This window comes from Hirundo rustica, chromosome 18 (genome assembly GCF_015227805.2).
Source record: "Hirundo rustica isolate bHirRus1 chromosome 18, bHirRus1.pri.v3, whole genome shotgun sequence".
Taxonomy (NCBI): Eukaryota; Metazoa; Chordata; class Aves; order Passeriformes; family Hirundinidae; genus Hirundo; species Hirundo rustica.
In genome coordinates, this window is record NC_053467.1 from 11050791 (window position 1) to 11175343 (window position 124553).

At 62.7% G+C, this 124553-nt stretch overlaps 6 protein-coding genes and 1 long non-coding RNA gene across 12 annotated transcripts; 4 read left to right on the forward strand and 3 right to left on the reverse strand.

Moving 5' to 3' along the window:
- The first annotated feature begins 1966 nt into the window (after positions 1-1966).
- SLC38A10 (solute carrier family 38 member 10) lies at positions 1967-31083 on the forward strand. Its single transcript, XM_040081465.2, is given in 17 exon segments — positions 1967-2166; positions 2985-3102; positions 6159-6204; positions 7267-7360; positions 9034-9177; positions 10083-10207; positions 12933-13035; positions 13698-13880; positions 15590-15701; positions 15873-15979; positions 20847-21000; positions 27090-27260; positions 27749-28210; positions 28724-28810; positions 29407-29586; positions 29813-30537; positions 30539-31083. Coding segments are annotated over 17 exon segments (3321 nt in total). The 5' UTR covers positions 1967-2067; the 3' UTR covers positions 30950-31083.
- On the reverse strand, positions 9173-12540 carry LOC120760837 (uncharacterized). Its single transcript, XR_005703483.1, has 3 exons — positions 12352-12540; positions 9501-9713; positions 9173-9395 (listed from the first exon to the last, which is right to left on the reverse strand). It is a non-coding gene; the product is annotated as an uncharacterized LOC120760837 (long non-coding RNA).
- A 1547-nt stretch (positions 31084-32630) lies between the features above and the next one.
- Positions 32631-33224, reverse strand: NDUFAF8 (NADH:ubiquinone oxidoreductase complex assembly factor 8). The gene is made up of 3 exons (XM_040081486.2): positions 33144-33224; positions 32951-33061; positions 32631-32858 (listed from the first exon to the last, which is right to left on the reverse strand). The coding sequence occupies exons 1-3, from the start codon at positions 33222-33224 to the stop codon at positions 32838-32840; spliced, it is 213 nt and encodes a 70-aa protein (XP_039937420.1). The 3' UTR covers positions 32631-32837.
- A 317-nt stretch (positions 33225-33541) lies between these two features.
- Positions 33542-37407, forward strand: TEPSIN (TEPSIN adaptor related protein complex 4 accessory protein). Of its 3 annotated transcripts, none has more exons than XM_040081474.1 (13): positions 33542-33611; positions 33826-33898; positions 34131-34222; positions 34317-34410; positions 34550-34617; positions 34706-34784; positions 34883-34954; positions 35142-35342; positions 35425-35596; positions 35819-35935; positions 36065-36143; positions 36224-36358; positions 36618-37407. In XM_040081474.1, the coding sequence occupies exons 1-13, from the start codon at positions 33570-33572 to the stop codon at positions 37065-37067; spliced, it is 1674 nt and encodes a 557-aa protein (XP_039937408.1). In that variant the 5' UTR covers positions 33542-33569; the 3' UTR covers positions 37068-37407. The 3 variants fall into 3 exon arrangements, with proteins under 3 accessions (XP_039937408.1, XP_039937409.1, XP_039937410.1); XM_040081475.1 differs by having other exon boundaries at positions 35822-35935; XM_040081476.1 differs by lacking the exon at positions 35142-35342 and having other exon boundaries at positions 35807-35935.
- A 619-nt stretch (positions 37408-38026) lies between these two features.
- Positions 38027-49849, forward strand: CEP131 (centrosomal protein 131). Its single transcript, XM_040081466.1, has 27 exons — positions 38027-38044; positions 39330-39522; positions 40117-40202; positions 40948-41062; positions 41170-41288; positions 41392-41505; positions 41605-41763; positions 41930-42047; positions 42799-42915; positions 43546-43714; positions 43843-43943; positions 44054-44236; positions 44532-44726; positions 44840-44977; positions 45179-45304; positions 45384-45500; positions 46360-46389; positions 46798-46900; positions 47093-47294; positions 47590-47697; positions 47801-47918; positions 48005-48079; positions 48163-48305; positions 48560-48737; positions 48812-48954; positions 49513-49573; positions 49660-49849. Exons 2-27 carry the CDS (start codon positions 39352-39354, stop codon positions 49726-49728), a joined length of 3258 nt encoding a protein of 1085 aa, XP_039937400.1. The 5' UTR covers positions 38027-38044; positions 39330-39351; the 3' UTR covers positions 49729-49849.
- A 3654-nt stretch (positions 49850-53503) lies between these two features.
- On the forward strand, positions 53504-73776 carry AATK (apoptosis associated tyrosine kinase). The gene is given in 16 exon segments (XM_040081457.2): positions 53504-53603; positions 62804-62937; positions 63837-63978; positions 64775-64854; positions 64953-65071; positions 65492-65579; positions 65662-65795; positions 66435-66519; positions 67149-67270; positions 67404-67553; positions 67634-69012; positions 69015-70699; positions 70819-70987; positions 71177-71404; positions 71518-71729; positions 72552-73776. Coding segments are annotated over 15 exon segments (4629 nt in total). The 5' UTR covers positions 53504-53518; the 3' UTR covers positions 71547-71729; positions 72552-73776.
- Positions 73777-73797: 21 nt separating this feature from the next.
- Positions 73798-114314, reverse strand: BAIAP2 (BAR/IMD domain containing adaptor protein 2). Of its 4 annotated transcripts, none has more exons than XR_005703477.2 (15): positions 114212-114314; positions 107064-107139; positions 105141-105227; positions 97251-97312; positions 96978-97049; positions 96567-96704; positions 84874-85026; positions 83278-83505; positions 82456-82657; positions 81829-82030; positions 81669-81737; positions 81330-81492; positions 79687-79721; positions 77332-79225; positions 73798-75424 (listed from the first exon to the last, which is right to left on the reverse strand). XR_005703477.2 is itself a non-coding variant. In XM_040081471.2 (15 exons), exons 1-14 carry the CDS (start codon positions 114281-114283, stop codon positions 77352-77354), a joined length of 1587 nt encoding a protein of 528 aa, XP_039937405.1. In that variant the 5' UTR covers positions 114284-114314; the 3' UTR covers positions 73798-75424; positions 77332-77351. The 4 variants fall into 4 exon arrangements, 3 of the variants coding, with proteins under 3 accessions (XP_039937405.1, XP_039937406.1, XP_039937404.1); XM_040081471.2 differs by having other exon boundaries at positions 77332-77379; XM_040081472.2 differs by lacking the exon at positions 77332-79225 and adding an exon at positions 81036-81134.
- Between the last annotated feature and the right edge of the window lie 10239 nt (positions 114315-124553).

A 124553-nucleotide genomic window follows, 5' to 3' on the forward strand; every position in this document is an offset into this window, starting at 1 on the left:
AAATCCATCGAACTGCCCTTATTTGCAATATAAAACTGCAATTTGTTTTAATTTATGTTTTTCAATCCCTGCCGGGTGGTTCCCAGGATCTGCCAGGCATCTGTCACTGGAACCAGCCGTCGGGAGCAGCCCTGGGTGCTGGGTGCCGGTTCCTGGGTGAAGGGGGGACACGGGGTGGGGTGTGGGTGGGCTGGCCCCAGGCCTGGAGAGGGGGTTCCCATCCCTTCCCATTCCCCGTGCATCCTGCACTGCGTCCCCTAAGGAGGGAGGGCAGGGATGCTCCCACAGTTCCGGGGCAGAGCATCCCCATGCCAGGGGAGGTTCACGGATCTGCTACTGAGGCGAATTCCTGAACACAAGTGGGATGGGTGGGAGCAGAGAGGGACCCAGCTGTTTTCCTGGGGCAGCATCACCCGTGGGAGCTGGGAATCAGGCTCAGCTCAGCGTGTGCCAGCACACGTGTGCACGTCCCTGCGGAGCGGCATCGGACACAGCAGCGGCCCCTGGACATCCCGAGCGATTTGCACTCCCTCAAAGCAGCGCAGGATCCCTGCGGGATCAGCCAGCCCTGAGCCCCCATTTCTAATTACAGTAATTGTGGCTCTGGCGTCCTCCGGGGCTGGTTGTTCTCCGTGCCTCCAAATCCGGCGGGAGGAATCTAGGCCATGGGGCAGGACTGGGAAGGGCTCTGAGCCACCTGGGATTCCCGGTGGATTCCTGCGGTGGGAACGCTGCCGCTGAACGCTCCCAAACCCAGCAGGGCCCTTTGCCGGCTCTCAGTGTCCCCTCGTGCTGGTGCAGAGCAGTTGGGGCTTTCTAGAGAATTCTCCTTGCTCTCGGCAGGTTCGTGATGGGAAACTGCCCTGGTGCTGCTGGGACAGAGCCCGGCTCCTGCTGGAGGCAGAGTTTGGGATGTTTGGAGCAGCTTACAGAGCAGCTGATGGTACCTGAGGCGCGGCAGCAAACCCCATTCCCTGGGGATGAGCCCCGGGGCTGTGGCACAGCGGGCCGGCTCCCCTGGTGTCCCCATCCCATGTCACCGGGACTCCTGGCTGGCTCTGCTCACTTCCCAAGCCCCCGGCTCCCACTCAAACACGGAGAAGCCACCAGAGCCCTTTTCCCGGCCCTGGGTGACATTCCCGAGGGGTTCCCTCATCCCATCCCGAGGACACATGGACACAGCCACCGCTCTGGCACGGGAGCCAGGAAAAGGCAGCCGGAGCTACCGATCCCGTGCCGCACCTGGAGGGAATTAGGCCGCCTGTTCACCTCCCTGCAAACCTTTTGTAGAGCGAATTCCTGCGGTTTCCCATCGCAATTGCTGCAAATTATACGAGCGCTGCGTTTCGTTCCGACGGGAACGTGCCCTTGGCGTGTGCCACTCCGGGCTGCCGCCACGCCTGGCCTCGGGGGACCCTTCCAGAGCCCCCCCGCGTCTTTCCTTCTCTTTCCCTTACCCTGTGGGATTTGGGGGCCACGTCCGCAGCAGAGCTGGGAATGGCTCCGGCTGGGATGGGGAGCAGATGTGTGTGCACAGCTGGATGCGTGCCCAGATGTGCAGGCGGGGGGAGATGCCGGGGGTGATGAGCTGCCCTCAAGGGGGGTCCCCCATCACGCCGGGGACCCTGCTCGGGTGCCAGCACTGTCGCGAAGCACGTGGTCACGGCTGTATATGCACGCACGCGTGTAAAGGCACGGTGCAGTCCCACCTCCGTGCCTTTCCACGCATGGATGCGTGTCCTCCTGCATTCCTGCACCTCCCTGGCCGTGCTCAGCTCTCCAGGGGTGCCCCCAACCATGGGACCCCCGGCTTGATCCTCCACCACCAGTGAGTCGAGACCTCCAGGGCGGCAGGAGCGTCCCCCTCAGTACGTCACTTCCTGCGGCGGCGGCGGAAGCCGGAAGTGCCGCTGTGGCCGGTGCCGGGTCGGGGCGGGCCCGGTGGGGCCATGGCGGGCACGGCCGGCTGAGTGGGACCGGGGGTACCGGGCGCTCCGAGCCGGCCGTGGGGCTCGGGGAGCGGCCACAAACCGGGTCCCCCGCCTTGGGGATCCTCCGCCGCGGGCCATGGCGGCGGCGGCGGGTTCCAACTGGGGCCTGATCATGAACGTGGTGAACAGCATCGTGGGCGTGAGCGTGCTCACCGTGCCCTTCTGCTTCCGACAGGTGAGGGGCCGTCTCCCGGGCTGGGGCGGGGGTGTCGGTCCGTGCCCCGGCAGCCTGAAGCCCCTTCGAGCTCCTCCACCCCCGGGGAAGGCGGATTCTGGTCCGAATTTGGGGGTTGGTTCACTGGTTGGAAAAGAAAGTCAGCAAAGGAAACTCTTAAGACGCGGATCGGGCATCTCGTGTTCCAAACACTGCGTTTTTCTCAGTTGTTGTGAAGTCTCCAACTCAAACCTTCTGCACCAAACTCTGGGGTTTTCCCTGTCCTGTGGTCTCCAGCTGATCCTTTCTGCCCGTCATGTAAGGAGAAGGGAAAAATTCAATCCAAGGGTTTAGCCATACCATAAAAGTGAGTTGGCTTGGAGGCTTTTCCAACCCCCCCCCGGTGCCCCCGCAGGCCTCCCTGCGGTCTGGGCCCGTCCCAAGTCACCTGCTGGGTGCCCCGTGGTTCCCAGCCCCGTGAACAGCGAGGCAGGAGCTGGGTGAGGAGTTTGTGCTGCCAGGTGGTTGTTGATAAACAAGTCTGGCACCTCGGGGTCCGTCTGTGCTCCCTGGAGCCGCCAGGAGCTGCGGAGGGATGAGCCAGGGTGGAAATCCCGCTCCACCAGCTGCTCCCGGTTCAGTCCTCAGTGCTTGGGCTGGGAGCTGTGGGAAGCAGGTGTTCCACGTGTCCTTGCGCCCTGGAGCCGCTAGGAAGGGGACAGAGCTTCCCGAAAGAGGGAAAAACGCGGCTGGAACACGTCGGGGATGCCGAGGGAGGCTGGGTGGGCCCTGGGTGCCCCCATCTCGTGCTGGTCTCTTCCCACTCTGCTCCGTTGCAGTGTGGGATCCTGCTGGGAGCCGTGCTGCTGATCTTCTGCTCGTGGATGACTCACCAGTCCTGCATGTTCCTGGTGAAGTCGGCCAACCTCAGCAAGCGCAGGACCTACCCCGGCCTCGGTGAGATCCCGGCTCCGGGGCTGCCTCCCCGCCCTCCCGCTCTCCCGGCAGCACTGGGGCCTCGGCCTCCCGGTTTGCGTTTCCTCAGTGGTGCTGCTGGAACAACAAATGTTTTGTTGCTGCGGTTCCCAGTTTCCCTTGTTCTGCCTGGGCCTCTCCCCCGGGGCAGTGCTGGGGTTGGATCCTTCTCCCCCCACAGCCCTGTTAATGGGTGCTGAGTTGTTTTGACTCCGAGGGGAGGAGATGATCCAAACCCCAGCTCCCGGGAGCCATCTGGGATGAATTGTGGGTCTGGGATGAATTAATTATGGGTCTGGGCACGAGTTCCCCACCCAGCGCTGCCGGGACAGCGGGTCCTGCCAGCCTGGCACGGAGCTGAGCTGCCTGGATGCGAGCTGGGAGCTCCTTTATGGCTCAGCAGAGAGGAAACGGAGAGAGGTTCCATAGGGCTGAGAAAATAAAAACATCTGCAAGATCCCTGGGTGGGTTTTGGCAGAGCCCGGCCGCCCCGGGAGCTGAGCGGCGGCGCTGGGATTGGCCTGCCTCTGCTCGTGGCCTCTCTTGGGGCTCTGACTGCCGTGGGGAGCAGCAGGAGCTGTTTGGGTGCCACTCCTTGCCGTTGGCACGCGAAGCAGCAGGAAAAGTCTCCTTTTCCTTGTCCTGCCTCACTTTTCCCTGGGAGGAGGGATCTGGCTGGCGCTGTCCTGGCACGAGGGCTCGTGCCAGCTGCTGCCAGATGGGTTTGCTCCTCTCCCGAGTGCCCGAGGTGCCGCTCCCGGGAAGCACATCCCGGCTCCTGCCGACTTGTATCTGCTAGGAAGGGAAAAGACGGAGGAGCTCCGTGCCCTGGGAGGTTGTTTTGGTGCCAGAGGGAAGGGGGAGCCCCCGGAGCGCCCGGCCCAGCTGCCGGTGCCGCTGCTCCCTGCCCCTCACAAGACGCCTTTGTGCGCTGCTTCCCGGAGGACAGAGAGTCCCCTCCACCTTGGAGCGCGTCCCGGGAAGAAGGGATCCTCTGCACGCCCCGGAGCCAAGGGGCTGGAATACAGAGAGGGCCAGTAACGCTTCCCAGCTTCCTCCTGGCAGCAGCGCCTGTGCCCGCTCCCGGTGCCCTGGGAGAGGTGCCACGGGCCGGGAGCGCTCCCACGCCGCATCCCAATGCTCCCAGGTCGGGCAGCTCCACACAGACCCCCTTTGTCCCCACAGGCTGGGCCCGGGGACATCTGCGGGCGCTCCTGGGAGGCTTTGGCAGCGCCGAGGCGCGGAGGAAAGCCGTGCACATTCCCGGCAGGCGCGCTGTGCCTTCCGGAGGAGCGCCGGGAGCCACGGCTCCGGCACAAAGGCTGCGGCTGGCGCTGGCTCCTCACCGCTGCGGGGAGGGGAAGGGCTGTGGGGAGATTTGTGGGTGAGGAGGGATGGGGGAGGCAGTTCCCAGATGGATTTTAACCGGGAGATGAGTGAATCCTTCCCCTTCCAGCGGCACTCGGGATGTGCTGGGGCTGTGCTGGGCGGCTCCTGGGGGGCTGAAGCTCTGTCCCAGGAGCCACACCAGGTTTAAAAGTCTTCTCCAGGTACTGAGCAAGCTCCGCCCAGTTTGGGGCATTCCAAGATCCCGTTTCAAGGATTTGACTGTACCGTTTATTTTTCAGTCATCACCTCCTGGAGAAGATAAAGAATCCCATTTTTCCATTGTCCCCAGGTGGGGACACCTGCCCACAGTGTTTAGAGGCTTGTTCTCATTGAGCATCAATTCCAAACAGCCAGGGAGATGGGCTGGTTCCGGCATCCAGGCTGGAACGTGCTCTGAAAGGAGCATCAGCACCATTCCTGCATTCCCCCCAGCCCGAGCTCAGCCTGTTACTGACCCATCTCCAGGAAGGATATTTTCCTCTTGCTGGCTGCTCTTTCTCCTCCCAGACCCTTTGTCTGTGGGCCTGACCCCCCCCAGGGCTGTTGCCTTTTCCCTCATGGTTGTGAATTCCCAGAGGAGGCCGGAGCGGAGTGGCGCTCCCCGTGCCCGGGCACGGTGCCTGGTGGCGGCCGTCCCACTGCCCTGTCACTGCTCCAGCAGCTATTTTGGGTGCTCCCCCACATCCCTGCTCCGGGCTGTGGGTCCCTGCCGTGCCTTTTGCTCGTTCTGTGGGAGAACATCTCGTTTCCTGAATTCTTAGCTCGAGTCGAGTCCAAGGAAATCAAGAGTTGAAGCTAATATTTAAAATAGCAGGAGAAGCTTCCAGAAAGGATTCGAGTTTTGTTTTCTGGCGGGCGCTGGGAATGTTGGGCTGTGCCTTGAGGGAAGGCAGAGGGGACTCCAGGGTGGTGGGTTCATGCTGGACCTCACTGGCAGATTTGGGCGCTGCGGTCTGGGTTTGGCACCAGAGCTCCTCATTCCCGTTCTGCCCAGCAAGAGCTAAAAATAGAAGTCAAGTGTTTTTGGCATTGTCTTTTTAAGAGAAAACCCAGTGATTTGAGGACTACTGAGCGTTTTCTGCTCCAACCCAAGGATGGGAGGGGGGGGAGAGCAAAGCCTTGGCAGCAGCCCTTTGGTGTGGGTTGGAAGCACTGGGTATTCTGGGAATGGGATTGAACGTTCTGGGCACCAGCTCAGCTCTCCCAGCCAGCCATGTCGGGCGGCCCAGTTTGAGGGGGAAGATAAAAATAAAAAGGGGACTTGGTTTGGAATTCTGCACCACTTTAACTTTCGCCACACACAATCTTGTACGGGAATATTTTCTCTCCCATTGCCTTTAATGGCTGCCATGTGTGGCTGCTGCTTCACACCACTTCTGGGTTTTAAATAGAAAAAAAAAAAAAAGAACCTGCTTGCTGGCTTTCCCTCGTCCCTGTTCCTGTCTTATGTGGTTTTCAGTTTCCAAAGGGAAAGGCTGAAAAAGAAAGTGGGAGGGTGAGGGAAACAACCCCAAAATACCAGTGGTGGGCTCCTGCTGCACTGCCCTGTGTCACTGTTGGTGTCTAATTGTGAACTGACATCTCGTCCCGTTCTGGACCTTTCTTTGACTGACTTCCACTCTTTTTTTTTTTTTTCCCTTTTATGCCAGCATTTCATGCCTATGGAAAAGCGGGAAAAATGTTGGTGGAAACCAGGTAAATCTGCTGCAGATTCAAAGTGTGAACAGTCTGGGTGCCTTCGGTGAAAACTTTCCTGAGCCTCGCTGTGCTCTCCTCCGTTCCCCCACTGCCTCTGGGGATTCTGCAGGAGGCTGGGTGAGATCCTGAGCGCAGCTCACAGGTGTCACCTCCATCCCCCGGCCCGTTCCCCGGCGCTGGGAGCACAGAAGGTGGGGATGAGCTCCTCTCCTGCTCCGCTGTGAAATCACAGCCCTGTCACTCGTGGCAGCTTGCCAGGGGTGACATCCCTGCTGTTGAGTCAGTGGGAGGGAGCGTTTGCTTCCTTGGATCCCGGGATCTGCTCTGCTCCTGCCCTCTGTGCTCCCTTCCCTGCCAGGTGCCTTGAGGGGGAATCCTGCTTCCATCCCTGCTTCCTGCCCTGACCCCAGTGCAGATGTCATGTGATGGCACAATCCTCACAGCCCTGATTTTTCCAGCAGGGATTCTTTTCCAGGCAGGATGAGCCCAGGGCCGGCACTGGTGCCGGCTCCTTCGCTCCTCCCAGCTGCAAACTTCTGCGCGGCACTAAAAATACACAGAATATTCCTCAGATGTTCCTTGTCCATGCAGGCAGAGGCTGTAATTGCCACAGGGGTGTTCTATAATTGGAACTGGGAAGGAAAGTGGTCCAGGAGTGGGAGGAGAAGCAGTTCATGGACAATTTTTTTGTTAAAGCGTGGTCCATTGCGTGGAGAGACGTTGCAGAGCCCACTAGATATTGAAACTCTCATGGCAGGGTCCTGCTGCGGGTGTGGGGCTCTGACAGCCTCGTGCTGATTCTTTTGAATTTTTCCCGGAGTTCAAGGAGCTCTTGTCATCTCCAAGATTAGTTTTCCTTTTTTTTTTTTTTCCCTGTGGCTCCCATCAGGAGTTAAACCATGCGGTGTGGGCAGAGCTGCATCTCCAAGTGTTGGGTGTTGGATGGAGGTTCTCTGGTGGCTGTTGGATTGGGATGGAGTGCAGAAGGGGTGTCCTGCTCTTCCCAACGCTGAGGATGGAAGCGTGGCCCTCCTAACCCGTCCCTCTTTGTGTTTGCAGCATGATCGGGCTGATGCTGGGCACTTGCATCGCTTTCTACGTCGTCATCGGCGATTTGGGCTCCAACTTCTTTGCCCAGATGCTCGGATTGCAGGTGAACGAATCGCTCCTGCAGTGCTGCCGGGCCTTGCACTGAGCTCTGTGTTCCCTGGACGCGGCAGAGCTCCTGCCTCAGTGTGCCCTGGGGTCCCAGGGGGGCTTGGTGGGGTCCCCTCACGGAGAGATCCTGGTGCACGGAGCCTGCGGCTCTGGGAGATCTGGGAAGCTCAGACATATGGCAAACAATCAGCTGTGTAAAACTCCAATAAGGCGTTTCCATCAAAGGAATTCTTTTTAACTTAGTCCCTTATTAATTCTGGGGAGCAGATTCCTGGGGGAGATAATGCTTCCCGCCTTAATTCCTGCCCCAGTGGGTAGTGACAGGCAGTTCCTCTGCCTCAGCTCTCCTCCCTGTAGTTCAGGAGGGATTTTTCTCCTGTTCCTGGCTGTTTTTGTGGCCAAAGTCTCTGTGTTCCTGCCTCCTCAGCCGTGTGATGAGCCTGCCGCTGGCTCAGGATGCTCAGAGGCGAGAGGTGCTCCTCGGAGCCGGCACGAGGGCCGTGCAGGGAAGCAAAAGGATTTTTGGTAGAGTGTTATCTGTGCTGCCTGATGCTCCTAAGCTCAGATTAAGGGACTGTGAAGTTAAAAAAGACGCGTTGAGGCTGCAGCCAAATTAGGTATTAAATATTTCCAAGCATTCCAGAGTGTTCTGCTATAATAAATACCAGTGTGAGGCTTTGATTAATTTTCTGGGTTGGAGTTTCCGACACTTTCAATTTCTCGTCTCCCCAAGTAAATTTAGATTTTATTTAATTGCGTGAAAATACCTAAATAGCTTGTGCTGGATTAGTATTCAGCACCCCCCCCTCCCAGCCACCCCCCAAATTCTCCCAGCTGGGCCCTGTCACACACTGCAGAGCAACAGTGGCACCCAGTGACTGTGTCAGCTCAGCACAGACAGGGCGCCGAGCTTGCAGCGTCTTCAGACAGCTCCAGACACAGAACTGCACCCTCAGACACCTCCAGATGCAGAACTGCATCTTCAGACACCTCCAGACACGGAACTGCACCTCCAGACACCTCCAGATGCAGAACTGCATCTTCAGACACCTCCAGACACCTCCAGATGCAGAACTGCACCTTTCAGACACCTCCAGACACCTTCAGACACTTCCAGACACAGAACTACACCTTCAGACACCTTCAGACACCTTCAGACAGCTCCAGACACAGAACTGCACCCTCAGACACCTCCAGATGCAGAACTGCACCTTCAGACACCTCCAGACACAGAACTGCACCTCCAGACACCTCCAGACACCTCCAGATGCAGAACTGCACCTTTCAGACACCTCCAGACACCTTCAGACACCTCCAGACGCAGAACTGCACCTTTCAGACACCTCCAGACACCTTCAGACACTTCCAGACACAGAACTACACCTTCAGACACCTTCAGACACCTCCAGACACAGAACTGCACCTTTCAGACACCTCCAGACACCTTCAGACACCTCCAGATGCAGAACTGCACCTTCAGACACCTCGAGACGCAGAACTGCACCTCCAGACACCCCCAGACACCCCCAGACACCCCCAGACACCTCCAGACGCAGAACTGCGCTGTTTAAAGCTGCTGTTTGCCCTGGAAGGATGAACCCTGCCGTGGTTTTGCTGCTCGGCCGGGTGTGTCCCGTGTCCAGGTGGTCACGCAGGTCTCTTTTGCAGGTGTCGGGCGCGTTCCGGATTGTCCCGCTCTTCGCCGTGTCGCTGTGCATTGTCCTTCCCCTGAGCCTCCAGAGGAACATGATGGCCTCCATCCAGTCCTTCAGTGCCATGGCTCTCATCTTCTACAGCGTGTTCATGTTCGTGGTGGGTACGGACGCCCGCCATCCCCTTTTCCTGCTTTCTCTTGCTTTTTTCTCCTGTGATTCCCTCGTGGAGCCCCAGCCCTGCCTCACCCGAATTTCAGGACTGGTAGAAAAGGGAGGTGTGGGAATTCTTTCCATGAAACTTTTCTAGTAGGCTGTGCAGGGTCACACCTCAGAGCTGCCTCCTCAGGGGGGTGTGGAGCCTCCCAGGAGCTGTGCCTTTAAGAAACCACAACATTCACCAGAGTTGGCCACACTGAAGCCTCTCTGGGGATTAGAAACCCCATCCAGGGATATTATAAACACACATTCTGAGATATTTACCTTCTGCTTCCTGTGCAACCCAACTCCTGCCAGTTCTGGTGTCCATGGCAAGGGAGCTCCCTGGCCTCGGCTCCTCCCCCTTTCCATAAAGCTTTTCCTTCTCTTTGGTGAGCTGGTGTTAAACGGCCCTGGAGCAGCAGGTGGGATCCTGTTTTAGGACCCTTTGTCTCTCTCTCTCTGCTGAACAGGATTCTCTAAGGCCAACGGTGCTTCCTGTTTGGATTTAAAAACACATTTTGAAAAACACATTTATAAAAGGGCAGGAGGGGTTGTTTTGAGCAGTAATTCTTGCAGTTAACATGTCGGTGGAAAGTGTCCCGCCCTGGCGTGTGCTGTGATGTCTGATGGCATCAAACAAGGGGGGAATGTTGTAGATCCCTGAAATGCTCCCTGGGGTCCTTGGTGGGCCTGGAGCTGTGTGGGTGGGATGTGGAGCTGAGGGTTTGGGATGGGGCTCTGGTGGCAGCTCAGGCTGCTCCAGGCAGAGCTGTCACACGCTGCCTCTTATCCCAGCCTGGCATTGCTGCTGCCGTGGGGAGTTTGGGGCTGGCTCCTCAGCCCTGCTCTCTGTCCTGGCTGCAGGTTGTGGTGTCCTCCTTCAACCACGGGCTCTTCAGCGGGCAGTGGCTGCAGCGAGTGAGTTACATGCGCTGGGAGGGCATTTTCCGCTGCATCCCCATCTTTGGAATGTCTTTTGCCTGTCAGTCGTAAGTACCTGCCGTTCCCAGCCCTGGCAGTTGTTCCTGCAGTGAGTTTGTGTGAGGGCACAGGGTCAGGAGGATCTGCAAGGGACAGATACCATCTGCTTTGGTGGTTTGTTTTCATCAGAGTGTTTTACAGCTCGATGAAGTTCGGCCTCGCATTCACTCCTGACCCTTTTGTTACCCGGACCCTTTTGTTATTCCATTTCACCTGGGAATACTTGTAATGGAGCAACATGAGACCACTGAAGCCAAACAGCTCCTCGGGAGTTTCTGGTGCAGCTGCAGGAGGGGTGAATTCCCCTGGTTCCTGGAGGGAATGCTGGAGCACCAGGAAAGGCTGTGTCACCCCGCTGCGTGACCCCACAGGGCCTCCCCTGAGTCCTGACTGCTGGGGGCTGCTCTGCTTCCCCAAATTTCCTGGAGAACACCCCGAAGATCACACAATTGTTGACCTTGGAGGGTTGTTCCTGCATTTCCAGTTCCCTGGGTTTAGTGGCACGTGGAAGGAGGTGAGAGCAGACCGGGCTGTTCCCACCTTTCCAGTTCCCTGCTTTTGCGAGGGTTTCTGCTGCCAAGTGGAGCAAGGTGAGGGCAGGCCAGGCTGTTCCAGGTTTCCAGCAGCGTTCCCTGCTGCACCAGGAGTGCTACGTGCCTGGCCAGAACCGTGACAGCTCCAACCAGTGCAGATCCAGCCCTGGGCACGGGAAGGACTGGCCTCCTCTGGAAGGACCATCCTCCTCTGGAAGCCTGGCAGAGCTGGGCTTCCCCCGTGTAGTTCCAGCAAACGGCTCTCGTGCCAGCAGTAAATGAATGTGACAGATAAAATTTGCTCAGACTGCTGTGTTTACACCCACTCCAAGATCCAAATCATCGTTTCCCACTTACTGGCTCTCTTGGCAGCTCAGATCCTACCCCGGCACACTCCAGGCTTGCTGTTTAATGTCTCCATTACAACTGGCAAAGGGAATTGTGTTCTCTTGCAGCTTTACCTTGTTAACAAATCCCTTCAATTTTTTTTTTTGTCCTTATGGAAGCCACGCAGTACCCAGCACAATTTTCCTGGGAGCTGGAAATGCAGGGAAATGGTTTGGTCTGGACCCGTGTGTGCCTAAATATGGGCTCCGTGGCAGCACTTTTGTGGCAAACCCAATCTAAAGCTGTGTGTTTTTCCCGAACACCAGCAAAATACACTGTCCCCAGCCCAGGCACTAGTTGTATTTTTTATTTTAAATTTCTTTTCATCTCTGTATTCTCTCTGCCCTCTATATAGTCTATTCCTCTCCTTAAAAGTAGTTTATCTGTATAGTCCCAGCTATTTAGATTTAGTTTTGCTAACCTCTGAATCCCCTTTTACACCATCGCACACACTGCAGAACCTCCCTGTTTCCCTCTCTTTTCCTTCCCAAGCCTGAATGTTTGGCTGGACCCTTCCCTCAGAGGCTGAAGGGCAGAACGTAGCTGGAGGTGGCTGTGGAGAGGGCAGGGAGAAATCCCAAATGGAGAGATTCCCAGGGAAGCCAGTCTTCTTTCTCCCAGGGAGAAATCCCAAATGGAGAGATTCTCAGAGAAGCCAGTCTCCTCACTTCCAAGATGAGAGGGCAGGGAGGAATCCCAAATGGGGAAATTCCTAGGGAAGCCAGTCTCCTCACTCCCAGGGAGGAATCCCAAATACAGACTCGCAGGGAAGCCAGTGTCCTCACTCCCAGGGAGGAATCCCAAATGGAGAAATTCCTAGGGAAGCCAGTGTCCTCACTCCCAGGGAGGAATCCCAAATGGAGAAATTCCTAGGGAAGCCAGTGTCCTCACTCCCAGGGAGGAATCCCAAATGGAGAAATTCCTAGGGAAGCCAGTGTCCTCACTCCCAGGGAGGAATCCCAAACGGAGACTCCCAGGGAAGCCGGCCGTGCTCCCTGCCGGTACCTCCAGCCCCGGCGTGTCCCAGATGTGCTCGGCCTCTTTAACATTCAGGGATTAGGGGTTGAGGATCTTCCTGCTCGGCCCCAGCCTGACACACTTCCTGGGAATGGCGTGGTGCCCACTGGAGCTGGGGATACCCCTTCCCATCTCCCCCCTTTCTCCTGAGAGTTCCAGGATGTAGCTGCTAGAATTAAAGGAACAAGAGGTTAATGAGTTGCTAAAATATGCACCTGATGTCGGAAAGGACATTCCCCACGCTTCCCAAGGCTGTAAATACCCCAAATCCCGGGAACTGGCACTCCCGGCTTTCTGTGAAGCGAGCTGAAGTAGGACCGGCGCTGCTGTGCTGGGGTTTGTTTGTTTAACTCTTCCTTCAGACAGTGGGATGCTCCAACCTTCTTTCCCGCTTTTTCCTCTGTAAACACTGCGTTGCTTTAATTATCGGCACGGAGAGCTCCAAGAACAATAATCCGTGGCGCTGGGGCTGGCCCGGAGCCACGCGCGGCCCCGGGAACAAACGGTCATTCATTTTGCAACCCTCTCCGAAGCCCAGTGTTTACATCACACGTTTCGCTCCACGTGGTGGGCTGGGGAGAGCAGGAATATTTTTGCAACACTTAAAAGTTATGAGTGTTCTGAAATCTCTTGGCATTAGCGGTATAAATTGTGGAATAGCAGCAGGTGTTTATGCTCCAGAGGGGGAAGGTGTCGGGGATTCGTTGCTGCTGGGGTGAGGCAGAGATTGGGCCGGGGTTGGGGGTTTTTCTCCCGTTTTCTGCAGGTTTCCTTAATTATTTTACCCTTTTTGCAGTCAGGTCTTGCCTACATACGACAGCTTGGACGAACCGTCTGTCAAAATCATGAGCTCCATATTTGCTTCTTCCCTAAACGTGGTCACCACCTTTTACATCATGGTAGGAACTTCCCCTTCTCTTCCCTTGCCAGAAATCTGGAGGGGCCACAGGGATGAGGATTTATCTACAGCTGGGGCTGCTTTCTGCTTATCTGTATTTTTTCTGACAGATAAGTCGTCGTGCTGAAAGCAGAGTTAGGTGGGAGGTGATGAACCCAAGAGCACGGGGGGCATTGGGAGAATCCAAGTTTCCAGAGCAGCACGTTCCCTAGGATGGAGGCAGAGTGGAGGCCCAGCTCTTCCCGGGCCCAGCCTGGCGCTGGGGCTGCTGCCCAGAGTTGGGGAGGGTTTTTTCCAGCCTCTTGTGAAGGAAGTTACGCCTCACAAGGCAGCAGTTAATAAAACTAGGTTAATAGTTCCTGAGGAGAGCCTTGGCCCATGAGCCAGGCTGCTGCAGGGAATTGTGAGAGCCCCTCTGCTGGAGCAGGACGATCCATGGGCCTGGCAGCAAGCAAGGAAAACCCCTGCATTTGATGAGAAACTCGCTTTTAGGCACTTCCCACTCCTGATTAACGACCTGTCCCAGGTTTTGGGGTGCTGGGGCTGGTGGCAGGATGCCCCTGGAAGTGGCTCTCGGCTGCTCCAACGGGAGGTCACCGTCCTGTCCCCTCCCTGAGGAGCAGGTGTGAGGCACTGGCAGTCCAACCCCGCTCCCCTCCCCAGGTGGGCTTCTTTGGCTACGTGAGCTACACCGAGGCCATTGCTGGGAACGTGCTGATGAACTTCCCCTCCAACGTGGTGACGGAGATGATCCGAGTGGGATTCATGATGTCCGTGGCGGTGGGGTTCCCCATGATGATCCTGCCGTGCAGACAGGCGCTGAACACCCTGCTCTTTGAGCAGCAGGTGAGATCCCAGGGCTGCCTCGCTGTGAAACGTGATTTTTGAAGGGTTTTTGTGACTCTTTGATCTCTGACTGGGCCCCAAACCTGCCTCTGCTCCGTGAGACTCTGGTGATAACGGCATGTGGCAGGTACTCGTTATGCAGAGGGACAAAGCCTTAACTCCCATCAAATCCTTCATGCCCAGAGTGTGCAGTGCAGCAGGGCCTGTGGCCATCTCTGAATGCTGCTCTGCTCAGTGGTTAATCCCTGGCACTTGGAGGTTTGTGTCCTCTCTGCAGAGGGACTCCATGGGCCGGAGGGCTGGAGTTCCCAGTGTAAAGCCCATGTCCCGTGGCTGCTGCTCCCTGCTCTGCTGGGGATTCCAGCTCTGGCACAGGCACGTTACACAGCTCGGAGCCAAGGTGGCTCTTCCCCTCAGAAAGGAGAAATGTGCTTTTGGAAGCAGCGGAGCCTCCTCATTTCCTGCTGCTCCAGCTGCTGTCCTTTTGCTGGCCAACTCATTGAGCTCCAGCTCCTGTTCCTGGCCCCGGAGCCCAGCCCAGCCCCGTTTCTTCTTGCTTCCTTGTGTGCCTGCTCATTCCTGCTCCGTTATTCTCACCCAGCACCTTTGTCAGCAGCCCTGGAGCAGCCCTTTCCCCTCGGGGTTCGGATGTGCCCTTCCTCCAGCGCCCCGCGGGCTGCGGTGCCGGCCCGGTGCGGGGGCGGGCAGTGGGATATGGGGTATGGGATATGGGATACAGCCCTCTCCCACACGTTCCACCTTTCCCAGGGCCAGCTCCTCAGCCAGCCTTTGTGACTGAGGCTGGTCTGTCTGCTGGAGACTGTGAGTCCCTTGTGGCAGCGGCGCGTTCTCCTCTGTGCATTGTGCGCGGGGAGCGCGCCGACGGGATTCAGCGAATAACAGGGGGAGATTGTGGGAACGTTCTGAGGCCTTTGTGTATCCGCATAAATAGAAACCTCTTAGGCAGGAAATAAAACTTGAGCAATTTATAGCTCTAAATCCTGCCACTTCTGCCTGTGAGAAGCCCCCGGCTCCTTTCTCACGTTGGGAGGGCCCGAGGACGGGGGCAGACGGTCGGTGAGAGCCAGCGGGTGCAGGGGAGGAAGCGCTGGAAACACTCGGGAACACTTTGGATCTCGCCTGGGCTCAGCTCGTGGCTGGCTGGGCTCTGGAGGTGTCGCTTTGCCTTCCTCTCCCGTCTGTGCAGCAGCGGAGCTGGGACCCGCCGGGGCTGCAGGGCACGCTGGGGCCTTGCCTTCCACGCCTCCCACTCGGGAGGTGGGATGGGACAGGATGGGAAACAGAGGGCCTCTGGAATTCCTCCACAGCTGCCCAGCAGCACCCATCCTCCCCCGTGCTGTCCCTGGGGTGTCTCCCAGTCGGAGGAGCTGCTCCTGTGGCGTAGCCAGCGGGAATGGCCCTGCTCCCAGAGCTGTTGGGGAGCGCCTCTCCCTAGCACAGCCAGAGCTCTTCCCCTGTGACTGCTCCCTCCTACTGCATTCCGAGCTCCTTCCTCCTGCCCTTGGGCTGCTGTCGTGGAGCGCAGCAGAGGGGATCACAGCTGGGATGGGCTGGAGCTGCAGGGAGCATCTCTGAGGGAATTGCTGGGGGAGTTGCTGGGGGAATTGCTGAGGAGCTGAGGGAATTGCTGAGGGGCTGGGGACGGGATAGCAGAGCTAAACTCTCCCCCTCCGCCCTTGTCCTCCCAGCAGAAGGACGGCACCTTTGCTGCCGGGGGCTACATGCCCCCGCTCCGCTTCAAAGCCCTGACGTTGGCCGTTGTGTTTGGAACCATGGTGGGAGGCATCATGATCCCAAACGGTGAGTGAGGAGCTGGGAACAAGGGCTGGCTGCTTTCTCTGTTATTTGTTTTCCTGGCTGGGGTGACCAGGCTCACGCCCCATCCTGCCCGGGGGCTCTGGCAGCCGTCCCGTGCTGCTGCTCTGGCACTCCTGGAAAAGACCTTTGCTGACTTTTCCTCTTCTTCCCCAGTGGAAACAGTCCTGGGCCTGACAGGTGCGACCATGGGAAGCCTCATTTGTTTCATCTGCCCAGCTCTTATTTACAAGAAGATCCACAAGAATGCGCTTTGTTCACAGGTCAGTGCTGATGCTGCTTGACATCCCCCTAAGCCCTCTGCAGAGCCTGGGAACGTGCTTCCCTCGGCTGCAGCACAGGAAAACTGCTCAGCACCTCCTCCAGCCTCCCTCTCCAGTCTGCCCAGTGAAGGTGGGAGCTGTGGTGGGTGGGTGTCCACCACTTAGGGATGCAGAGACTGTGGCAGAGGTGCTGGCCCAAGCTGGGACTTCAGCTCTTTTCGTCCTTCCAGCAGCGAGCAAAACATTAATTTTGTGCATAAAATGCTGCTTCCAGTCCTCCTCCTGGTAGGATTCAGGTTTTGGATCCTCAGAACAGGAAATCCAGGCAGCCTGTAAAACCTTAAAGCCTCACATCCCGACCCGCCCGGGCTGGGTAAAACAAACAGGGCTCCACGATGTGGTTTGTGCTGCCGACCCTCAGCTTTCTGCTTTCAACCAAAATAATAGTAAAAAGGAACACACACATAGAGGTGTTGCTTCAGGAATTGATTTTCTGAGGGATTGGGGTCGTTCAAAGGCTGTTGGAGGTTTAACTTTTCCTTTTGCTCCAGTTTGAATTGGCCTCCTCAGGGACCGAAACAAAGTGGCTCTTTGCTGGGCTTGATCTCTCTGCTCCTGCAAATACCGTGGGCTGAAATTAACAGGTTTTGAGTTTTTATCCTAACAATAATTTAATCCACTGCCTTTTTCGCAGGCCTCTGTCCCAGCATTGCCAGTCAGGACGGTGCTGGGCTGGGAATAAGGTTTTGGGCGCAGTGCGGAGTCAGCAGGGGAGGGCGGCACGTTTTTGTGGGGCCCACAGAACTGGTGGCTTGTTCAGTGCTTAATGACTTGTGGCTTTGCAGTCCTACGTGAATTTTTTAAGCAGGGTGTGTTTTTTTTCTTCCCTGTGCTTTCCCTGACACAAGGAAATAGTCCAACTTTCCAGCTTTCACTCTGAATTCTGACACTTAGCTCCGAACTTCTTTGAGCGAAACCCCGAGCAGGAGTCTGAATGCCAGCCTGGGTTTTTCAGGGAAACAAAGAGCACTTTCAAGAATTGCTTTCTATTCCGGCTGAGCCAGAGTGTTTCCCTGCAGTGCCTCGAGGCTGCACTCAGGACAGGCTGAGCTCTCAGCCCGGCTGCTCGGGGTGGGACACTGGGGCCCTCACAATGCCTGACCCCAAACCCGGTCACGAGGCTGAGGGAGATGTTTGTCCCGCAGAAATCCCCACAAAGGAGGAAGGGCTTATCTAAAGCATCAGGCCCCGGGTTACCTCTCGAGGGGCTGGCAGAGAGCTGTCCGGCCTTCCCTGAGTGATCCATTGCCTGTCAGGTTTGCATTCCTGCTTGGAGCGAGGACACACCTGCCCGCCCTGCTCAGCGCCTCCCCACCTCCACAGCCCAACTCGGAGCCCACCCTCTCCTCCTCCCTCCAGGTCTTTGCAGAGGCTCATTTATTCTTTCCCTGGAGCTCTGTCTTTGGTCTCCTCCTTCATTCCTGCTCTCCTTTGATCAGGTGCTCCACTCCATCAAAGTCAGCTCCTGAGGAAGGTGGCGGGCGGGGGGAGAGGAGCCAGCCCGGGGCGCAGCTGTCCTTCCCTTCCTGTCCCTGTCCAAAGAGCGTACATGGACGTTCTCCCTCCTTCCCTGCATCAGCTTTAGCCTCCTTCAGAGCAGCAAACCTCAGCGCCAGCTTTGACACTTCCCTGGGTTATCTTGGCTCTTGTGCTGCTGAGAACTGGCTGCTTTTATCGGGCCACTTCTGGCACCCAGCAGCGTCCAGTGTCAGGCAGGTGGTGACATGGAAGGCCAGGTTTTTACAGGAGGTGGTGCAAACCGAGGCTGCAAAACAGGGATTTTGCACTAAAAGTAGTGAAGAGGATTTCAGGTGGGGGAGGGAAATGGGCAGATGTGTGCTGGCCTGCAAAGGCTTCTGCTGGGGGAGCTGGGAAGGATTGGAGCTGCTGCTCGGCCAGGCTGGGCTGGGAGTGCCCTGGTTGGAAGGGTTAGGTTGGAAAGGGAGGTCCCAGAGCAGTTAAGAATCCCCGAGTCAGGCACACAGTGCTGTGAGTGCAGCAGGGAGAGCGTTCCCTTTCTTGTGGTTAAGCATCTGTTCCTGTAAAGGTCCGCGTCCCGCGGCTCCCCGGGAGCCCCGGGCTTGGCAGCGCTGCCGCAGGGCGTGCGGGGGTCTGTGAGCAGAGCGCGTAGCTGCCAGCAGGAAGGTGTTGCCTTCCCAGCGTTGACACAAGCTCGTCCGAGAGGCCCCTCCTAGGGAGGCCGGAGTTGCTGTTGTCCCAGTTGGGGAAGAGGAGCTGCCGGAGGTCAGGAAGTGACCCCTTGGCTCACTCCTGCGCCGGTGGAAAAGAGATTCCCTCTGCCCTTCCCCTGGCAGCACAGGGGCCAGCAGACCTTCCCCAGCAGCACATCCAGGGCTGCAGCCCTCCCCAAACACAGCACCTCCGAGGAGGGACCCCGCAGTGACCGGGGCTCTGCATTCCTTCGCCATGACTCCGTCCCTCGGAACGCTCGGCGTCCAGGAGGACGGGGATGGCGTCACGCCGCACAAATGCAGCGTGTTTGCTTCCCGTGGCTGCAGGAGAAGGGCTGAGCTCACGGCTCTGCTGTGCAGAGCTGGAGTCATCTTCTGGGAGGAAGGAAGGCCGAGGGAGTGCGACCGGCCGAGGAAACGGCCACGTAAACTTCCTCTCCTGGATTCCCGTCCGCGCTGGGAGCGTGGCTCCCGGGAGATGAGCCCTGGCCATGCTGACCTGCCCCAGGGCTTTCCTCAGCCTCCCGCCCTGTCCGTGCTGAGAGGCCTTCTGCAGAAGGGTCTCTGCTCTCCGAGGGATCACTGGGTCTGGGGGACATCATTCCCATGGGACCAGACCTTGGCTCAGAAGGGCCTTGCAGCCCTGAGCCTCTGCTGGCTCCAGGATCTCTGGGTGTTTGGGGATTGGTGACTCCTCTGCTTGGACTGGTTCCTTGAGCGCCCGAGTCCTTGCAGCCCTCACTCCCGTTCCTTCCATTGCCCTGGTGGTCCCCTGAGCACAAACTGCCTGCTTTTCCATGTCAGAAGTGTGTCCATGGAATTAAGCCAAATCATGGCCCTCTTTACTCTGGTCTTCAGTTGGGGAGGAGGTAGGTGAGGTGGGGGGAGCTGGGTGAGGGCAGCTCAGGGGCAGCCCAGCCTGTCTCCGGCTGCCACGTGTGCCCGTACCCGCTGCTCCGGGAGCTCGCAGCTGAACTCCAAATGTGCAACAATCAAAGGGGTTTCAACCCGAGGCGTTTGAGCCCCTGGTTCCCCACTAAGATAAGAAACAACAAAAATCCTTTTAAAGCATTTAATGTTTTCAGCCGTTTCCTACAGTTCCCTCCTCTCCCACGTTGCTCCTGGTTCCTGTGGCACCAGAATAGATCCTCTTTGTGGAAACGCTCTTCCTCTCCGCTGTTGTTTCTGGAAGGTGCCAGAACAGCCTCCCAGGCACAGAATGCGTTTGTGCCGGGGCTGTGGATTGTGGGAGGGGAGGAAGCGGACCAGCTCGAGCCCAGGGCAGCAGTGCAGGCCCTGCTGACTCGGCGTTTGCCCGGGGGGTGCATGGCAGGATATCTGCTCTTTGTGCACCCCGGGCAAGGCAGGCAGCACATTCTGCTCCCGTTTCCTCTGCAGCGGCTCTAAGGTCTGGCCTCTGCTCCCTGGCCACGCTGCCCCTGCTCCAGAGCTGCTCCACATCCCGCCAGCCTTTTCCTTCCGAAGGCGTCGGGCTGTCTGCGGGGCGTGCTGGGAACGAGCCCTGCGGGGTCTCCTGGGCCGGCTCTGACCACGCCGCTCCGTCTTTCCGGGTGACCTCCCTCAGCACGAAGGCATCGGCCCCTCCTCCCCCTCTGCAAGTGCCAATGTTTTAATTCCTCCTTCCAATTTCACCTCTCCCCTTGATTTGCAGTTTTCTGGCAGCTTCCAGTGGTGGAAGTGCTCCCTGTGGCCGTTCCTGGTTTTCCCCACCCCGAGAAGCATCTTTTTGTTGTGCTCTTTGTGGACTGGGATGTAAATCTGCCCAGTGAGGATTGGGAGTCGTGGAATCGTGGAGTGGTTTGGGCTGGGAGGGACCTTAAAGCTCATCCAGTTCCACCTCCTGCCATGGGCAGGGACAACTTCCGCTAGACCAGGTTGTCCGAGTGCCATCCAACACTTCCTATGACTCATGTGGAATTAGATCCTTTTAGACCAATTTGTCATCACATAACAAGCTGTAAAAATTCTTTTGCTGCTCATCACTTTCTCCTTTTTGAGGTAGAGAAATTCCAAGAGCCCTTCCCTCCACGGGATCCAGATTCCATCCTTCTATTTTTACCGTGTTTGATCCTAGCTTTCTGGGAATCAGGGATTCACTTCCCAGCACCTTCTTGAGCCCTGTGACCAGGATCTGTGTGTGGACACGTTACCCTTGCTTTCAATCCCAAGGATTTTTAAGCAGCTCCCTGGGATGGTTGGGGGCTGTAACCAGGCCAGGCTCCTCTGTGCTCAGCCAGACCCTGATTTCACGGAGTTCTCATGCTGGGAATACCAGGGAATGAGTCTTTGCAGCAGGACTTGTGTCTGCCACATGCGTTTTCCCATCCCTGTGTCCTGTCCACCCACTCCACTCACTTCTGAGCCCTTCCAAAGCCTTTCCAACAGCTTCCAGCCTCTGAAATTCCCATGGCTCTGCACCCAATATAAACTTCAGCCAGAAGCAACTGGTTTTCTTGTTTCTCTCTGACATTTCTCGCTCTCTAACACATGTCACTGTGCTGAGCGTGGAAATCTGTGGAGGCACCGTGGGAATGCCGTGGGGAGCAGTCCCCTTGGATTTCCTGTGCTCACTGTCCCTCTGGCACTCTGTGCAGATTATCCTGTGGATTGGGCTGGGAATGCTGGTGATCAGCACCTACACCACCCTGTCTGCCACCGAGGACACCCCTGTGAGGACAGAAGCAGTGGGCTTGGAGCACCTGGACAGAGAGGAGAACAGAATTGACCAGGATTCAGTCCAACTTCCAGGTATGTGCTTGCTGCAGCTGGATTTCCCAGCCCTGACCCCAGCTTCACCTCTTAAAAAGAAGGAGGAGGGTGTTGTTTTTTTTTTAAAGAGTGGCAGAAGCAGAGTAATTTCCACACAGCTCCGTGCATCTCTGCAGCTTCCTGGGGCCTTTTCCCAAGAAAAGCTGCACTTTTGCCTGCTGGAAAAGCTGCCGTGGCCTCCAATGGTTGGTTGTGGGAGTTGTTCTTTGGGGAAGGGAAAGGTGTGGCGCAGGCCTGGGATCCCCTGGAGGGACAGAGCAGGGATCCCTGTCTGGGATGAGCACACTGCCCACCTGGCCCAGCAGGACTGTTCTCCCCCTCTGCCAGCCCAAGGACCAGCCATCCATCACCTTCAAAGGTAGGGAAATTTATGGGAACTGCCTCTTTTTTTGGTGCCAAGGGTATAAATTTGGACTCTGCTTTCGCTCTGACAAAGCCTGTGATTACGCCTCAGCTTTGTTTACCGGTTCTTGTTATTTATTATTTGTTTGCTGGGGCTGCTGATGGAATTACGGCCGCTCCTCCCTTTCCCAGCTGCTCCGGAGCGAGGCCATGGCGCGCAGGTGCCGCCTGACCCCGCGCTGCCCCTCGGCCCTGCCGCGTCCTGTTCCTTCGCTTCGGTTTTGTTTCCTTTTGCTCCTGCGGGGTTGTTTTTTTCTTGGTTTTTTTTTTTCCCTGTTCTTTGGAGGCCTTGAAATATCCTCGCAGAGACTGAGAGCGGAAGGGAGAAAGGGGCTGGCTCTTCTGGAGATTATCCCTCCTCCTGGTTCTTGGCCGGGTTCCTGCCCGGCAGCTTGGAGCGTCTCCCACACCGGTGCTGCTGCCGATAACATTCACTCTGGGCTTGCTCCGTGGTGGAGTTTACTTGTGGTTTACTCGTGGCTTACTCAAGGCTGCGTGTGCCTTCCCGGGCCGGTGAACTCCGAGCAAAAGACGCTCCCAATCCCTTAATGGAGCCCTCAGCAGGGCCTGGAGGAGGGATGCGATTGAATTCTTCCGTCTTGGTTAATTTTGGAGCGGTAATGGCCAAAGAACAGCTGCTCCTTTCAGGAGGAATCGCTAATGACACGTGTTCTGACTGGGAAAATAAAAAATCCCATAAAACACGCTGTCCGCTGGAGTTTGCTGAATCCTCTCCCGTTCTCGGCGTGAGCCGGGGCAGTGGAGCAGGGTGCCAGGCTCTGATCATCCGGGCGAGCCCGGAGCCCGCCTGCAGCAGCTCTGAGTGCTGCTGGATTAAATAATCCCACCCGGGAGGAAGGCAGGTTTAGAGCTCCTGGGTCATAAACTTCCCAGGGAGGAGCCGTGCGGCTCCGAGGGAAAGCTCAGCTGTCCCCGAGGTCCCTTTGCTGTCCCCGGGGAGGAGGAGGAAGAGGGGGGAGATGGAGCCGAGCAGAGAAGGGGGACAAGGACCCGCAGGGCGGACGTGGGGCTGCCCCGGGAGAGCCGCCACTGCGATTCCTTGGATCTGTGCCTCCCTGTGCCTCTGCAGGATGTCGGCTTGACTAGCAATGAGAGGCGTTAAATGGTGCCCTTCATCCCCCGCCGCGGCTCCCCCTCGTCCTCACCCGCCTTGTTTTGCAGAGCAGGAGCTGCGCCTGGAACGCGCCGCAGCAGCTGCATCCTGTCCTTCCAGGGGCGCAGGATGCGGGCTGGGCCGCCCCCGGCACCTGGGTGCCCTCCGGATGGGCCGAATTCCGCACCGGGATCGGCGGCAGGATCCCACGGCTTCTCCCTGGGCATCGCTGCCGGGTGCTCGGCCCCTTCCCCGGGGCACAGGGTGCTTCGTGCCCCTTCCCTGCCTGCAGGCTGCTGCTCCAGGCTCCTCTCCTGGTGCTCCCAGCCCTTTTCCTGGGCGGAGGGTTCTTCCAGGCCTCTTCTTCCAGGCACAAGGTGCATCTGTGCCTCTGGGTCAGAGGGTGTTGAGCCCTTTCCCTGGGCACGGGCTTGCGCCGTGCCCTTTCCCGTGCTGCCCCATCCAAGGCAAACCGCAGGGCCTTTCCCCGGCGCTGCCTTCCCCGTCTGCCTCCCGCCTGTCAGCGTGTGAGAGGAGTTTTATTGGCCTCTTTGATGTTGTGGAGCCCAGAACTGGAGAGACTTTCATTAAAGCCCTGCCCCGTGGGCCCGGGGATTATGAATATTAGAACATTGGCCTTTTATGTGAACACGTATTGACCAGCGGCCTCGGAATCGTGTTTTTCCTAACGACACCCAAGTGCCCATTACAGCCCCAGCCTGTGGTGCTGGAGGTTTTACTGTCAGCAGCTCTTCGGGAAAGGGATAAAACCCCTTCCAGCCCCGTCCTGCGCCGCGGCTGCGCCTCTGTTAAAAGGTTGCTAAGCTGCCTCTGAAAGCTCAGGAAGGCAATTATCCATTTAAAAAAAAAAAAAAAAAAAAAGCTAATTAGGCAATTTCTCTCCGTATTTAAAGCACCCTCGAGGGTCTCGGGGGGGATTAAGATTTTGTAATATTTTTCAGCTCCTTACTTGATCGTTGCCGCTTCATCTTCTCCCTGGCGTTGTGCAATGTTGGGTAACAAAGCCCTGATTCAGGCTCCTTGTGCAAGAGCCCTTTTCCCGGTGTGCCGGGCATCCCGCTGCCCTGTGGGATGGGGTGGGCAGTGTTACGTGGATCGGGGGCAAAATCTGGGGTCGGCTTTGGCGCGCGGCATCCCCGCACCCTCTATCCCTGCATCCGTGTGCTTTGACCCCCAAAAGCGACCTGCCCGAGCCAGGCCGGGTCCCTGCTGGCGTCCCCAGCCCCGGAGATGTGTGGAACGTGGCTCCTGCATCCTGCTTAGCTGCAGGAACAGCTTGGCTCCGCGGCGGCTCTCCCTGGTGCTTTGTGCGAGTGAGCTTTTAATAGTGCCTGTGACACAGAAAAGGAACCAGCAGCCTCTGGTAATTTGGGTTGGTTTTTACTGCTGGTGCGTCAGGAGACAACTGTGAACTAATTTCAGGGATGCCATTCCATAACCTTGTGAAATCTGGACCCGTTTCTGGCGGAGGGAGGGCTCCTGGAGGCGCAGCTGGGCCGGGAGCTCCCCGGGGAGGGCCCGGCTCGGGGTGCGGGGCTGCTGGGCACACCCGAGGGCAGCGTTTGCCCCCGGCCCTCTGCCCCGCTCCTTCGGCTCCGCTTTCCTCGGCACGAGCTCCTGGATCTCGCGATGGAGGAGTTTCAGCGGCTCTGGAGCCGCACTGGCACAAGCGTGTCCCGAGGCCCGTGTCCCTGGTCAGCCCTGGGGTGTGGGCAGCGTGTCCCGGAGCTCCTTGCGCTGTCCCTGAGGCTCTCCCCGCACTGGGGGCGAGCGCAGCGGGGCTGTGCAGGCACATCTCGGCTCCGAGAGGCTGCGAAAGCACGTGAGGAGGGATTTAGTGCCTGCCTGGGACCCTCGCAACGACCCGAACCGGGAGCGGGGGGGAGAAGGGAAGCTTTTAGGTTGCTACTCGTGAAATTTTACGGCAGCCTGGAGAGGCTGTTGGCAAACCACAACACACCCAGGCACGCACATGCACAAATCAGCTGCAGGACGCCCCGGCTTCCCCTCGTGTGAGCGGAGCTGCCGGAGAGCCGGGGGGTCAGAGCGAACCCTCTCGGTGCTGCCTCACGCCCCGGCTTCTCCTTGGGAGCCAAAAAGCTTTTACAGCCTCTCGGGCCTTGCTGTAAAGTCCAAGGCCGCTCATAAAACACGACGAGGCGCAGCGTTACTGGAAGACGCTCCAAAGGGACCTGGAGGGCAAGGAGACAGGCAGAGCTCCGGCAAAACTCTTCCTTGCAAAGCACCTGGAGCCCCGGATGGATTTCCAGGCAGCCTGAGAGGTTGCTAATTCACGCCCTGATGATGAACTTAATTTTGTCTCCCGCTGAGCAAATGATGGCTTAGAGGCAGCTCGGCCTTATTGCGGCGTGGAGAGTTTTTGGGTTTGTGTTTTGTTTGTGTTTTGGGCTTTTCCTGCATTGTTTGCAGAGCGGGGAACGTGCCTCTGCCTGATTTATGATGGAAGCTGCCAGGGACACTCCCGGAGCAGAGCGGGGCCTCTCCCGGCCCCTCGGGCTGCCCTGGGCCCGCGGGGGCTTCACCTGCTGCTCTGGGCAGGAGAACTGCTGCCTTTAACTCCTCCAGCTCCTGCTGCCAAGGAAGGCTTCCCCTCTTCTTCCTTCTTATTTCCTCCTCTCCTCCTTTTCATTTCATTTCCCCTCGAACATCACCTCGCTGCCCGGCTCGCTGTTCCCGTCCCGCCTGTGTTTGGGCTTCTCTGGGTCCTCCGCTCCTCTCCGACCGGAGCCATCTCCCGCCTCCACGAACCAATTAACGAGAACCTTTCCTCCAATAGAGTAAATAATTTCTTGCGTTGAGGCCAGGACTGAGCTGGGAACATCCGCAGCCGTGCCGAGCGCTCCCCTCCCCGGCCTCGGCCTCCCGCTTCCCAGGGCCCCTGGCCAGGGCTGGGCACCGGTTCCTGCGGCCCAGCTTCTCCTGAAGAGGAGTGTCCTGCCCTGGCTTGCTGAACCCTGGGAAGTCCCTCAATGGAGAGGGGGACCCTTGGGTACTAGACTCGGATTTCTCAGAAAATCCAAGTCCTTTTCCCCTCCCACCATCATTCCCCAAGCGAAGGAACGTGGAACGCCGGCCAGCCCCACACACACGTCCCTCCTCTGGGTGTGGAGCTCCGGGCTGGAATCCGGGTTTCTGGAGAGGCTCAAGGTCCTGCTGGCACAGATCCCTCTGGGCCAGGAGTTTGTACTTAATTTTTTTGTGAATTTTTGTTGTTTTTCCCCCCCCCCCTCCCCAGTTCAGGCAAGGCCCACGCAGCTGAAGTTGTGGCAATCCCTTCTTTCCCATGAGTTCATCTCGTAATAAATCGCACCAGCCCTGCGGAGGGGGAGGAGAAAATGGAAAGATGTTTATAGAATTAATTCCCCAAAGGAAATCACACGGGGGAGGGCGAAGGGGGGAAGAGTTGGGAATTTTTTTTTTTTTTGTTACAGAAGATAGATTTTTTTTTTTAAGAGTTTGTTGGATGGAAAAAAATCTGCAGAACAACTTCACTGCTGGGAAACAATTCGATTTCCTTCTCTGCTGCTCTCCAGAGGAAGAGTTCACTCCCTGTGTGGGTTTTCTGCCATGCTGGGGGTGGAAGAGATCCTTCCCATCCCATGGAATGTGCAGAAGATTCCATGTGGAATATGGAATATGGTCATACCAGCGCTGAACACAGTGACTGGTTTGACTGGGATGCGTCTTCCAAAAACATTCCATCTCTTTGAGGGCACGGTGGGGGGAAACTTCCATATCTCCCTCAGGAGTTTCCCCTAATTAATGCCTGTTTAATCACCCTCCTCAATACTTCTTCGGGAAAAGGAAACCTCCCCACCCCTCCTCTGAGAAGCGTCTGAAGAGCTGTGGGAACACTGGGGCACTAAAAGAGGGGAAAAATCAAAATGAAGGAGATTTTAAGACGTTTGACGGCAAAGAGCAGCGGGGGGGCGGGAGCTGGGCTGGACCCCAGCTCAGGTTCTGGTGTTGAGGGTTCGGGGCTGGATCGCGGCTCTGTCTCTTGCAATGCCGGGGGATCCGGGGCTGGATTCAGCTCGGTCTCTCCTGGAGCCGGGGGTCTGGGGCAGGGAGCTGGGGGGATGCTACCATCTGGTGGCACTGGCTCGCAGCAGCAGCCGGCTCCATCCTGTCTCTATCCCTGCTCCATTCCTTCTCTGTTCCCTGCTCTGTTCCCTGCTCCATCCCTGCTCCATTCCTGCTCCATCCCTGCTCCATCCCAACTCCATTCCTGCTCCATCCCTGCTCTATTCCTGCTCCATCCCAGCTCCATCCTGTCTCCATCCCTGCTCTATCCCAGCCCCATCCCAGCCACACTTCCCTGCCAGCAGCTCCATCTAAACCCACCACAGGGAAAACAACGAGGTGACCTCGGAACAAAAGCTCCTCCAGCCCCACCGTGCTGAGGCAGGAGGGAGATCAGCGGCTGGGCTGGGTGGGTGAAGGGGAGCAGGACAGGCACAGCAATTCCAGGATCCCACACCTCATCCCTGTCCCCATCCTGTGCTTGCAGAGCAGAACCCAGTGGTGGAGGAGCCCGAGGATGACCGAGACAAACCCAAAGTGCCTGAGGAGAAGGAGGAGATGGAGCAGCCACAGATCAAGGTGCCCGTGCAGGTGCCCAAGAGAGAGGAGGAGAGAGGAAAGGTGGAAGAGAAAGTGCAGCTGGACCGTCCTGATCAAGGTGAAGGTGATCCCGGGAAGGGGAACTGGACTGGGAGCTGGGGGTGCGTGTTGTGGGACAACAGATGGAGATCCTGAACTCTGCTCCTCAGCCTGCTCTCAGTCCACCTCCATGGTTGCACTGGTGGATTGAAGGTGATTTAGTGTCTGATGCTCTGGAGGCTTGTTGGGAATGTGGCCTCCAGATGAGATGGAGAAGGCAGGGCTGGACAAGGGCAGCGTGGAACTGGGTGCACTGGGTGTACTGGGTATACTGGGTGTACTGGGTGCACTGGGGGTACTGCGTGTACTGGGTATACTGGGTGCACTGGGTATACTGGGTATACTGGGTATACTGGGTGCACTGGGTATACTGGGTATACTGGGTATACTGGGTGCACTGGGTGTACTGGGTGCACTGGGTATACTGGGTATACTGGGTGCACTGGGTGCACTGGGTGTACTGGGTGCACTGGGAGCCTGCTGCCTCTGACCCTGCCTGTCCCCCAGGGATTGCCCTGCCCGTGGGGGAAGCTCATCGCCACGAGCCCCCGGTCCCACATGATGAGGTGGTTGTGGACATGGGGCGAGAGCGGGAGGAATCCGACGAGAACAAAGCGGGTCCTGGGGGAGCCCACGACCGTCTGCTGGAGGAGCCAGCCAGGCTGAAGCCCCAGAAGGAGGCGCTGGGCCCAAAACAAGGGAAGGAAGTGGCTGCCGAGAACCAGCAGCGGGGGGGGACTGGCAGGCCCGTCCCAAATCCGGAGAAGGTCCCGGAGGCAGCGGTGCAGCAGGGTGGAAGGCCGCCCTACAAGGAGCTGGGGCCAGGGGAAGGCAAGCTGGAAGCCAAGGCACAGGCAGCCGTGCTTGATGATGACACCGCCGAGGCTGCTGAGAGGGACAGGTCACAGCTCCAGCTCCCCAGGAAAGCAGAGGAGGCCGCAAAGCCCATGGAGAAGGAAGCAGACCCTGGTAAGCTCCTTTCACGGCAGCTCATCTGAGCAAGCTCTTCTGGAGACGGGACCATTTGGTCATTCCCATCTCCATCCTGGTGCTTCCTTTTAACTCCACGAGTGGAGCCCGTGAGTGTGCGCAGCCCCTCCGGCAGCTGCCGAGGGAAGGGAGGAATCTGGTGGCTTTGACAGCTACTGCAAGAGCTGTCAAACAGTTGTTCGCTACCCGCCAAAATGTCAGGTGCCGTGCTGTTCCTGCACGGCTCCCAAATCACCGGGGACACGGAGCCGGGAGATCTTGACAGGGAACACATTGCCAAGTGCCCGTCTAAAAGCCAGTTAGAGCTGTTCTTGCATGTTAATTGGCCGAGGTAGTTAGTGCTGGCTGGCTGCCACCAGGCATGGGATTGTTAAATATTGGGTTTATTACTTCCCTCGCAGCCGTCGGGTTGGATACAAACGGTGCCGGGGCGACGTGGAGGCGTTTTAGGGAACATCTGCACTGACAGCAAAGCTCTGTCGTCCTTTGCAGGTGAAAAGCAGGAGCTGCCCCTCCCGGAGAGAGCAGAACTGCTGGAGAACCACCGGAACACCGAGGAGAAGCAGGAGAAGGCAGAGGGTGAGCATGTCCCCGGGGTGTGCAGGGATGGGGACAGATCTCCCCGGATCCCTCTCAGTGTCTTGAGGCCACGGTCCCTGTGTGGCATCAGGTGGTGCCTGTCCCATCTCTGGCACACCTGGCGGGGCCGCTCGGGCACCTGAGTCCTGCTGGCACCTGGGCCCAGCTGCTCCTCAGTGTTGGAGCCCCGGGAAGAGGGAGACAGGAGTGAAGTGGCTCTGGCAGCACGGCAGGAGAGGCCTGGGCACACAGGGACACCTGAACACATCACAGGGAAAAGCTCCTTCCCCTCAGGGCCCCAGCTGCTCTGTCCCTGGGGCATCAGAGCTGGAGCTGCAAAGCCCTTCCTCAGGCTGAGCTCCTCCCTCCAACCTCTGCCTGGCAGGAGGGTGTTGGAGCCTGAGCTTGGATTTGTGTGCAGAGCCCTCGCTCTCATCCCATCCTCTTCCAGCTCACTTCTCTCGCTCCTGGCAGGGTTTGTGGAGTTGGATCTTCCTGCCAAGGAGAGCCCTTGCAGCCCATGCAGAGCTGACGTGATTTCTGAGGGCTTTGGGTCAAGGGGGTTTTATTTCCTTTGTCTTCTTCCTCTTTTCCAGAAGCAGGGCCAGCAAAACTGCTGGACCACAACATGCTGCTGCAGGTGATCAAGGAGCAGCAGGTGCAGCACAAGCAGCTGCTGGACCAGCAGGCCAAGCTGCTGGCAGTGATCGAGGAGCAGCACAAGGAGATGCACCAGCAGCGGCAGGAGGAGGGGGCAGAGGAGAAGCCAAAGCCAGGTAAGGACGTGGCCAGGGAGCAGGACCCCTCCTCATGGTGCTCACGGCTTAGAGCAGCTCTAAAATCACGCCGGGAGGGATCCGAGTTCCTTTGGCACAAGGCAAAGTCCACTTGCAGAGCCTTTTCTGTAGGGATAACCCACAGCTCTGCTCATACCCCCGTGGTGGCAGGGGAAGGGCACATCCTGAGAAAAGCCTTTTCTGTGTCGGTTTTGTCCCTCAACAGAAGCGCAGCCGGAGCCTGCCGTGCCCCTCTCCAGGAGCAGGGAGGACGAGGGCCTCGGGGCCAAGGGAGACACGGCCGGGAAGCCGCAGAGCAAGGAGCAGCCGGAGCAGCGCCCAGCACAGCAGCCCCCCGATTCCACCCAGCAGCACAGGGACATGGTGGGGAAGCTGGAAGAGGCCGGGCACAGGCGTGACATTCCTGTGGCTCCTCCCAAGGAGTGGAAGGTGCCGCTGCAAGAGAATGACAGAGCTGTTAAGAATCCCGTGGAGAACCGGGATCCCGTCCACGGGGATGCCCAGCGTGTTCCAGCAGCCAGAAACAACCTGGAGAAAAAGCCCTTGGCGGAGGATTTTGGAGGAGAACGTGAAGCCAAAGCTGGAAGAGATGTCCACCAGAAGAAGAATTTCCTGAAAGCTGTGGAAGCAGCTACAGCTCCCATCCAAAGAGAACAGCCGGGGGCTGCCAAAGTTCAGGGAGTAGCAGGAAAGAGTTTGGAAAGAGACTCAGGAACAAACCTTAAAGCCAAAACTCTGAGTCAGGTGGAGCCCAAGGAGCTGGCAGCGGCACCGGACTCTTCCAGTAACAGGAACGTGGCAGCGGGGGAGCAGCACCCCCGGGAGCGGGAGCGGCAGAGAGGGGCACAGCCTGAGGGAGCGGGCGGGCGGCAGCGGGACCTGCCTGGCCACGGGCACGGGAAGGAGGAGGATCCCCGGGAGGAGCCGCGGGGGCCGGCAGGGCCGTGGCGGTCCCTCCAACGGCGCCGACAGGAAAGCCGGCCCTCAGGACGCTCCAGCGCAGAAGCCCGAGAACGGAGCGGCCGCCCCCGGGGATCCGCAGCAGCCGGAGCTCGACGTCAAACCCAACCGCGACCTGAAGCTGCAGGGCGGCCTGGACCTGCGCCGCAGGAGACGGGACCTGCCGCCTCCCGACCAGGAGGAGGAGGAGGAGGATGGCGAGGAGGAGGCGGCCGCACCGGGAGCCGGGGGGGTCCTGATCGGCCTGAACCCCCTTCCCGACGTGAAGGTGAACGACCTGCGGAGCGCGCTGGAGACGCGGCTGAGCCGGGCGGCCGAGGGCGCGCAGCACCTGGTGCGCAGCCGCCACATCCAGCAGGTGACGCAGGACGGGAGCCCGTGAGGCGGCTGCGGCAGGGACGGCTCGGGCTCGCCCGTGTCGCTCAGGCATGGAGAGAGAGATCTAAGCCAGCAGCGCGTTGCTCGGATCCACAGGATCTCCCTGGATCCCTGAGCACCACCCTGGGGGCTTCCACGCCGCCACCCCCAGCGTGTGCCTGCGGGTGGCCGGGAAGTGACGCTCCTGCTGTCCCCTGCCTCCCAGAGCTGCCATCCACCTCGGCTCCCTGCCAGGCCGCTGCTCCAAGGACCTTCCCCAGCATCTCATTCATGTCAAATTTGCCTTCTCCAACCATCTCCCAGCTCCTCTCAGAACCAGGAAGGGGCTGCATGGCCCCGGCTGTGCCGAGGGGACCTGGGATCCACACCTTGGGAAGGGCTTTACCCCAGAGAAGCCGTGAGCTGAGGAGCGGCGGAGCCAAAGCTCCAGTGCTGGATCGGGAGCAGACCCTCATTTGTTTGGGACACAGTGGTGGTTCAGGAACCTCATTTAGTAGAAATGCTGCCTTAACCGGGCACAACTCCTGTTGTGCTGCCTCTCTCCCAGGGATGGGATTCCTTGGCCACACACTGGGGTCCTACAGAGCTCTGCTGCCCTCCCTGGGTGCTCCTCTCCGTGCTCACCAGCTCCACTTCCTCTCTCAAAAGTGCATTAAGAAGCTCGACTACCCCCTGACCCTTCCCAAACCAGCTTGATTCTTCTGCCAGAGGCGAGTGCTTTGGGAAAAAGTGTGGCAGAACCAAGTGGATCCAGGGGCTCCACCTCCCTCTTCCTGTGTTCCGTGTGCTCTTCCCAGCCTCCCCCTGCCCTGTTCTGCATCCAGACAGCTCCCTGCTCCACCTCTGGGAATTTGTTTGGTGAGTGGGGAAGGGAAGGAAGAGTTTCCCCAAGAGCTCTGTGTTGTTTCAGGCCCAGTGATTCATCCCTTGGGGTTTTTTCGGGTTTTGTGTTTTTTCTGTTCCGACCTGCGAATGTACGGAATTCAGTCCCAAAGCTCTCCCTAGACCGGCTGAGAATTCCCAGCCTGGAGCCCTCAGACCTCATCACTGTGGTGGGTTTTACATCCTGACCTCCAAATGTCTTTGGCGACCTCGAGGCTGTGTCCAGTGGAACCCCGCAGAGCTGGACGGGGTGGGACCGTCCCTGCCTGGTGCTCCCGGGGTGTCACAACCCAGAGTGACAGGGAAGCCACCTCGGGAGCCCTTTGGGAAGACCCCCCGGAACACTGTGGCCTTAAAGCCCCTGAACCCAACGAGCTTCTCCATTAACGCTGTCGTCAAGCACAAAGCACCGCGGCCAGGAGCCCCGGAGCCACTCCGAGAGGCAGGGACGGGCTCGGGGCCTGCCCTGGGGAGATGGATCCGGGCCGTGGCACCCACCAGCCTTCCCGAAATGAGAGGGAGCCGGAGCCCCATCGGCTCCTTCATCCCCCGTGACCGCGGGGTCAGCCCTGCCTGTCTGTTGTTCTCTGTGTGAACATAAGGGACCAAAGATGCTCCCGACGTTCCCGTTCCCGGGAATGGCGTGGGCACCCCGAGCTGGGCTGGAGGCTGGCGGGAGCTGCCTTGTCCCGTCGGGAACGGCTCCTCCGGGACGGGTGGAATGCTGGGAGCGAGAGCCCAGAGCTCGGGCTGAGCCCATCAATAAAATAAGCTGAAGCATTCTGATCTGAATTTTTTTTTTTTGTTTTTTTTCTTTTTTTTTCCCCCTTTTCTTTTAATAAATAAAAATAGATCTGTCACCCTCACCCAGCCCGGGGCTGCACTTCCTCCGGGCCGGGGAGCGGGTGGGCATCTCCGGGCCCGGGGGAATTCGGTCACTTTGAGGACAAACCGCTGGGTTTGGGGGTTTTATTCCCCCCGGGCATCTCCAGGCGGGGACGGCTCCGGGGTCACTTCGCTGTCGCCTTTGCCTGCAAAGAGCCGCGGTCAGGACGGGCCGAGGCCGCCTCTCTCCGCCAGCACCGGCATCGGATCGGGGACGGGGACTGGGACAGAGCCGTACCGCCCGGGCGAAGCATTCCCGCAGCGCCTGGAACTGCTCCAGGCACGCGTCCCGCCGCAGCTCCGCCGGCCCGGCCGCCGCCGCCGCCACGCACCGCCCGTAGGCCGCGGCCTGCGGGAATCACACGGGACGGGAGCGGGGCGGCCGGGACCCGCCGACCCCCCGTGCCCCCCCGGTGCCCCCCCAGCCCCACCTGGTCCCCGCAGGCCGCCAGCGCCGCCGGGAAGCGCCGCAGCCGCGCCCGCGTCCGCAGCCACACTCCGCGCCCCGACATCGCCTCAGCGCACGGGCGCCGCCATGGCCGCGCGCCCGCCATTGGCTGCGCGCCCCGCTCGTCACACACCGCGCGCTCCTATTGGGGGCAGCGCCCCGAACCGCGCCCCTCCTGATTGGTTATTCGGAGCGGGCGGCCAATCAGATAGGCGGAAATGCCTGCTGTTAATTTCCCATCTCTTTCAAGCGTCAATTTCATGGGGCCCTTCCGCCCCGAGCCCCTCAATCTCTCGGCGCTGATTGGTTGAGCGGTGGAGCTTTGCCCTCTGATTGGTGTAAAGCTAGTTCCGGGGGGCGCTTCCCTGACGCCGCCGAGGCTCCGGGCAGCGCCGGTACCGGCGGTGTCATGGCGGTGCCGCTGCGGGACCGCCTGAGTTTCCTGAGCCGGGTACGGACGGCGGCTTTTGGGGGGCGGGGGGGCTGCCGGGGCGTGACGTCACTGCTCACCCGCGGCATCATCGCTGCACCCCCCCGCCCTCGCTTCTACAGCGGCCTCACACAGCCCTGAGCGGGCCCGGCCTGCCCCAGGGCCGGGGGCCGGTCCCCAGCACCGGCGTCCGGGGCGAGTCCCCCCCTTCTCACGCCGCCCCCTCCTCCTCCAGCTGCCGGTGTTGCTGCGGGGCACGGCCGACGACGACACGCCCTGTCCCGGGTACCTGTTCGAGGAGATCGCCAGTATCCTTCGGGAGGCAGGAGGGATCCCCGGGATAGGGGAGGGATCCCGGGACAGCGGGAGCTCCCCGGGGCTGCTCCGGGCCGTGGTGGGTGTTGGAGGCCTGCGGGGCTGGCGGGGGGCTGCCGTGGGACTGTGGGCCCTGGCTGGGACCCTGTGGAGGGGCTGAATTCCTGGCGCTCGGGGAGCTGCTGCTGCCCCCCGATCCCGGCTGGATCCCTAACCCGTCCCTAGAGATCTCCCACGAGTCCCCCGGGAGCAGCCAGTGCCTGCTGGAGCATCTCCTCACTCGGCTGCAGAGCAGCTCCTGCCATGTCAAGCTGAAGGTGTGTCGGTGCTGGGCGCGCTGGGGACGTGATGGGGTGGCAGCCCCTCGCTCCAGGGAGGGCAGCTGTGACCCGTCCTTGTCCCCCGAGCCAGGTGCTGAAGATCCTGCTGCACACCTGCTCCCAGGGCTCCCCCCAGTTTGTCCTGCAGCTGAAGAGGAATGCCAGCTTCATCCGGGAGGCCGCGGGTAACAGGCTGGGGGACGTGGGAGAGCAGCAGCAGCCCCGTGGGGACCCCAGAAGGGCTCCTGCTGCGGCGGCTGTGCCAGAAGCAGGGTCCAGCCCCACCTGGGAGCATCCCCCACCCTCCCCTCTCTGTGTCTGCAGTGTTCTCCGGGCCCCCAGACCCCCTCCATGGCAACAGCTTGAACCAGAAGGTGCGGGCGGCCGCACAGGTGCGTGCTGCAGGGCCAGGGCAGCCCCCAGCCCCCTCCTCTGGGGTTCCCAGCGCTGCCCACACCCCTCCCTCTCTCAATCCCACAGGACCTGGCCAGCGTTCTGTTCTCAGATGCGCCGCTGCCGCAGCCGCTGGCGCTGCCCGCCCGGCCCCCAGCCCCCGCCGGTGAGCACAGCCCCCCCCGGGGCAGGGGGGCAGGGAAACAGCGGGAAAGGGGAACCCCGAGTGCCTGCGCTCCCTCTGACATTCCCTGTGCCCCCCAGGGATGGGCTCCAGCCCCAGCCCCTGTGGCTCCCTGCAGGGATTCGGCTTCAGCAGTGACAAAAGCGGCTCTGGTGAGTCCTGGCTGGGCCCTCTCTGAGTCCTCTCCCACTGGGAGCTGGGGCAGGGCCATGGGGGTCTCTTTGTGCCTCTGAGCTCCCCGAGTTCCCTCTCCCCCCTTTCCCCGCCTGGGACTCGGTGTTGGGATGATCCCTTGGGGCCGGGCTCCCGGGGCTCTCCCAACATCCCGGCCTTCCTCAGCCTCCACGGGAGAGGCTCTGCTGAGCAGCCTGCAGCGAGCGGCCGAGGCCGTGGCCCAGGCCGTGCTCCCGGCGCCGGGGGGGCCCCGGCGGTTCCGTGGGGATCTCCCCGAGGACACCTACGAGCCCGTCCGAGCTCCATCCCCGGCCGGCAGCCCGGCCGTGCCGCCCCCGACTCCTCCCGCGCCGCGCGGAGCCCGAGGTCGGTCCTGGGGCTGTTCGGGGGGCTCCCCACCCATCCCGGGGGGTTTGGGGACCCCAGCTGAGCAGCGCTGTCCCCGCAGTGAGCCACCAGCCGGGGCTGGCCGGGGGCGGCTGGGAGGAGGCGGACAGCGGGCACAGCTCCCGGGAATCCTCGCAGGGCAACGAGCGGAGCCGCGCCTCCGACTCGGGCAGCAAATCCGGCAGCGACAGCCGCTCCGGGGCCAGCCGGGAGCTGAGCCACGGCGCCGACAGGTGAGAGGGGCCCGGGGGGCTCCCCTGCCCCGGCACCGTCCCAGCTGCATTCCCTGGTTTCCCACACCATCCATCCGGAGTGCCCCCGGCGCTGCTGGCTGTGTTCTGCCCGGGGCGTTTGTTCTGCCGGCTCGGGGTAGAGGTCCCTGTCTGTCAGGGGGTGTGCAGGGAGCCCAAGAGGAGTAAGCAGGTGGCCCCTGTCCCCACAAGGTGTGTCCCCAGCAGGGTGGATGCTGACAGCCCGGGCGACTGCCGGAGGGAGATGAGCCTGGTGTCGGGACTGACGCGCGGGGCCAGGGTCTTCCTCACCAGGGAGGAAGCTCAGCACTTCCTCAAGGAGTAAGTGTCAGAGGTTCCTTGGGGCTGGGGGCGCTTCTGGGACAGCCTGAGCCCTTCTCTGGCTGCCCAGGCCTGGACTCCGGGGATGGGAAGATGCTGCAGGTGCCTCTGACCCCCATCCCCGTGCAGGTGTGGGCTGCTGAACTGTGAGGTGGTGCTGGAGCTGCTGGGCCGGGCGCTGGAGGATCCCAGCGACAGCGTCCGCATGGTGAGCACAGGGGGCTCCCCTGGGAGGGCTGGGGGGTGTTGGGGGCCTGCCCGGCTCAGCCATGCTCCCCGTTCCCACAGAGGTCCATGTGTGCCATCTCTGCCCTCGGCTGCTCCGACCTGCTCTCCCCAGAGCAGATCTTTGCCGCAACCCGGCAGCGCCTGCAGCACCTCAGCCAAGGCAGCCCCGGGCCTGTGGCCAACCGAGCAACAAAGGTGACTTTGGGGACATCCCTGTGCCCAGTCCCCAGGGTGGGGGCTCCTGGCACAGGTCTGACAGCCCCCGGGGACACACAGCTCTTGGGAATGGCTCCGTGTATGTCCCAGAGCGGTGGGTTTGGCCGCCTTTCCCAGGAGGGGGGAGCCTGGGCGGGGTGATGGTCCCTCTGAGCCCCGGGAGGGGACACTGGGGACAGTCCCCAGGGCCAAGCCCCTTTGCCAGTGCCGCTCTCACTCTGCTCATGCCCTGTCCCAGATGCTGCGGCAGTTCGAGGCCCTGTGCCGGGCCCAGCCCTCCCCGAGTGCCCCACGCCCGCCCTCGGCCCCCTCGGTGAGCTCCGCCGGGGACCTGCTCATGGACATCCCAGCCCTGGCCAGCGAGAGCTTCCTGCCCGCCCTGAGCCCGGCCCCGAGCCCTGCGGCCCCCACAGCTCCCGGTGAGGAGCCGGGGGTGGCATCGGAGCCCCCCGGGCAGCGCGGGGCCCGTCCCTGTGAGCAGGACGGGGGGAGCAGGCTGGCAGGGGACACGGCGGCCCCCGGCCCGTCCCTGTTCGCCGGCATGGAGCTGGTGGCCCGTCCCGGTGCGGTGCTCCGGCCACGCTCACCGCCCGTGGTGGAGCCACGGACGCTGTCCCAGCCCCAGGACGGGGGGACGGACACGGGAGACACCCTGCAGCCATCGGCCTTCGCCTTCCTCAACATGTAGCTGCTGTGGGCCCCGGGGGCTGCGGGGGCTCTGCCCCAGCTCCCTGCGGGGCCTGCGCTGTCCTGGTGCCTCGGGGGGACACGGTCTGAAATGGCCACAAGGGCCAGGGCTTCCAGAGGGTGACAGTGTCCCTCCCGCTGTCCATGCTGTTCCAGGGCATGCAGAGGGGCACTCTGAGCTGGACAGGGGTGTGGGACCCGCTGGGACTGAGCTGAGGGTGCTTTGGGGACCCCAGCACAGCTATGGGCGCTCTTGGGTGGCCCCCAGCTGCAGCCTGGGCTCTGTGGGGGTGGGGTGGGAGAAGGCGCCGTCCCCAAGGGGTCGGGACCCACCAATAAACTCCCATTCAGGTCTGGGAACGTGTGACTTCTTCCTGCGCCGCTGACAGAACCTGGCCCCCAGCCCCACATTTTCCTGTAGCCCCATGGCCACCCAACAGCCCCAGAGCTTTCCCCCTGCCCCGCTGTTCTCCCCCATGCTGCAGCCCTCCTTGTAGCCCCACGGTTCCCCCCTCTTCCTCACAGCTCCCCACTGCCCCAGAACCCCCCAGTAGCTCCACTATTTCCCATCGCCCCAGTACTCCTGTGAGCCCCCCTGCCCCATAGCTCCCCCTCCCCAACCCGCCTCCCCCAATGGCCCTATGACTCCCCCATCTCATAGCTCCCCAGCAGCCCTAGTCCCCCTCTCAGGTCCCCAAAATCCCCACTTTCCCCCCAAAAACCCCGCGGCGCCCCCCGCCCATGCGGGCTAAGCCCCGCCCATTCCCCGCCCTAGCCACGCCCGTCTCCTCCCATTGGTTCGCTCCCGCTAAGCCCCGCCCCCAGCTCGGACCACACCTCCCTCCTCTAGGCCCTCCTTATTCCCACCCCCTTCCCTCCCCTCAGCCAATCACGTCTTTTCCCCCGCCCTTTCCTCCCTTCCCATTGGTCGCTCGCCGCCAGCCACGCCCAATGGCTGTGGCCGGAGCGCGGCCTTAGGTGAGGGGCTGGGGGCGTTTAATGGCGGCTGTGGGGGGCCCGGGGGAGCGGAGGGAGTTCCGGGGGGAGCGGGCACAGGGTCAGGGCCTCGCAGTCGGCATCGCCCCCGGAGCGCGGGGGTCTCACCCGCGTGGGGGTGCGTGGGGCCCGATACCGTGGTCACGAGGGGTCGGGGTTTGGGGGGGCTTTGGAGGGTCTGGGGTCTGGGCTGGGGGTCTGCGGGGATCGGGAGTTGGGGGATCCTGGAGGGATCTGGGTCATGAGGGGCTCGGCGCCTGGGGATATGGGCTGGGGACTTGGGGCTGGGTTTTCTGGGGGTCCTGGGGAGGGGTCTGGGGGTCATGGGGGGGCTTGGATGCCCTGTGGCTCTTGGTGGGGTCTGGAACCTGGGGGCTTTGGGATGGGGGTCCTGGGGGGTCCTGGGGGTATCTGGGAACTGGGAGCTTGCCTTGGATCTGTGTCTGGGGTCCTGGGCCTTGGGAATGGGGAAATTTGGGGGGGTCTGGGTTTGGGAGCTTAGAGGAATAGGTGTGGGACCTGCGTGATCCTGAGGGGATTTGGGAGCTTCAGGCCAGGGCTTGCCTCTGGCTCATAAGGAGGGTTGGGGCTATGGGGGATTTAAAGCTCAGGAGTCTGAGCTTCAGGGCTTTGAGGGGCTGGGGGCTCAGGGTGCTGTGCTGGTGCTCCTGAGCCCCTTTTCCTGCCAGGAGCCCAGCGGTTTCCATGGGAGCTGTTTGTTTCCCCAGGCTGTTTGTTTCCCTGGGGCTGCCAGGGGAGAGGCTTTAGGGACGGTGTGGCTAATAAATATAAAGAAATAAAGTGATCTGGTCTTTTCTTGGATCAGCTGGGATCCAACTGGGGCTGGGAGAGTACAGAGGGGAACAGGTGGGAATGTGCTGCCCCGAGCTGGGAGGGCACAGACACTTCTGAGTGGTTGGTTCTTCATCATCCCAACCCGGTTTGGGGTGAGCTGAACCTCCAGCCTGCACAACTGGGGCTGTTCTGGGCCCGTGTGATCCTCTGGCAGCCATGGGGAGTGCCTGGGATGGGGAGCAGGGCTTTTCCCTCCCTTTAGTCCTCTGCTGGAATCCAGGCCCATAAATGTGACAGCAGCTCACAGACTGCCGTAGGTTTGGGTGAAAGCCGTGGGGAGTTCACCTGGAGCCTCTCCAGGGCTGTGCTTGGGGTTATTTGCCACGTGGCGATTTGAAGGAAGGTGTTCTGTCCTGTTGGGAAGCAGTTCCCAGCCTGGACGCTCCATGCCTTCCCTTCTCTCTGCTTCCAGGGCTCCTTCCTCCTGCTCCAGCATGAAGAGCACCCGGAGCTGCTGCTCCGTCCAGAGCCCCGACGTGGCGGGCCTGGTCCTGACGGGGCTCCCGGCGCCGGTGTCGCGGCGCCCCGGCAGCGCCTCTCCTGCCAAGCTCGTGGCGCGCTCCGTGTCCGTGGCTGCCGACGGCAAAGCCAAGAGGAACGGCCCGGTGAGCCCCTGTCCTTCCCCTCCTGTGCCTGGGGTGCGGGATGGCTCCAGGCTCCACGTCCCTCTCGCCGTGCCTCCCCCAGCACCAGCCTGGCTTTGCTGTGGCACCGCCCTCGGCTCTCTGCTCGGTGCAGAAGGAGGGAGCATCGGGGTTCCATCTTTTCCCTTCCTTGTCCTTCACCTCCCTGCGCCAGTTTCCATCTGGAAACTCCCGATTTCCTGCTGTCCCCTGCTGGGATGTCAGGCCCAGCCTGTTCCTCGTGGAGCACCCCCTGTTCCTGCCGCACCGGGGGTTCCACAGAGGGAACGAGCCCCAGGTGCTCGCTGGGCTCCGTCAGGATCCAGCAGCAGACAGCGTGAGCTCCGTGCTGAGTAATCCCTTGGCAGCGTTCCCTTGTTCCCGGGAGCTTGTGCTGAGGAACGTGTTCCTGCTGGCTCAGCAGCGCCCGAGCGAGGCGTCGTTGCCCGCTGCCTCAAGGAGAGCTTGGCAGCCCTGGGGTAGCGGGAACTCCGTGTCCCACAGGGTGGGAGGGCGGCAGAGCCTGCCTGTGCTCCTCCTGAGGGTGGCTGCTGGATTTATCCCCGCTCTCCGCAGGAGGATGCGGGATCCCGGGCCATGAACAACCTGCGCAGGTCCAACAGCACCACCCAGGTGAACCAGCGGCTGAACGGCTCACACAGGTACAGCTCCGGCCACGGATGTGTGTCCCTCTGTCCTGTGGTGGCACTGGGGGACACCCCACCCATGTCTCCAGGTCCTCTCGGGGAGCAGGAGCCTTTCCAAGATATCCTGAGCTCAGTTAAAACCAACGTCTGGCACTCTGGTTATTTTTTTGAAGAGGAAGTCCCTTGTTTAGGGTTTTGTAGGATGACAGGACGGCCTGACCCTAAAGTCCCATGCAGGATCACCTTCCACGAGACCAGGTTGCTCCCAGCCCCATCCAGTCTGGGCTGGGGCACTTCTCTGCCAGAGTAGTGCCCAGCTTCTGTGGGCAGCCTGTGCCAAGGCCTCACCACCATCACAAGGAAGAATTTCTATTTGGGGAAATGGAATATATTTCTGTGGCTGTGACAAAAAAACCATTCCATTTGATTCCAAGAGCCCTCATGGACCCTCCAGGCCATAACTGGGCTGTGTGAGGAGACAAAAGTTCTCTGTTCCCGGTGCCCTCTGAGCAGGGATTTTCCACTCTCCTGTTGGTCTGTGCCCATCCCTATCACCACACACCACCCTGGAGCCCAAAGCTCTGTGTGAAAACAAGTCACTTGTGGGTCTTGTGGCCATGTAACGATTCTCCGGCTCCTTTCTCCCCTGTGTCACACTGGAGTACCCAAGTGCCCCGCATAGCCACAGTGTGTCCTGTGGCTGTGAGTTATCCCAGAACCCCTGTTCTCTCCCCTCTGCCTTCCCTGGGTCTGGATAAAGCTCGGAACAGGCAGGAGACTTCCTGGCCTTCTTTGAGGCCGATCCAGGAGGAAGGAAGAAACTGGCAACTCTGAGCAAAACCTCCCCGGAAAGGAAAACCACGTGGAATATCCTGGTGAGGACGGCGGGCTGTGGGAGTGGGTGGGCCAGCTCGGCTCTGTGCTCCTGGTGGGGTTTGAGGAGGTGGGTTTGGTGTCCTTATCCCTGCTGGCTCCATGGCAGGACGACCAGCCCCGGGCGTTCCCGGGCTCCTCTGGCTCCCACGGCCTGGAGCCACCCTCGGGCATGAGGAGGAAGGAAGCCACGGTGCTCCTGGCTGCCAACTTCACCGCCAACAACAGGTAGGACAGAGGGTCCTGAGGCAGGGAGCGGGCAAACTGCGTGGAGAAAACCCCCGGGGAGGGGAAGGGGCTGTTTCTGAAAGCCCTGTTCTCTGCACACAAGGAGCAACAAGGGCGCCATGGGCAACTGCGTCACCACCATGGTGCACAACAACTACTCCACTGCTGAGAAGGGCCCAGCCCCCAAGAGCTCCAACCAGGCTCCCAGTTCCCTCAAGTGAGTGTCGGGGTGTCCTGGCTGTCCCCCTGGCTGGCCCTGGGCTCGTGTGTGGTGCAGGGCAGGGCTGAGTGGCTTCGTCTTCATCTTCCGTCCCAGCAATGTCGTCAAAGCGACCTCGAACGAGGACGGGGAAGGCAGCAGCAGCTTCGTGAAGTCTCAGAAGAATTTCTCCAGCAACAACATCATGACCCACAACAACAACAGCAGCAGCAGCGTTCCCCGGAGGAGGGAGGTGACCGAGGAAGAGGCTGAGAGGTGAGAGAAGGGGAAGCAGGACAGTGCCAGGAGCTGTGAGGAGCTCCAGGCGAGCTTGTTCTTGTCCTGTGGGATTTCACTCTGGGGAAGGGCCGCTCTCAGTGCACCTGCAGGCCCTGCTCTGCTGCCCCGGGGCTGTGCTGACCGTCCCTCCCTGTCCCCACAGGTTCATCCAGCAGGTGAACCTGGCTGCTGTCACCATCCAGCGCTGGTACCGGCGGCACTCGCAGCGGCACAGGACGGCGGCTGCGGCTCTGGGGCGCCTGATGGCTGCCAAGAGGGAGGTTGGTCGTGTCCCCTGCTCTGTGCCCAGACCACCCCACACCCATGTCCCACTGGCCACGCAGTTGGGGTCCCTTTGGTGCCCAGACCTGGGCTGTGACAGTCGAGGGGGCTCTGGCTTTGCATACAACCATGCAGCCTCTCCATGGTCCGGAGAGCTGGAGAGGGTCCTGTTCCCTCAGAGCTGTGCTGGCTGTGCCAGGGATTGGGCTGGGTTCCAGCAGGAGCTGAGGCCCAAAGGCTCAGCACCACACAGCTCCAGTTCCCCCAGCCCCCTGACTGGGAGCACTCAGACTCCGGCAGCAGCAGCACAGATCTCCCTGAATTGCCATTGTCTGGGCCACACTGGTGGCCAGAGAAGGGAAGCCCCATCTCGGCTCGTCCTAATGAATCCCTAACGAGGTGGCTTGTTAGAGTGACGAGGTTTCACAGCTATTTGTGTTTCTTTGTGTTCAATTATTTATCCCGGTAATGAAAAGCTCCGTCGCTCTTGCGTGTGAGTCTATTTTTAGGCCTTGTCTCCGCAGTGGTTGCAGACCCAGATGATGATATAATAGTAGTAATAATAATAATAACAATAATAATAATAATAATTGCATTGAGGAGCTGAAGAAAATGAGCTGCTCCAAAGTGGAGCTGTGCCGAGGGCTCCTCACCTGCACAGAGGGGAGGGTGGAAAGCCTGGATGTGGGGTGACCCAGTGGTGGGTGCTGGAGCACTCTCAGTAACATTTCTGACCCTCCTCTCTGGAAGGAAAGGCAGCAGCGGATGGAGGAGGGGAATATCCTGGATTTGCAGGAGAGGAAGGACGAGGAACGCCGGAAGATCCGAGAGGAGAAGGCGCGCCTGGCCCGGCACGCTGCCATCCAGGTATGGCCAGGGCCAGGCCCGTGTGACACCACGGTTGGCGTCATCCAGCCAGGCAGGGAGAGACCTCTCTGCATCTCCAGAGCCTTGGCACGGGGCAGGATCAGAGCCAGCCTTGGAAATGGAGCGCTCCCTCCGGAGATGGAGGTGCCACGGAGCGGTTTCCCGCTGTGCTCCTGCCAAGCCTTGGCAGCTCCTCCTGAGCTCGTGAAGACAGTGCTGGTTTCTGTGTTCTCAGGAAAATGGTGACCACGTTGAGACAGAGACTCCACGCTCCGTGGAATGGCTGAGGGTGTGCCTGCCCTGGGAATGGGGCCCTCCTCAGGAGCAGGCTCCCTCTGGAGCGGGCCGAGTACCGCTCCGTGTCCCTTGGCAGGAAGCAGCACGTCATTGTCACCCTGCGCTTGCAGCTGGTGGTGCAGATGGCTGCAGGAGTTGGCAGCAGAGCTGGGGATGCTTTAAACCCCAAATTTTCTTTGCCCTAATTGGAATCGTGTTCCATCGGGGAGGAGGAGTTGGGAGAGACACATCAGCGAGCAGCTGGAGGATGCAAAAACGCTGCCACAGCCTTGCAAACACAGGCTTGTGCCTTCCCAAAACTTCAGGACATCGATGGCTGCTCTGTCCCCGCAGGAGCTGCAGCAGAAAAGGGCCCAAAAGGCCTCGGAGACGAAGCGCTCGGCAGAAGAGCTGGTGCTGGTGAAGGAGAGCAGGAGGGGGCCCAAGAAGAAGCCTGGTGCCAAACCCGCCTCAGCCAGGAATGTCAGCCCGGCCGGCAGCCTCACCAAAGCCAACAACGCCGGTGAGTCCCTCTGGCGCGTCCCCGGAGCTCTGGCAGTGAGGGAAGGAGGTCCAGGAGCTGTTTGCTCCGAGGAGCTGCTCCCAGGGGCTCCCTGGGGCGAGTGCCTGAGAACAGTCTGGTTCCTGCAGAGCCCAATTCCCCCTCGGCAGCCAGGGAGCTGGAAGGAAGCGGCCTGGGAGCTCTTGGCTCCGTGCCCTCGCCAGACCCAGGGGCAGAGGACAAACTGCAGGTGGGTCTGGCTGTGCCTCCTGGGGGCCCTGGCAGCTGCCAGGGCGACATCAGAGCCTTTGCTGGCTTCTGGAGACCCCCAAAAAAACTCTCTCTCATCTTCTCCCTTAGGATGTGAGCTCCAGGGGGACGGGTAACGAGGACCTGGAGACAGCAGTGACTGCTGGCAGCAGGGCTCTGTCCAAGGTCACGCTCAATGAGCTGCTGGACACGCTGCGGCTGCTGGAGGAGGAGCCGGAGCTGCTGCCCCCGCCCAAGCTCCTCAAGAAGGACAGATGTGCCTGGATGGACAGGGTGAGCTGCGGGACGAGCTGCTGTGTCCATCCTTGGACAGTGACAGCTGCCAGGGAAGGTGGTGGAGGAGCTTGGAGCGGGTGATGGAGAAGTTTGGATGTGGTAGAGGAATTGTTTGGGTGCATTGAGGGCTTGGACATTTGCAAGGGGCAGCAATCCTGGTGTTGGGACAGGGTTTAGCCCAGAGGGTCAGGCTGGTTACTGGGGTGCACTGGGAGGACTGGGCTGCAGTGATGGAGAAAAGCCAGCACCTCTTCTCCCAAGCCTCCACTCATTCACCACGGTGAACTCCCAGCAGGAGCCCAGCTCCAACTCCCTGACTGCTGATAACCTGGAGAAGTTTGGGAAGCTGAACCACCCGCCAGGGGTCCCCGAGGACGGGGCTCTGCTCTCAGAGGCCAAGCTCCAAAGCATCATCAGTTTCCTGGATGAGATGGAGAAGTCTGAGCAGGAGAGGCCCAGGTCAGCTGCCTCAGCCACGCAGCGGGAGGTGAGTGCATCTGAGGGGTGGGAATCCATTCCTGGGGGGAATCACCCGCGTCTCCCTGTCCGCATTCCGGGTGGTTCCACCACCTTTTCATCGCGGATTTTCTGCTGTGGCAGGGCTTCCTCTTGGAGGAGGAGCTGGCTCACGTGGAGCAGGTGTCGGCTGTTGCCACGGAGGTGACAAGCTCCATGATGAGGCTGAAGCTGGAAGTGGAGGAGAAGAAGAGAGCCATCAGCCTGCTGCAGACTGCTCTGGTGCGTCAGCCTCACGTGTGCTTCTTGGGGCTATGAGCACGTGGTCAGGACTGTCCCTTGATCTTACAGAATCGTGGAATTGTTTGGGCTGGAGGGGACCTTAAAGGTCATCTTGCTGGGAGCTGGGCTGAACTCCCTTCTCCTCTGTCCCTCATTTTCCTGATGGTGATTTCCGTGTCGTGGCTGTTTGACTCCCCACAGGCTCAGCAGCGGGAACTGACTGACCGACACGTCAAACAGACCGAGAAGGAGCTCAGCCACCAGCTCAGGCTGCAGAGGGAGCAGTATGAGGCAGCTATCCAGAGGCACCTGGCCTTCATTGACCAGGTAATCCCTCATCCCAGCGCCTGCAGGCCGAGGCTGAGGTGGCTGCACCTGCCTGACGCCACCTCCTCACCATGCCCAGCTCCTCGATGACAAGAAGGTGCTGAGTGAGAAGTGTGAGGCCGTGGTGGCAGAGCTGAAACAAGTGGACCACAAGTATGGACAGAAGATCAGCCAGATGCAGGAGCAGCACGAGCTGGTGAGGGGACAGGGAAGATGGGGGACACGTGCATGCTGATTTTGGGAGCAGTACAGTCTCTGTCACCTTGGTGGGACCTGAGCACTCCAAGGAGCTTTTCCCTGTGCACAGAAGGTTCCTCTCACCACAGAGCTTTGTCTTGGCTCCCCAAAAGGCTCCTGTCCTCTGTTGCCCAGGGCCAGGAGCGTGGCACTGACCAAGGGACAGTGTGAGTTCCCAGACTCTGCTTGGAGAGACCCTTCCCACACACCTGGCACAGGGTGCCCAGAGCAGCTGTGGCTGCCCCTGGATCCCTGGCAGTGCCTAAGGCCAGGCTGGACAGGGCTTGGAGCGCCCTGGGACAGTGGAAGGTGTCCCTGCCACAGGGTTTGGAGCTGGATGGGCTTTAAGGTCCCTTCCAACCCAAACCATCCTGTGATGCCATGACCCCGCTGAAGGCAGAGCTCTCCCGGGCTGGGGGTGACCAGGGTGTGGTGCTGACACAAACCCAGTGCCATGGAGGAATTTTGCTTCTCCTGCAGATGGAGACAGCTCAGCTTGGCCTGGCAGGAAGGCAGCACCGCTGGGCTCATCCCAGCTCTGCCATCCCCGTCCCTGTTTCTCCTTGACCTTGGAGCTGAGCTCATTCCTGGCCAGACCATGGGGGTCCCTTGGTCTCCAGAGCAGGCTCCAACCACTCAGGCTCCTGGCCAGTCCCTGGCTTGTGCCTGTCCTTGTTCCTTGTGCTGTCTCCCCTCGCCCCCATGGGCTCCTGCCCAGCTCTGCCCTGCCTGTGGCTCCCACAGACACGGCTGGTGTGGATTTGCCTCTCCCCCACCGTTCCCCTTCTCTCTCCATCCCCTCCTCTCTTTCTCCCCAGGTCTGGCGCACTTTGGGCCCCTTTTGTGAGGTAAATGTGGTCTTTGCTCTCTTTTGTGCCTTGCCCTCTCCTCTCATGCCCTGACCTGCTCTGGCCCTGCTCCAGCCCCTGCCAGAGGGTTTTCCATGGCAGGGAGAGGGAAGGCTGGAGAGGAAAGCACCATCCCTCAGGGTGCCCTGCATGCAGGGACCCTCAGCAGCCCCCAGTTCCCCTTCCCCCTCCGTCAGTGCTCTCGTGTCTTGGCAGCGAGCGCTTTGCCAAGGGGATAGAGGAGAAGGCACTGGGAGAGTGTGTGCCCACTGCTCTGGGCTGGAAGAACACACCTGGCCAGGGCTGTGCGTGTATTCCACAGCTTCCTTCCCAACAGCCCGGCTCCCAGACTCCCAGGGCTTTTCTCTCCCAGCTTCCCTGACAGTTTTCCCTTTCGCTTCCAAACAGGAGATTAAGAAACTGAAGGAACTCATGAGCGCAACTGAGAAAGTCCGACGGGAGAAGTGGATTGAGGAGAAAACCAAGAAGATCAAAGAAATCACGGTGAAAGGTAGGGGCAGGTTCCCTCAGCAGCAGCTGGAGCCGGGACAGCAGCAGAGACTGGGAAGGTGTGGGAAGTGTTTGCTCCCCGTTTCTGATGGAGCAGATGCCAGAGGGCAAGAAAGCCCCGGCGTGCTCGCGCGGCCAAGGGCCCCGGGGTGGGATCCAGGCCGAGCCGTGCCCGTCCTTCCCGCTGCGGCAGGGCTGGAGCCGGAGATCCAGAAGCTGGTGGCCAAGCACCGCGAGGACATCCGGCAGCTGAAGCTGCTGCACGAGGCCGAGCTGCTGCGCTCGGACGAGCGGGCGGCGCAGCGCTACGGGCGCCAGGCGCAGGAGCTGCGGGGGCTGCTGGAGCGCGAGAAGGAGGAGCAGAGCCAGCGGGAGCGGGAGCGGGCCCGGCAGAGGTGCGTCCCCCCCGGGCCCGGCGCTGCCTCGGGGCTCACAGCTCCGGGGTGCCGTCCAGCCTGTCTGCTGGTGGGATCCCAATATTGCAGCAACACGGGGAGCAGCCCCTTCCTCTCCTTTGGAGGACGGCTCTTGCCATTACCTCCTCCTTCACGTACTTGGCCTCCCAGGCCTGCTTCTCCGGCTCCAGGAGGGTGCTGCTGAGCTGGGAGCATCCTCTGGCGGCGTGAAGGGGAGGGTGGAGAAGAGGCCGAGCGCTCGAAGGCGCATCCCTGGAGTGTGCGTGTCCCACAGGTGTGAGCAGCAGCTGGAGCAGGAGGAGCAGGCGCTGGAGCTGCAGCGGCGCCGGCTCTACGCCGAGGTGGCCGAGGAGAAGGAGCGGCTGAGCCAGCAAGCGGCCAGGTGAGCAGGCTGGGGCTGGGGACAGCCCCGGGGCCGCGCTCCCTGCGCCAGGCTCCCCTGGGAGGCGGTGCTGGTGTGGATGCTGGGAGCTGTGTCTGCGCAGGCAGCGAGCAGAGGCAGAGGAGCTGCGGCGGCAGCTGGAGGCCAACAGCTCGGCCCTCACGCGGGCGCTGCGGGACGAGTACGCCAAGGAGAAGGAGGAGCAGGAGAGGCGGCACCAGGTCTGGTTTCCCCTCACCTCTAGCCTCGGACCCCACAGGGGCAGCACAGGGGGGTCCCAGGGATGAGCTGTTTTCTCTTCTCACAGGCAGAGCTGAAGGTGCTGAAGGACCAGCTGGAGCTGGAGAAGCAGGCCTGGGAGGCCAACTATGTGAAGAAGGAGGTAATGGAAAGAGCTGCCCTCCAAAGGTGCCGTCCGTGGGCTCTGAGAGGAGTGTGAGGCCACGTTTGCTGTCTCCATTCCAGGAAGCCTGGCTGCTCTCTCGGGAGCGGGAGCTGCGGGAGGAGATGAGGAAGGAGAGGGACAAGGAGATCGAGCTGGTGATCCAGCGCCTGGAGGCCGACACGTCCCTGGCCAAGGAGGAGTGCGAGAGGGCAGCAGAGAACAGGTGAGGGGGAAAGGGAGGTCCCAGGTCCTCCAGGGGCTGGTCCCTTTTCCCTCTCCCCTGGGCATCTCCAGTGAGCTCTGGAGCAGTGTTAGTGCAGGAAGGAGCAGCTCACAGGGACGAAGTGTACCTCTCACCTGAGGAAACAGCCCTGGATCTCTTGTGGGGCAGCTCTGCCCTTGCTGCTGTGCCCCGATCCCTCCTGCAGCAGGAACGGGGCTGGGATGTGCCAGGCTGCCCGTCCTTCCTGCCCACAGGATCAAGAGGATCCGAGACAAGTACGAGGTGGAGCTGCAGGAGCTGGAGCGCTCGGAGCGCAAGCTGCAGGAGCGCTGCAATGAGCTCAAGGGGCGGCTGGCCGAGCTGGAAGGGGACAGCATCCGCCTGCAGGGCCTGCTGAAGCACAAGGAGCAGGAGCTGGAGGAGAGCCGCAAGGTGAGCGAGGAGCAGAGCCTGGCCCGTGCCTGGGTGTGCAGGGGGCACGGAGCCTGACTGAGGTGGGCCGGCAGGAATTGGCGGACAGGCTGGTGGGGACGGAGGAGGAGAACGCGCGGCTGAAGGCAGAGATGGCGGAGCTGAGGGCGCGGCAGCACCTGGAGCTGGACAGGCTGGTGCGGGACAAGGACCGGGAGCTGGAGGAGGTTCACAGGAGGTGAGGGAGCCCAGGCAGGGGCAGGAGCTCAGTGCTGCATCCTCGGGAACGGCTTCCAGCCCTGTCCGGGCGAAGCTGTCGGAGGAGCCTTGCCCGACCCTGGATCCTCTGTCCCGTGTCACTGCTGGCCTGCCCTGTGCCATCCTGGCCCCGGGGCTGCTCCCGTGCCTGCACGGAGGACGTGAGTGCCAGGAGAGGCCAGCGGAGCACGGCTCTGCAGGAGCCCTGGCCAGGGTCACTGTCACCTCCTGGGGGCTCACACACGATACCTGTGCCTGCAGCCACGGGATCTTCTCCAGAGGGACAGGGTGCAGCCACAGAGGCTGAGGGCAGCTGCGACACCCCCAAAATAATAATTAAACCTTTGGAAGCTGATGTGCCTCTTTTCCTGTAGTCAGCCCACCCTACACAGCACCCACCACTGGAACAGAGGTGCTGCCAGCGTGTGATGGCACCTGGAGCCCAGCTTTGGCTGGGGGAGAGGGGCTGAGCTCCCGGGGCTGAATTCCCCCCGGGGCCGGTCCCAGCCCCGTGCTCAGCCCCTCGTGTCCGTGTCAGGGTGAAGGCGGCGGTGCTGAGGAAGGAGGAGAGCATGAGCAGCCTGCGGAAGCAGTACGAGGTGAGCGAGGGCTCCCGGCCCTGCCCTGGCTGTGCCTGTGCCGGGCGCTGCGAGCTCCCTCTCCCCTGTGCCGTGCTCCCCTGCAGGCAGCCGTGCAGAGAGCCAACCTCCTGGAATCCCTGCTGGAGCAGCAGCGGCAGCTGGCAGCGGAGTGAGCGTCCTGCGGGGCTGGGAGCGGGCGCGGGCCCTCCCTTCCCTCTTCCTGTGTTCTCCAGGGCCTGGTCCCAATGATGTGGCTGTGCTGGGACACTCGGTGGCCTTTAGATGTTTGCGAGTTTTGTTCTGATAATAAAGCTCTGCTGGTTTCTATGTCTGTTTCAGTGCCAGGGCACGAGTGGCTCTTCCACAATGAGGTCTGTGCCCGCTCCCGACTTCCCAACCCCATTCCTGCATCCCACGACCCTCCCTTTGCTCTGAGGGTGCCCCAGTCTACGCCTGGCTTTCTGTTCTAAACTGAAATCGCCAGGAGGACGGAGGGAGGCAGAGCCAGGGCAGGATGTGATCCCGCAGCCTCTGCTACCTGCAGATTCCTCAACAGCCCGTGTCAGGGCCGGGAAATGCCTGGGCTGGGCCGCTGGCATCTGTTTCCTGTGGGCCGGCAGTGTGCAGCCGCTCCGCTCCCTCCCCCGGGCCGGGGCTCGGGGCGCGGCCAGCAGATGTTTTCTCAGCTGAGTCCCTGGTGTTTCCCATCCGTCCTGCTGCTCCCCGCGCTCGGCTGGAGCCTCCCCTGCCCCGTGGCAGCACTGCCAGAGCCCCCACGGTCGCATGGAGCCGCAGGGGGACCCTCTGTCACCCCAGGAAGCTGCACAGTGGCTGGCGTTTGTCCCAGCGTGGGCTCCTGGCGGTGTGATCCCGAGGCAGCCCATGGATGACCCATATCCCTGGCCGTGCTTTTCCGCTCGCTTTGGGTGTTTTGGGGCACGAGTCCTTCCTCCAGCTCCGGGGCAGGGACACACATGGCTGTGTGGAGCCGTGCCCGTGCCGCTCTCTGTCCGCCTCTCCCCGCTGTGCCAGGATGGAGAGCTCATCCCAGCGTGCCGGGGAAGGCCGGGCACGGCGCTTGTTCCGCCGTTGTTGTTTTTCCAAGGAGTTTCCTGAGCGCTGCTTCCGACCCCCGCCCTGCACAGCCTCCGCTTGGTCCCGCCGGGGCTCCGAGTGCCCAGGATCTCCCCGGGGCTCCGTGTGCCCAGGATCCCACCGAGGCTCCGTGTGCCCAGGATCCCACCGAGGCTCCGTATGCCCAGGATCTCCCCGGGGCTCCGTGTGCCCCAGGATCTCCCCGGGGCTCCGTGTGCCCAGGATCCCACCGAGGCTCCGTGTGCCCCAGGATCTCCCCGGCCTCCGTGTGCCCCAGGATCTCCCCGGCCTCCGTGTGCCCGGCACCTCCGCGGCCCCTCCCCGCCATCGCCCGGGCTGATTTCTAGGCCAGTGCCCGGTTCAGGCATGAATAAATCAGCGCCGTTGCATAACGGGGATGCGGATTTTCACCGGCTGCCTGCCCGCGCCCCCCGCCCGCACCCCGGGGGTCCCAGGGGACCGCCGGCCGCGTGGCACCAGAGTGTCCCTGTCGCTGTCGCTGTCGCTGTCCCTGTCGCTGCCGAGCCGCGGCACGGCGGGCGCTCAGCCAGCCTGGCCGTGACTGCGCGGCCGCCGCGGGCTCCGCCACAGATCCCCAATTCCGGAGCCCCTCTCCCCCCCGGCTGCCCCGGGATCAGGCGGATGAGCGGAGCCCGCTGCGGCAGGGATGGAGGTCAGCAGCGCAGGGAGCTTTTGGCAGCCGCCGCGGGGGAATCGCGGCTCAATCTGGTGTCTGCCCGGGAGGGGATTAGCTGCAGCCCCAGACAAATCAGCCGAGAAGCCGGAGCAAGTGGCAGGATCCGAGCAGGGTAATCTCCCCTCGGGAAGGATCTGTAATCTCCCCTGCTAATTGGGGCCGTGGCAGCGGCGCTGCCCCGACGGCGAGGGGGTCCGGGAGCACCCTGTGCCTCTGCCGGGGCTGGACCAGCGCCGCCACAGCCCCGAGCTCAGGGCCGCTCCTGAGGGGCTCCCGGAGACTTTGGGCCTCAATTCTTCTGTGGCGTTTTCCCTTCTACAGCCACGTTGGGAATCTGGTGGGAAACAGGACAAGGGCAGGTTTGGGTGACCATGACAGAGCTCATCCCTCCTCCTGGTGTGTCAAATGGGGTTACTGGGGGCGTCACCCGGGCACGGAGGGTGCCGGGGCGTGGGGCTGATGTGCTTGGTGTCCCAGCTGAGCTGGGGATGCCGGGTCGTCCCAAGGAGGGTGGAGTGGCACAGCAGGGCTGGGCAGGCACACACTCCATTCTCATCCCCCTAAGCCGCCCCTATCGCAGTGTCATCCCCAGTCCATCTCTGGCCTTGTCTTCTTTCCCATCTCACCCTCAATTCCTTTCCCCCAATCCTAATTCTCATCCCCATCCTTATTTTCCCCCCCATCCCACCCTCTCCCAGACACAGGAGGGCACCAACGGCACCGAAGCTCCCAGAGACCCCAAATGCCTCTGGCACAGGCGCTGTCCCGGGCCAGTGCCACCTTTGGCTGCTCCGAGGCCCAGGAAGGCTCACGGAGAAGCTCAGGGTGTCCCACAGATGGGGTCAAGGCCATTTGCACATCCAGAAAGGATCAGGGGCCCGGGGAGGGGGGAAAATGGGAGCAGTGGGGTGCTCACCAGCTGCACCCCAGCCGGGGGCCTCCAAAATGAGTGATGGGGCATCAGCAGTTGCCTGCTACCCCTGGCAGAGGGACTGGGGGGGTCCTGTGGGACAGAGCTGCTCCAGAGCAGAGAAATGCGGAGGCAAGGGAGAAGGGAGAAGCTGGCTCCAACGTGTTTATTCTCCCAGCAGCCGGTAATTTTTCCAGGCCTGTATCTATTTGTGGCAACGTGACATGTGCAGCGTGGTGCTGTTCTGTGCAGGCTTGAAGGCTTGTAAAAAATTAATCGTGTACGCAAAATTTGGCTTTAAATATTCAAACGGGCGGTGGGGATGTGCGAGCCCCGTGCTCAGAGCTGAGCCCAGCGAGGGGTGGGACAAGGGGGTTCCCAGGAATGGGATGGGACAGGATGGGACAGGATCATCGTGCCATGACCCTGAAGGAAAGTCCAGCCTGGTTCCCAGGTGGGCTCGGTGACCAGTGGCACCCAGAGCTTTGCCAGGGTCAGGCTGGGAGCTGCCGGGGGTGTGGGTGAAGCTGTGGGGTGTTCCCTGCCAAGGAATTGGGACTGTTGGGTGTTTGGAGGGCACACTCCCATGTGCCGGGGCTGTGGCGTTGAGCAGACGAGGCCGAGCCGTGGCCCTACATGGGGCAGCCCTCAGCCCAAGGGGACTCCACGGGCCTGGGGCTGCTGGGAGGCTCTGCTCCCCCTCGGGATGGGGCTGGGGGGCTGCAGGGTTTGTGTGAGGGGGGCTGGCAGGGGTTGAGGGGCTGCCTGGGGGCAGAGCTGCCCATCCCATCCCTGTTTCCCATCCCCGGCCGCGGGAAGCCGGCGGTGCCCGGGATGGGTCAGCGCCGGAGCAGCTCCTTACTCGGGGGGTCCCGGCCCCACTCTGGGGGGTGGCTGTCCCTGCCCGGTCCCGGCCCCGCTCCAGGGTGGCGGCTGCCCCTCGGGGGTCCCGTTCCCATCCGGGAGCCCCCCCGGGACCCCATCCATCCCGGCGGGACCGCGCGGGGGCGGCGGCGGCGCATCCCGGGGGGGAGGACGCGGGTCCCGCTGCGGTCCCGGGGCCGCGGCTCCGCCGCCCGCCGCCCCCGCCCGCCCGGTCCCGCTGCTCGGCGGCGGCGCGGCCCCTACCCAGGGGCACGGGGCGCGGGGCGCGGGCCGCCATGGAGGAGGAGCCGCCGCCGCCGGCCGCCGCCGCCGCCGCCGTGCCGAGCGCGGGGCCAGCGGCAGCCGGCGGCCGTGGGGCTCCCGCCGCCGCCGCGCCATGGGCCGCTTCCCCGCCGCCGACGCTGCCATGGCGGCCGCCTTCCTCAGCCCCAGCCTCGCCTTCAGCTCCCACTTCGACCCCGGTAAGTGCCGCGGCCCCGGGGTTTCGGGACCCGCACCTTCTCCCGGTGCTCCGCAGCGTGCCCGGCTCGGCCCCGCAGCGGCTGCCCGCGGTGCACCGGGAACGAGCATCCCCGCGCCGGGAACAGGGCATCCCCTCGCCCGCATCGCCGGGAATGTCACGGCACGGGCTCCCGGCTCTGACAGCCGGACCCGACCCGGTGTGGCGGTGTGACACCCCGGTGTGGTGCTGGGACACCCCGGTGTGGCAGAGGGACATCTCGGTGTGGCAGAGGGACATCTCGGTGTGGCAGAGGGACATCCCCGTGTGGCAGAGGGACACCCCGGTGTGACTGAGGGACACCCCGGTGTGGCGGTGGGACACCCCGGTGTGGCAGAGGGACACCCCGGTGTACCGGGATCGCTGCCGCAGCCGGGCGGCATTTTGTTCCGCGGGCTGGAGCGCGGAGGAATCCCGGGGCTGCGCTGCCTCTGAAGGCATCTCCGGGATTGAAACGGAATAATAACAACAGGGAGGATGGCGATGGTGAGAGGGAGGAAGACGGAGCCGGGCTAAGACCCCTCCGCCCGAGACACGCGGCGGCCGGGGAGCCGGGGGCTGCGGGTGCCCCGCGGGGCTGCGGGGGCCGGGGGGGCTCGGTGGGGTGCAGCGGCGTTTTGGGGCGCAGGCGTTATGTAAGCGCCGTGTTCCGGCCGCGGCGCAGCTGCAGGAAGATGCTGCAGCCGCGGAGCAGCGCGGGGCTGGCGGCTGCGCTGCGCGTTCGGGGCTGCGGCCGCCGCAGCCGCCCCTCGCCGCCGCCCCTCGCGTCCCTCCCGGTGCGGGGCTGGCACCGCTCGGGCACCGGGACCGCCGCTGGGAGCGTCCGGCGGGCGCTCGGCTCCGGCCCTTTGTTTACCGGCCCGGGATAACGCGTGTCGGCTCCCGGCGCCTCCGCCGGCACCGCGAAGGCGGCGGAGCGGTGTCCGTGCCGGGCGCGGTGGTGCCGGAGGCTCCGGCTGTCGGTGCCGGGCTCCCGCATCCCTCCCCGCCGCCTTCCCCGGTCCCTCCTTCCTCCGCTGCTCCCGCTCCCCCGGCTGCGCACGGTCGGAATCCGTGGGGGGATTTGGGAATGAGCCGCACCAGGACTCACCGAGCGGGGACTTTGTCCCCTGCCGCTCGTTGTTTGCTTCTAAAATCTCATTATTTACACCCAAAATGCGGCAGTGCCGGGATGGAGCCGTTTGCCCGGCTCAGCCCTTGAGGAGATTTCGCTTCGGTTTTTGGCGTGGCCCCGCTCCACGCCAGTCCTGCCAGCCTGGGGTGCTGAAGGCAGGTTTGGTTTCAGAGCCCTGCAGCCCCGTTTCCATCGCTGCCTGTCGCTGCGCTGCCAGGCCCGGGCTCGGCGCTGCCGTGCAGCTGCCACCCACCAGCGCCGGGAGAGGAATTCAGCGGCGGAACGAGCCCCATCCTGGATTTCACGGCTTTGTGGATTTGGTCCATGTGGCAGCAGCTCCTGCCCGTGTGGCACCGTGGCCGCCTGTGCCAGCCGGGCTCCCTGTGGCCAGGGAGGAATTGGGGGAAGCGGTTTGTAGGGCACGATGGCACCGCAGCTGGGACAGGACAAGAGAGGCCCAGGGGCGCTGGTGCTGCTGAGGGGAGCATCTCCTCTGGCCCTGCGTTCCCTGATTGGGAGCAACTGCTGTTGAAGCTGGGCCATAGGTGGCCTGGTGGCACGGAACAGTGACAGCGGTGTCACCTGGGGTGGAGGTGCCACGGGGCTGTGCCAGGGCAGCTGCCGGTTTTGGCGTGTCCCAACATCTGCGTCAGGCTGTGCTGGGGGCTCTGGGGGAGGCTCCCAGCCCCGCAGCCCCGTGGTTCCCATCTCGCCTCAGCCATTCCCGGCCAGGCCTGGAGATGCTCCCGCACGGAGCACGACCCAGCGCTGCCGGCCCCACACCACCCCACACCTCCGGGGCTCCCCGTGGGAACTGGGCGCCCGCTCCCCACCCTGGGGAGTCGAGGAAAAGGGAGGGCAGGGGGTCCCCCCAGCCCCGTGTTTTTGTGTTCACCTGGCGCCTGCTGCCATCACTGCCCCAGGCACGCAGTGACAGCAGCCTGGTGACAGCTGGTGCTCCACGTCCCATCCAGGCTGCTCCCGGCACAAGGATGGCAAAGGACTTGGGGCACCGGGGTGGCAAAGGGGCCGCAGCAGGCAGAAGGACCCTGGCAATGCCCTGTACAGGGGGAAGGCGCTGTCGGGGCCGGGCACACAGAGGGGATTTGGGGCAGGGCAGCGGGAGCTCCTCGGCTGGCAGGTGACAGTGGTGGCAGCACCGTGCCCGGTGTCCTGTCTTGCCACGTGTTTCCCACTGGAGGACGGCACTCCAGGCTGGAGGGTGGCAGGAGCTGGGCACACCGGCAGGAGGTGACTCCTGGTGCCCCAGGGATGCCGGGGGCAGGCAGCACGTGGCAAGGCCCCGGTCCTGGCACAGGGAATGACATTGGCACAGCACAACGGGGCAGCCGGGCCCCACCTGTCTCAATGAGGCAACACAGCCGGGATCCTCTTCCCTGAGGGTGCCACTCTGCTCCCCCCTTCTCCTCTCCCTCCCTCCTGCCCCACGCACGAGGGCGGGTGTGTTCTGACACCGATCCCTGTCAAAGCCAATTAGCAGAAATGAATATTCCGGGGTTGAAAGGGCCCAGCGCCGCCCGGGGGGAGCGGGGCTGTGACTCACGGGCTCCCTGCCCGGCACTCCCGGCCCTGCCTGGGGCACCCTGTGCCAGGGCAGCCCGTGGCTCTGCCCTCCCTGGCACCGCGTCCTCCCCGCCTTGGCACCCTGGTGACAGCAGGGGATGTGGGACAGCAGCGGCGCTGCCAGCTCGGTGCCAGGCGTGGGTTATGCCGAGGGGTCCACACCTGGCAGGGCTCGGTGTTTGGTGTTTGGTGTTTGGTGATTGGTGTCCGTAGCCAGGCAGTGTCCCAGGTTTTGCCTTGGTGTGACGTCACCTCCTCTCCATCCCACTGCTGGGCTGGAAAATCCCAGGGTTTGGGTCAAAGGGGCAGCTGGGCTGCTCTGGTGCCATGGCTGAGCCTGTTCCCACCCTGTGCTGCACCCATCCGGCAAGTGAAGGGGTGCTGGGGCCACTGCCTGGGAGGGTGGGAGGGTGGGATTCAGGGATGGTGGGATGCAGAGATGATGGGATGCAGGCATGGTGGGATGAAGGAATGGTGGAATGCAGGGATGTTGGGATCCAGGGATGCTGGGATGCAGGAATGGTGGGATGTTGGGATGCAGGGATGATGGTCCTGGCCATGCACTGCTGCCACTCCAGGGCTGGGCTTGTCTCCAGGTGCTCTCCTGCCCCAACAAGTGACCCTTCACATCCCCAGTGCGAATTTGCTCCCAGGGCTGAGCCAGAGGGATCCCATGGGGCTGGAGGGTGACAGGGCTGGCACAGAGAGGAGCTGCTCTGTGCTGACTCAGCGTGCCCACCGGCAGGAAAATAAATCTCCTGTGGGCATCAATCCCCCTGGCAGCCTGGGAAGCACTATCGGAAGGTGGCACAGTTGTCTCAGGGCTGCCACTGCCATCGCTGCCCTGGGCCGAGCCTCGAGAGCCGCCCCATGACCGGGGATACTGGGGGGACATGGGACACCCTGGGGTGCTCCAGAGCTGGCTGAGGGACAGTGAGGGTGTGAGGGTCGTGGGTTTGGGAGGGCTGAGCTCAGGAAGAATGGGAGCTGGCCTGGGACTTCCCGCAGAGCTGCTGTCCCACAGCCCAGGGGGATCCCGATCCCCACCCCTCCCCTCTGCCAGCCACGTCCACGTCCTCCCTGCGGCCCGGTGCCAGCAGCGGGGTTAACGCCGTTTGTTTTAATTACTGGAGTGAAGGAAAATTCCAGTGTGGGCAAAGGCAGTAAGTGGAACAGCTCTGCCAGGCTGGGCAGGGGATCCACGAGCTCCCAGGCTGCTGTGCCAGCTGTGCCAGGGTGTCCTGCTGCCGGGCCACCACGGCCCTTCACCTTCCCAAAACAGCTCTGCGGTGTTGTGCTGCTCGGCCGTGCCCTGTGCCCATCCTGTGCCCATCCTTGCTGCCATTCCCATGGCGAAGGAGGGATTTTCCACAGCCCTGCTCTGTGTGCTCCAGTTACAGCAGGGAATTTGGGCACCACGGACTGACCCGAGGGTGGGCGTGGGGCAGGGAGGTGCCAGGCATTCTCCAGCTCCGTGCCCCGAGCACCCTGGATGCCGAGCCGCGCTCCCTGCGGCGCCAGGGGCTGGGGCAGCTGGGCTGTGCCGGGGGGCAGAGCCAGACCCCGAGCCCGGGTTCCTTCCTGTGCCAGGGGCACCCCCTGCCCGCTCACCCCTCGGCCTCGTCCTGCTCCAGAGCCAGAGCTCCTGGTTTCATAACGGCGCTGAGCATTTTGGATATAAATAGGCCGCCCCACTGTTACGTAAATGCTGCTCGGTGCTGCGAGAGCCTCGGCGTGGCCGGTGCCGTGTGCCTGGCACTGCCCCTGGTGTGTCACTGTCCCCAGCACTGCCCCTGGTGTGTCACTGTCCCCAGCACTGTCCCAGTGTGTCACTGTCCCCAGCACTGTCCCCAGCACTGCCCCTGCCCTGGCACTGCCCCTGGTGTGTCACTGTCCCCAGCACTGCTCCTGGTGTGTCACTGTCCCCAGCACTGCCTGCCCCTGCCCTGGCACTGCCCCTGGTGTGTCACTGTCCCCAGCACTGTCCCCAGTGTGTCACTGTCCCCAGCACTGCCCCTGGTGTGTCACTGTCCCCAGCACTGCCTGCCCCTGGTGTGTCACTGTCCCCAGCACTGCCTGCCCCTGCCCTGGCACTGCCCCTGGTGTGGCACTGTCCCCAGCACTGTCCCCAGCACTGTCCCTGGCCTGGCACTGCCCCTGGCACTGCCCCTGGCACGCCATTCCCGGCTCCACAGGGGGATCCCTGCCAGGCCAGGGCTGGATGCTCCCCCGGACACCGAGGTCCCTCCCAGCCCCTCAGGTTTGCCTGGCCGGTGTGGGATGAGCCCCACGTCACCTGCTTAGAACACCAAGCACGAGAGTTCAGTTTAAATAATCAAATTTTGAGCTTGCTTTGCGTGCCTTTTGTAGTATTCTTTTTATTACAATGTGTGATTATAATCCTAATTATTCTATAATCTGGAGAGGCTATATAATTATATACAAAAATTACACAATATGTGTAATTCCAGGTATAATTCTATATATAATTCCATACACAACTCTAATATGCTACATATAATAATAGCATCTTATTACTATTTATTATTATAATATAGGGCATTATTAGAATTGCGTTAGAATAATGATATTATCGTAACAATAATATTATTATTGCTTGCCGTGGACACAGAGGGAATTGCTGGCTCTTGGCTCTGCATCAGGGTGGGCTTTGATGGAGGAACTTGATTTTTTGTCCCTAATCAGGCTGACACGCGTGGTGTGTGCGCAGCAACGCCGGAGCCCGGCCTGTCCCTAGCACAGTCCTTGTTTTTATTTTGTTCCTTCACAAAATGATGGATGATTTTCTGTTATTTTCCACCTACTTATTGTTTGCTGCTCTTTCAGCCCGAGAGGGTAAAACCAGAATTAAAGGGCAGAATCAATCCTTTCGGTGAAATACGCCACCTTAAGAGATACAGAAGGAGAGGGGATTAGCCAGGTGTGCCTGGAATTCACAATTAACCGATCTATTAATCGCCAGAGTGGCTGCCAGAATGCCTCTGGCTCTTCCTGGTGGGAAAGGTCTCCAGCAGCGGGGATAAAGGGGCTGCTCCCGCTCCTGATTTTGGGGCATCCCGGAGCAGGAGAGGTGCCAGGATCCTGAGGCATCCCAGGGGAGGATTCTGCGGGTACCGGCTCCGTGCCAGGCTCCTGGCTGGCACCGTGGGCGCTGCCAGCCCCAACCCTGCTCCACGGCTGCTTCCATGGCTCAGCGCGGCCATCCCGGCTCCCGCTGCTGCTGCCTCAGTTTCCCCCAGAGCTGCACGGCCCCAGGCCCAGCCTGTGCTCACAGCGCAAACGGCAGCGGGGGCTTGTGTGGGTGAGCGGAGTCCTGCGGGCTGTGAAATCGCTTCCCTGGAAGCTGCCCATGGACACGGGGATTAACGTGATGCCAGGGCTGTGCCCGCACCGGGAGAGGGGATGGGAACGAGCAGCCCGGGGCCGGAGGGGCTGAGGGATACGAGTGTTTGATCCTGGCCAAATCCCATCCCAATCCTGCCCCAGTCCCGCCGCCATCCTGCCCTTCTCCCTGCCCAAATCCTGCCCCATTTCCTGCCCCAATCCTGCCCTTCTCCCTGCCCAAATCCTGCCCCATTCCTACCCTTCTCCCTGCCCAAATCCTGCCCCATTTCCTGCCCCAATCCTGCCCTTCTCCCTGCCCAAATCCTGCCCCATTTCCTGCCCCAATCCTGCCCTTCTCCCTGCCCAAATCCAACCCTTCCCGGCAGGATCTGGCATGTTTCCAGCCTGGAATCCGCGGTGGGCGGTGAGAGTACAGGGGGGATGTATGGACCATGCTCCCAAAGCGCCAGAGCATCCATCCCCTGCTGGATCACCCTGCGCGCCCTCCCAGGCCAGCTGGGAATCATCAGCGGGGAAACCGAGGCACGGGCAGATCCCGCAGAGGGTTCCGGTGGTGCCGTGCCCCGGAGCCCGGGGCAGCGCCTGTGCCGGGCCGGGAGCCCCGAGCTGCCGCCGGCTCTGCGGGAGCCCCGGCTCGGCCCTTCCGCACACGTCAGCCGCCGCTGGCCGGGCGGGCTCGGCCGGATCGCCGGGATCGCCGGGCGGCCGCAGCATCGCCCCGCCGGAGGCAGCGGGGCCGCGGCCGCCCCGGGGCCGTGAGTCAGCACGGGCGGGGGGACGGACGGACACGCTCCGGGGGGAGCGGCACCGGCACCGGGACACCGGGACCGGGACACCCCGGCCTCTGCCCGGCCCCGCTCGGAGCCGGCGGTGGGGCCGCGACCTGCGCTGGGTGGGCGACGCAACAGGCGGGGGGCGGCTGTGCGGGAGGGGCTGTGCCCGCTGCGGGTGCGCGGTGGCTTCGTGGGGTGGGAGGGGGACTGCTGCACCCCGCTGCACCCCATTGCACCCCGCTGCACCCCACTGCACCCCGCTGCACCCCACCACATCCCATTACACCTCGCAGCATCCCGCCGCACCTCGCTGCATCCGTCATCCCCCTCTTCCTCCCTTCCGCTCCCTGGCTGTGAGGCTGGGCCGGGTGTCCCTGGAGCGGTGGCCTTTCTGCTGCCACCAGCCCATCGCCACCAGCCCCCGAGCTGGCCCGGTGAGGGTCACTGGGTGCTGCTGGGTGCTGCTGGGCGCTGCTGGGCGGAGGGGCTGCGAGTGACGCCGCAGCTCCGGGGGATGCACCGAGCTGGCCGTTCTCAGCCTGACCCCTGTGGTGAGGAAGGCCAGGGGAGGGCATGGCTTCGGTGCCAGGGGAGGGCACGGCTTCGGTGCCAGGGGACCTGGCTCCTGCTGGAAAAATGGGAGGCAGAGCCTGGGAATGGAGGGCAGGATGTGCTGGGGGCTCTGGTTTCTCTTGAGAATCCTGGGCTACTTCAGGCTGCACCCAGCCAGCCCTGTGCCCCAGTGTCCCTTGTGTTCTGGAGCCTCCCGTGTCCTGGTGCTCCCTGCACTCAGTGCTCCAGCAGCTGCTGCTGCAGGTGCAGCTGACCTGCTTTGGGGATAATCTGGCATCTGAGACGATGCCACACTTCCCATCGCCGTTGCTGTGGGTACAGGGAGGGAAGGTGCCAGTGAGTCACAGCAGTGCCGGCGCCCTGCCCGGTCTGGGCTGGTCACGGCTCCCAGGTCTCTGGCTGTGCAGGTGGGGAAACCGAGGCAGGAGCAGCTGGATCTCACCGGCCTGTTGTCTTCTTTGGGAACCTCCAGTTCCCCAGCTGAGGGGCAGCTCAGCTGACGGTCCCTTCGGACGGGCTCCCGTCCCCATGCTCTGCTCCCCATTGCCGTTCAAAGGCTCTTTTCAGTGAGTCATTTTCTCTTTTGCTGTCCCACTATCCAGGGAAAATGGTGACGTTGGCGGTACAAAGTGTGTTCACCATGGAAACCAGCTGGAAGGGGGGGCACGCCGCCCCCCGCTCCTCCCAGGTTCGGCTTTGCATCCCGAGCTTCAGAAGATGGCTCTGGAGCTCCTTCCCCGCTCCCTGGCACGGCTGGGCTGCTCCAAGGCCCGTGGGGCCTCTCACTGCCGTGCCGGGAGCCAGGGAGCGCTGTGCCCGCCCCGCTGGTGCCGCCGGTGCCCACCAGGGCGGCAGAACCTCCGCCAGCCCCCGGTGCCCTTCAGGTGCCGCTCTCAAGGACGCAGGGGAGCGGTGCCGGAGCTCCGGGGCAGGGCAGCCTGGCCAGGGCACAGGGACAGGGATGTGCTGGGGCCACGTGTGCACCACGAGCGTCCCCGAGGGGCTCGGCGACCCGGGGAGGGACCACGGCAGCGCTGGGGGTCTGCGCCAGGCTCAGGGTTGAGCCCGGGGCACCTGTCCCAGCCGGGCTGTGGAGGGTCTCCGGTGACCGGCTCCGCTGGCGGTGCCACGACCTTCCGGCGGCTCCCACCACAACGGCGCCGGTTGTTTGGGCAGGCTCTGGGCAGAATAGTAATGTGGCAGCTGCAGCTGGCAGCGGGGCCTGCAGGGGATGGGCAGCCGTGGCACGGCCGCCTCCGCTGCCACCGTGTGCCCTGCCGCCCCACGGGGCACCGCGCAGCTGGAGCGGGGCGGCAGGTGCCGGCATTTGGGGTGTGCTGGTGCCCAGCCGGTGCAGCCGTGTCCCTTCCCCATGCCCAGTGCGGCCCAGCGTGGGGCTCATGGGACCAAATTCCTGCCCTTCCTGCTCCCACAGGTGCTGTGTCCCGGCAGCCTTGGGATGCCACCAGGCTGTGGCCAAACCCAAGAGTCAGGCTCAGCTGGGTGGGGGTGCCTGGGACCCTCGAGCTGGCACAGCCCCTCTCCGTGGGGACAATGCATCCCCCAGGCAGGTCCTGCCACCGAAGGGGGCACACGGACACCGGGACCCCCTCCCACTGAGTGCTCCCTGCCCAAGCCCCCATGAGCCCTGCTGTACCCCCACACCCCATGAGCCCCACCAGGGCGGGACCCCCTGGCACAGCCTGAGCCCTCCCCGGTGCCCCCAGCGCTGACCACCTCGTGTCCCCACAGACGGCACCCCCCTTAGCGAGCTCTCCTGGTCCTCCTCGCTGGCCGTCGTGGCCGTTTCCTTCTCGGGGCTCTTCACCTTCATCTTCCTCATGTTGGCCTGTCTGTGCTGCAAGAAAGGGGACATCGGCTTCAAGGTGAGCTCAGGGGCAGGGCTGGGCTTCCCCAGGCCAGGGCGGGGGGTTCTTCTTCCCAGGGAGGTGTCTGGAGGTTCCTGGAGCAGAATTCTCAGCCCCAGCGCCAGGGCTGGATGTGTCCTGGCTCGGGACAGCAGCGCTTGGAGGGAGGGCTTCGGCCCCTCGCTGCCTGCCGGGGCTGGGGGCTGTATCCCGCATTCCAGCTCCACAGAGCGTGGATCTGCGGGATTCAGGATCCTTGGGGCCGTATCCTGACCCACCCGTGCTCCCGGCTGCGTGCGGGGCCAGGCCACGCCACGGTTAAGGGCCGGGTCCCACCCGCACGCCCCCGAGGGTGGGAGGCACCCTGACCTCACAGGCACAGAATGTGCCGAGAAAACGCTTTTTCCCTAATTGCTGAGATTTTTGTGGAGGCTTGCGGCGCCCGCGGCGGGAGGGGGTCAGGCCGGGAGGGGGGACACGCCGGGTGTTGTGTAACGTCCCACACCGCCGGAGCACCTCGCCGTGCCCGGGGAGGGGACAGTGACCCCCCGGTGCCCCCGCCGCGAGTATTTAGGGGAGCGCGGCCGGGCCGGGGGCCGGCGGGACGCGGCGCATGGCCCGCGGTGGCACATGGCACAGGGCGCAGTGCCGGGGGTGCCACGGGGCACGGCCTGGCAGGGAGAGATGCTCACCGTCGCCTACCTGCTCGCCCGGGCGGCTTTTGGGAGCCGGGGGCTGCCGGGGTGGCACGGCCAGGTAAAGGTGGCTGGTGCGGAGGGAGGGAGGGAGGGATTTCTGTCGGGGCACAGTGGTGTGCGGGGGGCACTGCCAGCAGCGGGGAGCCCGCGGGGGCAGTGTCTCTGCTCGGTGTGTCACCCCCCCTGCACTGTCCCCTCCCTCCGTGCACCCTGAACCAGGAGTTTGAGAATGCCGAGGGGGACGACTACGTGACGGAGCTGTCGGCGCAGGGCTCGCCTGCCCCCCAGCATGGCCCCGAGGTCTATGTCCTGCCCCTCACCAAGGTGTCCCTGCCCATGGCCAAGCAGCCGGGGCGCTCAGGTAAGCCAGGGTGGGGGCAGGACTCTCTGCATGCTGCGGTCGGGGGGTCTCTCATCACTGGGCACCGGGTGACCTGGGGATGCCAGGTGTCCCCTGCTGCGGAGGGACAGCTCCAGCACTGCCCTGGCAAGGGACAGGCAGCCGAGGTCCCTGGGGAGCGCTGCAGGGTGCCGGGGGAGCTCCCGGGATAGGACAGGACAGGGCCACCCCAAACGGTGACATCCACGAGTCCTGCTCCCATGTAAACAAGCTCACGAGTGGGAGAGGAATGTGGGGGGTGCCTGCTGTGCCCCTCCCACCCCGTGTCACTCCCTGCCCAAAGAACGGCCGCAGTGGGGGGGGCAGAGGGGACCGACAATGGCCCCATTGCTGCCTGCCCTTGGCACGGGCTCCCGAGGGGCCGGGCCGGCAAGGGGGGGCCGGCAAGGGGCTAAATGCCAGCGCTGTGCCGGGCTCGGCTCTGCGCACCCTGCGGAGGAGAAGGGGCAGGGAGCCAGCTCTGCTGCCATCCCGTCCGGGGACACCGACAGCCCACGTCCCCTGATGGTGGGAGGATGCCTGGAGAAGAGGATGCCTGGGATGCCGGATTCCCGGGGATGGATGCTCCGCGGCATCCTGGGGTGGCAGAGGGCCTGGCACCGAGTGGCACGGTGAGGACGGCAGGGCTTGGCCGGGACTGGTGGGGAGCGCAGGCAGCTGGGCAGGGGGATGTGTGGGCAGGGGGATGTGTGGGCAGGGGGATGTGTGGGCAGGGGGACGGGGGGACACGCGGGCAGCTGGACGGGCTCTGTTACAGTGCAGCTCCTCAAGTCGGCGGACCTGGGGCGGCAGAGCCTGCTGTACCTGAAGGAGATCGGGCACGGCTGGTTTGGCAAGGTGAGCCCAGGGACCCCCAGACAGGGGGGCGCGGGGCCCCGGCCGTGCCAGGGGGGTTTGGGGTGTGGATGGAGGGACGAGCCCGTCTCTCGCTCCAGGTGTTCCTGGGGGAGGTGAACTCGGGCATCAGCAGCACCCAGGTGGTGGTGAAGGAGCTGAAGGCGAGTGCCAGCGTGCAGGACCAGATGCAGTTCCTGGAAGAAGCGCAGCCCTACAGGTACCCCCGGGGTCACTGGGGACGCCGTGGCACGGGGGCAGATCCACTCCGTGCCACCTTCAGCTGCCGGGCAGAGCCGTGCCGTCCCTATGGGGCTGTGCGGAGCCACTGGCCGTGGCGTGGGGCAGCAGTGAGGTCACGGGCAGAGCTGGGCCAAGGGCGGGGGGGCACAGGGCTGCTCCTGCCCCAGCACAGCTGAACAAATGTCCCTTTGTGACACATCCCGGGCGCTGGGACGTGCTGGTACCCGCTCCCGGCAGCCCCAGTGCGGGCAGGACGATGGCTCCCGGGGGCCTGGTGCCATCCCCCGGGCGCAGGAAGGGCGATGGCTCCCGGGGGGCTGTCACCAACCCTCCCAGGCCGGTCCCAGCACAGGCAGGGCGGTGCAGCACCAACTCCCCGCCACTGTGCCCCACACAGAGCCCTCCAGCACACCAACCTGCTGCAGTGCCTGGCCCAGTGCGCCGAGGTCACGCCGTACCTGCTGGTGATGGAGTTCTGCCCGCTGGTGAGTGCCGGCGCCCCGCTCCCCGCCGTGCCCCCGCGGCTGCCGGGCACTGCCAGCAGGGTGACGGTGGCACTGCCCGCAGGGTGACCTGAAGGGCTACCTGCGGAGCTGCCGGGGGGCCGAGGCCATGACCCCAGACCTGCTGACCCTGCAGAGGATGGCCTGTGAGGTGGCCTGCGGCGTCCTGCACCTGCACAGGAACAACTACATCCACAGGTAGGCCGGCCCGGCGTTCTGGGGGGAGCTGGGGTGCGGGTGGGGGGGTTCCCAAGGTGCCAGCGCTCCTGCCCCACCACTGCTCCTCCTGCCCAACAATATCCTGGTGCTGAGTGAGTTGCAGACGGAGACTCCAGCATCAGTGATTTTGTTGAGGAGGGGGCGCGCTGCCATCGGGGGCCACCGGAGTGTCCCCACCCGAGCCTGGCTCTGCAGGTGGGTCCCGAGGAGGGTGCTCGAGCTGTGGGAGGGGGACACGGGGCCCCCAGCCGTGCTGGAGAGGGACTCCCTTAGAGCCCAGCCTCGCCGGTCCCTGCTGCAGCAGGGGTCTCGCCCGTGCCCCGGCTGTGTGTCCCGCCCAGTGCCCGAGCAGCCGCGCGGGAGCCCGGCCCCACGGCAGGCTCACGTTGCCCGGGAACACCCGCTTTCTGCTTGGCTCGGCGTGTGACGGATGGACGGACGGACAGCGGCGCAGCCGGGGCCGCGCACGCATTCCTGCTGCGCACTGGGAGCCGCGGTACCGGCACGCCCGCAGCCGGGCGGGGAACGGCCCCGCCGCCGCACGGCCGCGCCAGCCGGGTCCCCCCGGGTGCCCCCCGAGCTCTCGGCGCCCGTGACAGCCCCGGGTTTGCTTGGCAGCGACCTGGCCCTGCGGAACTGCCTCCTGACCGCCGACCTCACCGTGAAGATCGGAGACTACGGGCTCTCGCACTGCAAGTACAAAGTAAGGCTGGTTGGAGGGAGGAGGGGCTGGGGGCTGCGCTGGGGTCCCGCGGTACCCCCACGTACACCCACCCTGGCATGGACCCCACTGAGCCTTCCGCCCACCCTCAGGCACACATCCCCGCTCCCCGGCGGTGCCGGGGCACCCCTGTGTTTGCTGGGGTGCAGGGGGGTCCAGACCACCCTGTGAGGGACCCTTAGTACCCCCCTGAAAGAGGGTTTTTTTCCCCCCCCGAGCGCCCCAGCAGCCACCCAGTGCCCGAGCTGGTCCAGACGTGCCCCTCTGCCAGGCACAGGCCCCTGCAGGCAGCTGCCAGCACAGCCTGGGGTTGCTCACCCGTCCGTTTGTCTCTCTGTCCCGCTCCAGTTTGCCCACGGCTCCTGCAGGGCTGGGATCGCCAAACTGGGGGTCTGGAGGGCTCGGGTGGGGGAGCAGAGGGGGGAAGGAGGGGAGGGAACAAGGGACAGGAGGTGCCGGGAGCAGAGCAGGGGGCAGATCTGGGGGAGCGAGGGGCGCGGGGGGCAGCGGTGGAGGGCGGGGAGGCGGGGGGTGGCGGTGCCGCGGCGCGGCCGGTCCCTGACGCCATGGATTGACGTTCTTTTCTCGTACTGACCCTGCACACTTGGCAGGACGACTACTTCGTGACGGCCGACCAGCTGTGGGTGCCGCTGCGCTGGATCGCGCCCGAGCTCATCGATGAGGTGCACGGCAACCTGCTCGTGGTGGACCAGACCAAGGCCAGCAACGTCTGGTGAGCGGCTCCGGGGGGCACAGGGGGCTGCAGCCTCACGGGAGGCACCGGGGCGGTTTTGGGGCAGTTTTGGGGCGGTTTTGGGGCGAGGTGGGGGTGTCCCCTCACCCCCAGCACGGCGCCATGCCCGCAGGTCGCTGGGCGTCACCATCTGGGAGCTGTTTGAGCTGGGCAGCCAGCCCTACGACCACTACTCCGACCGCCAAGTGCTGGCCTACGCCATCAAGGAGCAGCAGCTGAAGCTGCCCAAGCCCCAGCTGAAGCTGTCGCTGTCGGAGCGCTGGTGAGGAGCCCGAGCCGCCCCCTCCCCTGCCCCGCGGCACGGGCGGGGGCCGGGCTGACGCTGCCCGCTCCCCACGGCAGGTACGAGGTGATGCAGTTCTGCTGGCTGCAGCCCGAGCAGCGCCCCACGGCCGAGGAGGTGCACCTGCTGCTGTCCTACCTGTGCGCCAAGGGGGCCACCGAGGCCGAGGAGGACTTCGAGAAGCGCTGGAATTCCATGAAGCCCAACGGCGGCGCCAGCGGCAGCCACCGCGGCCCCGAGCTCTCGTCCTTCCCGCTGCTGGAGCAGTTCTCGGCCGACGGCTTCCCCTCGGACGGGGACGACATCCTCACCGTCATGGAGACCAGCCACGGCCTCAACTTCGAGTACAAGTGGGAGCACACCAAGACCGAGCACTTCCAGGCCCCCCTGGGGTCGCTGAGCCCCAGCAGTGCCGCCCGCTACCACGACCTCTATTACCCGGCCACCACGGCGGGGCTCAGCCTGGGGGTGTCCCCGTCCTGCTACGAGTGCAAGGCCTCCGGCTGCCCCGGAGGTGCTCCGGCGCCCGGCGTGGTGCCCATCCTGGGCGCGCACAGCCCCTCGCTGGGCAGCGAGTACTACATCCGCATCGAGGGCCCCGGCGAGGGCGGCGCCGAGCTGGACTACGCCATGTGCGCCTACAGCCCGGCGGGCGAGCGAGGCGCCCCGCGGCCCCCGGCCTGCTGGAGAGCCCAGGGCGGCCGCGGCGGCGGCACCTACGACTCGGACGGCAGCCCCACCGTGTCCCTGAGCATGGAGCCGCTGCTGGGCCACGCACCCCCGGCCGAGGGCTCCTGGGAGTGCGCCGAGTACTACCCCTACCCCTGCCCCGGGCAGGAGCCCGGGCGCTACGAGCCGTCCCCCGGCCGCGGGGCCGAGGGGTACCTGCTGGAGGAGGAGCCCCCCCGGCCGGGCAGCCGCGACTGGCCCGTCCCGGCCTTCCAGCCCGGCGTTTTCGCCGACCCGCTGGGCGTCTCGCCGTCGGGGGACTGCGCCTACGGCCCGCCGGGGTACGGGGGCGCGGCGGGGCCGAGCGGGGCCCCCCCGGACTGCGTGGCGCTGGAGCTGGGCGAGGACGGGCCCCCCAGCGCCCCCCGCCCGCCCGCTGCCAGCCCCTCGCCTCGGCGCCAGCCGTGGGCCTCCAACAGCTCCTCCAACAACAACATCGGCGGCGGCAGCCCCCGCGAGCCCCCGGGGGCCGGCGACAGCTGGTGCTACCGCCGCATGATCACCTTCCGCGGGCTGATGGCCAAGCCGCTGGGCACGGTGCCCCGCGGCCAGCCCCAGCTCGGGGGGTCCCCGCCGGGACGCGACTTCCTCCGCCCGCGGCAGGATCAGCCCCCCGCCATGGCCGGCGGCTCCTCCTCCCCGTGCCGCTCGCAGGCCTGGCACGGCCGTGACTCATCACCCTGCGGCCCCGCGCAGCCCGGCACGCTGGCCAGAGCCCCGCCGCGCCCCGGGGCCCCGCCGCGGCCCCGCCACCTGCGCCGGGGGCCCCGCGCGATGCCCACCCCCGAGGAGAGCCCGGCCGGCGGCAGCCCCTGCCCGCCGCCCGCCGCCCCCCGCCGCCGCGGGCCCGGGGGAGGGCCGCTCCCCCCGCGGCTGGCACGGCGGCTCCCAGCCCCGGCCCCCCCGGCCAGCCCGGCGCGGACGGAGCCCGGCCCGCTCCGGAGCCCTCCGAGCCGCCCGCCGAGGCCGCGGCCGAGAGCGGCGCCTGTGCCGCCAGCGACGCCGACCGGACGCCGGACAAGACCTTCTCCAGCAGCAGCTTCCCCAGCGTGGACGAGGGCAGCGACGAGGACACGGCCGAGCTGACCTCCGGAGTCTTCACCGACTTCTCCGGGGAGTACGCGGAGCGGGCGGAGGCGGCCCCGGCGCTCAGGTCCCTGCAGAAGCAGGTGGGCACGCCGGACTCGCTGGAGTCGCTGGACATCCCCTCCACGGCCAGCTCCTGCGAGGTGCTCAGCCCCGGCGCCTTCGCGCCCGCCGGCCAAGCCCGCGCCCTCGACAGCGGCTACGACACCGAGAACAACGAGTCCCCCGAGTTCGTCCTCAAGGAGCCCCACGAGCCCCGAGAGCCCGAGGCCTTCGGCCAGCCGGGGAAGCCGCCCCCGGGGCTGCCGGGGGGCGAGGGCTCGGCTGCGGACCCCGAAACGCGGCTGCCCGGTGCCCCGGGGGCCGAGCCGCCCGGCCCGGCCGAGAAGAGCCCCTACCGCGACTCTGCCTACTTCTCCGACTGCGACGCCGAGGCCGAGCGTGGCCACAAGGACGAGGGGGACAGCGATGGGTCCCGCACCCCGGAGGCAGAGGAGGGTCCCCGCTCCCCTGCGCGGGACGCCGGGCGAGGAGAGGACCCGCTGCACCCGCCCGGGGCTCCCGGCAGCCCCCCGGCAGCGCCCGGCGTGGCGGTGGCGGTGCCCACGCCAGCGGCGGTGGCTTTGGAGGGGGACTGGGTGGGGACAGAGGCCGGGGGCTCGGCGGAGCAGGCGCCTGGCGCCGAGCAAGGCCCCGCTGGCACGGGGCGGGTGCCGGGCAGCCCCCCGCGCCCTGACGCCGACGCCTGTCCCCCGGGCTCCGCGACCCCCAAGACTTTCCTCTTGACCCCGGTGCCACCGAGCCCCGGGGAGCCATCAGCTGTTGGAGGGACCCCTGTGCCCGAGGGCGTCCCTGGACTCGGGGGAGCCGCGGTGGGGGACAGACAGACTGTGGTGACCCCCGCGCTGGGGCTGGGGGAGCCGGCGCTGCCCCTGGAGGGGACTGGGGCGGGCGATGCGCCGGGGGGTCCCAGCACGCCGCTCCCGGGGGGAGAATCCCCGCCGGGCCTCTCCCCGACCCCCGCTGCCCCCGAGCGCCGCGAGGAGCCCGAGGAGGAGGAGGAGGACACGGAAGACAGCGATGAGTCGGATGAGGAGCTGCGCTGCTACAACATCCAGGAGCAGAGCGAGGAGAGCGAGGAGGAGGCGGCGGCCGTGCCCATCGTGGTGGCCGAGAGCCAGAGCGGCCGGAACCTGCGCAGCCTCCTCAAGATGCCCAGCCTGCTGTCCGAGTCCTTCTGCGAGGACCTGGAGCGCAAGAAGAAGGCCGTCTCCTTCTACGACGATGTGACCATCTACCTCTTCGACCAGGTGGGTGCCCTGGAGGGCAGAGCTGGGTGCTGGGCATGGCTCCAGGGCATTTTGGTGGTGGGAGCCATCTCCAGCCGAGCCCCCCGTGAGGTTCCTTCCTGCTGTGTCCCCATCCGCAGGAAAGCCCCACGCGGGAGCTGGCTGAGCAGAGCTTCCCAGAGCCCACCCTGCCTTCGGGGCAGCCCCCCTCGCCTTCGGGGCAGCCCCCTGCCAGTGGCAGCCCCCCCAGCCCCACGGACAGGCTGGGGGCCTCCGACGACTCTTCGGACGGCAACGCCTCGGAAGAGAGTAAGAGACCAGCAGCTCCTGGGGCTGTTGACTGTGGGGTGCTGGGAGGGTCTGGGATGATGGGGGCGCGGTTATAGGGTCATGGGGACAGCGGTTATAGGATGATGGGGGGCCGCTTGTGGGGTGCTGGGGTCAGAAGTTGTGGTGGAACCCTCACAGCGGGCTCAGCCCCCTCGCTCTGTATCCCAGGCGGTGGCTTCGAGTGGGACGACGACTTCCCGCTGATGCCAGTGAAGCCGTCGCTGGTGGCCTCGCTGCCGGGGACGCCGGCGGAGCCCCCCGCGGCCGTGCCCGCCCTGGCGCCGGCGCAGAAACAGGTGCTGCCCATCCAGTTCTCCCGCTTCACAGTCTCACCTGCCCCGGTGTCCCGGTTCTCCATCACCCACGTCTCCGACTCGGACATGGACTCCATAGGAGGTGAGCGCCCCTCGGGATGCTGCTCCGTGGGTGCCCAGGGTTGTCCCCCTGCGAGGGGCCGGGTGTCCCACGAGGGGCCGGGACCCTCTCATGGCTCTCTCCTCTCGTTGCAGGCAGCAGCGAAGACGGTGACCGGGAGTGACCCACCGGGACAGAGCCGGCATTGCCCCGGCACCGGGGCGGCGCAGGACGGCGGGGCCGGCGCGGGGGCCGCCCGTGGGCTCCCGGACCCCTCTCGGCGATTTTTAGGCAGATTTTATCGGAAGGAACTCGTTTGCTGCTTCGAGCGGGAGCGGGGCCGGCGCGGCCCCCGCGGGGCCAGGCGGTGGGTGACGGTGACGGCCGTGCGCGTGTGCGGGTGGCTGCGAGCGTGTGTGTAAAATAGACACTTATATATATATATATACATATATATATATAAATTATAGCGTTTCAAGGGTAGTGCCCTGACCTTGCTAACATTTGCCGAGTGTCCTCCCCAGTGAATTTCTCCCTTGGCTTCTTGCCCACATGTGCTCCCCGAGGCGGTTTGTCCCCACACCCCTTCTCCCCCTCCCCTGTGCCCTGTGCTCAGTCTTGCACCTTGGTGGCAGCTTGGCTGTCCCACAGCGGCCCCACAGCTGCCCCGTGGCCGCCCCACACGACATTCCTGACCAAGGGGCTGCTGCTCTGGTTGTCGCTCCCCGTGCCAGGGGTGCCACCAGCTACCCAGAGTGGTCCCCATGGCTTTGGAGCTCCCCTCCCTTGGTTTGCAGGGGTCAGTCCCAGCTAGGCGCCCTGAGCACTGCTGGGACCCTTGGCCCTCCGTAGCGGGGAGCAGCACGTGGAGGGCTGGTTGTGGGGGGAATGTCCCCTGCCGGGACCCGCCAACCTGACTATTTTTGTATTTAAACGAAACTATTAAAAAACCCCAACCCCGAACCCACCCCCAAACCAAAACTTGCTGTTGACTGAACCCACATTGATGCGATTTTAAGTTATTGCTGCCAAAGAGACGTATTGGGGAGGGGGGGGAGGGGGGCGCGCTCGTGGTTCTTTGTTCCGTTTTGGTTTGGTTGTTTTTGGGTTTTTTTGGTTTGTTTGTTTCTTTCTTTGTTTTGTTTCTTTTTAAATTCATTCGAGGCTTAGGATAATTGTGCAATTCCAGCTTCCGGAAGGAAATAGAAGTAAGCGGAGCTGAGCGAAACCTTGAATTCAGGGCTGGTTCCTTTTGGGGTCTATAGACCAAACCCTGAGGTGAGAAATGTCCCCCCCGAGCCCCCGCCCCTGTCCTGGCTGCTGTGTAGGGGCTGAGGGGCACTGCACAGACTGCACCCTCGTGGGATGGGGCTGGTGCCAGGTGTCCTGCTCCATGCCACGGGGAGATCCCATCCTGGCCTGGACACAGCTCTGGCACCAGGACCCGTGGGATGAGCCCATCCCCACCCCAGCCTGGCACCGCCACGGTCCCAGCCCGGTGCTGGCACAGGTGTCCCCATGGTCACCCCCCTTGTCCCACCTTCTCCCACGGCCAGCCCAGCCTGGAGCTTATCCCAGCTGGAGCACCCTGGCTGCTCAGGGGGCTGTTGTGGGCGCCGGGGGCTGTTCCCCAGTGCAGGTGACAGCCAGGGCCCTGGGGGACCCCAGCTTCAGCCCCAGGGTGGCCATGCCACCCCACACCCCCACGGCTGGTTCCTCCCCCCTGTTAAGCAATTAGTGCTTATCCAAGTGTTTTATTTAAGCCCCCACCTGGCCTGCAACCCCCCCACCCCAATTCTCCCAAGCTTTTTGCTTATCCTTTACAACAGAGGGGGCACCCCTGCACTGACCGGGGGTGGTGCAGCACCCAGGGGTGCTGCCCATGCAGGACCGGGATGCTCCCGGGATTCCCTTCCCGCAGCACCCACCCTCCTGCCCCCTGATCCCCCCTTTCCTGCATCCCCCCAGCACCACGGGGGGGGTTTTGCTCAGCCCCCACTCCCCTGGCACCCAGGGGTGCTGGTCCAGCCCCCACCCCACGCCCCGGGTTTGGTCTATGGCGCCGCAGGTCCCGGCTCCGAAGGGTGGATGAGGACAGAGCTGTGGCTTGGGTAACTTTTTTAATAGAAAGGCTCTTCTTACATGGTCTATTTTCTCAATACGGGTCATAATTGCTGTATTTTTTATCAGTGCTGATCTCCATACAGCTCCCAGCATGTGTGTCAAATCTCATCGGGCCAATAATAAAGTTTTTAAAATATCTTAAGCCGTTTCCTGCCCCGATCATTGCCCAGCACCCAGGATGGAGCCAGCTCGGGAGGGCCCCGGCCACGCTCCAGGGCCAGGCAGGAGCTTCTGGCCGGGGAAAACGCTGCAGGAGGGAGGGCTGCGGGAGGTCGAGATGCTCATAAATTACGTTTTCTCATAAAAAAATTATTTCAGGTTACATCTTACAGGTGCCACCGAGCCAGGAGGTGCAGCGAAGCCCCCGGGGGCTGGCTGGAGCGAGGGTGGCAGCCTGGGGGGGGCCCGGGGAACTGCCCCTGGCACGAGGGTGGAAGAGGACACCGCGGTGGCCAAGGGGACCCCGGGCCTGTCTCCACCTGGGCTGTGACCACCAACCCTCTGCCACCCGCTGCCCTGCCCGCAGCAGAGCCCTTTGCCACCCCCTGCCCCGTCTGGCCCCCACCCATCTGCTCCAGCCCCGGGAGAGGAAGAGGAGGCACATCACAGAGCAGAGAAGCCTGGTGCAGAGCCGGAGCCTGGGCGGGCGCGGGAGAGGCTGTTTTCCTGCAGAGGAGCTGGAAAACCCATCAGAGAGGACACGGGCGAGAGGAGCCACCGCATCCGACAGGGACCGAGCCCCCCTGGGCTGGGGACACTCTGTGCCCACCCAAGTGCCCGGCCAAGCACCCACTGCCCGGGCTGTGGGGACCAGGACGTGCTGCACCAGTGATCAGAAAGTGCAGAAGGAGAAATGCAGCGGAAAAAAGCGCAAACTCAGTTCGGGTTGAAGCCCGCACCCACGGGAGCCGCGGTTCCCGCCCGGAAAGCCTCTTGTGCCTGTTTTTGGAGCAACGGTGTGACCCTGGTCACTGGGGAGCTGCGGGAGCCGCCTCGCCCGTGGGCACCCCCAGCAATAAGCTTAGCAAGTGTGTATATATATATTTATGCATGTTTATCTCTATCTATCTCTCTCTCTCTCTCTCATGCAGCCCTAGGAACAGAGGAAGAGCAAACAGCCAAGCAAGAGGTCCGGATGGGAGCTCCTGCCAGCAGGGAGCAGGGGCACCCCGAGGCTCACTCACACACTGCCCTCGCCTCCACGAGTGGTTTTTTTCCTAGCTTATATCTTACAGCAGTACCGTAATTCCCTACAATATCCCGAGCCCTGGGACAGGAGCTGGCCCCGTCCCAGCGGGGGCTGCGGTGCTGGCACCCCCTGCCCTGTCCCAGCCCGGAGCACGGGGCGGGCACCCGGGGTCTGGTGGGAGCTGCTGATGGCTCCCACCATCCCTTGGCTTGCCCGAGGTGTCCGTGTGTGTCCGTGTGTCCTGCCTGGCCCGGGGGTCCCTCCCGTCTGGGCAGGGAGAGCAGGGGGACCGCGTCCTCTCTGCCATTGCTGCCCCGCCGGAGCACCGTGAGCTCACGGAGAGTTGCTCTCCAGCTGAGCCCGCCTCTCCACCCACAGCCAGCTGCTGCTGGGCCTGGGAGCCACCCCGGCTCTGGGACGTGCTGCTCTGGCTCCGGGAAGTGCCAGCGTTAGCAGGGGCAAAGGACAGGTGACGTGGCAGCGCCGTGACCCTCTGCCACCCAGGGAGTCTAGAGAAGAGAGAATAGGGCACTAGCTTGAGCCTTTGGCTTTCAAAGCAGCAGGATTAATAAATTCCGCCTAAAAACGGAGTCCTGGGAAGCTGGACATGCAGCGGCGAGGAGGAGGAGGAGGATGAGGAGGAGGTGGCGAGTGCCAGGCGGGCGCCAGCGCTCCCGGATCAGCTGATGAGCGGAGCTGAGCGATCGTTCGTCACCGTCGGCTTCAGCTGGACGTTGGCAAAGGGGTTCCTGTGGAGGAAGAGGAAGAGGAAGGAAGAGTTAACGGGGGGTGGAGGCCTGGAGAGGACAGGGCGCAGGCACAGCGAGCGGTGACTGGCGAGACCCGGGACCAGCAGCGTTTGGGAAGGGGTTAAACTGGAAAAGCTCTGTCTGGTGGAGCCTCGCTGGGCTGTCCCCACTCCTCAAGCTGCCTTCATTCTTACGCTGCCCCACTCCTCGAGCTGCCCCTACTCTCAAGCTGCCCCTACTCTCAAGCTGTCCCCACTCCTCAAGCTGTCCCCTCTTACGTTTCCCCACTCTCCAGCTGCCCCCACTCTCGAGTTGCCCCCTCTCCTCAGCTCCTCTCCCAGCTAAGCCTGGTGGCTCAGAGATGAGCCAAGTGCAGCTGCAGGGGGATGTTCTCCTGCCTCGCCCTCCTTCAGCCTAAAGCTGGGGATGCCACCGAGGGCCAGCGCTGATGAAGCTGCCCCAGCCTCCTCCGAGGCTGGATTTCCCATGGATGGGAGCACTGTGGGATCACCCAGCCCTGGAGCAGGGGGCTATGGCTTCACCTCTTGGCCAAGGGCAGAGCTCCCTGCAGAGCCCTTGTGCTGCCTCTGGAGAAGTTCGTAAGCGAGAGGAAGAGCGAGGGAGTCTAAGGACACTGGATGAGGTTGTCAGAGTCCAGAGCCCAGACAGGCTGACCTCTGCTTTCATCTACCAGGGGTGTCCCCAGCACGCTCCCACTGCCATCGTCACTTGGCCAGGACAGGGTACGAGGGCTGCTTTGGCACGGGGAGCATCCTTCCCCCTTCTCCAGGTGGTGCCCCCTGTCCTCTCCCAGCAGGAGTTAATTCCCAGGGGGTGTGGGCAGCTCTGGGGGCCTCTCCGACTGCCTAGGGAGCCACCAAACACCCCCTGTCAGCCCCTCACTCTCACTGCCCACGGCCCCCAGCCCTCCCCAGAGAGCCACACAATCCTCCTGTCCCCTGTGGAAGCAATGACCACAGCCCCCCACAGCTGGGGGGTCACCCACCGTGGGGACACTGCTCTGCTGCCCCTGACAGGGCTTCAGGTAAAGTTACCACGTGCACCTGGACCGAGCAGCTCTGGGGGGGCCCCGAGGCTCTGGGACATCTCCAGAAGCTTTGGGATGTCCCCAGCCATCTCCCAGAGCAGCAGGAAGATGCTGGGACCTGCACCCCTCTGGGACAGGCTCAGTGTCAGCCCCAGGCCCCCTCTGTGCCATCCCTCACTTCTCCACTTTCGTTTTTTTCTCTCCTTAGAAGATTAAGACTTGCTTAAAAATAGGGTAATTAATTTCACACCTAATTAATGCAGATGCTTAGATCACTTTCCCTCCCAGGATGCCAAAATAGATTCTCAGGACTGGAGGGAGAGGAAAAGTTGCTTTGATGAGTCACCCGGGGCCCATTTAACTATTTCTGTCCTGGCAGAGAAGAGCCGCTGGGCCGGAGCCCGCAGCTCCGGGGAGAGCAGCTCATGGATCAAAGAGAAACGGGGAAGGGGCTCTCCGGGCTCTGCAGCGCCAGCGAGGAGGGCCTCGACTCCTGCACCGCCAGGACGAGGGAGGAGGCTCCTGGGACGAGCCTACAACAACAACAACAACAACAAAAAAAAAAGCTGCTCAAAAAAACTCGGGGTTAGTGCGGCCGGGAGAGGACACCGGACAGACACCTACAACCAGAGAGCCAGTCACGGGCAGCGGGGCAAGCGCGGGAGCAGCTCAGCACCCCGGGAAGCACAGCTGCGGCAGCGGGGCGAGCGGCGGCGGCGGCCGGGGCTCGGGGACAAGCGGTGACGGGGAGGGGACGCGCTCGGCCGGGCGCAGGGGGAAGCAGAGCGGTGGCACCGTGCCCGCGCGGCCCCCGCTGCCCAGCGCACCCAGGGCTCGGCCCCGCGACAGCGTCACTTACTAACTACGGGCAGGGGCACCTCAAAACCTGGCCACTTCAACATCGGGGCTGCAAGGGAAACAGAAGGCAGGTTGGAGCACGCCGGGACGCTTGATGGGAACAGAAGGTCGTGGTTAAGGAGAGATTTTAAGGCCGCCAGCCGGCGGCCACCCGGCCCCAGAGCCCGCTGGCCGACCCTGGCGCCGGCGGGAGGAGGAAACAGGAGGAAAAAAAGAAGAGAAAGGAGGAAAAGTGGCGTTCGTGGAGTCGCTGTGAGGAGGGGAAGGAAGGGCACGGCCAGCCGGGAGCTGTGGGAGCGCAGCGGCCGGGCACGGCGGGGGCTGCGGAAGGGAGGGGGCGGCTTCCTTCCCCCCCAGCCGGCCATCGGCGCTTTCCCACCGCCGGGAAAGCGCGGCCGGAGCCTTGGCATGCGGGAGCAGCGGCGGCATCACCCCCTCAGATGCTCAGAGGGAGAGGGGACCCGGCTCTAAAGCAGCTGTCGCCGCTCCTGCTGGGCGAAGCTGTTTAGTGCCGCGGGCTCCAGCAGGGAACAAAAACACGGCCCGGGAATGCGCGGTGGGCGATGCGGGCGGTGAGGGCAGCACGCAGGCACGGCAGCCGAAAAAGACACCGAGGCCCAGCTCAATGCAATAAATAAAACTTTTATTCAAACAATTAACTCAGTACAGGGCACAATTCTCTCTGGCTTTTAAAAAAAGGTTTTTCAGCACTTTACAATCTCCACACAGGCTTTGCTAGGCTGGGTTTGTGTTGGTTTTTGTTTCTGTTTTGTTTTGTTTTTGTTTTGTTTTTTTTTTTCCCCCTCTACATTCAGTCATTCATCGTGAAATATGCTGGGTTAAAAATCCTTAGCAAAATTCAGACATCGATGCAGGAGGGGCTCAGAACAGCGTGCCCGTGGGCGAGGAGAAAACCCAAAAACTGGTCCGGGGGGAGGGGGTGTCTATTGCCAGCAATGTCCCAGTAAACAGGCAATGTCAGAGGTCTTAAAAATCACATCAGGAAAAAAAAAAAGCGTGAACGGCTTTGCAGTGGAGACGGCCACGGGCACTGGGAGGGCTACGGCCGGGCTAGTGCGGGAGCGGGACCCCCAGCGCGGGCTGGGAGCCCCCCGGGCACTGCCGAGCGCCGGGGCTGCCTCGCTCCAGCCTGCCTTGGGGACGCGAGCAGTCCTCGGAGCCCCAGCCCTAACGTGAGGTAACAATACCTTGCTACAAAAAATATATATATATATATTTATAAAACAACCAGGAGTGACCCTCGCGGGGGCGGGAGGGGGGTTCCCAGGGCCGGCGGGACCCCGGCCCAGAAGCAGCCCTTTCCCCGGGGCGGGGGCTCTGTGCCATCCGCTTCTCCCAAAGCCAGCGCGGTGGGACGGAAGCGGATCGGGCCGAGGGGGAGGCGCGGGGCCGCCGCCGCCCCTCGGGGAGCGGCATCCCGGGCGCGGGCATCCCGGATGCTCGGTAACAGTACGGACACCAGAGGCCATGCATACGTGATCCAGTCTGGGAGTTTGGTCCAGGCTCGTGCGGGGCGGCCGGCGCGGCCCCTGGGGGGGGACAGTGCATCGCTAACATCACACGGGAGGACAAACACCGGGTCCCACTAAGTGACAGCTGCGCCCGGGCCGCGAGCACGGACCTGGCGGCAGTTTGTGCTCCGAAAAGGCTTCAGAAACAAGGGCACTGTGAACACCGGGGAGGGGTGAGAAGCACCATGGTTTCCTTGAAGATCACAAGAGTTTCAAATCCAAAAGAAGTAGAGAAAAGAGAAACGAAAAGGAAGGGGGGGGAAAAAAAAGTGGGGGGAAAGAAGCAGAAAGCTCTTCCAAGCAGCAAGGGGCCGCTGCGAGCCCAGGTGTCCTCACACCGTTGATACCAAACTGCCACTGCCGCTGCGGAACAAAGCACAGAGATGCCAGAGTGGCCGCGGGCAGCACCGAGCCGGGAGCCCAGCTCCCCTCCCGGGGACCCAGCACGGACACGGACGGGCGGCGAGCTCCACCCAGCCACGGGCTTGGCTTAGCCCCGAGAGCCAGGCACAGGGGATGGAGAAGGTGCCGGGGAAAGACCCCGCGGCGGGCGCTCTCCGTGGCTCCACCACCCAGGCGTGAGCCGGGGGAGGTCGGGAGACGCGACTCTCGGGAGGAGCACGAGGCTGGGGACGCCAGGCTGGCCCTGGCACCTGCCCTCCCCGGGTTCCCCCCCGCTCTCACAGATGAGACCCGGCCCCATCCCAGCCACTGCCAGTCCCCGGGGAGCCCATGCAGGGACCCCTGTGGGGACACAGCCCCTCCTTCGCCCGCAGCCAACACCGACAGTTCGCAGGGAGCGCGACAGGAAGGTGACATCTTACCTGCTGACCGACCTCGTCCCGTAGTCATCGAGACCCTGTGGAGAGGAGGGGAGGAAGCACAGTGAGGGACGTGCGGGCTGTGCCTGCCCGGGTGCCACCGGAGGGTCACACGAACAAACCAAAGTGCATCAGGAGCCAGGGCCAAGAGCTGATGCATTTGGAGAGGAGAGGGAGACATGGAGATGGTTGGAGTGGGATTCGGACAGCAGGGAGTGAAGTCGCACCACTCTCTGTAGAATTTATCCGGCCAGACATGGAAAGGCGGCTGCTGGGAGAGCCCTGCTCTGCCCTGCCCTGCTCAGCCCCTCTGAGGAACAGAGCTCTGCTGCTCTGAGGTGCTGAGACGGTTGGAAAGAGGCTGCACGAGTGAGAGACACCAGTGAAATGTTCCGTGGAAAGAGGGGTTGCCTGTATTCACTCCCACCAGAAACCCACAGGGTTTTGGACCATTTTCTCCGTTAGCCGGTGCTGAGCAGGCTTTGCAGGGAGGGACCGAGGGCAGACGGGGACCAGGCCCGGAGAACATCCCTCAAAGACATCCCTCCTTGAGCAAGGGCCTGCTCTGGGACACGACTGGAGCTCTGCTCCCCAGGACAAACACAGGACCGCTCCAGGAAAGAGGGGGAGGCTCTGGCCTTTGAGCTGGCCATGCAGCAGCCACCAGAGACCCACGTTCCCATCTTCCCAGGAAGGTCACAAAATACCAACCCCAGCAGCAAATCCTGCTGGGAAACCGCAGCGGAGCAGCAAGAAGTGGGGCTGTGCTTCAGAGAGGACCAGATCCCAGCTGGATTGCCCTGCTGAAGCTGACTGCCCTTCTCTCTCCCTCCTCATCCTCTCCCCATCAGCCAGCACGTGATGCCAGCGTGGCTCATCCCGCTGCGCTCAGTCTGGTGGGAGGGCTCCACCACACCAAAAGCTCCTGGGCTGGGCTGCTCCCACCTGCTCGTGCATCCTCCCTGGCTTGCTATCCAAGAAGCCCTGGGCTTGCTTTGGACACTCTGGAATCCTGTCCAGGATCTGTCCCAGCATCCCCACGGGACTGTCACCGGCTTGAATTAGCACGTGCCAGAGAAAACACTTCCAGCTGCCTGTGAGCAGCCTGTTTCTGGTGGGAGACTCCCATGGAGCGGGCAAGTGTTGTCCTTTGGGGGTTTACGGGGCCGTTTTGTGCCACTGCCCCCCGTGCCTTGCCCGTTCCTCCCCATCCACCGGCTCTCTGCACCCCTTCGCCCCAGGAGAGGCGCAGGGCAGGAGCAGGGTCCAGGCAAGGCACTGGGATCGCCGGGCACAAAACAGCCAAACTTCCGTAAATCCCAAGGGAAACATTGCAAGCGTCGGAGACTTACAGCTGTCGACCTAGAGTAAGGCTTGTAGTGAGCGGAGGGTGCTTGGCAGAGGCCACTGGAATAGTCTTTAATTGCACACCCATAGGGCATTAGGTAGTCCTAAAACAACGAAGAGAGGTTGGAGAGCCGCCCTCGGCACCCCCACGCATCCGCAGCGCTCATCCCATGCCGGCGGCACGGGGAGCAGCAGAGCCCCGGCCACCGCAGCGGGGGCTGTCCCCAGGGAGCTGCTCCAGCACCCCCCGTTCCTCAAACGCCCCCCCGCAGCGGGAGAAGCCGGCGGGAGGAGCTCACCTGGGAGAAGGCGGGCACGGCCACGCTGTACGGCCGCTGCTTGAAGGTGTTGCCGCCCTGCGCCGGGAAGGCCTGGGAGGCCATGCCATAGTCCGGCGGCGGGATGGAGATGTCGTCCTTGTCCAGCAGGTTGCCAGTGCTGCTGCTCTTCCCTTGCTGCAGGCTGCGGGGCCCAGAGCAGAGGCGTCAGCTCCATGCGGAGACCCCCGGGACGCCCAACCACTCGTGGCAAAAGCCACCCAGAGCCAGCCAGCACCACCCCCCCGTGCCGTCACTCCTAACAGGAATCCCTAAGGAGATCCTCCTTCCCATCCCTGTCGCCCCGCACGATGCTCCTACCTGGTGTGGACGCGCTCGCTGCCATCGTTGTCAAGGACCCGTGTGTAGGAGAAAGGAAACCAGCCCCTCCTGAAAGGCAAAGGAGGGCGTGAAGACAAACCCGGGTTTGTCCCCGGAGCGTCCGGACCGGGCTGCTCCCCAGGACACCCAGCACGCTCACATTTTGGTTTTCTCGCTCTCTCCGTAGTGCCAGCCGTCTCGGGCCTCGGGCACCAGCAGTGTGATGAGGTCCCCCTCCTTGAAGCTCAGGAGGGTGCTGTTATCCCCGGCAGCGTGCGAGAAAATCGCCTGCACCCTCGTCCGGCCGTTCCTCTCGAGCCCGGCGGCCATGGAGCTGGAGCGTGGCAGTGTCTTGTTTTCAGCTGCGGGAACAGAGAGCAGTGTGTGCCCCAAATTCCTGATCCCAAGGCCATCCCCAGGCACAGGACGGGCCCCCACCCCTCCTTACTTCAGCCCAGGTCGCGCTAAAACCCTCATTGCGACTCACACCTTCCCCCTCAGCAAGCGGGGCATCACCCACCAGCCACGGCAAAGGGAGCAGGTTCCCCGTGCCACATTCCAGGAGATTTTCCTCCTGGAAATCCCGTGAAACCCCAGCTGCAGCATTTCCTACCGCCCAGGCCAAGAGGCACGAGCAGCACTCGGCGCCGAAGGGATGCTGTCGGTCACCGTCCCCCCAGCCCCAGCACCCCAGGAACCACCCCCAGCCGGTGCCCTGGAGCTCTCCTGCGGGCACTGCCCGGCACAGCCGGCTCCAGGGCCCCCGGCAGCGGGGCCGGGGCCTCACCTGAGGCGTAGCTGTTTTTCGGTGGCACGTTTTTGCGAACTGGGAGTGTATTGGAGTAAGAGTCACTCAGCTGCTTCTGAGGCTGGGGAGGAGATAAAGATTTGGGCTGTGCTGGCTTCATCTCAGACCAGTGGTTGTACCCGTCGCTGTCAGAGCTCGAGACTCCGTTCATCACTGGCATGGCCTCCTGCGCCGACATGCGCTGCGAGAGAGGAGGGGAGGGGGACACAGGTGCCTTCATTAGGGCATCCCCCTGCAGCCCCCCAGCGCGACACAGCTCCAGGGAGAGAGGCAAACCGGAGCTTTGTCCTCTTGGGTTTAGTTCCCACCCAACCCAAACTGCTCTGGGGGGAGCAAGTGGGGTCACCTCTGTGGAATTTTACTGCTCTGAGCTCCCCTGCAGCTGACAATTCCCTGCTGATCCCTACTGCTCAGCTCGTGCCCCACATCGGGGGGACCCCCTCTTCTGAAAGGTCCTTCATCCCACTGCAGGCCTTTCTCCCACAGTTACTGGGGTGCCTGGGTTCAGCCCCGCGGCTCGGGGAGCAGCCTGCACAGGCAGGTCTGGTTCGTGGGCTCCCCAAAGAGCCCCGGGCAGCCCCTGCTCTGCCAGAGCTCGGTGATGAGGTGGGACAGGCTGCCCGTCCCCGGCCAGGCCCCTGCCCGCAGCCCAGGATGGCCCAGCACGGAGCTGCCCATCCCTGCCAGCAGTGACAGTCCATGCCAGGGCAACTTGCCGAGGACAGCGGTGACACCGGCCGGGGCTCGTCCCTCCGGCTTTGCTCGGAAGGGCAGCACAGCTTCCACCACGGAGATACTTACTCCCACAAAAGGTGCCAGCTCCGGGGGGACAGGGAGAGGTTTGGCACCAGGGATGGGGTCAGAGATGATGAGGTTGGACTTGGATGTGGACAGAGGGCTGGGCATTATGGTGCCATTGCTGCTGGCAGCCATCTGCTGCATCAGCTGTATGGCGCGGTCCGGGATCTTGTTGGGATCCGAGCAGGATTGCTGCCACAGCGGCAGCTTCTGCGTCAGCATCTCCTTCCCCTGCGAGAGCAAAACGAGGCGTGAGGGCGCAGGGGTGCAGGTGGCCAGCCCCCAGCCCCCCCTCCCCGGGCAGCAGCACGCGGATCCAGGGCTGAGCCGGCGTGGGATTGACCAACGTGGCCAAGATAACACACAGGGGCATCCTGCTGGCAGGAGGGGATCGTGAAAAGCGGCAATGAGGGAAGGAAAAGGTAATCCATCTCCCCAGTTTATTCCAAGATATCCTGCGTGCGGCATCTCCAGGCTGCAAGGAGCTGGGCCCCACGTGGAGCAGGGAAATAAAACCGGCCCGAAAGCCTGGCAGGGCACAGCCCGTGCTCCAGACTCCCCCCAAATCCTGAGGGATAAGCTGCTTCCTTTGGGTGCTCGGCCCCAACAGCCTCCAGGCCCCCGTGCTGCATCCAGGCCCCACTGTTCCCTGGCTGCAGGACCGGCAGCCAGCTGCTGCCATGCTCCAAGGGGGAAATAGATGGAGCCAAACTTGTCCTTATCCACCCAGAATGTACCAGCACCCCAATGTGTGACCCAGGGGGGCAAGATGTCCCAAACTCCTCGAGGTCACTCCCCAGTACAGCCAAGGGTGACTCGATGTCTGCTGTGCCTCATCTGGAGACAAAATGTGCTTCTGCGTAACAAACCCCCTCTCAAAGTCCCTGCATCTTTCCCCGCACCAGCCAGGGGTGCAGCCTCCTAATCCTGTGGAGCACCCTGCAGGATGGGGCTTTCAGCAGGACACCCACCACGCTCTGGACAAGCCACCTGCAAAGCCCCTCCTGCAAAATCCCCCTCCGTGTGCCGCTCAGCACGGGTTGGGCTCCTTCCTGCTGACCTCCAGCCCAGGGGGGTATTTTCCCCCTCCTGCACCAAGCCAAGCGTGGATCCGTGCTGTGGATGTGCCAGGACAGAGCTGACTAATCCCAACTCCCTCTCCGCTCCGGTGCCAAGCGCGGCGGTGACAGATGGCTGCTGTGAGCCACGGAGGGCGGTGGTGGGGAACAACCAGAACGGGAGCACGAGGCTGCGGGAGCAGCGCCGGGAGCGGCCGCGCCTCGTCTGCACGGATTCTGCTCCAGACCCGTGCAGGTGCTGCAGCTTCCCGGGCGGGCAGGGGCAGCTCCAGCCCCGCTCTGGGACGCGTGGGCAGCCGCGGGCAGGAGGGATGCAGAGTTGCCACGGGCAAAGAGGGATTTGGAGCAGCTGCTCCTGCTGGGGAACCTTCCCTGGAGTCACCCGCTGGTCCATCACCCCCTCGGACCCCCGAGCTGCAGGGGCTGCGCCAGCTGTGGCTTTTGGGATATTTTTGGGCTGTTCCTTGGGATGCAGCTGCAGCTGGGAGCAGGCACGCAGCGATGGGGCAGCCCCGCTCACCTTGGCGTGGTAGGTGATGGCGCTCTTGGCCACCGCGCACTGTTTCTCTACCAGGAAGCAGAACCGTCTCCTCTCTTCTGTCAGAGCTGTCTTGTAGCCATCCGAGACGTAGTTTTCCAGCTCCCCTTGCTTGTTGCTGATGGCTTCGATGTACTGGAACAGGGAGAGGAGAGGGAATGGGGCTGCTGGCAGCGCCGCCGGCGCGGGGCGGGGGGAGAGGGGCGGGCGGCGCGGGCGGGGACCCCGGCACGGGACACACACGTGTGCCTGCACAGCCCCCAGCCCACCCTTACTCATCGGAGCCCCCACGCAGAGGCGCTGACTCAGCCCGTGGGCTGCACGGGACGAGCTGTACCCAGCGGCCGCCCGCTCACCACCCGGGCTCGGAGGCGCTGCCGGGGGCCGGGGGCTGCCGCCTCGGCCCGGGACCGGCAGCGGCCCCCGCGGCCCCCTGCTCGTCCCTGCCCTGCCAGCGCATGAACCAGTGCGGCTCCCGGCCCGATCCGGCATCTCCCCTGCTGCCACCGCTGTGCCCAACGCCGGCGTGCTGCTGCGGGATGGCACAGGGACACTGACAGTCACAGGGACACTGCTACACACAGGGACACTGTCACACACACAGGGACACTGCTACACACAGGGACACTGACGGTCACAGGGACACTGCTACACACAGGGACACTGACAGTCACAGGGACACTGACAGTCACAGGGACACTGCTACACACAGGGACACTGACAGTCACAGGGACACTGACAGTCACAGGGACACTGACACACACAGGGACACTGACACACACAGGGACACTGCTACACACAGGGACACTGACACACACAGGGACACTGACACACACAGGGACACTGACAGTCACAGGGACACTGACAGTCACAGGGACACTGCTACACACAGGGACACTGCTACACACAGGGACACTGACACACACAGGGACACTGACACGCACAGGGACACTGACAGTCACAGGGACACTGACACACACAGGGACACTGTCACACACAGGGACACTGACACACACAGGGACACTGCTACACACAGGGACACTGCTACACACAGGGACACTGAGAGTCACAGGGACACTGACAGTCACAGGGACACTGTCACACACAGTGACACTGACAGTCACAGGGACACTGACAGTCACAGGGACACTGACACACACAGGGACACTGTCACACACACAGGGACACTGACACACACAGGGACACTGTCACACACACAGTGACACTGACAGTCACAGGGACACTGACACACACAGGGACACTGTCACACACACAGTGACACTGACAGTCACAGGGACACTGACACACACAGGGACACTGTCACACACACAATGACACTGACAGTCACAGGGACACTGACACACACAGGGACACTGTCACACACAGGGACACTGACACACACAGGGACACTGTCACACACAGGGACACTGACACACACAGGGACACTGACACACACAGGGACCCTGACACTCACAGGGACCCTGCATTGCACAGGGACCCTGTCACACACAGTGCCACCAACACCTCTAAAACCACCGGCAGTGCCTCCAGCCCGTATTTACCACGGGGACACAGAGGTGGTGCCAGGGCAGTGCCCCACACCGGCACAGGACCCCCTGGCTGTTCCCTGGTGCCACACCCTGCACTGCCAGACGCTGTGGCCCTGCCAGTGCTGGCAGATGGAGGCTCCTCTGCTGGCCCCTGCTCTCCTGTGACGGGTGCCAGCGCGGCTGTGCCACGCTGGGCTCTGCCAGCACCACACCTGGCACAGCCGCAGCACACGGGCTGGGCTGGGGAACCCGGCTGCCGTGCCCTGTGCGATGGAAACGTGGCACAGGGGACTCAGGGACCCCAGGGCAGCACCAGCCTCCCTGAACACGGAACACACCAGGTGCCCCCAGCTCGCTCACCCTCACCTCCTCCTCCTCCTCCCTTCACCCCTTTGGGTGCTGCCCCGCGGCACCAGGGGAGCAGCTGTGGCACCTCTGAGGGCAGCACTATGGCTGTCCCACACTGTGACACCTCCGTGCCACCATCCCTTCCCTAGGACGGTGGCACCACGACACTGGGAAGCCACAACAGCCCCTGCTTCAGGCAGCCCAAGCTTCCCTGAGACGGGAATTAAACTGGAAATTCAGGGCCCAAAGCAGCTTTGCTGCTTCTTCACGGTTATCAGTTATTTTTAGCGTGCTACAATATTTATTAGCAGATACATAAAATGGAGCAAACCAACAAAAGGAGCAAGATTCAGTGACATCCCAGACTTCAAAGGGGGATTGTTCTGGGGATGGACCTGCTCCTGGCTCCCACCCCGCTCCGAGCTCCCCCTGAGAGCAAAGCCTCGTGCCACAGCCAGCAGGTTTTGGGTCTCCCCACATTGCACCAGCCTGGGCGAGGGAAAGGGGGTCAGTGAGAAACGGATTCAAAACGCGGTTTGCAACCAACAACCCCTATTTCAAAGAGAATTTTTTTCCTCCAAAATGAGAAAATCCAGGACAAATGCCTGCGGTCACGAGGAGAAATAAGCGAAGGGAACCGAGCTGGTGCTGCTGGGCACACAAGCGGAGGCGATGGAGGCTTTGGCATCGCCCCGAAGCAAGGACACAGGGCACGGCACTTGGAGAGCCGGGCAGCAGCCGAGCACAGAGGTGCCAGGGCCAGCGCGGCGCGGGAGGAGGCGGCAGCGGCCGCGGGCACACAAAACCCCCGGAGGAGCGGTGCAGGCGGCCGGAGGAGGGAGGATGCGCTCGGGAAGGCAGCACGCCGCCTCCTCCCGGGTATTATTAGCCTGGGAACAGCGCAGGGACAGAGCCCAGAGGCAGCGGCGTGGCAGCGGCGAGGCGAGCTGGGGAATGGATGCCCCGGTGCCAGCCTGCAGAGCCCTCCGGCGCAGGGCGGACCGAGCCCTGCTGCGTTACGGGCAGCCCCACAAAAGGCTTCTCTCCGAGGGGAAGGGGCAGAGCCCCATTTGTGGAAGGAAAGCACGACCCTGAAATAGCAGGAGCGCGCACAGACTCCCATCCCCAAAACTTGTCCTGCTTAATTTACTAACTGGGCCATGGAGAAGGTGAGGAGCAGAAAGAGCTCAGCTCCAGCTAATTCGGTTCAGTAGCACGAGGCCCCATCCCGCCGCGATTCCCCGCGGGATCACCATCCCCGGGTCGGGCGGCGCCGTGCCCCGGCAGGCGGGCGGGCACGGCTCCAGGGAGAAAAACCCACAACACAGGGAGAAAAACCCTGCTCGGAGCAGCGGGAGAGCTCCGGCTCTCACCGGGATTCAAATACGCAGGTACAAGCCTTATTTACACCCCTGCTCGCAGGCTGGTTTTGCAAGGCTCCTGCTGATTCCCGAGGAAAGGCTTGTCTCAGCCAGTCGGAACACGCCGCTCCGCGAGCGCAGAGCCCACGCTCTAAACTTAGTACTCAGAGCTTTATATACTTTATGTAAATATGCTCCGTGTGCCATTGATTTATCCAGAGCCTGGATTTTACACGTTATCCCATCACAAAATGGCGAGCGGCACTCCTTGTTCGCGAGGTGGTTTTCAGTTTGGGTTTGCTCAGAACGACAGTGGGCTTTCAGATAACGCCCAGAAAGACAAATTTAAATTTAAAAAAGCCTGTTAAATATGCCAGATGCACCGAGGTGGAGGGGAGAGTAACACACAAAGCAGTGTAAGATGTCGGGACTGCACTCCCAAGGAGAAGCTTTGCCTTACCCAGGAGTGAGGCCTCACCTGCAGCCAGGTGCACACCAGGACCTCAGGGCTGCTGCTCTCATCTCCATTCCCCAGAAATGGGGGAAATCTCAGCAGCTCACACTCTGAGACACAGCCACACACCTTTCTCATGGTGTTTGTCTTTCTTTGGCGTGACCTGATCCCCTGTAAGGGCTGGGGGAAAGTGTTTCCCTGCCAGGGTCAGCAGCTTCCCCAAGACCCCACTGACCAGCACGAACCACTCAAGCACGGCATTGTAAACTGAGAACTTGACTGAGGTTGTCAGTTTCAGATCCACATTTAAAGCATCATCTAAATAAACCCCCCAGTCCGAAGGAGGGGAAAGGAACCCCATCTGTGACCCGAGCAGGCAGGACGGTGCTCGCACCCAAAGCCAGAGCACACGCCAGAGCCACCCAACAGCTCCAGAAAAATCTTTTCTGGGTTTCTAGGTTGGAGAGGCCTCAAATAACTCCCCCGTGCCGCCCCCCCGCCTCCCGCATCCACTTCCAATTCACCGGGAGCCGCTGACCTAATTAGCGGTGTCAGCACGCGGCGGCGCCGGGCAGAGCCTTTGGCACGGGCTTTGGCACGGGCTGCGGCCGCGGGGCCGGGCTGGCACAGCCGGGGCTGCTGCCGCTCCCGGGGCACCCCTAGAGCCGGGGCTCAGCCGGGCACCCCCAGAGCCGGGCACACAGTGCTGCTGGAGCCACGCCGGGCACGCCCCGCTCCAGGAACACCAGCAGATGAAAAGGGAACGAGCCGCTGCTGAGCCCCGGCTCCATGAGCTGCTGCCGAGCCCTGGCTCCATGAGCCACAGCCGAGCCCTGGCTCCATGAGCTGCTGCTGAGCCCCGGCTCCATGAGCTGCTGCCAAGCCCCGGCTCCATGAGCCACAGCCGAGCCCTGGCTCCATGAGCTGCTGCCGAGCCCCGGCTCCATGAGCTGCTGCTGAGCCCTGGCTCCATGAGCTGCTGCTGAGCCCTGGCTCCATGAGCTGCAGCCGAGCCCTGGCTCCATGAGCTGCTGCCGAGCCCCGGCTCCATGAGCCACAGCCGAGCCCCGGCTCCATGAGCTGCTGCCGAGCCCCGGCTCCATGAGCTGCTGCTGAGCCCCGGCTCCATGAGCTGCTGCTGAGCCCCGGCTCCATGAGCTGCTGCCGAGCCCCGGCTCCATGAGCCACAGCCGAGCCCCGGCTCCATGAGCTGCTGAGCCCCGGCTCCATGAGCTGCAGCCGAGCCCTGGCTCCATGAGCTGCTGCCGAGCCCCGGCTCCATGAGCTGCTGCCGAGCCCTGGCTCCATGAGCTGCTGCCGAGCCCCGGCTCCATGAGCTGCTGCTGAGCCCTGGCTCCATGAGCCGCAGCCGAGCCCTGGCTCCATGAGCTGCTGCCGAGCCCTGGCTCCATGAGCTGCTGCTGAGCCCCGGCTCCATGAGCTGCTGCTGAGCCCCGGCTCCATGAGCTGCTGAGCCCCGGCTCCATGAGCTGCTGCTGAGCCCCGGCTCCATGAGCCGCTGCTGAGCCCCGGCTCCATGAGCTGCTGCTGAGCCCCGGCTCCATGAGCCACAGCCGAGCCCCGGCTCCATGAGCTGCTGCTGAGCCCCGGCTCCATGAGCCACAGCTGAGCCCCGGCTCCATGAGCTGCTGCTGAGCCCCGGCTCCATGAGCGGCTGCCGAGCCCCGGCTCCATGAGCTGCTGCCGAGCCCCGGCTCCATGAGCCGCCGCTGTCCCATACAGATGGCCAGGGCACACAGGGCACACGGCCCTGCCGCCTCCCCAGCTCCAGCTCGGGCGGTGTGCAGATCAAAGAACAGCTGAGAAATGCCAAGGCTGGAGCCGCGTGGATCTCCGTGCTGACAGCGCAGGTGGAGCAGCACCGAGCTCCAGCCGAGGCTTTGACAACCACGGCCTCGGTGGAAATGAGTTCAAACCCCCCGTGCCAGCAGGGAACGTGCAAACGCAGCGGGTACGAGCCAAGGGCAGCGCTGAGCCCCACCACAGAAATCAGCACCACGGAGCCTCAGTGAGTGTGGCACTGGCCAGGCTGAGCCAAGGACCGGCCCCAGGGACGAGAGGGGACGCCAGCAGGCAGGAGCTGCCTCGGGGACACGGGCACGGCACAGCCATGAGCTCCAGGAGCAGAAAGCCACGGGGAGCGTGGGGCAGGCACGGTTCCAACCAGCACCGGGAGGGATCCAGCAGGGAGGGAGGGGCTGTGCCAGCTCCAGCTCTCATCCCAGGGAGGGATCGGTCAGGGCCAGCGGCACGGAGCAGAGGGAAAAGAGAAAGGAAAGGTCAGGGAAGAGAGAGGACTGTGCTGGATCGATGCAGCAGGCTGAAATACCTGGAAGGAGTAAACACAGAGGGAAGGGAGGATTTGTTTAGGCAGCCACGAGGGAGAATAGCTGGAAATGGGATAAGATAAAAAAGGAGTCTGGTTGATTAGCAAGAGAAGAGCATCTGAGCCAGGGAACAGACTCAAGGCAAAGCTGCTGAAGCCCACCACACCACAGAGGCAAAATGAGCAGAGCAAGCAGCCAGGGATCCTCAGCCTTTTCCTCGTTCCCAGAAATTGCTCCTTGCGAGGCAGCTGGCGGGCCCTGGAGCGGGCACTGTCCCCTCCTCCTGGCTCCCGCAGCCCCCACACACGGCCCAAGTGTGCCACCAGGGAGAGGCTGGTGTGTCCAGCCAGGCACGGCGATGCTGGATCCGAGCCCGGGGACAGCCCAGGCTCTTCCACGGAGCAGAGAGAAGGAGAGCAGAGCTCGGGGTGAGCCCTGACCCAGCCTCTCCTGCGATGTGGCAAATAAAGCACCAGCCCCACAGCAAGGAATGGCCGCCACTGGTCACTGCAGGACCCCAAACACATTCCCTGCCTTCTGTGGGGACACCGACCCTGCAAATCCACAGGAGCCCCCTGGAAGCACGGGCACGGCAGAGCCCTGCACGTTTCCCAGGGAGGGGACAGCCTCCCCCTGCCCTGCCCTGCCGCAGCACCCCAGGCAGGAGAAGGGAAGGCCCCGGCCCCATGTGCTGCCCACCATCCTCCCCCGGCCGGCGGCAGCCAGGGCTCGGCGGGGATGCTGGGACACGGCTGCTGACGCTTATCCGAGGCGATGGGGAAGGCAGAGCAGACAGGGGGGAGCCGATCTCTGGGGACGCCAGGCTGCCTCCCTCCCTCCCCCGGGAAGGGCTGTCTCCCCTCGTTACGGTCACATCTGCAGCAGCCCCAGCCCTGCCCCAGCCATGGGGCGTTACATAAAATCCAGAGAGCGGAGCAGCGCTGGCTCTGCAGGCGCTTCCCCTTCTCCTGCCTGGAACGTTCCTCCGTACCGGAACACCCCGGAGCCGCGGCTTAGTGCACAGATTCGGCACCCAAGCGCTCGTGACACTGCCCTGAGCTGCACAGGCACTTCCAGGAACACTTCCAGGCATCCAGGGGCAGCCACAGCTGCTCTGGGCATCCTGCGCCAGGGCATCACCCCCCTCACAGGGAAGAATTTCCCAATATCCCATCTAACCCTGCCTCTGGCAGTGGGAAGCCATTCCCTGTGTCCTGGCACTCCAGGCCCTGTCCAAAGTCCCTCTCCAGCTCTCCTGGAGCCTCTTTCAGTGCTGGAGGGGGCTTCTCTTCTTCTTCTCTTCTCTTCTCTTCTCTATCTCTCTCTTCTCTTCTCTTCTCTTCTCTCTCTTCCTTCTCTTCTCTTCTCTTCTCTCTCTTCTCTTCTCTTCTCTTCTCTTCTCTTCTCTTCTCTTCTCTTCTCTTCTCTTCTCTTCTCTTCTCTTCTCTCGTGTCCTCCCTCAGCCTAAATCCCAGTCAAACCTGGGGAGAGTCACCTGGAGCTGCTGAGCTTTGAGTCCTCCCCGATTTGACTTTCACACAAACTCGTGACCTGGTTTGTGCAAACTCCCCGTCATCTGGAGCTTCCTGACCTACACCTAAAATTATTTCTCCTGATGGGAATATCCAAATGAGGTTTCAATGACAAAAGTTTCTAAAACCCCACAGGTTATTTGGCACAGTGGTATTTAATGCTTACAACATTCCCATGGGAGCAGGGGTGGGTGAAGGCAGAGGCCGAGCTCGGCCCCCAGTGCCCACCCAGGTCACCCCCTGTCACCCGGGTCAGGCACAGCCTTCCAGGACAAACCCAGCCCCAGCATTGCTATTTAGGCTGAATTACAGCCAGTTTTATCTCAGCCCGATGCAGAAATCCAATTGCTCACAGCGCTAATATGATCTGATAAATACTTTGAACCAACATAACTTCATTGCCAGGCTGCTGATTCAATCCAGGTCCCAAACCCCTCGTGACCTTGATTTCACGGCCTGATCACAACCAGCCTTTAATGGAATTACAGCACTTGAGCTTCCTTGGCGATTGTTTAATCTTAATATTGTTTTCATTCTTCTTCATCAGAGACGTGAAGTGAGCGGAATCGGTTTTTCTCCCGGTTTCCAGCACAGGTCAAGCCCCATCTCAGACACTCCACGAGGAAGATGAGCCACGTGGGGCTCTCAGCCCTCACTCCTTGCGTGGAGCAGCAGCTCGGGACTGATTCAGAAGGAATAAAAGCCCGGCTCAATGTGACACTCAGCAGCAAGAACCCCCAACCACAGCATCGCTGCTGCTCGTGGCAGACAGGGCTCGGGAGCTGGGACATCACTCCAGCACTTGCAGCTGGTTTAGAGCTGCAAAGCACGAGGTGTTCTATCTCCTCAGCCACTCAACGCTGCAACACTCATCCCCGTCTGGAGAACTCCACAAAACCAGCAGGAGACAGCGGCCAGGTGACGTGGGGCTCGCAGACGCCTGCAGCAGCTCTCCCCGTGCAGCGAGGGGCTGATGCAGCTCCTGCCAGGGTCCTTGAGCATCGCACCCCCTCCTCAACCCCCTGCTCCAGAGCCACGGCTCCCCCTGCCTGTGCCCCCTGCTGAACTCCAGCGCTGATTGCTGCTTTGTAGAGGGGGAGCAGCTGAGTTAACAGGTCAGATGTTTGGGCTGGGCTCTCTGCTGGATTCAGCAGTGTGGAAACGCCCAGACAAGTGCTGTCCTTGGCCAAAACCAGAGCCTGGGTGGCCCCAGACCTGCTCCGACCCTGAGCAGCGTTACATAAACCCCGAGGTCCCTGCAGGACAGCCCTGCTGTCACCACGTGTCTCACCCACCCTCTCACTGGCAGGTGATGACGAGACGTGGTCACTCCACAAGTGGTGAAGAGGCAGAGGAGCAGCTCCGCTTCCCGGAGCATTAAATGTGAAGGGAGATGATGACAGAGCATCAGACTCCTGGCTGGCGGCTGCCCCAGCAGCTCCACGGGGATGAGCCTTCAGGAGAGCAGGATGTGACTGCTGCCTCGAAGGAGGTGACACTTCCACCAACAGCAGCTTCTCCCACGAGGAGAGCAGGAACCAGCCACAGCCCACCAGGAGACTCCAGCCAGCCCTGCCTGATGGATCTGCGATCCCCTGGCACCAGCCTGGCGCAGCTGTCAGCACCCCAAAACCATCCCCGGGTGCTTGAGCAGCTCCGAGGAGACCACCAGAGGTCTGGCAAGTGGCCACAGGGGTGGCTTTGGGCCAGCTCAACAAACCAGGCTGCCTGTGGCTCTGCTTTCACCAGGCTGAGGAAAGCCAAGCCCCACAAAGCTCTGTAGATGCTCCCGATCCACTCAAACCAGGTTTCACCTCCTCAAAGCCCATTTTCACCTCCCCAAAGCCCATTTTCAGCTCTCTGAAGCCCAGTTTTACCTCACCAAAGCCCAGAACAAGGCTCTCTCCTCAACACCAACACACACACACTCCCAGGCTGGACCCACTTGCTGCAGTCCCCTCTCTCTCCAGTGCCCAGGCAGAGGTGAAACAGCGCCGAGGGCGGCCCCAAAGATTCTTTTTTTGTGCTGAGGAAACACCAGCTCTGCTGTCAGCAGAGAGGAGAGGGGAAGTGCCCTCTCTGCTGCATTTTAACTTTGTGTTTAGATCTAAGGCAGAGCAAACCCCTGCCGAGCGCAGCAGAGCAGCCACCGAATCACAGAATATTCTGACTTGGAAGGGTCTCATAGCTCTGTAAGCTCAAAAGCCACCAGAAAGCTTTTTCGGAGATAAGCGCTTCCTAAATACTTACTGCCGCAAGATTAAAGGGAATGAGCGTCTGATGGTGTTTCCCTGCCCCGAGAGCTGCGCTGGCAGGACAGCCCCATCCCCGCCACATCACAGCCGCAGCTCAGCCCTCCTCCTCCTCCTCCTCCGCTCCTGTGGGCTGGGGATCCCTGCCCCGGGGTTTGGCAGTCATTCCCTTCTGTTGTCCCTGTCAGCAGCTCTCCAGGTGGGGGGAGCAGAGGTTTGATCCTCGTGTCCCCCCACGCTGGGCACGGGGCCTGGCAGGGCTTTTCTCGCTCAGCAGGAATTGCAAAGCTGGGGCTTGTGGAGACGCCTCGCTCAGAAGTGGTTTCAGCTGCTCAGCTCGAGAACACAGCAGAGCCCCCAGCACAGCGGGCTGGACACGGAGGGGTGTGCTGGCACCCCCCAGCCCTGCTCCAGCACCTCCCAGCCCTGCTCCATCACCTCCCAGCCCTGCTCCAGCACCTCCCAGCCCTGCTCCAGCCCTGCTCCAGCACCTCCCAGCCCTGCTCTGGCTGTGCCACCTCGGCACCTCCCGGAGCTCTGGCTCCCCATGGGACCCACAGGCCGAGCCACAGCGGGTGATGGTGGCTGCATCCTTCTCCTTCAGTGCTTGTCCTGATTCACAGCACTTCCCAAATTGCAGTGCAGTTAAGGGTGTCACTTCCCCAGCAGGAGCCTCACTGTAACTCTCTGCTGGAGGCTAAATGCCACCAAATGCCACCAAATTCACCCCCACGAGCGAAGTGCCACCGGTGTCCAGATCTCCTTCAGCAGACACCAATCTCTGACACGTGAAGAAACAGACCCTGGCCCCAACATAACACACACACTCCTGCCTTGGAGACGGGACTAAATAATTCCTGGCTTCAGGAATTCACCTTCCCCTTTCCGAGCACCATCGCTCCATGGCCGCAGCCCCTGCAGCAGCGCTCGACCGCCAGCCAGGGCTTGTTGGTGCACCAGTCACCCCTGGAGGTGTGCCTGGGTCAGCCACGCTCGGGGCAAAGCTCACAGAGCAGAGCGCAGAGGGCAGCAACTCCTGCTGTGGATCCAGCGGTGACACGAGCGGGATCCAGCGGTGACACGAGCCGGATCCAGCGGTGACACGAGCCGGATCCAGCGGTGACACGAGCGGGATCCAGCGGTGACACGAGCGGGATCCAGCAGTGACACGAGCAGGATCCAGCAGTGACACGAGCGGGATCCAGCGGTGACACGAGCGGGATCCAGCGGTGACACGAGCGGGATCCAGCGGTGACACGAGCGGGATCCAGCGGTGACACGAGCGGGATCCAGCGGTGACACGAGTGCCACAGCCCCCCAGCACTGCCAGGACGTGCCCTGGGTGCTCCTCAGTGAGACCCAACACCGCCTCTCTCTGTGGGGAGCTCTGACTGCCCCCGTGCCACCCCCACATGGAGTCACCCCCACACGGTGCCACCCCACACGGTGTCACCCCCACACAGTGCCACCCCCACACAATGTCACACCGCTCTGATTCACCGCAGCCGCCCCCGGGGAAGGGCACAGGCACACAAAATCCACCAGCAAACCCCGTCCCGGGGACGATGGAGCGGGCACGGCAGGAGAGCAGCGAGCGATCCCCGCGGCCACTCGCCAAGGCAGAGGGTGAAAGCAGCGGGAGCAGTGCATGGAGCAGGCTCGGGCAGCTCCAGCCCCACTCTGTGCCACGGGAACACCTCCGAGCCCACTGAAAGCTGCTGTGCCCCCTGCTCTACAGAGCAGCAAATCCTTCCCCAGGGGTTTTCCAGAGCCCAGCCAGCCCCATGGGCAGCACTGAACCCCCCCTCGCGCCCCAGGCCGGGCTCCTACCTGCAGCTCCTTGTCCGAGTACTTCTGCGGGTTCTTGCTGCCCTGGCTCTTCTTGCGGAGCTTCTTCAGCTCCGCCTGGCACTTGTCCAGGGAGTCCCCCTTGCTCCTCTGCTCCGTCTGGTATTTCTTCAGCGCAGCCTGGATGTGACAGGAGAAGGTTCTGAGCCTCGGCCGCAGCTCCTGCTGCCAAGGGGCCACAGAAACAAGCAGAGCCCCTGGGAAATTCCAGCGGGATTCCCAAGGCTCGGAGAGCAAGCAGGGGACAACTCTGTCCTGTGTGTGGTGACCTGTGTGACACCAGGGACAGGAGCTGGGGTACGATGTGACATCCCCAGCAGGGAGCAGCCGGTGGGGGACACCCGGGGACCCCCGAGACCAGGGCTGTGCCAGACTGACACACACAGAACTCACACTCAGGTACCGCGAGTCCAGCTCCACCTTCTGCTCCAGCTGCGTCAGGAGCTCGTTGTGGAAGGACTTGAGCTGTGGAGAGAAAGAAAACGCTCAGTGCTTGGGGAGGGCTGGCAGAGCCCGCCCGGGGAGGGCACAGGAGCAGGATGCCCAAGCAACGCAGACCCTTTGGAGCTGAGCAAATCCGTGTCAGAGGGGCTGGTGTCATCTGGACAAGGCACAGAAAAGCATTTTCACCGACAGGGACCCCGGCATGCCAGGCTGGGCACTCACCATCTCCTCCAGCTGGTTCTGGATCTGCCTGTGCACCTCTGCCATCTGGAAGAGCACGTCCCCTGCGGAGACAGGACAGGGAGGGCTTGAGGCACCGAGGGCAGGGGATGGCAAGGAGGGGTCTCCAGCCAGACCCGGGGGGCTCCTGGAGTACCCCCCGTGCCCACCTTTGCAGTGAGTCAATGCCCACCTGGGACACCCGGACAAACCCTGGGAGGGAGGAAGGGGAACAAGGACGAGCAGCAGCAGGGACAGCCCTTGTTCCCCAGGCTCAGCACAGGGACTGGCACTGGCACAGCCCACAGGACACGGGGCTGGGCCCTGGGATCGCCGCTGCAGCCAAGGAATCCCAGCTCTGCTCTGCCACTTCCTTTAATTTTTCTTTCCCGCCGCAGGGCCGCAGCCCCACGCCCAGCGCTGTTCCTGGAGGAAGGGCTGTGTCCTGGCTCAGCAGGAGCCCCGGCGTGGCTGCAGCCACACACACACGGGAGCATCTTTTAGGAAGGGAGCCAGCGCTAGGAGCCCTGACTCCGGACCTGAGCGAGCCCTGGGGACAGCCCAGCTCTGGCAGCTTTTTCAGGGCTGAGTTTGGAAGCTTTCCCTTCCAGCACGGCAGGCTGTGGCTTCCCAAGAGCTCCCACCCTCCGTGGAGCTGTTTGCAAATGAAAGCCAGCACCTCACTGGAGCGAGGGAAGGGGTGGGAGCCTCTCCCAGCCCCAGCCCCAGCCCGTCCCCACACGGCCCTGGGGACAGGAGCTGTGTGCCAGCTGAGTGTCAGCAGCCCCGGCTGACCAGGAACAGCCTGCCTCGACATGGCTGCGCTCTCCTGGCTGGAGCAGTTCGTACTTTGCACCACGCACTGCGCCTCGAACCCTTCTGCAAACACCAAACCCATCCCTCGGCAGGCAGGAGCCCCTCTGCTGCGGCGACAGAACCGACCTGGCACCGGCTGCCAGCGCCCCTCCCGTGCCCCCGAGGCGCCCAGGGCGTCCCACAAAGCCAGCGGTGACCCGATGGCTGGCAGAGCCGCAGCTCCGCTCCTTCCCCGTGCCGAGAGGAGCCCTCACACCACACACGGCGGCAGGGGGGGCCGGGCACGGGGCCACCACCGCAGGAGCGCCAGGAAACGGCTCCAGCTCGGCCTGCGACAGCTCAATGCTGGGAAGTGCCTGAATTCCCGCTGCCGGGAGAACCTGGCGTCACTCGGCGGTGGCTTTGTCGGGGGGGTCTCGCGTTATCCCCAAAGCTTGCACCGCCCCCTGCCCCTCTCCTGTCCCGTTTGGCTGGGGTGGAAATCCCGGGAGCGCCGATCGGGGACTCTGACCGCCGTCACAGAGCTCCTGAGCCACCCAGGAATAACACCCAGGTCCCCAAATCCAGCCCTGGGTACCCCTGCTTTGGGACAAGAGGGCTCTGTCCCCCTCCCACGCTCCTCTCCCAGGGAATTTGCCAGTTCCCACAGCCTGGGAGGCTCGTGGTGCTCTCTCAGCACCGATATCCATCTTTTGGGTTCCACTTTCCCCTGCGCCACCACCACGCTCGGCTCCCGCCGGGGCGTTGCGGCCCCACATCAAAGCCGGCGGGGCACGGCGCCGTTCCCGCAGCTCAGCCCCGCTGTGCCCCAGCCTGCTGAGGGGACGCTGCTGTCCCCCCTCAGCCCAGCTCCACGAGGTGGCAGGAAGGCAGCTGGACGCCTGCCCAGAGCCTCGTGAGCTTCCTCCAGAGCCTCTCTCTCCCTGGCTGCCCCCAAAGGAACCAGTCCCGGGCTTCCCGTGGCCCCTGCCACCGCTGGAAGCCCGGCTGGGCGGCAGGATTTGGGCTAAATCCCCTAAAAGCAGCAGCAGCAGGGTGTGAATCCCCACAGAGCACCTCTGCCACCCCGATAGCCGCCCCCCAAAAACCTACAGACCGTGTGAGGCGGTAGCAGACATCTCACCCCAAAGCCAGGCCAGAGCCTCAGGGGGAAGGTTAAACTGCGCCGAGCGGTGCCAGGGCAGCTGCAAAGCCCCAGGATTCCACAGTTCCACTCGGAACAGGACCCGTGGCGCCGTGCCAGGGGTGCCACCAGGGAACTGCGAGGGGACCACGGCGGGGAGCTCGGTGGCACGGCCGCCCACGCCCGCGGCGCCCTGCGTCGGCTGCCAGAGGGATTTGTACAGCGAGCACCTGAACTCCCACCGAGCAGCGGGACAGCGGGACAGCGTGCCAAAACACACCTCCTCCAGGCGAGGAAGCCCCGGGGAAGCATCTCAGCTACACCCAGAGGTACCAGCAGAGCCAGGCTCTCCCCCTCCCCTGCCGAGCGCCCCGGGAGGAGCTGCGGCTTGCGGCTGACTCACAGTATCGTTCTGGGAGAAGAACTACAGCAGCTCCCGTGGGCCCTTCCCTTCCACACCCAGCCCACAACAGGCGAACAGGTTGTTCCACATCCCTGCTGGCACCAGCTGCCCCTCCGGAACGGAGCCAGGGGGAACCCAGCTCCCCAGGGTTTGCTCTGGAGCTGTCAGAGACTCAGGGTTATTTTGTGACCCCCCTCTGAAACGGGGTATGGGTCCTTTCTAATAAGAGTACTCATTAATCAAGGAGCCAGGTCGCTCAGAGACAGAACGTGCTGCTGCTTGTCCTGCAAGGTGGCCACTGGCCAGGGACCATCTCGCACCAGCAGCTCCTGGGCTCAGCACTCGGGCACATCCCCAGCAATGACCCTGCCCACAAAACACCGCAGAGCTGAAGATCTGAGGCAGCCCAATTTAGGGCAAAACCCAGAGCATGAAGAGGTGGCACTTGGGGGACTCGGGTCAACGTTTGGGCACGGTGACCTTGAGGGTTTTTCCAGCCTGAACAATCCCACTGGGAACCCATGCAGCCTCTTTTGCTGTTCCCTCAGAGCAGCACGAGCAGGGCTGGGCTGACAGAGCAGCTCCCCAGAGCCAGGGAGCGCTTCCAGCCCGGGCGAGGCTCTGACTCCAGGAGCGACAGCTGGGCAGATCCGTGTGCAGCGCGAAGGAGACGAGTGTGGGGAAACAATCGGCTTCTCCCCGCTGACTCACCCCTTTCCTCTCCACAAGGGTTTCACTTCTGCCAGCCCCAGAGGGCTGCGAGATGCGCTGATAACTCACCAGCCACCCAGCGCTGCTCCGGCCCCGCCTGGCACGCCTGGCACGGCTTCAGGCGTTTGTCAGTTGGTTGTTAAGACACCAGGTAAAGGGAAAAGCAGAAGCTTCCCAAGGCGCCCTGGTCTGGGTTCCCAGTTCCCGGTAACTGGCTCCCTCAGGCTGGGCAGTGGCCATGGAGCCTTTCAGTCAGAGATTGGGATGTGCTGAGCATCCCTGGATGGGGGCCAGCCCTGGATCCGTACCAGGACGCCCAGCCCAGTGAGTGCCCAGGGAGTGCCCAGTGAGCACCCAGTGAGTGCCCAGTGAGTGCCCAGTGAGTGCCCAGTGAGCACCCAGTGAGTGCCCAGTGAGTGCCCTGTGAGTGCCCCGTGCGCACCCAGTGAGTGCCCCGTGAGTGCCCTGTGAGTGCCTAGGGAGTGCCCAGTGAGTGCCCAGTGAGTGCCCAGTGAGTGCCCAGTGAGTGCCCTGTGAGTGCCCAGTGAGTGCCCAGTGAGCGCCCCATGAGCGCCCCGTGCCCCAGTGCCGGGGCAGGAGCTGTACTGGTGGCACTGGTTAATTCAACACCCTGACCCCGGCGGTTCCAGAGGGGAAGCAAACACCTCCAGCACCCGGAGCCGGCCGCACACCCGGCCAAAACCCCTCCTCAGACGTGCCCAGTGCTGCTGGATGGCAGGAAGCAGCCCGTGGGCACGCACAGGACCCCTGCACTGCCCCGGGAGGAGCCAGCATCCCTGCAGGAGCCCTGCCGGGCACAGCGCCGGGGCACGGAGCGGTGGCATTCCTGGAAGCCATCACGGGGAAGGTGAGCCCCGGACGCTCCACACACCTGCCACACGCTGGGAGCCCCAGCCAGGCCACGTGCTCCTCACAGGTGCTCCTTCACAACCCTCCACAGGCGGCTGAGAATGAGCCCTGGCCGCCTGCTCCCCCTGGCAGGGATGGAGGCAGCGGAAAAGCCCCGGCCTGAGGCAGCAGAGGGCTCTGAGAGGATTCTCCTGTGTTTCTGCACCCTCAGCATTCATTCATTCCTGCAGCTCCCTTTCCTCCACCAGCACAAAGTGTCACCCACCAGGCATCGAGTGCGTTGTCAAGCCCAAATTTAAAGGATTAACAAAAAGATCTCGGCTCCCAGCTCACCTGCGCAGCAGGGACACTGCCACAAACGCCGGGAAAACATTTATTGGAGTTGTGTGCCACCCTGGGCCCTGCCCTGGCTGGTTCCCAATGGACACCAGCAGCTCTGCCAATCCCAAACCACACACGGGCACCACTCGGGGCTCCAGGGCCACCTTTGGCACCTGTGCGATCCATATCCTCACCTCCACCACTGCAGGAAGCATCTACCCAAAACAACCACCAATGCAATTAACACGTTAATCCCCGTTCCCAGAGGATCTGCGCAGACAAAGCCTCTGAACCCGGGAGCTGAACTCCGGGATGCCCCTGGACCCCTGGCAGTGCCCGAGGCCAGGCTGGGCAGGGCTTGGAGCAGCGGGGACAGTGGAAGGTGTCTCTGCCTGCGGCAGGGGTGGCACTGGATGAGCTGTAAAATCTCATCCGAGCCGTGAAGGTGCCACATCCCGATTTTATTGTGGAAATAAAAAGCCATTATGCGCCAGGGGCTCCTTTCAGCTCAACAATGGTTGAGTAATGACTGCCTGCGCTGCCCTTTCACAGCCCGGTGTGTCACCCGGAGCAGCTCCACCCATCCAAGGAGCCTCCCAGGAACAGAATCCCCCTCCAGCCCCGCGGGTGCTGCTCAGCCCAGCACCCAGGGAAATGTCTCCAGCTCCGCTCACCGGGAGAAGAAAAGCCCTCTCCATGACTTTGTCGTGGCCTAGTTCTCCAGAAGGACAAAAGAAACGACATTTTGAGCAGCATCCAAGGTGCCTAGGCAGGAGCTGGACGGGGGCCAGAGTCACCTGAGGACTCCAGCACGAGGCTGGAGCTGTTTGGAAGGGGCTGCAAAACCTTCCCTGCTCAGGCACAGGCTCCTCACAGCAGTTTATCCTCCCCAAAGCCGCTGCCACAACCACCAAGGGGGTGAAGAACAGCCCCAGGAGCCTCCCGAGGGCACCTGCAGGCACAGACCTAACCCCAAACCAGGGCCTGGGCAGCGGGGACTGCACAGAGCAAAGCCGCTCCTGCCGCCCCAGGACAGTGACAGCGGCGCCCCGAGAGCTCCGAGCAGCACCGGGGATAGGAACACCCCCGAGCCCGGCAGTGGGGTTCAGACAGGCCCCAGCAGACACCTGCACCTGCAAACCCAGCCCCCGGAGCCGATTGCGGCTCGTTATTGTTGTTACTGCCGCCGCTTTTCCCTTCCGTTCCCACGCGGGATTATCCCGTCTACACGCAGCCCCTAAAATCTGATGGGGAATTTAGGAAAAATGCACGGCGCTAAGCGGCCCCAGGGGCAGCCAGGAGCTGAGGGAGTGCTCCAGAGGGCTCCGTGCTCCACCGGGCACTGGCACCAGGAAAGCAGCCAGGCCAGGAAAGAGAGGGTTTGCAGGGGAAACAACTATCTCGGGTGTTTGTCCATGCAGCCTGGGAACATGAGCTGCAATCCTGAGCATCACACTGCCCTAGCTGACACCTTGAAGCAGTTTTCCCTATAAACTCATGGAAGAGAATCCCACTCAGGGAGGGAGCTGGGGGGCACAACATTTATGGAAGCAGCAGTTAAGAGAATTCCCCTTTACTGTTCCAAAGTGAATTCCCCATCCCTGGCAGCGCCCAAGGCCAGGCTGGACAGGGCTTGGAGCAGCCTGGGATGGAGGAAGGGCTCCGTGCCAGTGCAGGGGTGGCTCTGGATGGGTTTTCAGGTCCCTCCCAGCCCAAAGCAGTGTGGGATCCTACGAAATAACCCAGAGCCCTTTCGGGCACTGCCGGCGTTCCCAGCCCAGGCGGCGATAAGGCAAAGGTGTTCCCAGGAAAAGCTGCACCTCTGGCGAGCACAGCCCCGACCCAGAAGAGCTCTCAGCCCCTGTTTACACATCTGCTGGGACGGGGGTTGTGTCCCAGCTGTTATCAGCACCACTGAGCTGCAGCCAGAAATTTTATCTCAACTTTCTCCTGCTCCGAGCAGCTGCCACAGCCAATATCAGCAGGATCAGCAGAGCACGAGGCTGAGGAGCCTCCCTGCGATGTGTCCACACCAGGAGGGGAAGGAGCAGCGATTTGGAAACATTTTAAACCCCAAAGCATTCGAGTCACACACAGGGAGATGGCACCGAGGCCACGGAACCCTCGTCCTTCGGCGAGGAAGCGGGGCCAGAAGCCCCCAAAGGCAGGTTTGAAGCGTGAGCAGAGCTGGGGTGTCCCTCAGCCCCAGCCAGGCAGCAGCAGCTCCCCGCAGGCTCTGCACGGCCCTCGGCACACAGGGCTCTTTGTTTTATTTATTAAACAGCAGCGGATCGCTGCAGGCAGCTTTAATCCACCACTCGGTTTCCATAGACACTCGCTGCTCTCCCGGCACAATTGCGAGGCGGCAGCGGGGCTGGGGGGAGCGGGGCCTGACACCGAAGCCAGAGCCCAGGGGCTGCTCCCCGACTCCTTCAGCCTTTAGGGTCGATTCGGCTCAACATCTTCGTTAATTGCCTGCCCCGGAGAGAAGCTTTAATGAGCGCTTTGCCATCGCTGGAGCTGCGGGAGGGATGGAGGGGGAGGAGGAGGAGGAGGAGGAGGGGTTCACCTGGGACTGCACAGACACAAGACTGAAGCCCATCTCACTCCATGAGAGCCTTGACAAGGTGCAGCATTGCAGGGGGAGCTGGGAGAAACACCCCAAACCATGGGGGGAAAGCTGAGATTGTCACCCCAAACCACAGGGAGAGCTGGGATCGTCACCCCAAACCATGGGGGGAAAGCTGAGATTGTCACCCCAAACCATGGGGGGAAAGCTGAGATTGTCACCCCAAACCATGGGGGGAAAGCTGAGATTGTCACCCCAAACCATGGGGGGAGCTGGGATTGTCACCCCAAACCATGGGGAAAGCTGAGATTGTCACCCCAAACCATGGGGGGAGCTGGGATTGTCACCCCAAACCATAGGGGGAAAGCTGAGATTGTCACCCCAAACCATGGGGGGAAAGCTGAGATTGTCACCCCAAACCATGGGGGGAAAGCTGAGATTGTCACCCCAAACCGTGGCGGGGGGAGCTGAGATTGTCACCCCAAACCATGGCTGTGAGGAAGGAGGACACAGGAGGTTGTTTGGGCAATAGGGGGACTGGAAAAGCAGCTCCCAAAGGATTTGCTGGGGAAATAAGTGTGAGAAAGGGGAAGGAGGCAGCAAACGTCACAGCTCGTGACGCTGCCATCGATTGGGCAAACACGAGTCCCTGGCAGGGGCACAGGGCGGCTCCAGCAGGGCAGAGCCGCTGCGCCCAGGGCGCAATCCCAGCCCCACCAGCGCAGGGTGACCTCCACCAGCACAGCCCCTGCCCCTTCGCAGCTCCCCCCTCTCCCCTTCCCCTCCAGAGGCCCCTGATGGGCAGCTCAGCCCCAGCTCCCCGGCCAAAATCCGCTGCTTCCCCTTCTCCGAGTGAGAAAAAACCAGGGCAAAGCTGTGGCACGAGCCACAGCCCTGCCACCGAGAGCATCAGGGGCTCCTCCAAACCGCGTGAGCAGTAAATGCAGAGACGCTGCTCGCACTGAGACGAGGCAGGATCAGCTCCACACTGAGCTCGCTCTCCAGCAGCACCACGGAGCTGTCTCTCCTTCCTGGGGGTGGGAATCTGCAACTCCGTTTAGCAGCAAACTGGGGACTCACCCAATTCCTTCGATCCTTGGCTCTCGCTGGCCAGCTCTCCCATCTTCACCAGAGCATCAAAGTACCCTTTTGCTGCGTATGTCATGCCTGAAAAGCACCAGAAAAAACGGAGTTTATGTTCTCCTCAATGGCTGTTGGGACTTCTGGGGCACGGAGGAGAGGCTCGGCACTAAAATAGGTATTACCTCAAAGGGCTGAACCCCACGGGGAGGGACCACACAACAAACAGAGGAAAAGCCAGCAGAGAAAGCTGGAGCAGTGAGATTACAGGGTAATTTAGGATTAGAAAAGGTACGTGCAGGACTCTGGAGGTTTTCATTGCAGCGCAAGCGTCGGGCTGCTAACGCCGCTCAGAGAAATCACTGCGGAATAATTGAGTATCACAGACTTCCATTATAGTTCAGCCCTGTTTGTTGACATTCCAGCTACACGCTTGACTCTAATCAGATAAGCAGGGGGTTTCCTCTAATCACAGAACACGCTGTACAGCCCCGGCTCCAGCCTTCCAACGCTGCCTCTGCTCTGCCTCCAGCTGCCCCCAGCCCGGGGATCCGAGGGGAAGGATGAGCCAGGCCAAGGTAAAAATGCCAGGAAGGCCCTTGGCTCCACAGCGTTTTCACAGCAGGGATGTGGGAAAAGCACAATCCCGGTGGTCACACCGCTTGTCCCCACGGCTGGTGGCACAGGACAGCCCGGGATAAACAGATCCACCTCCCAGGTAATCAGCTGAGCTAGTTCAGCTGTGTATGTCAGTGAGTATTTCAGAAGAATAAATAAAAAACCAAACCCCACAGCCCCAAGGGTGAGCAGATCTTCTCCCTGTCACACCCTGCCCCTGCTGCCAGGAGGGAGGCAGCGGGGAAGAGCACCCCCAAATCACGAACCCCACTCCGCTGGCATCCCCAGGGATTCCTGGGAAAGCGGCTGCTCCTGAGGGTGCCCTGTGCCCCTTCCCTGGGGATCAGAGTCCGCAGCCCCTGTGCGGCGGGGCGGGCTGGACGGGCGCTGCCCGGTCACGGCTGGGTGAGCCATTAAACCCCAGTTCAAACCAGTGCCCGGCGCTGGCAGGACGCTGCGTCCGTCCGGGGCACCTGGGAACAGGGGGAAGGGCTTGAAAATTCCTCATGGAAACAGCCGGGAGAGCCTGACCCGACCTGTGGGAAAGGAAACGTGCTGCAGGCAGGGAGCGGGAGCAGCGATCCTTCCCAGAGGTCGGGACACAAACGCCGGCTCAGAACATGAGACACCCGAGTGGTTTTTCCCGCTGGCTGGAGATGGTGACAGGCTCTCTCCCCCGCGGGCATTTTCACTGGGATTATTCCAAAATAAAATCCAGGGGACACGTGCAGCTCTGAAGGGAGCACAGCCCTCCCTGGAAAAGCTCAGCTCTGGGTTGAGCAAAGCTTCAACCTCCTTAAAACCCGGCTGAGGAGCGCCCAGGCGGCGCACAAAGCCAGGTTAAGTCAAAACGGTCCGGTTTGGGATTTAATCAATTCCTATTTTCCTTTTGATCACTGAAATTTACACCTCCCTGATGGCTCCCATTAGGATCCTGCATTCCCAATCAAGAGCTGCCATCAAGACTTTTCAGCTTTTCCCCTCATTCTTCTGGGCAATTTAAACATTTCAACAACACCTCTTTAAACAAAGAGTACAATCTCAAATCTCAGTATTTTAAACAAACGCTTAAAGATGAACTGTTTGGAGAAGTGTTTGGTTATCCTGCTGCCTCCCAACATTTTCTCCCTGGAATCCCTCCCGCATCCATGGCCTTGCACATCCCAGCCTGGTCCAAGAACCTTCCTGCCAGCTCCTTCCCCGCGGGAACAAGGAACTTTTCGACAAAACCCCGAAGATTTTCAATAAAAACCGAGGGTTTCCAGCTTTCCCCCTCCCGAGCCTGGCAGCCCCGACGCCACTTACTTGCTAAGGCTTTTTCATAGGTCTTCCCCATAGAAATGAAATTCCTGAGGCTGGGATTGAACTGCTCCATGATCGTCTAAAGGGAAGAGAACATGGCTGGGATTAGCAGGGATGATGGGCAGTGGAGTGAACAGCTCCACGCTCAGCTCTGGCCTGATAAACACAAAAAGAGAGCAAAAAATCCGGCCCCCCCCCCAGCTCCCTGGAAACTGCCCCAGGATCCTCCCTCGTCCCGCAGCTTCGTCGAGGAAGACCAAGCTGGGCTTGAGGGACCAGAAGGAGGGGGCTCTGCAGTGCCCCGGCACGAGGGGCTGACCCAGGACAGGAAAGGGAATGCCCCAACCAGAAAATCATCAGATAGAGCAAAAATCGCCACAATAGCAACCGTAAGTGGCAGCAGCAGCCCCGGAGCAGGCAGGTTGGTGACCCAGGAGCGGGGCACGTCCCGCTCCCGGGGTGGCCGCAGCCAGCAGCTCCAGCCCGGACAGGCAGGAAGGGCTGAAGAGCAGAAATGCAGCCAGGAGCGAGGCAGAGCAGAGGCTGCAGTGAGCAGACCCCTGAGCTGTGCCAGGAGCTACAGCAGGGTCCCTGGGCATGGGGGCACTGCCCAAAGGCTGGGGGTGAGCGTGGGCAGCACCCCCTGAGCTTCTCCTGCCCCGCTCCAAGGCCCTTGGGTAAGATGGGGGAAGGAATAATCGGATCAGGGAGAAGAAGAAGACGAAGAGAGGGGCTCTTTGTGTGCTTGGCCCTGCAGCCGCAGCCCTCCCTGCCGGGCCCTCACCCCGACACCGACCCCAGGCTGGCCCTGGGAGAGGCACAGCCTCCATTCCCTGCTGGGGAGCCTCTGGATCCAGCCCAGTTCCGGCCCCAGAGCTGGTCCCAACCCCCTGCCCGTCCCTGGGGACACCCTCCCACCAAGGTGCCAGCAGCAAACGGAGCTCAGAGCCCGAGTGGAGGGATGCACCGGGGACATTCCTGCTGGGAACAGGGCTCTGGCCCCCAGGCTGCTGGCAGAGTCCCACCCCGGGCAGGGCAGGGAAGACAGGCAGACACTCATGGGGAATAAGCTGATTAAGCATCTGTCACCTCAGCTCAGGCTGCCCCAACACTATAAAGCTCATTTTCTGCCTGAGGCATTTTTATCCCAGTTCCTGCTGCCCGGCCCTTCAGTCTGACAGCTGAATTTTCTCCACACGTGTGTGCAGGGCTCAGCCAGAGCGTTCTTGGCTCCAGACCGCGCTTTTGGGGTTCCTCTGGGCAGGACTGTGTGTGGGGCACCTGCCAGAGGGGTGGCATCGCCCCAGTGCCGGTATTTCGGCAGAAATCCCGTTAATCCTTCCAGGCTGCTGGGAGGGTGGCTGCAGTGTCCCCAGAGCCCGTCCCCAGCAGCTCCCACGTCCTCACAGCACCAGCCACAACTGCAAAGGGCAGAAGATGATTGACGAGGCTAATGAGGAGCTGCCCCACTAATTAAGGCTGCAGGCCAACAATGCAGGGCCCCTGGAAGCTGTTTTGGGGCAGCTCAGAGCAGTTCAGTGGCTGTGCTCAGCGTGAAAGGAGAAAATGAACCTGTAGCAACAAGCCAGGTGTTCTCCAACGTGTAGGAGAGGATTGCACGGGAGTTAATTACCGCTGGCGAGGATTGCTCCATCCTGCCCACATCGCGTTTAACTCCAGTCCAAAACCTACCTGGGTCATCCCACAGGGCGGCCAGAGGTGTGGGATCCCTGCCCAGGGCAGGGACAGGGACAATTCCCCTGCCCAGGGCAGGGACAGGCACATCCCCACTCCTGAGATCCCCAGCTCCAGCCTCGGCCACGCGCGAGCGCTGAGCGCTCCGAGGCTGAGCAATGTTTGAGCAGCAGCAATGCTGGCAGGGTTTCTGCAGGGAGGAGATTTTTCGGCGGTTTGCAGGTTCAGAGCGGTGTTTGTGTACGTGGATGTGCACAGGGATATGTAAATAGTGTGATTTTCTCAGCAGCGCCCGTGTAAACACATCGTCCTGAGCACGAAACCCGGGGGATTAATGACGGAACAGGATCCCCAAAGCATCCTCCGAAATTCAGCCCATCTCACCCAAACCAGAGGGAATCAGAGCACAACCCAGCCCTGGCACTGCTCAGGGCAGGTCCTGCTCCCCGCTGACCCACGAGAGACCTTTGAAAGCAACAAATAAAGAGATTAAAGCTCCCAGAGGGTCTCACGGCACAGCTGAAGGAGCGGGAAGGTGACTCTGTGCTGGCCAAATGAAATCCACCAACCCCCAGGAGGAAGTTTGCTGAAAGTGAATGTTTTTAAAACATTGTCAGGAGCCTCCAACAAAAACAGCCTGGCAGGATGAGAGCGGGAAAAGGGCTCCTCACCCCAGAGATAAAAATAGCCTTTGCCAAGCCTTCCTCTCGCTCCCAGGGTGGGAAGGGAAGGTGACTCCAGAGCCTTCGCACCCCTCCTCCGGGCGAGAGCCCCCGACCTGCCAAGGAGCAATCGTGGGGAATTGAGAGGTTTGTGCCATGGAATGGCGCAGCAGCATCACCCCTCGCAGCCAGGGACGTGCTGGAGCTGCTCCCCCGGCAGCACAGGGCTCATCCATCCCCCTGCGTGGGGGGACCAGGGGCTCTGGCAGGGCTGTTCCCCACGGGAGAGGTGAATCCAGCTTTGCAGGACACCAGCAGCAAAGCAAATATTCGGCAACACCGCGGCGGCGAAAGCAAATCCCGTTCTCGCCAGGTTTTGCCCCCTCAGCGGCACCCACAAGTTGTTTGCCTTCCATGGGCTGCCTGGGCAGGGTTCAGAAAAACACAGACACACAAAACCTGGCAGCCAAGGGTTGAAAGGGCTTTGCTTTGTTCCACTGCGCTGAATTCCCTGGGTAATACCACTCAGCTCTCCGGGATTGGCACGGCTTTATTCAGCTGCCAAAAACCAAACTAATGCAAAGCACAAGGTCTCCAGGACACGGCCCTGCTCCGCTCCGTGGGGGAAGAGGCAACAGAAACACGGTTCCTCTTCTCCCCCCTCTGAGCACACTCCAGCCACAGCCAGGATGTTCCAAACCCATAGATTAGCCCATAAGGAAGAGTTTAGAATCATGGAAAAGAATAAAATATCCCCAGCTGGAAGGAGCCCGCAAGGATCAGGGAAGTGCAGCTCCTAAATCCTGAGTTTAAGTCCTGCTCAAGCTGGAAGTGGACGTGGCTCAGGCTTCCCCTGCTCAGGCAAATCCTGCACAACAGCTGAAGGGCAACATCCCTGGAAGGGCTCAGAAACCACACGGATGTGGCACCTGGAAGGGCTCAAAACCACACGGATGTGGCACCTGGAAGGGCTCAGAAACCACATGGATGTGGCACCTGGAAGGGCTCAAAACCACACGGATGTGGCACCTGGAAGGGCTCAGAAACCACATGGATGTGGCACCTGGAAGGGCTCAAAACCACATGGATGTGGCACCTGGGGACGTGGCTTTGTGGCCTTGGCAGTGCTGAGGGAATCTCAGAGGGCTCCAGGAGTGCTTGGATCTCAGAGGGTTTTTCCAACCTTCCTAAGGATTTTGTGGCTCCCTGCAGGCCTGACCTGGGCCAGCCACGGCTTCCCTGGGTGACCATGACGAGCAGGACGGAGGGGCAGCGCCAGGGGACTCTCCACGGTCACATTGCAGATGCAGCTCAGCTCCAAGGAAGTTTTGTGTCTATATGGGTCAGCCCTGCTCCAGGAGCACCTTCATCATTTTGCTATCAATATTTAAAGCCCAGCAAAGCCCAAGGCTGCCTCCTCCATCACAGTTTGTCCTGCCCAGAGCCATCAGGAACGGCCCTGGGGGTTTCAAGAGCCAAGTTTCTGTCAGGAAGGAGCCAGCTGGTAAAATCAGGGATAAAACTGAGTCCCCATCTAAAAGCATTTCTTTTCTCCTGGCTGTCATGCCAGAGGATGAGGGGACCCAAGTCTCAGGGCTCTGGACATCTTTGTGTCGGGGTGTGGAGTTAAAGAGAACTGGGATGAGGATCCGCACGGGGCACAGAGCACCCTGGCACCCTGGGAGCACCCATCAGCACCCAGCCCTGCAAGGCAGGGCCATGCCCAGGTCCTCGGGGCTGGGATCTCTGCTGAGGAGCCACAAGGGCCCCAGTCCCTCCCCACAGGTGTGGCACCGAGGGGCTCAGCCCCAGGCTGCGGCCAGGGGAGCCGGGAGCAGCCCCGCGCCCTGCCCTGCAACACGAGCAGCACCGCGGAAACCCGAGCCAGAGCAGGCTCAGCCCAAGCAAGCAGCGAGGACAGAGCCCGCAGGCCGGGGAGCGGCGCAGGGACAGCCGGGTGACACCCGGGAACACGCGTGTCCGCCGGTGTCCCCTCCCCAGCGGGGCCAGGAACGCTCAGAGCCCCTGGCCGTGCCAGAGCCGAGCCCGCCGCGGAACCCTGGGGTGCTCAGAGCCCCCGGGGCGACACCGACACGTCTCCCAGGGCTGGGCTGCAGGGAGCCCCAAGGCGCGGAGCGCAGGGCACGGAATTCAGGAATTCAGGGTGCCCCAGGCCGGCTCCTTCCTCCTGTGCCACACACATCATCCCTCCACCGACACCCCAAACCACCAGAGCTTCCCTGCTGAGCCACGGCAGGAGGGATCGCTCCCATCCCTCCGGACAGGAGGAGAGGCTGTGCCACCACCGCTCACAGCTGGCGGGGAGCAAAGGACCCTCGGGAATTCTGTCCTCGGGAATTCTGTCCTCCTTTCTGCACGACAACTGAGCTTGGAGTTGGGGCTGTCGCTAGGCAAACACCTCTCCGAACGCGGAGCTACTCGCGCACCGCTGCAAACCCATCTTCCGCATGAAAAAACGCCTCAAAATGAAATGGAGGTTGGGCTGCAAACGGCAATAATCTCATCTGGCAGGAGGAGACAGATCTCAGATCTGTCTTCGGGGGAAGGAGGAATTGCCAGTCCCCGCTTTCTGCAAAAAGACGATCCGGAGTGAGGGCTGGGCGGGGAGGGAGCTGCCCATCCTCGGAGCCCGGCCCGGCAGCCGTGCCGCTCCGCCGGGGTCCCGCGGGTGAATCAGCACCGGGAAAGGTGGGATTACGTTGGCGGAAGGTGCCAGCAGCCTCCGTCTCCCTCTGCAATTACTCCCCGCGTGTAGGCAGCTGCCTGTAGTGGCAGCATCGGCCCGGGGGCGGCTGACAGCTCCTCCACCAGCTCATTAGCACAGTCACTCCGAGGGTGAGCGCTGCTTCTGGAAAACCATGACAATGGGCTTCCCGAGCAGAGCGCCTCGGGAAAGCCGGAGCGGGCGCCTGGCGTGGGGAGCGGCCGCCGCCAGACCCTGAGACGGCGGCAGGCAAAGCAAGGACCAGCCACCCACCGGGACCCCGCGGCTCGGGGCATCGCCCCCCTCCTGGGGACCGTCCCCTCCTGCCCACGGCAGCCTTCAGGCTCCTGCACAGGCCACAGAAACCAGCCGGGTATCGGGGATTGGAGCACTGGGCTTTGGCTTGAGAGACCCCAAAGCTTCAGGAGATCCAGAAGATCCCAGCTGTCCCGCTGGGCTCAGGGGCGGCTGGAGCCCTCGATGGAACGGGGACACGCCAGGTTCTTGCAGGCACCACATGCCACACATCTCCAGAGGCCGGGAAAAGCATTGTCGGCTTTAGAGGAGCCTCTGCTCACCACGGGGAACACACCCGAGCCGGGACCGTCCTCCTCCAGCTCCCAGCACCGACACACTGATTTGGGGTGAGCCCAGGAGATCCTCACCGCTTCCATCTTCTCGTTCCCTGCATCTGGCTGCTCCCACTGCCATCCCGAGGAGCGGAGGCCTTCACCAACCGATGGAGACCCCGGGACTCCTGCCAAGACCCGTGTGGCTGTGGGGCCACCCTGTGCCCCTGTGCCCGTGTGAGCCGGGTGCTGACGGAGCCTGTCCCAGGCCAAGGGCTCTGCTCTGGCCACGGCCAGCGCTCCGTGCAGCGCTCGCCACTCTGCCCTCGCTCCGTGCAGCGCTCGCCCCTCTGCCCTCGCTCCGTGCAGCGCTCGCCCCTCTGCCCTCGCCCCTCTGCCCTCGCTCCGTGCAGCGCTCACCCCTCTGCCCTCGCCCCTCTGCCCTCGCTCCGTGCAGCGCTCACCCCTCTGCCCTCGCCCCTCTGCCCTCGCTCCTGCCGGGGCCGGGCTCCACGTGCCGGGAGAGGGTGACCCGCTCCCCAAACCTGTCATTAGCCCCGTGCTTCGAGGACTACGCACCTCAAACAACAACTGAGTCACCGCCGGGGCTGATCCCGGCCCCGGCAGCTCTCGCCCTGTTTGCCCAAGGAGCTGCGGGCCCGGCAGTGCCAGTGCACAAACACCGGGAACACCCTCGGTGCCAGCCCAGCCCTGCCCCAAACCGCGGGCAGCCTGCACGGTGGCAGCTCCGGGGACAGGAGCCCCAGAGAGCACAGCAAAATGTCACCAGGATTCAGAGCAGCCGCGATTTCGGGGGCCACAGCTCTGCCTGAGCAGCTGTGACACCCCAGAATCTCCAAGACTTCAGAACTTCACTTCCTCGGTACTTCTTGTACTACATTCTTCTATTTTTTTTTTACCCCCCCTCCCTGCTCTGTGCTCCCAGGTAACTCAATCCAAGCCCTTAAATCACAGGAAATCGTGCAAGCTTCCCAGTTTAACAAACGACATCCTGCGTTACACGTTCGGCTACAGCAGTTTTATTAGCCTTGCTCTCAAGACCCAGCGGAGCAGAAACCGCTTCCTTCGGGGGGGAAATTAAACCACATAAATCGCATTTTCTCAGAACACCGGGAGAGAAGGAGAAACGGAGAGATTCCCGAGCTGCAGGGACGGGGAAGGCTCCGATGGCTCCTGGTTGTGGCGGAGCAGCGAGCGGCGGGGCTGCCCCGCTCCGGGGTGATGCGGGGACAGCGCTGCCCACCCCGGCAGAGGACATCCCTGCGGCGGGGCCGGGTGCCCGGGGAGGCTCGGGGGTGCCCGGGGAGGCTCGGGGGTGCCCCTCGCCCCGGGCACATCCCGGGGGCGGCCCCGACGGCGCCTCGGCCCGAGCCCGCTCTGCCCCCGCGCGTCCCGGGGAGGGGAAATCCAACAATTAAAATAACTCAAAGAACGGCAAAAAGGCCGAGGCGCGGCGCCGGGCACCTGTTGCGGACTCACCTTGTAGACATTCTCGGTGAGGCGGTGCACCTCCTCGGAGCGGGCCATGCCGGGCGGGCCGGGCAGCACCATGGGCGGCGGTGCGGGCTGCGGGCTGCGGGCGGAGCCGGGCGCGGGCACGGGGAGAACGCGGAGCGGCGGCCGCCGAGCCTTTTATCAGCTCCCGGAGACCGTGCCCGCCCCGAACCGCCCCGCACCGCCCCGGACAGCCCCGCGAGGAGGAGCCGAGCCGGGCCGGGCTGTGCCGTGCTCCGCGCTCCGCGCTCCGGCGCTGCGGGGCTGGCACTGACGGGAGAGATGCACCGCGCTGTGCCCCATCCCGTGCCCCATCCCGTGCCCTACCCCATTCCCTACCCTACACTCCTGCCGTGCCGCACCCCATAGCCCACGACCCCACACTATCCCCCCATTTCACCCCACCCCAGCTCTCGCAGTGTCCCACACCCCTGAGCTGTCCCACACTGCAGCCCCATCCTTGCTGTACCCCATCATTTTTGTACCCCATCCTTGCTGTACCCATCCTTGTTGTACCCCCATCATTGTTGTACCCCCACCTTTGCTGTACCCCCATCCTTGCTGTGCCCCATCACTGCTGTACCCCCATCACTGCTGTACCCCCATCACTGCTGTACCCCCATCACTGCTGTACCCCGCTCTGGGGCCGTGCTCCATCCCCAGCCGTGCTGTGGGGAGCAGATGGGTGAAGAGCAGTCGGAAAAGGGAGAGCAGCCTGTGGTTTGTGGGCTGTTGGGAAGGAGGGTGCACATCGCCCAGGGAGGCCGGGAGAGCAGAGGAGCCAAGGGACTCCCCCTGGCTGTCCCCAGGCTGTCCCCAGGCTGTCCCCAGGCTGTCCCACCAGCCAGGAGAAGCAGGATTCCCATGGGAGGCTCCTGCCAGGGCTCCCGGCTGCCAGGTCCCTGTGGGACGTCCCATCCCAGCCGTGCATCCCCATCCTTCCCGTCCCTGGGGCACACAGCAGCAGCTTGCCCAGGTGCTGAGGGGCACGAGGAGCAGGCGCTAGAGCTGGTGTCCCCAGCCCTGTCCCCTGCCCCGCTCCCCGCGGGGTGACCTGCAGTTAAACGGAGCCTCACAGCCAGGCCATGCCCCTGGGCCGAGCCTTCCTCTCCCTCCTCTCTGCTGCGAGGAGGAGCAGCGAAACAGTTAAGCAGCTGTGTTATTTTCCATCACATCCACCAGTTCCGAGAACAAGGAGCCCGGGTCGATACCCTGGTCCCAAACCTCCAGGCGCTGTTCCCCTTCCCGCTCTCCCTCCCAGCCCTGGCACGGACCAGGAGGGCACCGGCTGCAGCTGCTCCCTCTGGCTGCATTGGGGTCCCATTTTGGCTTCTGCCTCACAGCTTCCACACTCCAGGGCACAGCGAAGAACTTACAGCCCCCAGAAGGATTTTTCCTGTGTTTCTGGAGTGACCAGTTAACCCTTTCCTGCGGGGGCTGAGGAAAGGGAGCAGCTGTGGGAGCGGGGGGACTGGGAGCAGCACCGAGCTGTTCCCAGGGGGAAGCCTGGCAGCCTGCATCCTGCTGGGGCACCACGGTGCCACTTTCCCTCCCCGTCCCACGTGGCCGGGCCGCAGCTGGCTCTGTCGGGAGCCGCTCCCCCAGGCAGACACCAGCACCCCTCTGGCTCTCCGGCGCCCGTGAAGGATTCAAGAGCAATCCAGGAGTAGAGTGCCTCCCTCTGCATCTCCATCACCTTATTTTTAGTTACGTTATGTAAGTTCTTCGCTACGTCATGGATGTGGGGGGTTCTTGCATCTAATTCCAGTGTGACAGCCCAGCAATTCAAACAAGCTGTTCCTCTGGTGAGGAAGATAAAAGGATTTGTAATTTCTGATAATAAAAGAGGCCTTTTGGGACAGCCCTCAGAGAATCTCTTCCATCTAGGCCTGCTCGCAGACAGCTGCTCCACTTTCTTCCTGTGCTCTGCTTCTCCTTTTCCCCTGGAATCTGAGCGCTGAAAGCCTTTCTCCCTCACACCTCCCCGCTCCCAGAGCGGCTCCGTGGCTGAAGCAGCCCGGCTTTTCATTTCCCCGCAGCCGGAGCCACCCATAACAGATGATCCCTGTACTGGCTCCTGCCGTGTCCCACCCCGGGCTGCCCAGGGCCCGCAGCGGTGCCCGAGCACCCCGGGAGTTCTCAGCAGGAAAAACCTGCCGCTGCCTCGTGCCGTAGCATTTGCTTTGATTGCCTTTTTTATATTCATTTATTTATTTATTTTTTCCCTCCCGGTTGCTGCTCGCCGCCTTTTTGTCAGGGTGATTCACTCCCCGGGGCTCGGCGGCAGCTGGAGCGTGCCCAGGGTAACCATGGTGCCGGAGTCCCCGTGGGATCCACCTGAATCCCCGCCGTGCCCTTCGAGGGCGGCTCCGTCCACGCGGGGCTGCGGCGTGGGGAAGCGCCACGGCAGCCTGGGAACAGCGGTGGGATGCGCGGGCAGAGCCCCGGGCGCATCCCCGAGCGAGAGCGAGCCCTCCCCGGGGCGACGGCACACGCGGCACCGGCCACCTCCAGCCCCGGGTGGAGCCAAGTTGCTGTGGCAACAAAAACTTATGTAATCCACCCCGCTCGGCTGCAGGTGTGGGGAGGAAATTGTGCTATTTTCGAAGTTTCATTAGGTTCCTTCTTAATTACCAGCGTGGCATCACGCCAGCGCTCCCGGCCGGGTCACGAGGGTGGGGACGGGGCAGCGATGGCCGGGACGGGGACAGCCGAGGGCAGGGACAGCCCTGGCCAGCTGCCCCTCCGTGTTCCCAGCCTGGGGACGCTGGCCCTGCTCCCGAAATGCCGCCCCGGCGGCCGCCAGGGAGGGACACGGCGGGCGCTGCGTCACTGCCCAGCGAGGGGAACGTGGCACTGCGGGGTCACCCAGAGCTGCCACATCCTCGGAGCCTCGGGGAGCCTCCGGTGACACGGAGAGAGGAGAAATCAAGGAGGGTTGGAATCCCTGGTGCGTTTGAGCGGGATGTGTCACCGGCCAGCACCGAGAGGAGGAAGCAGAGGGACCATCGTGGCACCAGTGCTGGGTTTTGTCACAGCCCCTGAGAAAATGCTCGGAGTTTCCTGAGGAAGATCCAACCCCAGCTGCTCCAGGTGGTCACTGGGTTCTCCTGGCGTTGCCAGAGCAGGGAGACCAGGCAGGGAACTGGACCAGGCCGAAGAAACCATCTCCATCCGTTTGCCCACTCATTCCCTCCGGCTCTGCGGCAGCCCTTGGCTCTCTGTTCCTCCTTCTCAGTGTGTGCTGAAGCGGGGGCTGAGCCCACCCAGCCCTCGGTGCCTGCACAGCCCGAGCAGGGCAGGTGTTGTACCCGAGTGTCACCGTGCTAATGAGATTCCCAGGAATCGCCTGTCCCGTGGTCCCGGGGCAGATGGCGTCTCCATCGGAGCCCTGACATCACTGCGAGCCCTCCCTGCACTGTGTCAGGAAGTTTTTATTTCTAAAATAATCTCAACGTGATTTTTCTGACATCTGGGGGTCACTGGGGAATGGGCCAGGTGGGTTTGAGCCAAAGCAACCCCCTGCGAGTGCAGGGCGTGTTTTCTCTGAACACCTCACTCAGTTCTGTCTCCTGCCTTCCTCAAGGGCCCCTCCTGAACTCCAGACTGTCCCCCCACGTCCTTCTGAGCCCCTCATGAGGGAGCTGGGCCAGAAACCCCCCAGCAGTAGCCAGGTCTTGGAGCATCCCCCCAAACTCAGCCCCAGCCTCCCCTTGGCAGCGCAGACGTAGCTCACCAGGATCCCAGCCGGTGCCTCGAACTGACAGTGAGGAGATTTAGGGTTAAACACTGGGAATAAATTCCTCCCTGCGAGGGTGGGGAGCCCTGGCATGGGTGTCCCAGAGAAGCCGTGGCTGCCCCTGGATCCCGGGAAGTGTTCCAGCCAGGTTGGACACGGCCTGGAGCAGCCTGGTCGAGCGGAACATCCCACGAGCTCTGAGGTCCCTTCCAACCCAGCCCATTCCACGATTCTGTCGCTGTCGGTGCTGGTCCCTGCATCACCAGGGTGTCAGGACTTAGCACTGTCCCTGGCTGGAGATGTTCCCTGTGTGCCAGCAGCTCCCAGCAGTCAGATCCCGCCGAGCGCCACCGGCAAACCCCGCAAAGCCATTTACTGGGGATTAGCCAGGGATGAGCAATTCAGGCCCTTACTCTGCAGGGTGGAGGCTGCGGCGCTGGACCCAGCAATTCCCAGCTCCCGCCTCACACTTGGGCGGGTGGGACTCACAAACTGGGGCGGGACGATTCCACCAAGGGGAAACTGAGGCACAACAAAGCACCTGGCCTCTCACCACCCCAGGGTTTCCCTAATCCCATTGGAAGCAGCTTCTGGGCAAGACCCCCAGCAGTGCAAGGTGCTGCGTCCAGGGACCGGGGACAGTTCTGCTCCCTGAGGTGACACACGTGTCCCTCTCTGCCTCGCAGCACCTGGCCCTGCCCGTGGTGAGGGGACCGGGTCTCATCCCTGGGGGCACCGATGGCAATTCCCGGAGGGACCCCGACCCCTCTGCTCCCACTCCCGCATCCCGTGGGCACTGGGGCTGCTCGGTGTCCGGGACCCTCCCGGTGCCAGCAGCGTTCCTGGGGCTCTGGTTCCCCCGTCCCGGCCGGGGGGACAGCCCTGCCACGCGTCCCCCGAGTGTCACCCGTGCCCTGCCAGGGCTCAGGAGGAGCCTCGGCTCTCCCGGGGAGCGCAGGCACAGGGAGGAGCCGGGATGGCGGAGGAAACAAGGAGTGGGTGGGAGAACAAAGCGCCGTGGATGCGGAGCTGTGCTGGGGCCGGGGAAGATGGAGGCACCGACTGGGAAGGAGTGAGGGATGCAGGGGGCTCTGGCTGCTGGACCAGGGGAAGGGGCAGCGGGGCTGGCACCGGCCTTGGGACGGTCAGACACATCCGTGCCCCATCCCTGTGGGCTGGGCAGGGCTCCACAGCGAGCCCAACCTCTGCCATGCCCTGCTAGGGGCTGGGGGAGCAGAGCTCTGTGTTCTGGGGAGCCCCCAAACACTCTGGGTGCTCCTCACTGCCAGGCTGGGGCACAGCCCCAGGCCCTGGCCCTCCTCAGCTGCCCCAGCGCTGTTTCACGAGTGAGTAATGCTGAATTACAGCGCTAAGGAGCTCTCTGGGGATCCTTCGGAATAACAGGAATAGTTTATGCGATTTGCATAATTGGCATGATGGGATTTTGCATCACGTTGCTGAGCTCGGGGAAGCGTCCGGGGCAGAGCCGAGGTGCTGCTGGGGGCTCTGGGCACCTTGGGGGGCTCTGGGGTTCGCCTCCCCCCTGCCCAGCCCGGCCTGGCAAGGAGCAGCCACTCACAGAGAGGTGGCAGAAGGGACAGGATCATCCCCTGCCCGTGTCCCCCCAGCTGGCACTGCTGGTGGCAGCCCCACAGCCCCCTCCAATACGTTCTTCTGTCCCGTAGCCACTTCTGACAGCTGTGGCCCATCCCAGCAATGGGGATTCTTGGGCCCGAAGGCCACGGTGCCGAATTCCCCGCGCTCCTGTTCCAGCCCCAAGGTCACCCAGCTCCCTGCAGGGCACCTCCAACCTTTCCACGGGGCCGGGGCTCCTCCCGTTCACAGCACAGCCCCGGGACCGGCCTCCACTCGTTTCCTCTGTCGCTAATTAATCACGGAGCGTTGGGCTGGAGCGGCCTGGCATCGCCCTGCTGCGCTGCCCCGGTGGCAGCCACGGGCAGGGGACACGGGCTGGGGACACCCATCACGCGGCAGCGCTGGCCCTCGGGGACACCCACGACCGGAGGAGCCACATTCCACGGCAGGGCAAGGCAGCCAGGGCCCTTTGGGGCAGCGAAGGCGGTGACACGGGGACAGCCGCCACCTCCCAGCGCTCCTTCCACCCATCTGCCGTGGGCCCGAGCCCCCCGGGAGCAGGAATTGCGGCTCCTGCGTCAGAGCAGGCTCTGCCGAGGCGCTGCAGCCCTGCCAAGCACCACCGTTCACCGGCAGCTCCCGTCTGGCACCGCGAGCCAGCAAAGGTCACATTCCCGGCCGCGCTCCGACAGACCCGCTTTGTTCCCAGCGCTGCTCTAATTAGGAAATTGCGCTGATTTTTTTTTTTCCTTTTTCCCACAGTCCAACTATCAAAACTTGGGCTTGTTCCCTGCCAAAGCCTCTTCTGTTGCTCTGCTGGTGACTCAGCGTGACACCGGGGCACTGAGAACGTGGACGAGGGAAAGGGAAGGAGCCAGGGTCGGTTCCCCGTGTGTCCGAGCGGGCAGCTGGGGTGGGGCGTTCGGCACTGCGGGGTTCGGGCGCAGAACGCAGCGCCCCGGTGGTGCCCCCGAGTGTGGGAGGCACCCAGACCCCTGGGACCCCCACAGAGGGCAGGGCAAGCTCAGGGTGTGGATAACGAAGAGGAGGAGGATGAAAGATGTCATTGAGATGGCCACAGCACTCAAGAGGGCTCCTTTAAAAACTTTAAGGGGCGTCAAGTATCAGTCCCACGTTATCTGAAACTCTTTCATACCTTTTCTATGTTGCAGCCCCATGAGTAGCTCCACACAGCTCTGGCTCTTTCTTTCCTTCTTCTTCTTCCTTCTGCAATTCCAGCTTGCTCCTTCCTGTCCCTACCACGACCACCTCACCCTGTCTGTCCCTTGTACGATGTCCCACCCCTTCTGTCCCTTCCTCCTCCTCGCAGCACTGCCAGCAGACTCCAGCTGACTCCTCTCCCAGCGAATTCACTCTGCTCTCACACCCAGAGCTGTGAGGGCAAGGCTGTTCTGGGATAATTAACACAGCTGCAATGAATGGGGGGCAAGATTGCCTTCAGCACTGTCTCTGTCTTCCCACAGAAAAATCCTCACCAAACTGTGTCCTGTCCTGAGTCAGGGTTCGCCAGGGAGGGTGGGGACAGGGGACACTGTGAGTTCATTCCCTTGGGGTGGCAGCTGAGGGGGACAGGGAGCACCCCTGGGGCCTCTGAGCCCCAGGTGCCAAAAAGCAGCAGGACCCAGCGGATCCCACACCTGCGAGGCTCCCGGCTCCGTTTTGTTTGTCCGCGGCTGTTCCGGGGAACATCGGAGGCAGCGGAGCGCGATAAGGTGTCGGGGGGTGCAGCCGTGTTGGGGCGCAGCCCTTTGGGGGCTGTGCAGCTGTTTTGGGGCTGTGCAGCTGTCCTGGGGGAGGGCTGGCAGCCCCCCTCCCCGGCAGCGCTGCCATCCAGCTGTGTTGGCATAGAAACTGCCAGGGCTCTGCCACCGCCTCCCGTTACACAATTCCCTGGCAGCCGGGAAGAGGCTGCAGGGGAGGGGAGGCAGCTCCCGGCCCCTGCCCAGCTCCTGTCAGCTGCGGGCACACGGACAGGCTGGGGAGGGCCCAGTGCCTCCCGGACCAGAGGGAATAGGAGTCTGTGTAAAGGCACCCTCCCTGCATAACGCTGGAATCCCTGCTCCCCCGGGCTCACAGCTCGCTCCCGGGCGCGGGGCGTTGGACAAGGCTCTGAGATCCCATGGGATGGGGCAGAGTCCCCATGGAACAGGGGCATCTCCCAGCAGAGCTCCTCGTTCCCCCTTCCCCGGCACGGGGCCGGGATCCCACCGTGACCACGTTAAAGGATATCCAGCACCGAGCAGAGCTGGGAATTGCACAGAGATCCCGGAGGAGTCACTGCTGCTGGGAATGCTGAGTTCCCCGTCACTGTCACACGTGCTGTGCCTGCACCGCCGGTTTGCCCTGGGCAGTGGTGGCCAGAAGCTCCCCGGAGAGGGGCCAGGGCCGTGCCGGGGCTCCAGGGAGGGCTCCAGGCCCTGCGGGGGCAGCCAGGCAGGAGCGTGAGGTTTGTTCTGTTCTCCAGGGTTAAATTAACAACGAGCAGCGCTGCCTCCGCACTCCTCTCACTCAACATCTGGCCAACTCAAACACAGCTGGAACAGCTCTGTGCGCAGCCCTCCCGGCGGGAGCTGGCTCCCACCCCGCTGCCACAGCCGAGGGGCACGGGGAGCGCTAATTAAACACTCCAAACTCGGCCCAGCTGCTTTCCCAGGGCCCCGCAGGACGGCCCGGGGGGGCCGAGCCGCCGCCGAGGGTCCGGCTGGCGCGGGCAGGGGGGATCCGGGGGCATCCCGCTGCTCCCAGCAGCAGGAGAGACGTAAATCCAGAGTAACGGGGGAGCAGCTGCTGTGCAAGCACAGCCAGAGGCTCAGGAGCATCCCAGGTGGGGCCTCACCCTGCGCTGGGGCGAGCGTGGGGTGTCCCCAGGCCCCGTTCCAAACTTGGTGTTGGCTGGACAACGCCGTGGAGATGAAGCACAAAGTTCCACAGAGGGAGGAAAAACGGGACGGGACGGTGCGGTCCTTCAGGAGGGAGCCACACGTCCGTGGGAGCCCTGAGCCTGGGCACGGGCTGGCCGTGGATCAGCTTGACAATTGCAGAGCAATTCTTACCAATCCCCTACTGTGGCCTCGCTGTAACCCAAGGAGGGTTTGGGTAGAGGCTCTCAAAGGCCGTACCTGGCTCAGGGCCGTGCCAGGGCTGTCCCAGCACCGTCACCTCCTGGGGCCAGCCGGGCAAACAGGACCGAACAGGACTGACTGTGTCACACACGGAGCCTGCTCGGAAAGTTCCTGCCCACATCTCTCGCAGGAGGGCAGGGAGGAGGGAGGCAACTCGTCCAAAACACTCCCTGTGCAAACACGAGGCTGGGAGAGGAGTCGGTGGCACCACTGGAGCCGGTTTATTGTCACTATTGTCACAGCGCAGCGCAAGGTCACAGCCCGCTCCCGGCCCTTCCTCCCAAGGAGACCCGCACAAGCTGCTGGGGCAGGGATTAGCAGAGGAAGCTGCGGCCAATCTGCTCCCAACTTTCCTGCTGGATCAGTAAATGGCCTCTCCACTGCGGCAAGGAACGGCAGGAGCTGCATTAACCCCTTCAGCACCCCCAGCCTGGCACAGCGGCCCTGGGGAGGGCTGGCTCCGCTCTCCTCAGGAGAAAAACCGGGGCAGAGGGATTGCAGCAGGGCCTCCTCATCCCTCTCCCAACCCGGGGCGATGCCAGTCCCAGGGAACAGGGTTTTCCCAAAGCACCGGCAGCGGAAGCTCTCCCGGGACGGATCCCCTCCAGACCCTCCTGCCGTGAACGCAGACGAATCGGGGGCGCTCAGAGCCCAGCATGCGGCTGGCACCGGGCTGAAGGAGCCCCCGGGGAAAAGCGCTGCCCAGGAATGCCGCTGCCAGCGCGGCACTGGTGAATCCAAGGCTCTCTCTGGTGGGAACGGGCTGCGTTGCAGCACAGCCGGCACCGAGCAGAGACAGTGAACCGCCGGCAGCAGAGGAGAATCCTCTGGGGATCCAGGGGAGCTGCCTGTCCCAACAGCGGCTGCGGGGACCAGATGCCCTGGCATCACCAGTGCCCCGGGCAGCTCCAGAGGCGGCGGCTGCCTTTGACACACCACTGCGTGCGGCTGTCAAACACAGGCCCAGGGACTGGGGGCTTGGTAAGGAACATTAGCTAGGGACAGCACTGGGAGCGGGGATGGGGCGGCCCCGAGGCACCCACTGCCTTGGGGACACGCGAGGAGGACGAGGGTGTCCTGGCCAGTCTTTGGAACACAACAGACAGGACACAGAGAGCACGACTCCCCCCAGAGCTGCTGCTGGCCCAGCGCCACCGGGGAGCATTCTCGACCCTGGGATCACTGTTTGTCTAGCACCAGATCCCACAACCCCAGCGACGGCCCCACAAAGTCTCCAAGGACTCTCTGGTCCTTCTGCTGTCACAGAAACGCAGATTAGGGCTTGTGGCTTCAAGAACGTAATAAATAAAGATCTGCAGCGTCCTGAAGAGCATCTGCAAGCTGGCAGGTGAGCTCGTTCCAAGAGCAGCCAAATCTGCCAGCACCTGGCTGCCCAGGCACGTTCCAGACCCTTCAGCGTCCCAGCGAGTCCTCAGAGGGGATGGGGCTCCCTCGAGCTGCCCCAGAGCACTTTGGAGAGGAGATTTCTGGAGCCTCAGGCCCTGTGTCCGGTGCAGCGTCCGAGCCCCCGAGGAAACGTCCAGCAGGAGCAGCTGGAGCAGAGTCCTGCGATCCGTCAGCACATCCTGCTGAAGGCGAACTCTGGCGCTGGAGCAGAGCCCACGAGGGAGGAATCCTGGCTCCTGACGTGGGCACGAGCTCCTCGGTGGCACTGCCGGTGATTTCTGCCAGCCCAGGGCTGCTCAGCTCCGCGGGGCTCCGGGGCCATGCCTGGGGCCGACTCCTCAGCTCACAGCGGATCAGGCTGTGCCCGCCCAGAGCGGGAGCGGGGCCCAGCACCCAGGCTGAGCCTGGCCCAGATCAAAGCCCCTGGGGCTGGTTCTGCACG

Excerpts from the sequence above, each read along its gene's own strand:
- NDUFAF8 (XM_040081486.2), bottom strand. The coding sequence starts at position 33,224 with ATGTCGGGGCGCGGAGTGTGGCTGCGGACGCGGGCGCGGCTGCGGCGC. Across the intron at positions 33,062-33,143 it reads TGGCGGCCTGCGGGGACCAG|GCCGCGGCCTACGGGCGGTG; the intron begins GTGGGGCTGGGG and ends TGATTCCCGCAG. Across the intron at positions 32,859-32,950 it reads GGGAATGCTTCGCCCGGGCG|GCAAAGGCGACAGCGAAGTG; the intron begins GTACGGCTCTGT and ends GGCTCTTTGCAG.
- CEP131 (XM_040081466.1), top strand. The coding sequence starts at position 39,352 with ATGAAGAGCACCCGGAGCTGCTGCTCCGTCCAGAGCCCCGACGTGGCG. Across the intron at positions 45,305-45,383 it reads ACCTGGCCTTCATTGACCAG|CTCCTCGATGACAAGAAGGT; the intron begins GTAATCCCTCAT and ends CACCATGCCCAG. Across the intron at positions 47,295-47,589 it reads CGGGAGCGGGCCCGGCAGAG|GTGTGAGCAGCAGCTGGAGC; the intron begins GTGCGTCCCCCC and ends CGTGTCCCACAG.
- TEPSIN (XM_040081474.1), top strand. The coding sequence starts at position 33,570 with ATGGCGGTGCCGCTGCGGGACCGCCTGAGTTTCCTGAGCCGG. Across the intron at positions 34,223-34,316 it reads CCTGCCATGTCAAGCTGAAG|GTGCTGAAGATCCTGCTGCA; the intron begins GTGTGTCGGTGC and ends CCCCCGAGCCAG. Across the intron at positions 34,411-34,549 it reads CTTCATCCGGGAGGCCGCGG|TGTTCTCCGGGCCCCCAGAC; the intron begins GTAACAGGCTGG and ends CTGTGTCTGCAG.
- BAIAP2 (XM_040081472.2), bottom strand. The coding sequence starts at position 114,283 with ATGGTGCTGCCCGGCCCGCCCGGCATGGCCCGCTCCGAGGAGGTGCAC. Across the intron at positions 97,313-105,140 it reads CCAAGGATCGAAGGAATTGG|GGGACGTGCTCTTCCAGATG; the intron begins GTGAGTCCCCAG and ends CTGTCTCCGCAG. Across the intron at positions 75,425-79,686 it reads GGGACGAGGTCGGTCAGCAG|GAACCCCTTTGCCAACGTCC; the intron begins GTAAGATGTCAC and ends CTTCCTCCACAG.